The sequence below is a fragment of the Lagopus leucura genome, unplaced genomic scaffold, assembly GCF_019238085.1.
Source record: "Lagopus leucura isolate 7727_CA_CO unplaced genomic scaffold, USGS_WTPT01 Super-Scaffold_100018, whole genome shotgun sequence".
Classification (NCBI taxonomy): Eukaryota; Metazoa; Chordata; class Aves; order Galliformes; family Phasianidae; genus Lagopus; species Lagopus leucura.
In genome coordinates, this window is record NW_024962272.1 from 11,379,350 (window position 1) to 11,523,528 (window position 144,179).

The following is a 144,179-nucleotide window of genomic DNA, read 5'->3' on the forward strand; positions in this document are numbered from 1 at the left end:
GCTAGAGAGGTAATCTGGTAAAAACATTTTCCAAATAAGAAATTCAAATACACTTTTGCAATGTTATGTATCTATCCAGAACATGTATTATAGATGAACTGTTTGGAAAGCTGGGGAGTCATTATTTTGCTTTCTCTACACAACAACATACTTAAGTACGGCTTTGTGCTTACTACTATTTTCTTTGTCAGATTAAGTAATTGCATGTATGAATAGAGGATATATAGAACTATGCATTTTGAGGAGTAATTATTCTTGACAGCATCAGCAAAAGGTATGTAATTATCCTTTCTCATTCAAAATGATAATCTCATGTACAAAATACTTCATATTTTGGTCACAAAATAAAACAAAACAAAACAAAAACAAAAAAAAAAAAAAAAAACCAGACAAATTAAAAATCTGATTCTTGAAATTAGAATTTGCTCAGGCATGTCTGCTCAAGGCAGCTCTGCTGCCTCCAGCAAGATGACACTTGGCATCCCTTGGAGGACTTAGCGACAAATATCTGCAAACATGAATGAAGTCATTAGATGTCTGTGTTCTTCTGTGTTTTTTTTTTTCTTCTCTATCATTCTTCAGTCTGCATTTCCACTCTGAAAAATATTGATATCAGCATCCATCAGATTCTTGATTTTATTTGTTTGTTTTTAAAGCCCATAAGGTATACTGTGCGTCAGTTTACTTGATTGTTTCTTTAGATTAAACTGGTATGAGATGCAGTTAACTCTCAAATATTAGTGCACAGCTAAAGAAAACTGTTATCTCAGATAGTGAAAGCCTGTTACTAAAAATCTATCAGATTATAAATCTAAAGACTATTAACAATAAAACCATTTTATCATAGAATTACAGAATCATATAATGCAGAAACAACTATAATTTGTTTCTTTTTTATTTTGATTTGGTTTTTTTTTTTTTTAAATAAGAAACATCTCAGTTCATATATCCATATGCGCAACCTAAGTCCAAAAGCATTTCTCTAAATTATGTTATGTAAACTAACAACACTGCTGCTGACAGTTAAGCCTGTACAGAAAATTTGGAAATCCAAGTATCACAGAATCACAGAATCTTTTGAGTTGCAAGAGACTCTTAAAGATCATTTAGTCCAACTTCTCTGCAGTAAACAGGGACCAGCAGACCCAGCCTGACCTTGGATTTCATCAAGGATTGGGCTTCCATTCCCTATCTGGGCAACCTATGCTTCACCACTCTTACTGTAAAAACTTCTTCATTACATCCAATCTAAATCTCCCTCTTTTAGTTTGAAACCATTTCCCCTTGTTCTACCATGACAGATCCTGCTAACAACTCCTTCTCATTCCTCCTTATCATCACCTTTAGATACTGAAAGACCACTATCATGTCATCTCAGAGCCTTCACTTCTCCAGGCTGAAAAGAACCAGCTCTCTCAGCCTGTTATCAAAGGGAAAATGTTCCATCTCTTGGTTTATTTTTGAGGCCCTCCTATGGACAATCTCTAAAAGACTGACATCTCTCCTGTACTGAGGACTCCACATCTGGATGCAGTATTCCAGGTGAGGCCTTACCAGCGCAAAGTAGAGGGGCAGGATCAGCTCCTCCAACCTGCTGGTCATGCTTCCTTTGATGCAGCCCCCAGTATGATTGGCTTTCTGAGTTGTGAGGGCTCATTGTCCAGCTTGCCATCCAGCAGTATCCTGAAATCCTTTTCAGCAGGACAGTGCTATATCCTTATGTCCCCCAGTTTGTACTGATAGTGGGGGTTGCCACAACCCAGGTACAAGACCTTGCACATGGCTTCATTGAACCTCATGAGTTTCACCTGGGCCCAATGCTCAAGCCTGCTAGATGTCTCTAAATAGTATACAACCCTTGTGAATGTCAACCACACCATACAGCTTGGCATCAACTGCGAACTTGCTAAAGGTACTCTCAATTCCACTGTCGATGTCATTCATGAAGATGTTAAAGAGCACTGGTCCCATTACTGACCCAGGAGGGCCATCACTTGTCACCAATCTTAAAGTCATTGACCACCACTCTCTGGATATGATCTCATAACCAGTTCTTCATCCATTGAATAGTCCACTCATCAACTCCATGTCTTTACAGTTTGGAGAGAAGGATGTTATGGGAGATCACGTCAGAGGCCTCAGGTCTCACTCAGATCCAGATAAATGACATCATCGGTTCTTCCCTTGTCAACTGACACAGCTACATCATCCTAAAAAGCAACAAGGTTGAGCAGACAGAAAGTTCCCTCAGTGAAGCCATGCTGGTTATTCCGTATCATGTTTCTCTTTTCCATACACCTTAGCATAGCTTCCACAAGGATCTATACCATGATCATCCCTGGCACTGAGGAGAGGCTAACATGTCAGTAGTTCCCTAAGTAATACCCTTCTTAAAAATGCATGTGCTAAGGACTTCACCCAATTGCGATGACATTAAGAGAGGCTTGGCAACTACCTCCCTCAGAATGGGATGCATCTCTGAGATGCATCTCGTTGTAACCCATATACGTGTGGATATTCAGGCTCCTCGGGTGGTCACAAATCTGATCTTTGCTCACAGCAGGTGGGGTAAAGCTTCCCTATTTCCCGCCTTCTGAACCTTCCACTCAAGGCTTTTGTGTAGAGAAGCTGCCAGAGAAGACTGAGGGAAACAAGTTGATGAGTACATCAGCCTTCTCCATGTCCGTTGCTACCAGCCTGCCTGTTTCGCTCAGTAGGTGGGGTATGTCCATCTGCACTTTTCTTTTGCAATTGATATACCTATCTCATACTTTTTTTTTGAGTTGATCTGTCTTTCTTGTCCTTTCTTATGACCCTTGCCAAGTTCAGTTCCAGTTGGGTTTTGGTTTTCCTGACCCCAACCCTACACAGAGTAGTAGCTACCCTATACTCCTTACAGGTTACATGTCTCTGCTTCTACTGCCTGTGCATTTTCTTCTTGCTTTCTAGTTTGACAAGCAAGTCCTGGTTCAGCCATGTTGGTCTCTTACCTTCCTTTCCTGCTTTCCTACACCTGGAAATGGAGTAGTCTTGTGGCCTAAGGAAAGCTTTTTCTAGCTTTGCTCTGCTCCCTGGTCCTTCAGGACAGATTGCAGGGGATTTTGTCTAACTCACTGAAGACCTGAAAACTGGCTTTCCTAAAATTAAGTTTGCTGATTTTACTTTTGCCTGTCCAATATTTCTCTCAGTGGTGTGAACCTTACCACTACATGGTCACTACAGTCCAGGCAGACTCCAATCCTGATGTTATCAATCAGTTCATTAGAGTTGTTGAGCAACGGGTTCAGTACTGCATCCCCCCAGCTGGGGCCATCTATTACTTAGCTCAAGAAGTTATCCAAGATACATTCCAGGAGCCTCTTGGATTGCTTACAGCTCTCCATGCTACTTTTCCAGTATATGTCATGGTGTCTGATGTACCCCAGCAGGATGAGAACTTACAATTTTGATGCCTCCCATAGCTGGAAAAAGAAGGTTTCATCAATGGGCTCTTCATCAGGCAGCCTTTACTAGAACTCAACCACAAGGCTCTCTTTGTTACCTTGGTTTCTAACTCTCACCCACAGACTTTTGATTTGCTCATGGCCATTCTTAAGGAATAGCTTTTCACACTCTATTCCTTCCTTGATATAAAGGGCAACACCTCCTCTCCTTCTTCCTTATGTGTCCTTTCTGAACAGATTGTAGCCATCAATAACCACATTCCAGTAATGGGAATCATCCCACCAGATTTCAGTGAAAGCAAGTACATCATGGTTTTCCAGTAGCAGAGTGGCTTCCAGCTCCTCCTGTTTGTTTCCCAAGCTGTGTGCCCTGGTGTAGAAGCACTTCTACACCAGTAGCTGGTCTTGTCACCTCTTGGAAGATAATTCCTTTGAAGTGTTTATCTTTAGTCTCCCTGTTGCTTTCACCATCACAGTTCTGCTGTCCCACAGCTTGTCACTGGTGGCTTACTATCATCCTCTTCCCTTTTCAAACATAGTTTAAAGCCCTGTCAATGAGCCCAGACAGCTCCTGAGCCAGAATTCTTTTCTCTCTCTGACCCATCAGTGATGGACACCATCAGCAGTGATCAGACCAGGAGCTGAGTAAACTTCCACATGTTGAAAAAGACAGAATTATTGTAGCACCATCTGCCTCTTAGTTATGTATTTATCCAATGAGCTTTTCCTGGTCCTTTCAGTATCCCTCACTGCTGCTGAAGGGATAGAGGAAAACATCACTACCTGTACTCCCACTCTGTCTACTAACTTTCCCAGTCCCATGAAGTCCCCCTGTCAAACTGAACTAGCAGCAAGGGAAAACAATTAGAGAGGCAAATCAGACTAAGGAGTCTCCTCAGAATGACCTTGACCTAGTCCTAAGTGAGGCAGGTAGGGTGAGCTCCCTCAAAATGGAGCTGCCTATGACAGTTACCCTTCCTTCCTTCTTAGCAGAGGCAGTCTTGAGACATGGAGTTGACCTCTTTGTTCTAGACAATTTCCTGCATGGATCTTCCACCACATCCTCCCTTACCTGTCTCTCCAGTTCCAGAGCCTCAAACCTGTTGTGTAAGGTACCTGGGAAGGCAAGATAGGGAGGGAGGGGGTTTGCCTGCAATGCCAAGACCTGCTACCATTCCTCTCCATCTCTTAGGTTCCCCCCTCTGCCCAGTGGTGAGAGGGCAAGGGTTCCACCAATACATACTGCGCATCAACCCGGTGCCTTTCTCATAAGTATGGTGGAGAGTTGCTCCACCAGTTTATATCCTGCTCATATTCCGTGATGCTCCTAAATCTCCCTGAGCTCTGCCACATTGCTGAGCAGATTTTCCAACTACTCACTCCTTGTGCAGGTGATATCTCTGCCACCCTCCAATGGCAGCAACAGCCTCAGGCACTCACTGCAGCCAGAGATCTGAACAGCCGCATTTCTGGGCAGGCGCTCAGGTTGGGTAGCCACACTTTTTTTAGCATATACTTAATTCAGACTGTGGCTAGATTTGTTCTCTGGGAGGCAGCAGATAGGTGAGTCTGTCTCTCAAGATGGTAGGGATACCCTGCCCACCCTGCTTGTCCCGCTGTGCAAACTGCTGTGCTACACTCCAATGGATTTGCTCACTCTGTTTGCAGCACTCCTGGGAGCTTCTCAGAGTTCGCCTTTGCAATTGCAGGGTGTGACACCCTGATTCTGGCCCCAGCCCCATTGTATTAGAGCCCTTGCCATGCAGAAAGCAATGGTGCCTGGCAGCTCCTTGCTGACAGGAACTTGGTTGTCCTGCATAAGTAGCTCCTTTCTGCTCGCAGAGAAAACAAGTGGACAGAAAGCATAAAAATCAGAATTGGAAAAGATCTTGGTTCATTATGCTGTCTTCCAATTTACATTCTTATCCAATTCACCTTCAGACGCAAAGTACACCATTTAAACAAGAGCAGAAGAGCAGACTTCTTTTCATTATTCTTTCTGAGCATAGCTGCAATAGCCTACATATCACCATGCAAACATACAATTCTAGAAACACACAATACAATAATTATGGAGTGCAGGCAAATATAACTTTTATCTTTCTATTGTTTGTTTTGCTCCCCTCCCCCACTAGCTAGCTGAATACAGCACTTGGCTGCCTTCAAAAAAATAGTACAACCAGTCTGCCACACCTGCCAGAGAAAGAAAGCCATTCTGAGCCAACAGCAATGTGGACTACACAATTTTACTATTTTTCCTATCTCCAATTTTTATGGGGTTTGATCAACTACTTAGAAATACTTTCCTGTCCCAGAATGTCCTCAGCAATGCTTAAATACTATATTAATTGTACAATTTGTTCTTGGTACTTCAGATGATTCATCAAGACAAAAACTATATCGTAGAGCTAGTTCAGAACTTTTCTGAGTACCACAAATCAATTCCATAAACAAACAAAAGACTTAGAATTTCTTCTGACACTTTGATCACCTGTGAATTCTTCTCCATGCAGGCCCTGCTGATGAGCTTAGGCATTGGGAATTCATTTCTCTAGCATATCCCTGCCATGAAGGAGAGCTGGAGATTTGGGGTTCCAGTCTTCAAGATATCTCACTACTACAATCAAAAACACTTGTTAGTTGTTGTGCAGCTTGCATGGCAGGCCTTCACAACCTACACTGATAAAGGATATCCCTTATGACTCTCTACAGAACAAGAGGTCCATGTAAACTGAACAGCCAGGACTGAAAGCACTGTACAACTCTGTAGGCATGTAGGAGCTGTGGCCAGGAGGATAACTTAGAGGCTGCAATAACACTCATCATTTCATCCCGAATTTTTCCAACTAATGAGTTGTTTCCTAAGATGTTTTCCCCTCTGCGGGAAATGTTGAAATTTCTACTTCTGGTTCCAGCAAGTCAGAACTTCCAACTTTTTCACCAATTGCATCATCTTGTCATCTGTTAAAGTAGTCAAATCAGTATCATGAGCATCATCAAAAAAGGAAAATTCTTTCTGTGCAAACCACTGTTTCTTTCTATTTTCTCTCATGGGTCTGTTTGATGTTCTTAAAATTTAACAGAGGGGTCAGACTTTGTGAGCTTATTTACTTCCCTCCAAAAGCTATAAGACTGGTCATGGCACCTGAAGATCTGAGCTCTCTTTTAATGAACAGGGGAACCGGGACCCACTCACCTGCTATTCTGCCTGAAACCAAGGGAAGAAGCAGATTTTGCCCTGATGAGCTGGCTTGAGGCAGGCCAGCAGAAGCACTAGCTGCAGCTCAAGGCAGCATGCTACCAGCATCATCAGAACAAGGAGGACCACACAGGTTGCTTGCACAGCTCAACTCTGAGATATCCTTGGAAAAATTTAGCTATTCTAGCTGTGATACTGATTGGCCCAGCTCCCTTGGAGGAAAGGTGGCATCTATTCTCTAGGCTTTCCACATCTGCACACACTGTGTTGATGCAACCAGTATGCTCACCTTCCGAGAAGGCACTATGGGCAGCAGTCCCCTCACATATGGGATCATGGTGCACACGGGCATGGATATTTGGCTATATATTCTCCTGGTCTACAGTTTGCAAAAGATCTTCAGGCTGCTCTGCTCTTGCTGTCCATTGCACTTACCAGAGGAGATGAGAAAGCTGCCAGCTGGCACTAAGCTGACTCACAGCCAGAGGTGGCTATCAGGAGAAATGAGATCCATAGCTAGCTAGATTTAGTCATAAGATAATTTTGGTGTTTATGACCATATCTCTGTGATGATCATTACTCAAAGAAACAAGTAATGCCAAAAGCAAAGAGATCAAGATTATAGTAAAGCCCAAAACAATAAAAAATAAATCTAAGTTTGGGAAGGGAGATGCACACATCTTTGCCTAGACGTGACTCATAACTCTCTCCTTTGCGCAGCCAGGAAAACTGCCCCAGTGCTTCATTCCCTCACATCCAGCCTTTCCCTTGCTTGCTCACAGGCCATGGCAAGTCACAGATTTACATCTATATCACTTCCTGTGTGCACAGCTGGAAACACTGGCATGTTCTTCAAGGACTCACATTATGCTACTCCTACTTTTTGTCTGCTAATCAAGATTCAATCTGATCCATTTCCACTATCCCACCTCAGTGCCATGCTACCTGGCCAACTGGAAACACTCCTGCCTTTTGTCTCAATGATGTGTAAAAAGAAATTCTTATTAATTTACAGAGGCACAGAGTGATTAAGTGATTTGTTCAAAGTCAGCAGCAGAGCCCACAGCTGAAGTTGTAAAATCTGAACTGTCTTGAAAAACAGAGAGTTATTCATTGTCTGTCTCCTTGATAACTCTGATATTACATGGTATTTTCCAGTGATGGCTGTAAGAAAACTGCTTCTGTCTAATCTTAATGACTGTATTCCAGATTTGTGAGTAGCAGAATAAGGAGAGGAAAATATTATAGAACAAGTTTGCTTTTAAGCTTAAGAAAAAGCTGTGGACTAATTGCACAATAAAACTTCAGGGGATTATACAAACAAGTACTGCATTGTATACATTGAAGCTGAAAGGAAAATACCTTGTGTACAAAGCAAGAATACTTAGCAACTAGAGCTACAACCAGAGAACTAGTGATAGATTTATTTAAAGGTATTTATTCAAAATCTTACTAAGAGATTTTGATCAGCCTGGAGACATGCTCTTAGAGGAATTTCCATACTTCTCTAGCTTTAGAATTAGTTCTGAGAAGGAATTCAAGAAGAGACTGAGGCCTTTTATTCAATTGCAGTTGCCACAAATTCCCCCACCCCTCACTCCTGCCCTTGACAACGCACATCTTTCTGTAGGGCATCCCCAAATTCAGAAGAACAAGAGGCCAATTCATAGCATGCCTTTTATCTCTTAAGCACCCAAACAGAAACAGAATCATGAAAAGCTAGTTTCTACAGATGAATTAGTTTCTACAGAGAAATGCATTAGAAAGATGTGAAAAGAATCATTTTCCAGATACACAGGATTGAATTTGAAGATTCCTGCTGTTGTAACATAACCAAGGAGAGTAACTTCCCTTCTTCCTATTTACAATCAGAAATCATATGAGTTGAAAAGTTATATATGATTTAGAACCAATTTCAAACTAAGTTTGAGCAAGTGCAGCTCTCAAGCCTTTCCCTCTTTCTGCTGTATGTTTCTGAGATGTTTCTCAGGGTTTCTGTTGTTGTTGTTCCTTGCATTTTTCGCTGTATTTTTTAAGGGCCAAAAGCCTTTTGTTTCAATACAACTATTATTTCAGAAAAAGATTAAATATTCACACCATTTTTAATTATAAAATAGCTACATGAGAGAAAAACATTGGCTTTTGACTGTGTATTCATTCTTTTTGCTGTAAAAATATGTAAACTATATTGACTGAACTTTCTTTTTAAAGCATTTATTACTGCATTTTATTTGTATACAATATTCAGCTAAGCAGTTTCATAGTGAACAGCATTACCATTGAGTAGACTTTCATGCTGACAGTTTAGCCTGGCTAATCTCTAGTGGTTCACAGAGATAAGCTCATTATAATATCAAAAAGAAAGTGATTTTGAATGCAGTACACCAGGAGTCCTGGTAAGCAGCAAGTTGAATATAAGTTAGGAATGAGGGTAAGAATTAAGGGGCTAACATAGGTGACAGTGTTATGGTTGTGTACTACAGGCTACCTGATGAGGAGGAAGTGGATGAGGCCCTTACAAACAGCTGGAAGTAGCTTTCCAATCCCTGGCATTGGTTGTCATGGGGTACTAGTACTTCAACCATCCTGATATCTGTTGGATGAGCAACATGGTGAGGCAAATACAGTCCAGGCAGTTCCTGCAATGCGCTGATGATAATATTTGATGCAGGTGGTGGAGGAGCCAATGAGGAGTGTTCTTGTCCTGGACAGACTGGAAAGTTGAGCAGGGAGGAATCTAATGATGTTTAAGAAGAGCAAGTGTAGAGTCATGCACATGAAGAGACATAATAGCATGCATCAGTACAGGTTAGAGAATGACCTGCTAGAGAGGAGCTCTGTGGAGAAGGATCTGGAGGTCTTGGTGGACAACAGGTTGGCCATGAGCTATCAGTGTGCACTGGTGGCCAAGAAGGCCAGTGATATCCTGGGGTCATTAAAAAAAATGTGGCCAGCAGGTTGAGGGAGCTGATCTTCCCCCTCTACTCTGCCCTGGTGAGGGCACTTTTAGATTACAGTGTCTAGTTCTGGGTTCCCCAATTCAAAAAAGAGAGGGATCTCCTATGAGGAGTCCAGTGGATGGCCACAAAGATGATAAAGGGCCTGGAACATCTACTATATGAGAAAAGGCTGGCTCTCCAGGGTCTTGTCAGGCTGGGGAAAAGAAGACTAAAGGGGAATCTGATTAGTAAATCTGTTTATAAATATCTAAAGGGAGGTGAGAGCCAAATGGATGAGGCCAGGCTCTTCTTTTTGGTGCATAGCAATAGGACAAAGAGTAATGAACTAGAACTTGAATATAGGAAGTTCAGTACTAACATGCAGAAGAACTTCTTTATGGTAAGAGTGATGGAGAACCAGAACAGGTTGCCCAGAGAGGCTGTGGAGTCTCCTTCTATGGAGATATTCAAGACCCTAACCTGTTTTTTTTTTTCATTTCCTCCAAAGATTAAGAACTTCTAGTGTATTTCTCAAATGAGTCCGTACTCATTTTTCCCCTACTCTCTTTTTAAACAACCACTATCTTTCAATCTTCAATCTCGAAAGTAACATTTTCATTTTTTCAGGTAAAAGCAGCCTGAGATGCTGTAACTATATACCTCAGCTGTCCCTAGGAAACTCAAAGTGCTTTAGCTAAGCTATTCTCAGTTTCAATAACGTGGGTGTTTGAAATTAGCACTTGTCACATTTATCTTATGTTAGAATTGTTACAAATGCATCACTGAAACCATGACACTTTAACAAGCTGCCAGCATAGATTAATATACCTAGCTTTTACATGGCATTTTAGCTGTGAATCTCAAAACACGCAACAGAGGATCATAAGCAACATGACATTTAGCAGACAGGAAACACTGAAAGACAGTATGGTTAAAAAACAGCCTCAAGAGCCTGCTCAGGAAAGCAGTTCCCAGCCACAGAAAACATGGTCAGTAATATTCTGAACAAATTGTCCTAGATTTTCACAAGCTCCTTGCATTTGTGTCTAAGGGTTTTCATGTCATGTTATGGCCATTAAGCTCCTGGTGCTGCAAAGGAGAGAAGGTAATGCACAGTGCTCCCTACAGGAATACATTTCCCCAGGTTTGCCTTGTCCTAGAATGTTTTCAATTGATATCTCACCTGAAATGCTTTTCAGTTTTAGCACACCCTTGTGCCATATTTTGAAAACTTTTTAAACCTCATCCCACTTCTGAAATCAATGGAAACTTTCCAAACTTTCCGTGCAAACCAGGATTCTTAACCTACAATGTGCTCCATACGAAAATGCAAGAAACTATTTTTAACTGCTGTACACTTCTTTAGCATATGATCACAACCAAATTGGATTTTAGCCACTCATTTCAGTCCACTGTTCTGTACCACATTTTTCAACAGTGTTGGGAATCTAGAAAGGTGCTAGTTAACTGGAAGTTAACAAATATTCCAGTTTTCAAGAAGTATAAGAAAGAGGACCCTGGTAATCACAAGTCTTTCAATCTCATTTCAGTACCTTCTAAAATTATGAAGATTATTCTGAGTTACTGAAAAACACTGTATAGACAAAGCAGTCAGTGGTCATATCCAGCATGGTTTCATAAGAGAAAAGTCCTGTTTAACTTAATTTCCTTATAAGACCAGGTTACTCATCTACCTGACCAAGGGAATCCAGTAGATATGACTTTCTGGAGCAAGCTTTTTGCAAAGCTTTCAGCACTATCTCTCACAGTATGTTTCTGCATAAACTATCAATGTTTTTATAAAAACTCAAATGCATACTAAGTGAGTTTGCACAAGATATTGATTTACAAGGATGTGTTGACTGTTGAGGGTAAAGAGATCCTTAGAAATTAGAGGGCTGGGCACTCAACAGCCACATGAACTTTAGAAGTTAGTACCAGATTCTGCACCTGAGATGGGACAACCCTTAATATATAGAGAGTGGGGGATAAGAGGTTGGAGAGCAGTCCAACTGAAAGTGATCTGGGGACTCTGGTTGATGGCAAATTGAATCTGAACCAGTAATGCGCCCTGGCAGTCCAAAGGGCCAACCATACCCGGGGTGCAGCAGGCCCTGCACTGCCAGCCGGTGAGGGGAGGGGCTGTCTGCTCTGCTCTTTGCTGTGCAGCCTCACCTACAGCACTGGGTGCAGCACCGGACTTCACGATGTAAGAGGAACATAAAACCATTAGAGAGCATTAAAGGGGTGCTACAAAGATAATGCAGGGTCTGGAGAAGAAGGTGTGTGAGGAGAGGCTGAGGTCCCTGTGTGTGTTCATGCCTCTTTAGCCATAAGGAGGCAAAGAGCTGAAGCTCTGCTTTCCAAAGTCGCCACCTTTTTAAAGGGTTTGTTTCAAGCCATCCTAATGAAAAGGTTTAGAACAAACACAATTTCAACTACAGCTTTGAAGAAGTATTGGTAAAGCAGATTTGGATATCCAGAGGTAAAGTGATAGGAAGAAAATGTGTAGCACACAGAGAACTGTCACTAAGCTTTGAACCCTTAGAAATTTGGTACATTTGAAAAACAGTTGAAAGAAATCTCAGGGAGGACCGTAGCAATTTCCAACATCTTTACACCTGGTTATGAATGCCTCAGTACTTCTGCCACTGTCTCATTAACATCTGTAAATTTGCTAAGGCTGGATGAAGGGTACATGTGACATAACTTAAACTAAGTCTTTTAGCTCACGTTGTAGAGCTAATTCAAGCTTATTTGGCTGGTTTAAAAGTAGGTGGTGTGAGAATAAAAATTATAATTTGCACAGAGTGAGCAGAGAGAGTAAAATGAAAAACACTAAAATCTACTTTTGAGACTTTGAATTTTAGAATTTCATGGTAATGACAGAGTCAAAACAGAACTTATGTTTACAACCCAGAATTAATTTATCAGGAAAGAAGCACAGAGAAGACACATTTTTAAGGGAAAAAGTTAAAAACATATTTATTTTATCATTACAATATGTAGGGCTCATAGTTTGAAGATTTAATTCTCATATTCTCCTTCACAATTCAATCCTATTTAGCCCAAACTTTCCTGAGGTGCGTCACTTGTAAGATACAGCTGTTGTGTCTTCCTCTCCACAATGAAGCACGGTCATGACTTGCATGACTAGGAAATGGAAGAATCTGAGAACCAAGACAACTACAGTATTGGAGGAAAAAAAAATACTAATAGTTCAACAAAGAAAATGTTTCATATTGGATAATACTTTCCCCCAACCCCCCCCCCCCCCCCCAAAAAAAAAAAAAATCAGATATCAGATTTTCAGCTAGCTTCAGTTATAATGAGCAGACCTCTTTTTACTGGTAGAGGGCCAGCAGCTATTCTAAACAAATTTCTGCAATTAGTCAGTAAAACAGCAATTAACATTATCTAGTTTGATACCAGTGTGGAAGAAATATATACTTCTAAAGGAATTACTTTGCAAATGATCAAGTTACTATACTTCTTGTACTTTAAATTTTAATTTGCCAGCATGACATACAATGCAGCCAGAGAATTATGAACTTTGGCTTCTAAGTAATTTTTTTCCCCTTGAGATTTACTTACAGCATACAAGTGCATCAAAGTGGAAGCATTCGGTAAACTAGATTTAAACTTCACATAGAAAGCACTAGCTGTCAAAGAAGTAGTCAATATAACTATCCATGTTTGTATGTATACAATGTTGTGCTTATTAATTTGCTGCTATGCTAAGATGTCTTTTTATTTATCTGGTGTTTTGATGTACAACAAATGACTTCAGTTTTTCAAAACTTTGAGAAATTGACAGGCTTTTTTTTTTGGCTAAGAAAGGAAAAGCAGAAAATAAGATAAAAATAAGAGTGTGGCATTCAAAGGCTTTAAAGGTACATAAAATAGCACCTTCAGACCATCCCTTTCTTAACTATATCTAAAGAAAAGAGAATGGGAAAAAACAGGAATCAAAAACAAACAAACAAACAAACAAACAAAAAAATACAACTGTGCAATGTTACCTATTTCAGCAAATGTAGCATTTTTCCAGCGCTCTTATTCCCTGAACTATACAGTATTTGAAAATAGTAGAAGCAATTTCAAAGGCCATCTACACTGTCTTAAGAAAAGGGAGGAGTAAAGAAGGGAAACTTCTTTCAGCATCATAATCAATATAAAATAAATGCATTAAGTAAAATTACTAAGCAGATACTCAAATCAGTAGATTATTATACTGAACAGATATGCACATAAATAAACATGGTTTTTTTGTTGTTGTTGTTCTTGTTTCTGTTTTCGTCTTCTTTTATTCTTATAGGACTATGATTATGAAAAATAAATTTAAAAAAGGATGAAAAAAGAAGAAAAAGGTATGTAAAATGTAATTGCACATTATGCAAAAAATTGGTTTTTTTTCCGTGCTTTCTTTACAATAAAGAGCAAAAACAGTGAATTGAATATATAATTCCCATTGAACAATGCAGTCCTTCTGACTGCATAAAGAAATGTAGTCCTTTCCTGACTGTCATCTCTTCTTCTGCAAATCTGCTTCATTGGCTTTCTTTACCAGATACACTTAGCTCCAGTGCAAACTCATTTAAACAGATCTTAAAGTAGCCATCAGGGAATCAAACCTGAGGCTCACTGCGTCTAGATATGTAGCCAGGACAAGGTGAGACTCTGACATAAAATTTCTTGTTTAGGATTATTTTCCAAAGTTCAGGTAACCCAAGGAAATGAAGACAACTGGCTCTTTATCTTTTTTTTTTTTTTTTTTTTTTTTTTTTAAAGCCTTTTCTCAACTCCTGTGAGGGTACCCATATGGGGAAGGAACTTGTTTGTCACAAGCCTATGCCTCCTGGGCAGGCAGCAGCTGGAACCCAACAAAATCGAGAGTGGCAGAAAACAGATTTCATCTTGTGCCCCTTTGGATGCTGGGAAGGTACATTTGGCTGGAAGGTCAGTCTACAGCTGCCACGAAGTCCCCTGCTCTTTGCCATCTGCCAGGCAAGCTCTTCTCATATGCAGAAGAGAACTTCCTTCTGTTCCTCCATCTCCCACACGAGGCAGCAGCAGTCACATAACTATGTTAGAAATAGTTTTCAGATTGAAAGAGCCGACTGAAGCATCTACTCAGCCCACGCTTTTGTCCTGAGAGATATCCATAGGTCTTCATGATACTGAGAATGCTATCTTCCTAGCCTGCTTTCAGATCTTGTGAAATACAACCCTTCAAAGCCATGTTTTCTGTACACTATGTTGCTCATTCACACCAAGAGGCACTTGGCTATATCATATCTCAAGAAAGAACTTTTCCTTCAGGAAAAAAAAAAAAAAGACTGAAAATGACTAAAAGTATATTTTTGTGTTACAAATATAACAGTGAAATGCAGGAACCAGATGATTAATAAGAAAATGAAGGACATTTCCATTAATAGCTAACATACATGTGCTCCCATATGTTGCCAATTCTAGATATTCAAATTCCCTTCTAAAAAATCACTTTATGTTATTTGATATCTTTGAATACTGCCATTTATAATCACATGTTTCTGCTGCTGCTTGGCCTCTGTTTTGTAAAATGCAGCTAAAATGCCATCCATAATCTCTATCATATATTTGCTCCCAAATTATTACATGTTCACCTGGCAACAACTATTCTTGCTTCTTGCCTTACGTTATCTGCAACAAGAAGAAACACTGCAATCAGCAAAAGGCTTGCAAAAGAAGAGCCACATTCATCAAGATTTTGGAAAACAAAACTAAAACTACTACTGATGCAATTCTGCTTCCTTTCTGGAGTCTGACAGCTGTGTAAGATGCCTTTCACCACAGTGAAAACAAGTATTTCCCCTCCTCACTCATACTGAGTAACCTGGAGATGTAATTTATGATGGATTCACAAACAAAATGGTCAGTAGTTCAGCACAAACCAAACATAAGCAGACATATTTCTAAACCCGTCCGTCATGCTGCTTACACAATCTGTTGATCCACTGAACAAATATATGTTGAAAGATTAGGCAGGAGTTGACTGCCATTCAGTAAGATAAATGTAGACTAGACTCATTTTCTGCCTGACTTAACACTTAAGAATTCGTATTAAAGGAGAGGGGGAGGGAATCCCAGCCACCTAGATCTTTGGAATGAGATTACTCTGCCAAGGACCTCACACAGAGGTCTTTACCAGCCCTCTTTCACATACTGAACCATCTGTTTTCTTAAGAAAATTGCTAGGCAAGTGAACTGGTACTCAAGGAGCACTAATTCTAGCTATTCAGTTTTTTTCTTGGCAGAAAAGAAAAAAGGCAGAAGGATGAAGTTGTATGGGGTACAGTTGTAAATGAAAAGCACTAGCTGTGCCCAGAGTCTTTGTTATACTGCTGTTTCACAAAAGAGTTGCAGGCTATGGAGCCAGAGTGAAAACTGAAGATCATTAAGTGGGAAAAAGCATTCATGCTGCCTGGGGCCATCTCCTGGTATACAGTAAACTAGCCTTTACTTGGCTTATAGTTGCTGACACTCCTATTTAGAGAAAGCAACAGGCTTCCTGCAAAGAGTCTCCAGGTGAACATCTTTCACCAAAAGAGGTACTTCTTTTTGGAACTTGAGTCCAACAATATTTTGATTGAAACATGATTTGTTGGGCTTCAAAATAGCACCCATTTGGAAAAGAGCTTGTTTTAAGATTCCATCATGAGACCAGGCTCACAAAGTCATTTCCAGCTTAGAGGTCTGCTAAAAGTTTAAGTGGGTGAGTTGATAAGTGCTCCAACAAATTTAGACCATCTCGAGTGTATCCATTATCATGGAGCATTTCCTTTTATTACAAACCAAAACATTCCAACAGAAGGAAAAATTTTCTTGTATCTATTCGAAAACTTCTGAATATGTCAAACATGTCTACAGTCCTAACGACACACTGAAGATATATTTTGACTTTTAAAACAATGGAATAGAAAATGTACTAGATTTCCAGTTTCACTGATGTTAATGGGAACATTTCCACAAGTTTTAAAGTGTGCGAGTCCTACAGCCTTAATAAATAAATAAATAAATAAATAAAAATTCCTTCAGCTGCTCACTGTTTGAAACCCATATGCTTCTGGGAATGCACCTTATTGCAAGGTGCAGTCTACCTCATGCTTCTATCTTGTGCCCATAGGACTTTCTTTAATCCAAACAACAGGCATAACACAAAGAACTGAATACATTATCTGCTGGCAGAGACAAATTACTCAGCATCTCAGCTGCTTCCAGCCCACGACATCTGAAATGCACTTGTAAAAATTTGAGAACAAATGGCAGTTTTCTAAGCATCTTCATTCTATCCTTTAACTTACACTCAATTTCTCACACAATAATCTTTGTCAGAAGCTGGCTGCATATGGATATATCCAGCTTCTGCTCTCATTCCAGCTTCATACGAAGAACACTTCCTTGAACCATCACTGGTATGATATACTTGGGTGATTTGCTACATCACCTATAAGAGCAAACACCTTTCCCACAGAAGAGCCTACTTCCCTTGTCTTAGAGATGCCAACTCTCAACAACTCAAATTTATTTTTTTTTTTATTCTTATGGAAAGAAGCTCTTCCATCTTCTAGCCCATCTCACTACATCTAGTTTAAGCTTTCCAGTGTGGATGTGATGCTTAGCATAGGATCCATTTTATTTGCTTGTTTCAACAAGTAGAAGTTAGAGTGCTGATTCTTGCTGGACATTACATTAAAACTGAAAACAACATCTTAGAAACACGAACTGATTCTACCAGCTACAGCAAGCACTGTTTTAACACTACTGGATAATTGCATCTATTGTATGTGCGAACAGTACAAATTCATAGTAAAAAGTGAAGCATTTCAGGAAACATTTTTTTATCTATAAATGTAAAAAATATAATAACAAAACCAGTCATACTTGATCTGTTATATTTTGTATTATGGCAGTTCTGCTGCTTTGCTCATGACTTGTTCTCCCCTGGATCTTTGACTTGCTATTGTGGTACCACATACCTGACAGAGTTTATGTGGACATGGGTACTACCATGCTTTATTTTCCAGATGTGTTGCTACCACAACATAATGCGGATCTGATTTTTGGCCTGTCACAGGGCTGTGAGCAGTCTAGAGATGATGTTGTGCTGCATGATCCATATGGAGCATCACAATTTAATAGCAGATAGTAGCCAATTCTAAACAGGATTGACAATCACCTGCAAAGAGGATATTCTGTAAAGCTGCTGTCTCAAGAGGGGGAAAGCAACTCTATTCCTAGCATTCAATAGCTTTCTTTAGTACCTGATCTATTTAAATAAACAGACAGAAACTTTACCATATGACTTTCAATTTTTTTATATTTATTTCATGTTTTGCTAGTGAATCAAAATTAGGAGTGGTTAAATTGGAGGACACAGTGAATTTAAATCTACTTCTCCAGAAACACCTTCTCATAAACAAAAATCAAGAAAAAATGAGCAGTATATTTCCTTCAATTCCTTGCTGTTATGCTGCATTTGACAACAGTTAGCTTCACATCAACACTTCTCCTGTATATTCCCTTATCCAGGAAACTGTCATTGTTCACTGCAAGCAATTTACTATCTGAGTTCCTAAAAGTAATTAAGGAAGTGGTGTTTTGCTATTGACGTACTGAGAAAAGTCCCCAGGAGGATCTCTTCTCCTTGTAAGCGGCAGGATTTCAGCTCCTTCATCTTTCACCTAGTAGAGTGATGAAAGCTCATTTTATTGGATAACTGTTAAAAATCCTACAAATGTATTTTTTCTACCCTGTTCTTTCTTAAGTGTAAAAATTAATACTGTTCCTTCGCAGATTAGTCTGCAACTATCCTATTATTGTCCCAGTATATGCTTGTTCTGTTTCATTAGAAATTTGATTTCCTGTTTTCTTTAAGTAAGGTCACTATCAGAGAGATCAGAAAATAACATCTGGTGCTCTTGCATGAGATATCTGCGTATAAATGTCCGATGGTTTCATGTTTCCTCACTGAAAAGTCCATCCAAGTGAAAAACAATCACTGGTGGTAGGTATTAGAAGTTTCTTTAAGGAAATAATTCAAACAGAATTAATCTGTATTTAAAAGATATTATGTTTCTCAGAATTTCTTCAGTTTTGGCCTTTTCTGGTGGGAAAAAAAAAAAAAAAAAAAAGGTCAAAGAGTATCCATTTCAGGTATTGTGTAATTTGGCAAATATTTAATGCAAAGAAATGAAAAAAATCCACAACATATCAGAAGAGGTACAGGAAAAAGCTGCCTGGAAACACATGTAGAAAAAGGCATCTAGCATGTTTAGGACAAATGTTTCTTCTTCAATAAATGAGCCATTCATGACAAAATAGGCAGATACCTTTGCTGAATGCCTCACAACTACAGATCCTTTCTTTTCAAACATCTTGATTATTCCCAGACAAAAACAGCACGTTATCTATTTCTAGATACTCTAAGCCAGTATTTCACAGGATTACACACTGGCTTAATAATAATAAAAGAGGGAGAGTGGGGAAGGAGAGAATAACCGAACAGTTTAAACCCTTCAGAGGGAAAATAATCAGGCACTTGAGATTAGTTTGGCAGTCCTAGGCTTTTCTTTTTAACCTAGCTACTAAAATTATACTAGAAAAAGAAAGCTACAATATGGTTCTAATGAATTCACTGGAGACAGTTTGCATTTTGAAGAAAACATAAACTTGACCATCTGGATTAAGTTATAGCAGATTGCTAGTATTTCTCTTCCTTCAGTCCCACGTATATGTCTAGCAACATCATATTTGGCACAGCAGTAACCTGTGATAGGTTCCATGACTCTTTTGAAAGCCTGCTAGTACCTGCTCCAAACCTGAAAAGTCAAATGTTAATTGTAATGATAAATGACAGTCAAAGAAAGCATCATTTTCTATTTTATTCTGCTTAAGATAGCCACTACTACTGTTCCTTCTTTTTTTGATGCTGTAACATATGTTTAGCTAGTAGTCCCCACAGACAGCCAAGTCTGTATATTAGGCCAGTTAGTGTCTAAAATGAGTACTTTACACAAAGAAATAGTACCTGCCCATAACACTACAATTATTCATGAGCTTCTAGGAGTGCAAAATATGCATAATTCAGAGGAGCTTATTTGAATTCATTACACTTTCTCCACTCTCCTCAAGACAGATGCATGCTCCATTTTTTTTCCCTTTCTTCTTCGCTGAAAGGAGGAACAGACAAACTACGGCTTTTATATTAAAATTAATAAACAAGCAATTATAAAACCAACAAATAAAAATACCCAGAAAGCACATAAGACATGAAAAAGTTCAATGGCTAAGGAAGTAACCCAGATCTTAATTCACCATAAGCTACTTGCTCTTTACCAAACACACAGAGATTATGTACATTTTACAGCCACATAAGCTCATATCACTAAAAAATCTTTCATTTTTCTTCCTGGAACCAGAAGTTGGGTTTGCCAATTGCAAAAAGCACAAATTTAATAAGAAGACCCTTACTGAGCAACACAAAGACTCTGTGGCTCTAAACACACTTAAATGCAACCTCTAAAGGATAATAAAAATAATCTTGCTTGAAATATGGGAAGTTGAGTCTCAAAGCTTTGCCCAGAGAAGGAATCCCACAGTGTTTTAAAATACCTGACTCAGCAGAAGGTAAGCAGCAGCAGAAGGAATATATTTATATGTCTTGAGAACACAGCATAGGTCACCCCTGTTTTCTGTTTGCACTGCAGTGACCCCTGAAGCTTGTGGAGTAATTTGTTCAGCTGTGTCTACAAGCCACATTAAGCACCACATTTCAACTAGTAGGCCACACTTTATCTTACTGACAGTTTCCAGTGCATAGTTTTTGGCCTACCGTCATTGATCTGGAGAAAGAGGGTTTCTGCCTCAGAGAAACTTTGACTTACAATTGATAACAAATTTAAGCTCAATGTCATAGCAGAATGTATGTTGTCTGTTTGGACAAGAAACAGAGACTGTTATGACAGCTGTAGTTCCAAGTGGTTGAATAAGGCATAGGATCTCCTCTGGTCCAACATGCTCCATCTTGATACAAACACACCACCAACAGCAGGGCTAGAGTCCTCCCAGGTCTTCCGCACTGATTCTGTCCAGGGGCAAGCTGTCCTGCAAGGATGGCTTTTATGAGCAACCTAGTCTAGACAGAGGCGTCCCTGCCTATAGAAGGGGGTTTGGAACTAGATGATCTTAAAAGCCCCTTCCAACCCAAACCATTCTATCCTATGGATATAGCATTTTATTGCCTAGGGAAAAGAGATAATCCTTATTTTATCTACCTTCAGAAAACTGTCATTTTAAATTGACTACAGTGTTCCACTTCAATAAATTAAAAAGAAAAGTAAATAACTGTCAGCACTTTTCCTATGGAAGCTTCTAAAAATTTATTCTTAATTTTAGAAAAAAAAAAAAAAAAAAGTAAAAACGTTAAAATCACCATTCGCGTGTTTTGTTTCTGAGATCCACAAGTAACTTATCATTTGTAGCAAGCTTGTGCTTTCTATATGGCCACAAGTTGCGCCAGGGGAGGTTTAGGTTGGATATCAGGGAAAATATTCTTTACAGAAAGTGTCGTTAAGCACTGGAATAGGTTCCCCAGAGAGGTGATTGAGTCACCATCCCTGGACGTGTTCAAAAACTATATGGATGTGGTGCTCAGGGACATGATTTAGCAGAGTGTTTTTAGAGTTAGGCTAGCATGGTTAGGTTGTGGTTGGACTTGATGATGTTTAAGGTCTTTTCCAACCTGAGCAATTCCATGATTCTATGATTCTGTGTTTCCAAGCATTGCCACTAAGCAGGCTCATTCCAGTGCATACAACAGTTCTTTGATAGCTCAGTTTAGACAAAGAACATTTAGAACAATGCAGATACAATAAGAGTATAAAAATGGTTAACTAGCGCTTTATAAGAATAAAAATAAGTCTTCCATAAAGTCAGTCCTGTGTAGAAGCGCTGTGCTTGCAGTTAGGGAATATGCATCCTAGCTTCTGCATTTGAGGAAGTGATTTATAGAGCAGAGTTTTAAGAGTTCTTGAGGTTGGAAACCACAATGATATTTTTAAGGTATAAATTCCTTCCTCATACAAAGAGGGGGAAAAACATGACAGGAATTTACAGCCCACTCAAGATGAGTCATACTCATGGAAAAGTTAAAATTACCATTTCTTTTTTCCTCTACATAAAGTTGTCCTTTCCAGCTCCTCTCACCCCAGCTGGTTGGCACCTTAACTGCTGTTTCCCCTTTCCTGTCTAATCTCTTCTCCTTCTAATTCAATCTATTGCTATACTACTACTCTTGAAGCCAGGTGATATATCTAGCTATAGTAAATTAACAAAGTTACTGCTTGTCCCACTACAGCAGATGAGGAGCACATAATAGAATCTGAACAAGGACTACAAGACGAGCAACGAAGTAAAGAGGAGGGTAGTCTTTCTTGTCACAAGAAGATAATCCTCAGGAGAAAGAGCCACCCACAGATCACTCTGTCCTGTCAAACTACTGCTGCCTATCAGGACAGAACACAGCTCTCCCTTTGGAGAGAGAGCCAAAGGAGAAAAAGCAACAGTTCTTGTATGAACTGGTTATATGTTGTTATACAACCAACTGATGACATGTTTGTATACAGATAAACAGTGGTTTCCATTTCTGGAGTTAGTCAGAACTCATCTTGATAGGTATTAAGCAATTCAGCATATTTTAGAACTTGACCCTATCTGAGCAGATGATGCACAAAACATCATCAGAAAGATCCCCTTTGATCTATAATGTGAGGTAACCTGAGACCTCTCAATCTCAATCAGTAATTTTGTTAAGAAATTGTTTTGTGAGAAAAGGAGCTAATGGGATGCCAGAAGCCTTCATAACAAGGCTTAATAGGATAATGTTTCTTCCTTAGTTTTAATGAAGTGGTCATGAATAGAGCCTAGGAAGAAAAAAAAAAGAGGATCTGAAGCTACAGAACTAGTGGGGTGGTTTATGGGACTGATACGAGAGAAGAGGCTGAAGAGTGAATAGACATCAGCAACGCCTGGCAAAAATAAAGGAGAATACCATTGGTGGATGTGCATATGTCAGTCTCCCCTTGGCAAAGCAAATAGGACTGCTAACAAGAAAGACTTTTCCAGTTGGTTAATTTTTTTTCCTGAACAGATTTCCCCCTGGATGTGTGCTTATGAGACAGCAGCTCTCTATCCACAGCAGGAAATCAAGTACATATTGATTGCACAACATGACATTCATTGTAAAGCTAACAGAAATAACAAAACATCTCCTTCTTCCCACACAACAAGATACCAAAAGCTGTAGCTTCCTGTGCTGCCAAAGCTCAGTAGAGTGGGATTTCATACCATCTATAACTAGTTTTATCTAAAGAGGTCAGTCCTGATTTATGAATTCTTGCAGAGCAGTCCAGCAGCCCAACCCACTTATCACCCTGATCCCTCAGAACTGGATAAGAGGGGAGTGGATACTGTGCTTGTGTGAAATCCCCTAACAAACAGAAGCCAAGGGGAAAAAAAAATCCTCCTCACCTCTGATTAGAGACATCTGAAAAGGAAAATCTTCAGTTAAAAAGCTCAAGACTGCAGCAGAAAATAAATCAGTGAAAGATCAAATTAAAGTTCCTTATCAAGAGGGGGAAACTTGATTGCTGTGGGATATTCAGACAGCTGCTCAGAGCTGAAGCTGCTCTTATTGTTTAATTTCTGTTTTGTTTCATTTGATTTTTGTAACATGAGTTTCTTCACACTGGCACAGCAGCAAGCTACCTCCCAAGGAGCTGGAGAGACAGTCAGATAACAGGCAATGTTTTACTTTTGATTGAATGTCTTGCTTGAGGAATATTTTCAGGCTTTGGATGAAAGCATGGGAAATTGCCATGATAAGCCTCAGACTTTAAAGTAGTAGTGTAGTGGGAAAGACACGATAGCACATATTGTGGAACATTTCAAAGTAACATGGCAGAACACTATTCTGTTCCTGACAGAAGAAGATTCTGTCACTATATATGAGATTAACAGAATCCACACAATATGAAACCCACTTTTAAGAATGTCTATAGTACCGACCCTAGAAAAGCAACAGTGCTTTTGAGTGATACCTGCAATTTTCTGTATTATTTCCCAGTTTGCAAAGAATAAGGGGGAAAGCATTTTCAGCAGGACTACTAAAAGTATTTTTGAAAGTGAATGCCATACAATATTCAGTTTTGTGACACCAGTTTGTATTAGTTCCCAAAAAGGACCTACAGAAGTCACAGCCTGACATTCATAATCAACTTTACCCAGAGCAACAAGAGACCAAAAAATGTATGCTGTTCACTGTGTACTTTGAGGCAAAGCAGGCTTGAAAATTCAGACCTACTCATTTGGCATTACAGTTTCCATGCTGCAAAAATAGAGGTTTCACCTAGGCAAAAACTTCATGCATTACCTGTGTCCAGTTTTCAAAATCTCCAGCATGACTTACAAAGAATTAATCAACATATCTGCTCTGGAAGTTTTCTTTTTTTTTCTAGATATCGCATTCTTGAAAAGAAAGGCAAATTTCCTTACAAGTAAAGCTGCTTTCCTGGGAACAGGGAGGACTCTCATTGTACCTACTTTTAGCCTATTTTCAATTGAACAATCCAAGCTGGCTGAGAACCAGATCATCTAGGTCTCTGCCAGAAACCAATTACACTTTAACCACAGCGGTTAGCCATCTCTTGGCTGGATAAGACCATTTCTCAGGAACTTATCAAGCATGCAGATAAACATTTTCTTGGATATTTGCTCTTTCATTACCTTCTTTTCTGAGGGTACTAAGAAAAATTCAGAACAACCAACAGTGTGTCCTGGCTTCGCTGCATGTGGTTGTATAATACAAATGTAATTTTCCACCCAGTTCTCTTCAATCAAGTACAAACTCTTGGCTTACCTTTCTGGTTTTAGATCTTCATTGCTGTTTGAGTGTGCTATTTCTAACATATCTCCATTTCTTCTGTAAATGGAAAAGTCTTCCCTGCGGGCACAAACATAATGTTCCTCTCCAATCCAATCCAGTCACTTTCCTCTTCAACAAGTAAGTCTCATACAAAGCAGTTCTTTGGCCTGGCTGGAGGGAGGCAGTAGAACTGCGGTTCTCCATTTCTTCCCCTGATGTGCTTCAAATCAATGGCAAAGCAGCTTGCTGCGGGGAGTTGAGGGAGATGACAAGATTGTCATTAAATTAGCTGACACTTCACGAGCAGAAGTAGCAATATAAATCCAACACTTGATTCCACCTTACAAACCACTCTCTTCCAGGCCTTTATTTCTTCATTCACCTCTGGAGCATGTTGGACAATCCCAGTCTCCAAGCAACACTTCCAGATAGGGATGTAAATATTATCCTTTCATCCTCTCATCCACCTCTGTGAGAGATTATTTATACCACACCTCCAAACATGATTTCCCACTATCCACATTCTCCTCCCTGAAATCCCCTTGGTGACTCCTCTCTTGGCGGGACCCAAAGGCTATCCTCCTCCCTCAGCATCGTATCCAGCACCCCAGATCTCCCCAGGGCTGGCTGCATGCGGGAACCAAACCTGACCCCACCACCCAGTGGGCATGTTTTGTTCACTGTACCAACGTTGCCAGGAACCCACTGGGACAAAGCACATGGCCCTGTCCACAGGCCCAGATTCATCAAGGCCACTCCTGCAGGCAGAGGAACCCTGGCTAGCTCCCTCCAATCTGATGGCCAAGCAATTGGTGCAACAAATCTGTCCAAAGGAAGAGCTTTGCGTCTCCTTCCAAGGCCCCTTATTTCAGATTGCCCTCCTCCAACTTGTTCCAGCATCAAAAGCCATAAGAAGGGCCATGCTCTTGCTTTAGCCTTGCGTAGAGACTAAAAATAAGCAAAAAGCTTATAAATAAAGCTACTCTCAAGAGTAGCTGTGAGACATTTCAGAGAATAAAAGCTTTCTGGATAAACTGGACCAAGCACTATCAGATTTTGCCTCATAGAAGGTGATTTTTGAGAACAAATGGTGGAGACTAGGCTGGTTTGTTCTCACATTGAGTATTGGGAAGGTACAGCAGACCATATATTTTGGCAGAATCTATGGATGCCCAGATTAGCTGTCTCACGAAATTCGACATCCAATGGAAACAATTAATGGAAAATACGAAAAAAAAAATTCCTGGATTGTTTCAATGAATTACAGCAAACATGACTCAGGGTTAAATAAAATAATTGCTGGGGCTAGGAAAAATGACACCCACAAAATTCACCAACCACTGATATTCAACAGGATACTGCAGTAAATTAGAACCATTTTATGACATCTGGAATACTGGAAATTTGATCAAAAACTGGCAAAAAAAAAAAAAAAAAAAAAAAAAAAAAAATCTGTATTTTCCTAACATGGTGAGAAGCTCTGCAAAGGAAGGCAGGGAAAGAAAAAAATATAAAAGAACCAGACTGTTTAAAGAACTTGGATTTTGTTTTTCTGATGTTGTTATTGGCTGTATTTCTGTGATATGAAAAATGTGACCTGACTCAGACGGACCAGAGCTTAGGTATACAATGAAGTCTTTGAACTAATTACAGAAAAAAAAATAAAAAAAGCAAGCACTGCTAGGTGCCTTGTCTTTTGCTGGAGCTCATAAAATGTTCCAGGATGAAGGGTGCTACTTATGGTCTGCAAATCTTTTCCAGTCATGAAGTGCTGGCTGAGAGTTGGTTTGCCTGAGTTGTTTTTTTCCCCGCCAGTCCTCTCTCATACCATGCAGCTGTCCAGAGCAACATTTGGTATCCTCCAAATGCACCACAAACCGATCTGAATTTCTGTTCTTTCCATAACAAAACAGGAGAATTTATGACAAGAAGCTTCTGCTTTTCACATAGGATTAATTTCTTACCTCCTCATGCTGTGTGGTATAAGGGGCTTGGCCTCATTAAAGCTGGAGTAGGCAAGCAGGTAAGGGTGTTCATAATCGCATCAGCCAGTAGTAGTCATTTCTGGATACCGTATCACCCCATTTAGTTTGTTTGTTAGAAAAGGCAAACTCAGTTATTAGTCAGGGCACATTCTGTCTCTTCTTAATGTTTTTTGCTCACTACAGGCATTGATCTGTATGGAAAACCCAAGATTGTTCTGGAATGGCAAGGTTTATTTTGAGAATGCAAGAGTTTGTAACACCTTGGAAGATGAACAACATTGTAAATATAGAGTAAAGGCTCAAGCATCCTGGCTTTTTAGTTCCTGTATTTGTGTTTCGCAAGAAAAGACGTGGTACTGAACTGCATAATTTACACACAAGGTGCTATAGCTAATTATAAATGCCCCAAAAGGTTAGCATTTCAGACTGACATATATACATGTGCATGCATGACTATCAGCATTCAAAACAGGGGCTCAGGGAGCTCTGTAATGTGAAGTGTTCTTGATCCCTTTCAAGTGTGCTTTTAAATCACAGAGAAGCACCTGTTTGGTTTCTGCTCCTCTACCTCCAGTCCCCCAGTGAGGACACTCACTTTCCCTAATCAGTTGTGTGAGTGTTAGGAAGCCATGTCAGCTTATTTACATCAGCGGGCACTAATACAATAGGAAATAAGAATATTGATTTTGCTCAGATCCCTGGGCAGCCATGAGTTATCAACAGATTTCAGCTGAGTTTGAAAACAGTAATGCTCTTGATTGCAAAATGACTTTTTCCCGATCAATATGTCACTCCGACTCGCCCATACACGTTCCTCATGAGGCTTTGCACCAGCTAAGTAAAACCACAAGCTCAAACAGAATGTTGGCCTTTATTTATTTATTTTTTTTTTTAATTTTGCAAACTACTTCTACATATCCCCTCTCATAAAAGTCAGCTCTTATTTGAAGGCCCTATAAAACAGGTAAAGTACAAGATCAGAAGGTAGCTCCAGTAGAATGACAAAGGATGAGACTCACTGCGTATCACACTATAAAGGACATGTAGATTTGATTAAATAAGGTGAGGATGAGTTTCCTAGTGGCAAGGAATTGCATGCAAAAATCTGTAAGAACTAAAATACAACCCAATACTTTTACACTCCGCAGTTACAGTACAGATTAGCTCTTTTTCATTATAACTGTTCCCCAGATCAAATGCCCATTATAGTTGTGCACACAGAATGAAAATAGCCTCAAAGCTGTTCCTATTCTCACCAAGGCTGGGGCAAATGGAGGCAATTATCAATTTATTCAAGATTAGCTTTTTAATCCATCCTTTTGTTCTGCCAGTAAACCTTTACAACTAACTGCACTAGCATAATTTAAATATGCGGTAGCTTTTCTCATCTTTACAATGAAATTTCTGGATGGGCCTCTAACATCTCATCTCCAATCTTCCACGAAGAGCGAGGAAAGCAAAACCTGTCACTAATGCTTAAACTTACCGGAGCAGGCTGGCTACAGGCATAGCCGGGATAATAATTTGTACCCTCCTTCAGCCACACATAATATAGTCTTTATTCAGCAAATAGCAAAGTCGTTTCACACCATGCCAAAGGTCAGCTTTTGCTGTATTAATAGCTGCTCTGGGAGGGTCAGAGTTGTGCTATCCTACATTTTTTTCAGGGCCTGGAGATGCAATTTCCTACAATCTGCAGGCAATTTCCCACCAATTTTCTCGGGGAGCTAATAGGCTGTGACAGGAGATGGAGCTAGCAAGCAGCAGGAGGCTTCAGAAAAGACAAATTGCATCTCTGCCACCTAACTGGGCAATCTAGAAAGACAGAGTTTATAGCTTTGTAGTGTTATTGGGCCCCATGCTAACAGCAAATCACACAAGCTGCTATCTGAATTTCATATTTTTTTCCTTCTGAATTTGTTATCACCACATATCACTCTGCAGCATTTTTTCTACAAATGACAACTAAAAATGGATAGTATGTGATTACTTGTTTAACTGCTTTTTAACTAGACAAGTCTTGCTAAACATAATTCACACTCAGAAACAGAATTACACAATCTCATTTTTATGCTCTGTGATATTTTTGATTATTTTCATACTTGCCAAGGTACAAAGCAGATGCCTGGAGAAAGGGACTGACTTGTAAACTCAATTCAAATGAATTATGCAGTGCAAACTATGGGAACATTAAAAAACAAACAAACAAACAGACAAAAAACCACAAAGCACTACAGTGGGCACACCTATGGTGGTTAAAAAATAAAATAAATCTCCACTAATCACATAATCACATACAGTACAAAATGAAAGCATAAAATAGCCAAATATCACTAAGTTCTCCCTCTACTGTAACTGTGCTTGAAACATAAAAGTGAAATTCAACAGTTGACAGCCAACTAAAAACCAGCCATATAACCAACCATTTACCTTACAGATTTAAAATGCTCTAACTAGCAAGGCTTAAAGAAAGTATCACCACACCTACTTTAATAGAAAAGAAATTGATTTCAATCTACTAACTGTAACTCTCACTTAAGATTAAAAAAAAAAAAAAAAAGACAATGACTCAAAGGCACATAACACTAACAACTATTGCAAGTTATATCTGTCATATCTGTCACTACAGTTCCCCCTTTCTATTATAGCAAAAACAGGTGGACAAGTACTGTAAACAAGTTTCATTATAGTACCTTGTACATCTGTAGGTTTTACTTCAAAATATAGAAGAATAAGTTCATGAAGGCATGGAGATACACAAAGAAATTAGGTAGAAGAAAAAAAAATCCATCCCAATTATTGCTTTCTACTGGCAGATAAAATTAGCCTGTGTAGAGTGCAGAGTTGTATAAAAGTTTACTATAATTCAACAGTAAGGATTTTCTTTTAATTACTTAAGTGATGGAAAAATGTAAAACTACATTGAATGAAGAGTTAAAGTTCTCTAAAATTCATTTTGAAACTCTCAAATTTCAACCATTCATCATTAATATCCCCATTTAATATTTGTGATTTTTAATAAGTTACAGTTAGCTAAAAGTATTGCAGACCTGGGAAAAATTATAAATAGAGTACCAGTTTGCACTCAACAAAGAAGATTATCTGCATAAACCACAGACACACACACAAAAAAGCTATCAAACAATACAAAAACTGTGAGCATTTCCTTAAAAAGATTCACTGATGAAACAGTGATGAAGATTCCCAGGAGAGAATCTTGAGTTTAGCAAACTAAAATTAATGGTTTCTGTATATGGTTTTACAAACTTCATGAGATACACGTTAAAAAATCAGTTATATCTTAGATTAGTGAATGTTCCCTCAATTGATGTTGGAAATGCACACCTCCCATAATTAACAATCAAAGACAGAAAAATAGGAGCATTATTCATGCAAAAGACACTAAAACATCTGTAGAGGACTAATACATATTCAAGAGGCAACACAGGGTAGCACAGCAGTCAACTGGTCCCCATACAAAAAACAAGTATTTCAGGAAGTAAACCTCATGTGCCAATGGAAGTTGGACTGCTAAACCTCAAAGTCCTGTGGCATACACACACAGCATGCTTAAGCCAATACTGAAGTGACATAAGGTCATTTACATATTTAACAGCTGTTTGGCTGACCCATCAACCTTAAGAAATACTTTCAATTTGTAGAGCCATCGGATTACATTTTTACTCAAAATCTAATTAAGAAAATACTCAGGCCCAAATAAATAAACAAAAAACTCAAGCATCAGACCAACAACTCGATTATTTTTAAGAATAAAAGAAAGTTTGGTAGTACTCCAAAATATCTTGCTACAGCAAACCACGAAATAAGAGTTATTAGCTTATCATAATTGCAGCCAATTTTTAAAGTAATGGAGTAATCCACTGTGGATTGCTGTAAAGAAGTGGAACAAAGACTGTGAAATGAACAGATGGATTTTATTTTAAACAAATTAGGCTCACTACCACGGCAGTAATGAATGATTTCTAAGTTTCTCAGTGCTATGGGTTAACTTCCATTTATGACCGTTCATTCTGCTTGTTAAGTTTTTCTTAAACTGCCATTAAAATCAAGCCTTGAAGGAAAACTGGCACTAATTATTTTTCAGTTACAAGCTATCATCTCCACTTTTATATTAATGACAAAGTGTACAAAAGGGATAAGGATAACAGCATGTTTGATTACTTAATCTCCAAACTGTGCATTATCTTTACCTCTCACACGTTCTTGGCATAAAACAGAGATAGAGACGAGGTTCAAGATATACTATACCTTTGTACTGCAAACATAACAAAGAAAGTCCTTGCCAAACTCTATGTAATAGCAACTGTCTATTGCTCCCTGCAGTTCTGCTCTCTATGAATCAACGTAAAAATTGCATATGAAATTTTAGGAGAGAAACAATCACAAAATCAACATTTTACTTCAGGAAACACCACAGGATTTTTCCACAGTGAGTCAACAACACTGACCAGCATTTCCACAAACAATGGAAGTATGAGTACTGAGCAATGATGCTATCTTATCTCTAGGTGCTTGCTTTAGTAAAGGAAATTATTACATCTTGGCTGACACTATTTATCTACCTATCCACAAAAAGATTCAGCCAGACTCTCTTGTGGCCTATGCATCACCAACAGACTTGTTAGACAAAATTATTCCTGGTACATGAGCCAGAAAGGTCAAAGCCTAATGTTCAGCTTCTATGAGCCAACTGTGGGTCATGGCAATAAAGAATGGAGGAGGGGGGAGGATCCTCAAATTTGAAATGGATAACTAATGTGAGTCTCAATATCACCTGCTTTTTGATGTTCAGTTTTCTGAGAGTATCACTCCAAGGAAAAAAATACAGCTCTCTCAAGAATTAATGTACTATAGAAGCAATCGGTTCCTTTGTTTCGAGGCATGACATCTTTAAGAACATTTTGCAGTTTGAAAACAAAATACTCCTCATTCATTGCTCTTATTTCCCCTTATGTTTCCTCGTTACATTGTACATATGTATATTTTTTAAAACATGAAAAAAAAACCTAAATAACTCAAAAAAAGCAAAACAAAAAAAAAATCCCAACAACCATGTGCTTAAAGTGTGTTCAAAGAATGGTAGAGAATGCATTGTTTCTTTTTAATGAGTGGTTGAGTACTCCTATGTAGTTCATCAGAAACTGAGTAGACTTCTCAGAAACGTCATTAAGTTAGATCCACAGTGCAGATTTTTAAAGCATCCAGTTCCTGCATGTCTGGTTTCCCTAGCAAAATTTACCATGCTGCACAAAGCACTTAAGTTGCAATGGGACATCTGGGAGCATGTTGCTGAAAATAGGATTATCAATTGCTGGAAAGCTGAGTTTGTGCTACAAAAATACTAGGTAATGGGAAACGTTGAGAACTGGGTGTGATATAACATTCTTTCCTCTTTGAACTATGTGACTGCTTATGAATGTCATAGAAATGCCTACTCCATTCTTAGGTGTGTCCCTGAATTACTACACAGAAACATCTAAGCAACTTCATGGAAAAATGGCAGTTGGTGTAATTGTACACTGAAACCTTGTTCTAGGTGGTTTTTGTGTTAAACTACCACTGAAAAAGGTGGGAGAACAGTGTGTCTCTTTTTTCCTTTCACCTCTCTGTGTATTCTCAGAAAGTGTTCAGCTCTTTCTTTCATTCTGGTGATCACTAAGTCCTACTTGAGCTGCTGCAGATCTCCCAGTCTGTAATAAATTGACCTTTCTTTGGCAGGATATCATGACTCAAATCCTGTATACACCTATATTCTGACATTATTTCTAAGCACTTTTGATGGGGAAAAAAAAATGTTTTGAGAAGATTGCAAGCTCCTCCAGCTAAGTGGCCCAAGGAATAAACACCATAAGTTTGGAATCTGGATTCAAAACTCTTCTAGAGTGTGCAAACAGTAAAATCCACCTTTCTTAATTAATATAACTATAGAACTTCTCACATCAACTCAAAATTTCATCAATATAACAGAAAATATGAAGGTCTGCAACTGTATTGCATGATTCCACTAGTTAATTAGTGGGTAATTCTTTCTTGGGGAAAAAAAACAAAAAACAAAAAACAAAAAACAAAACCAAACCAAACCATCTATTTGTCAGTCTAGTTTTATGTTACAGTTACTTTGATGCTTCTGAAAATTCTACCTCCATCACCAATCCAAAGATGAGACATAAAAAGATATGGCCGGTTATTTATACACAAAAATATGCATGTGATGACAGATTCCAATTTGATGTTTCTATTACAAAAAGAAAAAAATATTTTAACAATATGATCTTCATGTTTCTTTCTTGCTCTCTCCTCCCTTTAAAAAGAAAAAAGCTTTTGAAACACCAAATGAGTTGAAAAGAATTAATGCAGATGAAAATTCTCTCTCAAATTCTCAAAAGCTTGCAGTTTGATGCAGGGAAATATCTTTACTTGGAATTATAAAGAAAACATGTACTCTGCCACATTGAGAAATATTATCATGATTTTATGCACAACTGACTTACAAAACTTGTTGTCTAGTACACATACACTACATTGTACATAGAATGAGCAAAGAATTTTGCTCAGTTGAACTGATATTACCACAAATCTCCAGTTCATCAGTTATTGTTTACACTGACATCCAATATGTCATTTATAAGGACTCCCCACTTCTGCTCTGTCTGGCATTACTTTTTGCCAGAGTGGCATTCAGCCGTCTGAATACTGAGGGCCACCCAGCAAACAAAGACTGTCCCAGAAAGGGGCTAATCAAAGGAATCTTTTAGGATTGCAATTAAACTGACAAAAAATAAAAATTACCTACCCCATCGTTATTGTTGCACCCTCTTTTTCCATTTCCTTTTCCCAGAGCCCTCTCTGTTACTGCTGGTCTGATTTGGTCTGTTTCTTCATTTAAGGAGTTGTTTCCACCCACTAATTTCTACAGGGCTACAAGAATTTACAGAAGCTCTCTCAAGTTTTAAGTCTTGGAGACAATAGCAAAAACAGACATACATGCCAAGATTCCACCCACTGCACTATTTCATTTAAAAATGTGGCTGTACATGGAAGAGATTTGACTGTGACAAATGAAAATAAAATGTTTGTGAAATATAAAGTGAAACACGTGAAATGAGAACTTGAGAGCATGGGTGTTGGATGAGTCCCCATGTTTTCAGATCCAAGGCATAAAAATAGATCTGACTGGTGAAAGAAAGTTGATTGCAATATAAAAAACCAAGGTACAAATGTGATTAAATTAATTCACATGCAAAATAATGCCTTGTTCCAAAGCTGCTGACTCATTGTACATTCTAAAAGTTAACAAGGGCAAGATACATCATGATTTTCTTGACACTGTCATTTTGAATCTCTTAGATTGCCAAAATTTGGTCTCACTGACAAGCACTATGGTGCAAGTAAAGAGCAGAACCATTACATATATGTGTTTAATTTCAAAACATACGTAAGTATGTTATCATAGTTGCATTCTTGGATCCTCTTCTATCAGCTTTTAAGAAAGACAAAAGAATATTTATGAAGTAAGCCAATTAGATGGCAATTTGGAAGACAATCAAATGTGCCAAATGGAGCAAATGTATGCTTTGACCTTGGCTAGCGCTGCCTAAGCAAAGTCAATTCTTATCAGAAGGGTCAGATGTTTGAAAGAACTTCACAATTAAAACATGGTCAGCCTAAAATCAAGTAACTTAGTGCAAACTTTTTTTTTTTTTTTTTTTTTTTAAGCCTTCCCATTTTAGAATAGCGTAACAATTCACAGTATTTCAATGTAGCAAATACAATTTTTTTTGGGAAAAGCCTTGTTATTCTATTTTTGCCTCACTTGTGTGAAAGGCACATCATCATCACCTAAAGCTGGTCTATAATTTTCTTACTCCTATATACAAAATAACAATAGACAACTACATAGATACCAGTTGATAGAGGATTGATTTTGTATGTCTAGGAAACTAGATTATCCTGAATGGTTAACATTTCATATTCCAAATGCTAAGTTACTATTCTAATGCTACTGTAATGCTAGATGCTACAAAATGGTTTCTGTAGAATGGTCATGTAAATTGAAAAGAAAACTGATGTCTCTTCAGACTGGAAATTATAGAAAAAAATTGACCCCAAATGAGAAAATCCATATCCATGCATCTGTCAGTCAAACTTGTTTCTTCCTGGTTATGAGTCTTTGAAATATAGAGAATATAAGTCATTGTCAAATCCTAGCAAAGTGAAAAAGCAGCTATTCAAAATGAGTCTTAACCTCTCTCAGTTTGTGCAATTTTAAGCATTACTTAAAGATATCCTTCTGTTTATCTAATTTGAAAAAACATTACTAGAATAAAATGTACACATTCTCTCCTCATCCATTTGTCTCGAGAACATTGAAAAAACTTGATTTGAAGATGTATGACTTTGGTAACTGGCTGCTCAGCATAGCTCTTCGGCGATGTCATACACATGTAGCAGTGGAAGGAACTCAAAGACTCCTCAATAGGAATACAGAGTATAGGCCTGTCTAATATGGGACACTAGAAAACTAATTCTAATGTATTTATACAGTAGATTAGTTGAAAATAATAAAAAAATCCTTTGTCAACGTGGTCACAAGAAATTAAGAAGCAAGTTTAACTTAGTTTAACTTAGTTAGGTTAATTCACTTTACTTGCAGCTCTGCAAGTATTTTAACATCAGTTAAGTGAGTTAAGTGGTCGCCTGTAAAACCCACACTTTGGTAATTTTTTAATATTTACCTGAGTATCTACGTATAAACAAACCATTAAAAAAAAAAAAAGGAAATGATTATTTTCTTCTGTAAAATATGAAGGACACAACTTATCTAGTTTTGTTTAATCACAGACACCTTCAGTTAAATGAATAAAGCCTCTGATGTACTTAGTTTAAATGCAGTCCTTCATGAATTCTGTTCAGCTGAAGGAGAAAGGAGAAGGAAATCTCTTCTTCTAGAGATGACCACAAGAGTTATGATCAGGCACATATTAATGCTTCTGCCAAAGAACATATACATGGGACATCACAACAAACTTAAAATAAACTGCACAACTTTATGAAATGTTCAATTTTTATATTTACACTATAATTAGTACAAAATTGCCTTTTAGTTTTCCTGCAGCACAAGACAGTATCTACTGGATTTGATATCCTAATATGTCAAAACAATTACTTTGAAGTATGATAAAGGAATCTAGGAAGAGTTATAAAGAATAAGACACAGTTTTCAAACTATACATAGTGTTTGCTTTTGCTTCTAAAAAGGTACTTATATCCCCAAAAGGTCTTTTAAATAAGCGGGGGTGAGGAGTGGGAGGGAAGAAGAGTGGGAGGAGGAAGGGGAGAAGAAGAGTGGTTGTTCATACTAAAGCCTTTACTGTAATAAACTAAATATATTTACAATTTATACAAATGTTTGACCTTCAACAAAAATACAAAAACATATCACAAGATGCAAAACCAGGAAACAAGTTCATCTGAGACACCACTGCTCTACACAGGACAGGATGCAAATTGAATTGCAAGGAACAGAAAGGTTATCCCCATATTCAGGCAATGAGAACAATTTGCATGAGGTCATAAAGAAAGAGAAAAAATAAAAAGGCTTCAACATTCTTTAGCAGACTCGGCTTTTAAAACTATGTCAAAAACCTAGGCTACATCTGTCCATCTTGCTTCTGTGTTCTGTTTGGTCCGCACAGCCAATACTTAAGTTGCTGGATGTTGCCTTCTATTTTGAAAAACCGAAGTAACTTCATCACAAGGTCTGGAACCTCAATACTTTAATTCCTTTTTAAAAGGCAAACCTTTCTAATTCTACAATTAAGAACAATTTTGGCCCAGTTCAACTTCTAAAAGTTATATCCCCATCATATTTTCAGTAGATAACTTCATAGACTGTAGCTTTTTTGTCTCCAGAGCCAGTGACTATGTATTTATCATCCACAGAGATGTCACAGCTAAGCACTGATGAAGATTCTTTGGACTAGAAGAAAAATAGAAATATATTACTTGATTAAAAAAAGTCTACTACCTTCATCTCAGCATCCCATTTTGAGTGGATCACATAGGTAAAGAGATCTGCGTCCACTTGTGGGACTTGCAGAGTACTAGTGATTTCTTTAAAAGCAGTATCATCCTCACCTGGAATATACTGGCTCCATAAGGAGTTCTCCATGCATTAAGAAGGTTATCCTTCCCTGTACTCACAAACCATTTACCTAGAATGTGAAAGAGAAGAACTGTGAAAACACATGAGGCAGACATCTGACAGATTTGGTGTCAGATTGAAATCTGATGGCTAATTGCAGCTACACAAAGCTCTCACCACTAATCAATACAGTATTATTGCTTAGAATCAACATGGATGCCTCATGCTTTTGTAGCATATGACATACAAGAAATCCCCACATGAAGTAGAAACAGTCTTTTACACACAGCTCAACCTTTACAGCAGACTTTGAATAAATTAATAAAAAAGTCAGTTCTTTGTAGGCAAGTATATTTATATTCATAAAGCAGAGCTATTTATTCATAAATTGAGAAACACAGACACTAAATACATTTTAATTATCAGAAGTTATGATTGTGCAATAACTTATGTAGGCAGTATGAATTAAGAGTCCAGACTTCCAGTTCTGTCTTTGTGGAAACTTACCACAGTAAGCAAATTTGAGTGACAATACACAACTCTCATGAAGGTGCAGCTGATATTTGTCTGGTTTATTTACATGTAGCACTTCCACGTTGCTGCTCTCCATTCCCACGGCTAGCCATTCACCAGTAGGGCAATAACCAAGGGAAAATATCTGAAAATCAAATAACATTTACAGTTTTTATTTTTTCCTATAGTGACCAAAAGAATGAGGAGAGGAAGAAGGAAGGGCATAGAAACAGAACTGACAAAGTTCAATAGTGAGATTGCTTGTCAAAATTCTAGTGACCAAATAACCCCTGTTCTTGCCTATTAACTTAGGAAAAACAGGGACAGAAAGTAGAGTCAGCCTATTGTTTTGTCCCAAAGCAATTAAACATACGAAAGTTCCAAAGTATCATGCTGTAAATAGTCAAAGCAAACAAAGCAAACAATCTAAAATTCGTCAGCTGCACTGGAGTAGTTTCTCAGCCTTCTTCCTAAATGCTTGCCTGTTCCGCTCCCCTGTGTGTTGCAGGAAAATCCAGTTACCTGTGATGTGAAGTCATGTTGCTGTAGCTGTCTCCCTTCTCTCAAGTCCCAGGATCTGACAGTGTTATCCAAACCTCCTGTCCAGAGTTTGGTACCATCATTAGAAATGTCAATACAGCTGGCCCCATCTGTGTGGCCCTGGAATTGCCTGATAAAACAAACCAGATTGAATAATGATTTCCTGCCAGAGCTCAAGGTAAACAGTGTTGTGGTGTTAGTTTTGGACTCTGCATGTGTGTCATCTGTGTCTGCTGATGGGCAAATATCAGCCCCTCCCTCTGACTTGGCATGAAATACAAGAAAAATATTTTCCAGGTGCTACAGAAATTGACTGCATCACAGATAGATGGACAAATATTTTCTGTCATGTTTTGAGAAGTTTCTTTTTTTTTTTTTTTTTTTTTTTGGAGTGTAGTAGTAACTACAGTTAAAAAGCAATTAAAGACAGCATAGATTAAAAAAAATGCTGACGGAATAAAGCTCCTCCAGTTTCAGAAAACAACTACTGTTGTTTTCCCTGTCTGTAAGTCAACATGATAAATAGTGAAGGGATCCAGAGAAGGACCCAAATTGTCATGCACAAGCATTGCTGAATCAGCGAAGTTGCATTCTCTGGCAGGAGATCAGGAGATCACAAAATAACTAGACAATGCATTTTGTTTCAAAATCTTCTCATTAGGAGATTCCAGCTTTCAGCAATCAAAAGGTCATAACAAGTTTTCCTTAATCCTTTGGCAGAAGCCATCCATGTTTTTCATCGGCAATTAAATATAAGAAAATTCAATGTCAAAGGTGGAGGGAGGGGAGAAAAAGGCAACTAGTCTGAGAGTGAACGAGGTGATTTACCACGAGTTGCCATAGGAAGGTCACATGGCACATTGTGTTTCACAGTTTCCACATGTTATCAATCAGAATGATCAGCAAGTGAGCGATGGGAGAAACAGTAACTAACACTATTTATTGAAGTCAGTGACAGATGGAGAAAGAGCCGTCCTCAGGGCCTAAGCACATACAAAGCAAATTGAAGACTTTACATAACTAAGGGTATTTTCTTTGTCATAGACATTTAGCAGAAAGTCAAATTTTCACTTAAATTGCACATCAATTTAGGCTTACTATTGATATACAGTAAATTCATTAAGTCACAGCAGACAAAGCAGCTTCTTTGGTGTATCATTCTAATCCTCTAAAACATCATGGTCTTTTCCATTGTAGGCTCTCCATTCTTGTAATATTGTAAGCCATCACAGCCTTAACAAGATTGAACCAAAGGTCACCTTCTATTAAAATCACACAACCAGTTGCTAAGTTATTTCACACATTTGCGTTTGTTGTTTTTTTTTTTCCGTCATAGCACTGATGCTAAATATTGACCTGCTAGACACTGTAATCAAGGTTTAAAGGAAGTATTTCACAAGTAGCATACACAGCAATATATTTATTAGAGCCTCCACAAATCATCCTCACAGCTTTAGAGATCAAATTCGTCTTCCAGAACTCAAATATTTTTCTTTTATGAAGACATCAAACATCAGTCCTTCATATTTTCCTGAAAAAAACGAAGTGATCCAGGTTTTCAACTACTTTTGGAAGGTTAATTTTATTACCTGTCATCACAAATTACAAACTGAAATTTTTCCTTATTACTTAGAAAGACCTAAGGTAAATGAAAACAAGAAACCTCACAGAGTTCTCTACATAGCAAGTTCAGTCTATGTTAATCACAATCTAGCTTGTTGAAATCTGCAGACACATTCAAGTACATGAAACCAACAAGAGCTTTCACACTGACTTCAAGAGGTTATAGAACAACCTGAAAGGCCCTCAAAGAACAGCTCCTAGGACAGGCTACTAGAATTAGTTTCTAGCCCAACCTGAGCACCAACCTAATTCTTTGGATAAGAAAGACTATTTTACTTTGCTATTCTGAGCCTTTATTCAGCGAGATAAATATTTAGCTGCTCAAAGACTAAGTTTAATTAATTAAAGTTTAGAGAAAACAAGTAATACTCACCTGACCAATGTCTGATTGTGCAGATCCCACACTGCAATGTTCCCATCACTGCAGCAGGAAAAGCATACCTTGGAGTCAGGGCTGATAGCCAAAGCATAGCAGGCAGGAGCTGAGGATGTAAGCTCTGCTTTTATACGAGGAGTTGGCGCTGCCAGGTCCCATATGGATAATGTGCTGGCTTCCCCGCCAACTATTAGGGTGCATCCATCAGGCAGTAATTTACAAGAGCGGATGTAGTTATCTCTGTTCTGTACAACACAAATCACCTCCGTTACGTTAATACATGCCTGCCAATAATGACCACTAATGAGATTCTGACTGCATCCAAGTTTTAAACAGTAAGCATTTTTTTCCAGTGCCAAAGTACAGAACAGAAATCAGTATACCCTAAAAGGTTTCAAATGCCTACTTCTCATTACTAACTTTCTCAAACCTGATGAATTGCAAGTCTTCCATCTCATTACACTAAGACAGCGCCAAAAGTAAGCTTGCATTTGAGAAAGTGCACTCCATCAATTATGATCACCAGCATCACTGGAATATTTTGCAAAAAACAAAGTGACTTCTCGTATGATATCTAAGCAACCACTTATGAAAATACAGTTGAAGTCTCATATCTTTCAAATCTTAGAGTTTTCTTTTAAATGATATCTTACATTCATCATTTTAAAGTGAAAATGTTGAATTATTCCCCTACTAGTCCTGGATTTATGCTGGTTCTCTTGCTCAGCATCACTCCTGTCATACTCACACTGGTTTCACATTTTTGATACTATTGCTGACAGAGATACTATAAAAGATTTAGAGATGGAAAAGATTTCAATCTTTACATGTTACAAAGCTGACTTCTTAAGCATATTGGCTGCGCAACATAGTAACAGTCCTCCAGGAAATGCAGGGATAGGATCAGTAACTCAAAAAAATCCACAACACTAAGTAGAAATCAAAGACACTTCTACTGCTAAGGTTTGTTTGTGGTTGTTTTCTGTTTGTTTGTTTTTGACTTTTGGGGATGGTGGTTTTGTTTGGGGTTTTGCGCATTTGTTTGTTTTACAGTCACAGAGAGGGAGCAGCAAGCAGTACACTGGGAATGTCAGCTTAGCTATTGGCAGCCATACAGATCTGTAACTAAAATGAAGGCAACTAGGACTGAGCATCCAGAGACAAACCTGTCACAAGACAGAATACATATTTAACCATACATATACTACTACTGGACAACTGACATGGGCATATCATCAAATGAGAGGTAAAAGCTGGAAAAAAAATAAGCACATTTATTATGATCAACACCTAAGAATTAATTTCATCCATAATATATATTATTGTGTTTTATGACATTTTACCTTCTCAGTTAACATTACACTGATTTGTCTCTTTCCAAATCTCTACACTGCTTTAGTGTAAGAAGCATTTTTATTTAACAGCTTTTTTGATTTAGCTTTTCAACTAACTGCAAATAAATCAGCTTGCACCTGATGGATATGAATAGAAACCAGCAGAAGTGCAGCAATACAAAGTGACCTTGCTACCTTGTCACACTACTCCTTTATACAGCCACTACCCTCTTACAAAAAAGGATGTGATTTCTGGCATGAACAAAACACCATGGAATGTCTCTGTCTCAGCCAGGATTCCTTTTAAATCCATGCAGTGCAAAAAACACCAGCACGACTTGGATGGAGAAAGAATCAGCTGTACTCTCAAACGTCTTATCTATTATTTGACCCTTAGTAATGACATTTATCACTAAACAAACCAGTCCACTTCTCTGAAACACCACCTGTTCAGTGTTTAAAAAAAAAGTCAGTTAAATACATACAGCAGGAAACAGAACTGCCTGCTATTTCCTTATAATATGAACACAATCCAGACAAGGACAGCTATTTCCTTATTGAGTCTCCAAGGAGAAGTTACCCTTCTACATTAGTTCCTGTTCACTTACCAGGCAGTCGAGCTGAGAGACAGGGCTCTTATTCCCGGGCTGGCTGATATCCCAGACTTTGACACACCCCTTGCCACCCGTGTACACATGTCTCGTGGGGTTGCTGATGGTAACTGCACACACAACTTCCCCATGGTTCAGAGTGTTGATTTGACGGGCATGGCGAGGGATTCCTGGACCGATGAGGGCATCGGGAGGGAAAGGAACAGGCTGCATCTGGCCATCTGCAGTAACATGAAAGGAGTAGGCTCTTTTCGGGGAAGGAAAGAAAGGAGAAGAAAAAATATATCAGCAAAGATATAGTGCAAAAATTACAGAAAAAGGTAGTACTTTCTGTTTTCTTTCTTTAATTTTCATGAGAAAAAGATTTGAAAAGCTACAGGACCTAATACCATGAGGTACATGAAACCTCAGAGAAAGATCAGGATCAGAGAAAGAAAGAAACAACAACCGTGTTCAGCTTTTGTGTTTCAACTAAACTATTTGTGCAGTGGGGAAGCAGATTAAAATCTCCTATTAACTCTACGAATCAAGGTCATGGCCATCACTCTGCCACTGGAGCTGTTGAAAGACCTTTCAGCTGCTGCTTTCTAATCAGTGGTTCTGAGTCTCCGCACAAGTCATACAGCAGCATTTCCTGACCATCTTTCAGATGCATTCCATGAGGCTTGCCTGTTACCGTGAACTCTTAAGTTAAACTTGTCCTCAACTTATTTCAGCACATCATCTTCAACATCAGCACTTGCTGTGCTAGTAAGTCTCTCTTTTCAGCTGGGAACTAGTTTTGTACACAACATGGAAATGCAGAGTGCTCTTACATGACACTCTTACATCAGAAAGCTGACACAGTCTTCTCATAATTATATTATCTTGAATAAGTATTTTGGAACAGTTGAAAGGCTCTGTTTCCCAGGTAGTTTTAGCACTTTTGCAATGTCTGTATTTACATACTGCATGATCTCAAGCATATGAAAACGTAAGGTTGAGAAATTGAGTCCCTGCAGTGACAAACCATTACTCCTTAGGGAAAGTACACAGAATTATTTGTGTTCACTGTGACATTTAAAATCAGTTCAACATGAAGACCAGGGCACAGAAAGCAACAAAACGTTTCAGATTCAGGGTGGTATTTTTTCTTTGTTTTTAAAAATAATAAAAATACTACTGCAAAAGCTGTTTGTATTATTCTGGTGAGATACTGCTGTTACACTAATTGCTTTCTTATTCAAGAGAGCAAAGTGGTGAAAAACAAGTAATGTTTTTACTAATAGGATACCTTCTCCCAATTATACTGTTATTTTTTTTCTAATTTATTTTTGTTCTCAGGTCTGTGCATTCTTTTCCAAATAAATCTTCCTCATAAATCTTTGGTTACTATAGTTCAAGTTAAAGCATTGCATTGATCTTCAACAGATGAAAGAGTAGGTAATTCAATTAATTTTTTGTTCTAAACGAGTAGTTTTCAAGTTTTTTATTGTATGTTTCCATGTATTGCACAGTTTGAAAGAAAGGAACAAGTAAGATTTCTGGATCTATAATAGATATCACAATGTACTTGGGCTTGTTTCCTAAAGCAACTAAGTATGCCTAGGAGCTGAGAAGATATTCAGAGCCAGAAGAAAATAGAGAAGGCTCTATTTTCATTTCATACAGAACATAAGATAGCGTCATACAAAGCAGTACCACAGTCTTCACCACAGGGGAAGGGCAAAAGGTAATTGACAGTAACTGCTATAAACCAAAGAAGAAGTCAAGTCCATACACACACAATTCCTGTACCTTATTCATGTTTTGTGGTTGGACTAGTCAACTGAAGATATGCTCAGAGAACATACAAATAGAGAATGAGGAAACAAAAAAGGTGACAAATAAAACTTAAGAGAAATGACATATAAGGAAGTTTACTCCCTTATTTGTATACAAGTTGCAAAGTGTATCAGATGCATCTCCTCCTATGGAATCCTTGCACTGGAATGGGCTGCCCAGGAAAGTGGTGGAGTCACTGACCCTGGAGGCGTTCAAGGAATGTTTGGATTTCTTGTTGAGGGATATGGTATAGTGAGATCTATTGGTGATAGGTGGATGGTTGGACTGAGTGATCTTGTAGGTCTTTTCCAACCTGGTGTTTATGTGATTCTTTCCCTTTTTTCCTCCCTTTTTTTTCTTTTTGTATAAAGAATTACATAACAATAAAGGCTGACAGAGGCATTTGTACCATTTCTGTGAAGAGAAGTTAAGACAGAACTGTCCCAGAGAAGCTATTCACCAAACAGGTGAGACATAGGATAAGTAAGGAAGAAGAGTAGCAACAAAAGTGCTCAAGGCTGAAGCTGCTCAAGTTCAGGTACAGAACTAAGGATTCACAGCATTTGTGAGGCTTAAAAGCTAGGCCCCATCCTGGGCTACAGAGCGATTTGTTTTTTTCTTAATAGTAAGAGTAGAAAAAACTGCAAAACTCTGAAGTTTCAGCCTGCCCTTGTTTTTATCATGGACATAAGAAAAACGATTAAACAAGTACTGAGCGATGCTTCCTATTACATTCAAGATGAATAATCCACTTGTACTTTTTTTTTTTAGCCATCCTACAGATGATTACAACCTAAATGTTCTGTTCAATTCAAAACACTTAAATAATTGGTGTTTTGAAATGACTCTGAGCATATACACAGCTTTCACATTTCTTGTTGAAATGGGGTGAGAAAAAGACAACAGGAACATTTTTGAAGTGTTCCATGCGCACTGAAGCATTAAGATGTCTCTTCTGCTCTGAAATGCCAGGAATTTATCTCATTGTATTTTTAATTAAGTATAATCTTACCAGTATATTAACATTTGAAGTCTGATTACATCATATTAAAAGCTTCATTTTTATCATGACGGTCATACATACATTTCCAAGACTCATCAGCCCTCAAAATGGCAGTCATCAAAAAGACTTAGTCAAAGCAGCTTTTGTTATGGCACAAGTTACTAGCAATCCACTGCTTAAGAAAAATGGCTACACACTGCCAAATCCCTATTCCTCTGCCAATACAAATACACAAAAAAGTAAATGTTCCTGTTTGTTCAAAGGTATGTGGTATGTCAGGCTAACATCAACACTGTCTAGCGATGTCTACTACACACTATGGTATAGCAATTTTCATTTCAAATGCCTTTCTCTTCTGTTCCCTTCACAACTGAGCCCAAAGGAAACTTGTATAGTTTGCAAGACCAGCACTCCCTAGATGAAGTAAGCTTCTTTCAGAAGAACAAAGTAACAGGGACAGCAATGCAGATGACTTATCGGCTGCTTAAGTGCTAGAGTCCTAGGTTACCTAGAGAGAAGAGAAGAAGGAAAAATGTAGGAAATGAAAGGCTGGAGAGATTCACCTTTGTGCCTGGGAAGATCATGGAACAAATGCTCCTAGCATCCATGTCAAGGCCCATGCAGGATATGGAGGCAATCTAAGATAGCCAGCATCCCTTCATGAAGGGCAGATTGTGCATGGTGCCCCTGTATAACAGAGGACTGCATCGGTTGATAAGACTGATCTATAACATCTACCTGGACTTCTGCAGGGCCTTTTGTCTGGGAGAATTCCTTGAAAGGAGCCTTGTGGAGAACAACTTAGAGGTGCTGATAGATGAAAAGATGGACATGACCCAACAGTGTGTACTTCTAGCCCAGAAGACCAGCAGTATCCTCAGGTGCATTAAAAGAGGGGTAGCCAGCAGGGAGAGGGAAGTGACTGTCTCCCTCTGCACTGCCTTTATAAGGCCCCACTCAAGAGTACTGCATCCAGGACTGGGGCTTCCAGCATAACAAAGATGTGGAACTATTAAAATTGGTCCAGAGGAGGGCCACAAAGACAATAAGAAGGCTGGAGCACCTCTCCTATAAAGGCAGGTTGAGGGAGCTGAGCTTTTTTAACTTCGAGAGGAGATGGCTTCAAAGAGACCTCATTGCAGCCTTTGAGTACTTAGAGGGGGCTTACAAAAGAGATGGATTTTGAAAAAGAGATGGAAAGAGACTTTTTATGTGGGCAGATACAAGAAGTAATGTTTCTATAAACTAAAAGATGATAGGTTTAGATTAGATATAAGGAAGAAATTTTTCACTATGGATGTGGCTTTGGACAAATTTATCTAGTGAATGTGTTCCTACCCACAGCATGAGCATTGGAACTAGATGATCTAAAAGGTCTTTTCTAGCCCAAAAAATTCCATGATTCCAAGATTCTAAGAACATATAAATTGATATCTATATTTACACTTATGCTTAAGTAAGTATTATGGAAACACTGAAATAATACAATAGAAGAACTGTACCGGTGTGAATAACAAATACTAGATCAAGATTTAGAACAGAAAGAACAGTTATAAGACTATTCTCTGACTTGCTGACAGGAGCTAGAACTATTTCCTCCTCCTCTTCAAATAAATTTTTATACAACAGGCCTACACATTAATTCATTGGCCAAAAACGTGGTAGAACAGCTAAAAATACCTACCTACTATCTTAAAATTAGATATAATGTATGCACTTCCTGTGAACTTAGAATACTATGCTACCAAAAAAAAAAACAACTTCCACTTCATCTCTCTATTCAAGTATTCAAACAGAATTCTTTAGCTGGCACAAAAATAGTCTAGCTGCAGAACACAAAAGCAGACAGTTTCTTCTGTTGATGAGTGTGCTTTCAAAATGATGAGTCATCCTCATATTTATTTCCATAGAAACTACAACAGATACAAAGAACACAAAACACTATTTGATAGAGCAAATTCTCAGCTACAAAACACTATTTTTCAACATAGGTACTACTGTTATCTATGCATTTTTGCCTGCGATAAAGAAGAGCCTGCATGGCACTCACAAAAATCTGCACCAATGCAGGTGACCCATTGTCACTGTCATCACTGCTGAAAGGCACCACCCATCCCTCACTTGCTCACATCCACCAACTGGTCTCTAGAAACATTTAGGAAGTATCAAAAAGCAAGTGGCAAATCTATTTTTTATTCTAGAATATAATAAAATTAACACTCCTTTAAAATATTTCTCATTGTATTTTCATTGAACAAATGGAATGATTGGGTGAACAGAAAAATTCCTTTTTTTTTCCTCTCTTGAGCAAAAGCTAATGTTTACCAAATGAAATTCCCCTTTTCTGCTAACAGGAAAGAATTTTTTCATCTCTGTCAGAATCTGTCTAAAACATTTGAACTGTAATTTTATTTGAAGCATGAATATTGAGAAACATGACTGTTTTCAGTACCACCATTATTTCAAAGTTATAGATAGCAGGTGATCAATGCTGTGAACTTAAACGTCATCAATGAGCTTGAAAATCTATGCTCAGTCGCTCATCCAACTAATATAAGGTGTGGTTCACATTCTGGGGAAATCCACAAGAATACTAAAAGCTAAATTATTACTTTTTTAGAAAGGCTACATAAAGCAAGAAACATGTTGATAGCAACATACCAAGAACCTATAGCACACGGCATAATTAAGAGTATCAAAAAACAGAATGTAAGACTCTGACATCACATGCGTATGTCCAAAATAGGAGTGATTTCCGTCACCAAAGAAAAAGATAATTACTGACTAGATGATGATTACTTAAGGTAATTTGGAAAGTTGGGGGGAACAAAAAAAAAAAAAAAAGCAAGAGCAACTGCTAAGAAAAGAATAACTTACTAGTGAGAAGACACACTGAAACCAAGAATATTAAAACATACGAGACCACATGAGCATACATGGAAATATCAAATTAATATGGACAAGCTAATAAGCCTCACAGCAAATAAATAACTATTTGTTATCAAATGCAAAGCCTAGCTCAGTTATTTAGATATAAAATTAAGACTTCAAGATTTCTAGTTTTCTACCTTGATTGCCCATATAATTTTGTCAGTAATTTTGAAGGGAACAAAACTGTCAGATTCACATTCAGGAAGATAAAAACAAGGTAGTAAAGACATCTAGCCTAGTTACAAAACAAGGCAAGCAACAGACAAGCTTTTCAGAGTATATTCACTTGGTAAGAGCAGATAAAAGACTAGGATTAGACTCTTCAGAGGCTATTGATTTCTAACCAGCTAGGCCATTAACAAATCCCAGAATGCACAGGGGTAAATAAAATTAGGTGCTATCAGACATGTCACTCCTTTGGGTAGAAAAATGATTTTCTCTTGAAAGCAAGGATGTGTGAACAAACAGTCCTTGCAACGCTGTTGTTAAAATCATGCAGCAGTGAGCGCATGTATACTTACAGCTGGAGATTCAGTAACTTAATCTGAAATATTCACTTACTAAAACTCCAGATCTCAAAAAATAAGTTCAGTGTGACACCTTACTTTTAATCTTAGGTAAAGCAGATTCTGAAAATAAACCATGAGTCCTTGATTGGTTTGCCTGAGTATATAACACCTGTACTCTGTATGGACAATACAGGAGACTTGCCTAATGAAGACAAGAGCTATCGAAAAAAAACTGCAGGCAGTGCAGCTTAGCTAGGACTGCATCTAGACAGATGTAGCCAAACAAGATGAAGATAGATGATTCTAAAGTTGTCACTGGAGTGACAAGAGTTCAGTGTCTGAAATTTTAGATTTGATACACATATAATGAAGATAAGCAAATAAGTTCCCTTACAGGAAATGACTTGCTCTATGACTGTGAAAAACACTATGGAACACATCAATCAAATCGAGAGAAGAGTAGAAACTATGTCTCAAAGTTAGTGATCTGTGAAGCAGTATGAATAAAGTGCTGAACAGCACTTTAAATTAAAAAATTAACAGAGACTATAATTTGGTTATAAAATAACATAATACAAAGTTTAATGTTACACAAGCACTGTTTTTGTGCCTTGAGAAGTGCAACGATTAGGACTTAATCACAGAACAATCCTGACTGAACAAAAATGGGTTTCATAGTTTATATGGCTAGGCATGGAATAATGGAATATGTCACTGAAAGCCTGTGAATACATTTGGTTAGAAGTAAAAGCTTACGGCCATCACATTATATGATTTCCAAAAATATTTTATGTAAGAATGCCAAATTCTACTGAAGTCAGCAAGAATGAGTTTGACCCTTAACAGGAGAATACTTTAAGAACAAAGCATGTTCCTTCCTGTGCTAAATTTAAACACACTACCATCTGATACATAACACTAACTCAGACACCTCACATCAGTAGTCTTGTCAACATACCACCAACTTCAAATGAACCCAAGATCTAACAGGTTTCTCACATTACCAAGAGTTAGCTATGTCAGTTCTCAGAAACGTGGTGGGTAACAGTAAAGACATATCTAGGATGGCTATTATAAGAAGTCTTCTGCTTTCATACTGCTCTACAAGAGTACAAGAAAGCACATGCCTTTTTGCCTGCAAAGTGGTGAACACTTTTAAGGGTGTCTGAACTGCTGACAACTTGTATTGCTTGACAACAATTATGAATAGGAGTTCAATATGAAGACAAAAAAATATGTGTGTGTACATGTAACTTTCTAAATCATGTGTCTTATAAATTAGACGGTAGTTTCTGCTTTGTTCCTGAAGCAGCAGAAGGAAAAATTAAACCAGTTAATTCCCAAAATTCTTGTAATAGATTGGTACAGAAGACAGCATGCAGCAGATCACTTTAGCACTGGTTGCAGTTGATTCCAAAACCTGAAACCTGTACCTGGATTGTGAGGTGCTACTCTAACTGCAGTTTTTTTCTGAAAGACAAGTCAGGACTGATTAACAAGAGTGAAGGCAACCCAAAAAATGAGTTGGTCCTAACAAAGACAAAAAGTTGTTTTAATTCTCTCTGCTCCTTTATCTCCAAGAAAGCAGATAAGCTCTGCTTCCCTATCCTACTAAAACTAAATTACTGGGAAAAATAAATAAATACACTGATGCATAGTTTTTCATGCATTTATTTCTGTTGCCTCTGTAAGTCAGGACATCACATTAGCATTTTATTTAAGCATCCCTTCACTAATAATTAAACTTCTTCAATAAAAAGTAGTTGTGTAAGTCAAACTACAGCTATATGTCTCCTACTGCACAAAAAATTCCTCATCTTTTGCTCTCCAGCTGCATACTTATACAAACATATTTTAAACTTTGGTTGATTATACAAGCTGCTAAAGTAACCATTTTGGATACTCATGCCTTTAAAACAAGTGCCAGACAAGGAGTCTGTGAGTTAGTACTATGCATTCATGTTTGGTACAGCCAAAATTTGACTTTCAAACTATTTTTCTTTACACATTTTACCACTATCTTCCCATCTATGTTTCCTTTAACTTCCTTTATGATCAAGAAGCTTAAACAAACAAGCAGGATTTACCTTCAGCAGCTCTTCCTTGGAAACAGTTACATGCACATCTGTCTGGGGGTATGACAGCTACCATTCTAGAATGCGTATGCTCTAACTACTGTCAGAAGAAGTCCAAAAAAAAATATATATCTCATGGGAACAAGCAGACACTGTGTCTCTTGGAATTTTTCTTCACAGACACAAGACATTTGTATTCTCTGTAAATATTGCAGTTATTACCGAAGTGTTAAAAAGTTACTTACGGTTTTCCCCCAGGAATTCCTGCAAGATTTGGAGGGATTCCAGGTACTCTCATGTGAGGAGGAGGATCAAACCCAACCTGACAATGAAAACCAAATTAAAAATCACACTTGCAATTTCTCATTCAGCAAACACTACTACCAAAGAGGAATTCTGAACCAAATATACATTTTAATTCTGACCACTGTAATCAAGATAGAATTCTTCTTGCTTTAAGAAGTACATGCAATTTAGGATTTCAACATTTTCATGTAACAATTTGTCCAGTTTGAGAAAGTAGCCTCATCTACAGAAGATGACAAGCTTAAGATCAATCTTGCAAACTCACAAGTGGATAGGTCTATGCATATGTTTGTGGGATCAGGCTCCCAGGTTACTCTGATTGATAGCAGCAATGACTGCTATGCTCCAGTTAGTGACTACACCCACAACAGCAACTACTTGTAACACACCTTATCACAGAGCTTTAAGACTCCTCATGTTGATTTACTCAAAAAGAACACAATACAAGGAAATTAATTTGGTGTGTCTGTACAGATCACAAATCTTGCTCAGCAAAAGAAAAGTAGATGTTCACAGCACGAGTGAAGAGATTTGTATCTACCAAAACCGTTTTTTCATTTAAAGCACAAGCAAACAGTTTGGCATTTATTAATTAGACAAAGCACCAATGAGAAAAAAAGCAACATACATCAATACATGAAGATTCTTTGTTCTCAAGATACAGGTTTCTCCATCCACAAAGCAAAGTGAAACAAACAGTGAAGCAGCCAAGCCTCTGGCGCTTTTATAACTTGGGAATTCATCAGTGCTAAATGAAGCATGTAGCTTTCCTCAGTGACCTGCAACTCACACAACTGAGATTGCATGCAGTGTGTGGCCTACCATAGGAGATCTTCCATATGCAACCACAGCAGCTGCTGCAGCAGCAGCACTCATCTGGGGTGACATGTTGTGCAGGCTGGCGTACGCTGCCCCTGGACTGGTTAGTTCTCCATTCATGCCAGCATGAGGCACCATTCCAAACGGAGCAGGGTATGGCCCTTGTACAGCCAAAGGTGTGCGCAAACCTGCAGCTACGGAACAATGAAAGCAAGTAGTTTTTTTGGATTTCATTGCACACAGGGAAGAAAGTAGAAGACGTTTCATTTCAGACTTTGGTACCTAACCTTCCCCTTACACACATGCACACACACAGCTAAGAAACATTCCTATAATTTATCACTACTACCACCTCTTTTCACTCAGTGTAAATAAGGTCTACTGAGATCTGAACTCAGGGATTACTTCTAACAACTTCTTCTAGCATTGCCCGTTTCCATTTCTATATTTTCCTGTTCATATTAGTCTCTCCATGGCCAAATTAAGCACTAAAGCTGACAGGCATGGTTTACACAGCTCATGTCTGAAGCAACTCTGCTGTACCAGCCTGAATAGCAAAAGTAAACTTCCCTCTGCATTTATCAAGATTTACACTGCAGCAAACATTAGTAGATTCAAACAAAGAGCTGGAGAAGCAATTGCATTCAGACTAAGTACTAGAAGCTTCTCAGAAATCTTTCATTGCATACAGTCTCCAGACTATTTCCAAAAAGGTAAAGAACAAAGTAAACAAAGAAGAACAAAAGATAGAAAGACATTCAGATACTTGATAATCCAAACATCTGCATCTCATCAAGTCCTCAACATCAAGAAAAAACACTCGGTTAACATTTGCATGGAAATGCATATTTAAATAATCTTAAAACCATAAAAACTTAAGAGGTCATGCATTACCAGCCTGGTTCACCAGAGGGTCCATTGTTGGAGGCTTGCCAAGGCCTGGACGAAGTCCTGGAGTTGCACTAGTGCCTGGAGTTGGCACGTCACTTCGAGGAGTTGGTGTGCTGGATTTCAGAACAGGCGTGCTGGCTTTTTCATGCTGGTATCATTAAACAAATTAAATTAGTATTATTTTTAATCCAAACCATATTACACAATTTATCACAACAGCAGCTGGGATACAGGGCACCTAGTACCTAGTCCCTCAGCCAATTTTCATAAATCCGCGCAATGCTGACAATGTTAACTTGTGAAAAAAAATGCTGACCTTTTGATTAACGCCAGAATTGGGGGAGGGGGGGGAGGAAAAAAAAAAAAGCTAAGACATTATTTTTCTTTCTTCCACTGGCATTTAAAAAGTACACAAGAATTTTTTTTTTCATGAAAATACAGTATGCATCACAACATTATTTTAGTGTGAAATCACGATTACTGGACATAGTGAATCGAAGTGAAAACAGAGTACCACCACAGTTGATAATAATAAAAGAAACTGTGACATAAAATTGTACCAAGTTAGTTATTCTTTGAAAAGTTTTTCAGCAGCAGTTCATTTAGAAGAATTTAATAAAAGCCTAGGGAACATGTTACTGACTACATTCAGATCCATAAAAGACTTAAAGCACAATCATGTTTTTTCTTAAACAATATTTTCAATTGAATCTTGTGTTTTCTAATAAATTTACAGCTTATTTGACAGAAATGCATGAGATACAGGCAATCAACGTGAAGAAGGAATTATTCCTGAGGAAAAAGCTGAGTAGTACTGGAGTGGTGTAGAACAGTACTTCAGATTCTTACAGCCATACACTTTCTGCAAAAAAGTAGCTGCTGAAGAATGGAGAGTCAGACCTTACAGGAAAAAGAACATTTCTCGAGAGAACAGACTGTTTACAATACTCACCAAACTCATTTCTTTGGATTTCAGAGAAGTGGAACTTCCTGAAGAGGCTGTAGATGCTGGACTGCTAGAGGCATCTTTCTTCAGCAAGCGGCTTTTATCTATACCATTTTCACGTGGTGAATGAGTAGGACTTGCCCGTGGAGATGAAGGATCCTAAAAGAATGGAAAAGGAAGAGCAGCACAGAACCATTAAGAGCTGGTACTCGACACAACTAAAGAATCAATTTGGGGAAAAAAATCCCAAGAACTCAAACAGTATATTTGAATGAAGCAGTAGTTTGCTTTCTATCTCTATGGAAACAAAAAAAAGCCCTTAAATCCTTTCATCAATTATAGATGTAACTAAGTGCGATCTGGACTTATTCCACACTACATAAACCATAAACACATATCATAAATTGATTCCAAGCGTAGATCTTGCCTTAGTTTGCACTTAGCTTTACACAGATTGCAAGCATGCATGACAACTGATATGAACAAGAAAGACTTAAAATAACTGCAATGAGCTTATACTACTTCCGTATATGTTCTTTATGTGCTGCTAGTGAAAACAACCATTTCAATAGGAATGACATTCATTTAATTTCATTTTTTAGGGAATACGCACCTTGCTCATCTTTTTCTTCAGAAAAAGAGAGAGATGCAGATTTTATACAACAATATATAAAGTATATCTAGATAGTATATCTATTACTTCTAAATTCCATTACTTCATTTCTTAAATCTGCATAAAAATTGCAATCATCTCTGAAGCGATTTTCTTTCTGTCTTCCAGAGGCACTTTCTTCACTTACTCTAATCCAAAACAGGCTGCCCAGCAAGCTACAACACCATCAGCTCTGTAGGCTTTCCAAGCTCCTCTGGCTCATCAGAATAGCAGCAGGAATTAAGCAGTCCTCATGAGGAGGCAATAAGTCTACTGGCTGATTATTGAGCACTTTCATTTTAACCAGGACTTCTGAAATGATTACTGAAATCCTTAACTGGATACACATTTTTCTACTTGGTCGAAATCATTTGGGCTTTTGGAGGTACTGAACACATTCCCTTCCAGCATTTCTTCCTGTGCTTTTCACAGTGTATGAGTTTCTCCAACATAGTTAGGACTCCTGCATCTTTTTGTTGTGTGAAATAAAAGATGAAGGAATGGAAAGCCAGTTCCTTCACCCTGACTGCACAGATAAATCTCAGTCTTGGAGGAAAAAAAAAACAATAAAGCAGCTACTACCTCTAGGAAATGTTGTAGACTGATTTCAATTCTGATTTTTACTGACTTCATGCTAAATATGCCTGTATGGAAAATGCTGCCTTTAGAGTAGGTAGTCAAAGTACTAGTAATTTTTAAGTCCCTAAAAATGGTTTCAATGGTATTCCTACTATTAAACATTAGATCAAGTATTGTTTCCCTTCTTCATTTGGAGACAGCAGTTTGCCACTTCAGCCCCTGCACATCACAACTCTCTCCCCTACAGAACAGCTATGAAATGTCAGAAAATAAGTGCAGAGAGAACAGACCTAGATAAAGCAGGGGAAGGAAGAGCTAGGACCACAGCCAGTTAAAACTAGGAGGAAGACATAATCAATACAGAACTAACAAAAAGGACAATCGTTGCATATTTTTACTATATTCCACTGTTGTTTTTTTTTTTTTAATCTAAAAAAAAATGCATTTTTCCTTCATGTTTCCTTTGGGACAATATTAAAACAATAAAAATTTTTAAAAAGTTACCTCATTGGATACATCTACAACCAAGTTATCATCACTCTTGTCCCCATCACTGTCCTATTAAAAACAAATAAATAGTTCAATTAGTACATTAAGAGTTAAGAAGGGGAAAAGAGAATGAGAAAGATGTGTTATCTATTCCAATTTTTTTTTTATTTTACTAGAGAAAAACAAACAGCATTTCATTACTTACTGGCAATAGGGCAAATACTGAAAATCAGAACATAGCACTTTACTTCTGCTTCAGTAATACAATCTAAATAAACTAGAACTATTTGAATGGTGGTGGTCTCATTGTAAATGCAAGAGGGTCCTTCTCTACTACTACTATAATTACTACCAAAACAAACAAACAAACAAACAAAAAAAACCCCTCATTCATGTGCTAATTGTATCTGTTAATATGTATGTTGCTCCAAAAGCAATGCCTCCTATTTACTTCAATGGAAACTACAACAGATACAAAGAGCACAACAACACTATTTGATAGAGTACGTGCTCAGCTACATAGCACTATTTTTCAATACAGTCACCGCTATTAGCCAATTTTTGCAGGTGAGCTGTTTGAAATACTTTTGGTGTGTGACAGTTGTGCATGGCTGTCCAGTATGTGGCTTGTTTTCAATGCTGCTGTTGCTGCCAATGCTTAAACACCACCCATCACCACACTGTGCTCATATCCACTGTTCGATCTCCATAAACATTCAACAAGAATTGATGAATGCCAGTGTGTACCATTTGTTTCACATGGAGGAATTCAGTTCTACACCTTTGCTTCATACACATTATCACATCAGACACCATTTGGTCAATCTGTCCCTCCACTGCCATCTGTTGCACAGGAATGAAACATAATGGAATATAGGTGGGAAGGTTCAACCTCTACTGCCATACCACCAACATCCGCCTCTGATGTAGTGGGCCAAATTCATAAAACAGGAGGCATTATGTACAGTGCAGCCAGCATAATGAAATTATTACTAAAAAAAAAAACCACCAAAACAATGCATCTCAGAACTCTGTTTTCGATGTTTATTTCACAAATCAAATCTGTCAAAGTGTCAGGACTTTTTCTCTATTTCCAGAAAGGAAAGTTTTGAAAATTGAAAGTTATGAGAAACAAAAAGCTCCAGAAATGCCAATGTATTTCAACATTTTAACCTCACAAAACCAAAATACTTAGATATTCTTAAATAGCAATGTTTTATTGTGGTTTTTCAAACTGCATTTTGACTCTCTTTTACATAATTCTTTGTTCACCTGCCCTACTACTCCACTCTAGCTGTAACTCAAATGCCCGTTGGTCTCAATCTCCAATACAATTTACAATCCTCCAAAACACACACACTGTGTATCATAATATATAGTGATCCCATGATTTTTCCATGTGCTGATTCAACCTCAAAGGACTCTGGATAGAAAACAAAGGAAATGAATGATAAAACTTAAATCTCCTCCATGGCAAGTTTGACATTTCCGATAAGTATGCTTTCCTTTAAAAGTTTCTAGGCAAACAGATTAGGCAGAAAGAAGTCTCACATGTCCTGTACTAAATTGAAGTGCTTTCAGAATGTTTAGGCTACCACACTTAATACTGGTAGACAATGGAAAACACCACTTCCTTCCTCCAAGTCCAGAACATAAATATAAAACAAATAAACAATAAAAAATAAATCCCACTTCCACAGCTGGTCTCAAGCCTTTCCTTGTTTTGGTAGGTAGTATTGCTTTAAGAGATACTATACAGATAGGTACACAGGAGTGCCATAAAGACAGAATTGTGACTCTGCTCATCACTCAGGAAGCTGTTCAACCAAAGGATGCAACAGGAGAAGGAACAGAAAAGATCCAATTACCTGCTATCACTTGAAAAGTACTAAGTATACAGCAAGCAAGAATAGGTTATGGCATGTAGAAGCACAGAAGATATATTCACAAGAATTCACCACCTGTGAGATGCTCAAAAGCAGTTTCAAGGCTATACTTGAATGTACTCATCTGACTTGGTCATCTTGAGAAACAGAAATTTACTGTGATTATCAAAGGCATCCCCCAGAGGAAGGGTTTGTATCAGAAGAATCTCCTCCCTAACAAATGCACAGATTGAAAGTATTCAAGTTTTAGCATGAATATTAGACAAGTTAGAAAAAGAAAAAAATATGTTTTGTATCTTGTTTCCATACTGAAAATTCCTAGAATTCATGTTCTTCCCTTCTGACAAATGTGGTACCTCTTGACCCTACAAGACCCTTCTCTAAAGTAATCTGGAACTCAGCAGTTCTGTGTTTGCTGAATTGAGAAATCTTAAAAGAAGCAATCCTTCTTTCACATCAAAATATATCTGAAGCTTTCAGATACCTTTGTTTTGCTCAATTCTTTATTTTGCTACTGTCTTTATCTGGCATATTTAAAATGCAAACTAAAATAAACTATACTTCTCTTGTGCAATATCCTTTCCATTTCTTTCCAAGAGAACAACGAGAAAAGCAAGCTCATCTTTTTTGATTACACTTTTTACAAATGTAAAAGAAAAAATGCATCCAGAATACTGAACCTTCAAAGATGAGGAAGTAACATGAGGAAGTGTGCCAGACCTTCCTGTAATCAAAACTATGTTATTAGAAATGGTGATAATAGGACTTGAAAAATCTCAACAGTACACCACCACAATGGGCAGAAAGGGGGAAAATAAGATCCTGTACTGATGGCTCTGGTTTAAGGGTTACTGACAGTATATCTTTCTACACAGGCGTATGTTGGGCTCAAGAGGAGAGAACGCTGCCAACACTGAGTAATAAAAAGGCACCTGGCTCCTGGATTTCAGTAACTAAGAATTAATTAGTGACTGAACTCATTTAAATGAGATACTCTACCGTACTTTTGATAGGTCAAATAACTTCTGTTAGATGGAAAATCTGCTTTCCCGTACTTTCTCAAATTATCCTTATTCATGGCTTGTTCAAGAATCATACTGTGATTTGGTTGAGCTTTTTAGCCTTCAAATAGAAAGCCCACAAACCTTTTCAGATTCACATGTGCCACACTGTTATGCTGAAGTGCTTTTTTCAAATGAAGTAGTACACAAGTCTGATAAAAAATGCAGAGCATAAACTGCATAGTTTTCTATTTTGTTGTTTTCTGCTGCAAGTGCTGTATCAATCAAAAACTAGCTTCAGGAAGTTGGTATGGTCTTACAGTGTATTCAGTTTTGAGGTGTGACTGTTTTTCAGCATGGTGATAGCTAGCATCAGAAAAATTTCCCAGATTCTCCGAAAGAATGAGTTTTACCACTTCAAATAAGCCTAAACATAGTAGGCTTTTGGACAGTCCAGAAATGCTACCTTGCTGGAAGAAATGTCCTGGAACACTCATGAATCCTGAATGGGTACTCATGGCTCTCTAATTCACTGTTAAGGAGTATTTCCAAACAACAGCTTGAACTATTGAGTCATTGTTTTTTCCACAGTATGACTAATGCTCCCTCCAGCATATATATTCACATACTATATCAGGCACAGGAAATACATTGCCTTGTTCTTCACAGCTCTTTTACTTCTCCGACAAACACAGCATCTGCAAATAAATTAATCATTTCTTTGACGCAGATTTGCTTACATAGTGGCTGGAATCCTTATCATCCACCTTTCTCTTTTTGATGTCATTGGAATATTCAGGGCCATTCCTGCGTTTATCTGTGCTTCGCAGACTGTCTGGCACCAATAGAGAATTGCTCTGTAAAGACAAAAAACAAGGTCAATCAAAAATTCCTTTCAAGATTCCTTCATATACGCCCAAAAATTCAAACAGGATGTGATAGATGTTTTAGAAATGTGATAAATACATAGTCTTTCATTCCATTTAATTCAACTCAAAGTCCTCCAGGCAAGCATACACAGCTTCATGCATTCTAAGAAGCATGGGTTTTCATCTATCAAAAGTTCAGTTCAGTAGTCAGTCACCATCTATTTAATTACTCAATTCAACTGAGTTTTTTCATGTATTAGGAGAATCAGTCTTGCTGTTTATTCATCAGCAAATACAAACAATTATTTTTTTTTTAAACTATCATATTTACAAATAAAAAACTCTCCCACTCTTCCACCATCGTACACAGATTAGACTTTGGTATGTTTACTCTTGCAGAGAGATATATGACAACTTGCCTTTTACTCTTTAATTAGTATCTACCAAATAAGGTTACACACTACTCGTTTGCTAGCTGTGTCAAAATACAGTTGGGCACTCTCAACACATGCACTACAAATAAATACAAAAATCTTTTCTTCCAACGTAACATTTTCTACTAGTGTGAAATTATGGCTGAAATGTTGTTTAATCAGACTTGACATGAAAAAACTGAGGCCAACACACACATACACAAAAGATGAAAGTACAGACTTTTTTGAGATCTTTTCCTCAAACTACACAGACTACTTTAATTCAGATATCATAAGTACAAACTGTTGACCCAAAGAGAAAGGCATTTTAGACATTTTTCAGTCACATGACTACGCCCAATTCTCATTTACACCTCCAATCCAACTAAAGCATTAAAATGTGTTACAATGAGTTCTTTTAAGTGTAGGATTAGCAAATGCAAGAGGGCAATTTGTTCAGTGATGTGTTAATGCTGTTAACAATACTGAATGAATTGAGAAAAAGTTTCTCTTCACAAAGATGTGGTAAGCCTAGTTCCTAAAAGCAAAATATATGCTTTCATAAATATATGTTCATGTAAATATACAAACAGGTATTTACAGACACACGTGTACCTTACAAAGACGAAGCCTAATACCAACACATATACCCTAAGTGTAAATACTCCAGGAAAATACCTCTGTCTCCCTGTGAGACACAGATATTTACTCTTAATATATCATTAACATTTGATAGTAGCCAGTGAACTGCAGAGTGAATGTATTCCCCTTTAAGGAATACATTCCTGAGGACAGCAGGGTAGTTTTGCTCTGACATCAGTATTCAATCTCAAGGAGAACAAAACAAAACTGAGTACATAAGGCAATTTGAATCCTCTTTTTCCTACTTCAGAAGCTGCACTTTAAAGCCAATTCTAAGCTCTTTTATTATTGACTATTCAAGCTAAACAAATGCCAAGGGGCTTACATAAAGTATATAGGAAGGTCTAATGAAATTGAATATAAAGAAGCTCAAAGTAATGTCTTTACCACAATGTTCTTCAGCTAAAAGGTGGGGTTGTTGGATCACTGAACTAATTGCCAAACAGTCTGAATTTAACCCCTCATCTCCTTCCCAGATGCATACTAACTCAGGGATTCACTAGTTTGAAAACATTAAAATTCATCTTCAATTTATTAACATAGAATCCATTGTGACTGTAGCAGAAGAAATATCTTAAGAAGCAGGCTGCACAGTCAAACTTGAACACAGGTTTGAATACTGAAAATGCCTTAAGAAATATTTTCTTGAAAAGACACTTTCATTTAAAAAATAATAAAATCTAAAGTATTAATTGGAATAAAACAGTGAAATTCAGTGTACTAAATGTATACATGTTTTCATTTTAAATTGCCAAAATTAAGTACAAGTAAGTAAGAAAGTGTCAAGTGGGCAGAAGCTGTAGAAACCCTGAAAAATGTAGAAACCCTGTCATTCGAAGTTAATACGCAGGACTCTAAGGATCAGCTTCCAAATTCTGGCATAAAGTATAATTTAAAAAATTTAATTTTGTTCTAGTTTAATGTAAAGTCTGCCTGCACAATGCTGACAATATTCTATAGTTTGTTTTTTAGAATTTCAATACTGAGAAAACTAGCTACGAGCTCAGATCTCCAAATGAATATGAAATTGAAATTTGATTTTTGTTGCAAGACTGAAGGCTTACTTATCACGTAAATACATATTTGTAATAATAATGTACAGTCCTGAGAAACACATTCTTCAAATTGTTCCTTCTATGGACATTTATATTGTTTCTCTAACACCTCATTCATTAAAGGCACTCTTCTCTGGAATCAGAGAATCCATGATAGGTACTATTGAAAAACAGATTACTGCACAATAGCTGCTCTGGCAGTTGAAAGAATATCATGATACTAGTCTGGCAAAATTTATCATTAAACTGAAGTAAAAAATGACCTATTTATTTCCTTTATGAGTAAAAGAAAGTGTTAACAACTGCGATCAAAATCAGATAAAGGATAATTTTAGATTAAAAATACATGCTTTCATAAATGCTACTGTAAGCCACAATTATTAAAACAAACAGCTGCAAAAGATTTTGTTCAGAAATACGCATCTTTTAAAGCTGTGCTTAGTACACCCAGATGACAAAAGTAACAATAGTAAAAAAAAGAAATACAAACATTAACTGGGAAAGTGACGCTCTTACAAGCCCTGAGCTTCTCATACCTCTTACAGATAAATCTAACATTAGATAAATCTAACATCCACACCGGCTTAGCTACAGTTTATATTTGTTGAATCTTCAGTATCAAGCACAGGGCCAGCTAGAAGACATCAACAGCTTCACAATGTGGGGTAGTTTTGTTTACCTTTTGTTTTTTAAAGAAAAGAAAAATTATCTACTTAATTCTTCTACTAGGTCTACTAACATCTGACTTACCAAAAGTAGGGTTTAATTTTATTTTTAGCTGTAATATTTAATTAAAAACTACATAAACTAACAGTTGGAACTGCTCTTCAATAATAATCAGATTGTCACATACATACGAAAAAAATGTACATACATACATACATACTTGGATTTCCTGAAGAGAAACTATATGACACTTTTTATTCTGTCTTAATTTCAATGTGCTAGACAAGTAATTGAAGATAAGATACACTTTTATACTAGGAGTCCAATTTATTAAGGATTACTATGAAACATCTGTAGATTGTGAATCTTAGTTTAGAACAAATGACCAAAATCAACTTAATGCCAATATTTTAGCTTTCCTCCAGTGAATCAAAGCTTATTTATATGGGTCCTGTTCTACAAAAAAGTCTCAAAAGAAAAGAAAGTTACATACAGCTGGTTCCTCTTCTGTCAGTGCTACTAGCCTGCATAAAGGCTGCTTTACAGGAAACTCAGGGTTTCAAAGCAACTTTTCATGTCTGCAAAATTTAAAACACTGGAAGCATCAGCAGCAAAAAACAAAGAAAAACATAGTTAAGATGTACAGTGATAAGGTTGCCTCAGTTTTCTTAATAAGAATATAATGCACACTATTCAAACACACTTCTTTAAGTGGCATGCAACTCCCCTTAGGAACTGCTTTCAAACGAGAAGTATGTATGTCAGAGGTACAGACTAAGTCCACAAGACCTCAATACAGCATTTTATTATGTTAATACCATAGACAACTTCTAGACCATATGGACATGATAACAAACTCTATGCTGATCTCTCTATGCAGCATATAAACAGCACCAAGGACATAACACCTATGTTCTTGGTTCAACATTTTCTCTGCTGCTGGTCTCTTTGCCAGAACACTCTCCTATCCTCCAGGCACAGGCACACTCACTTGACTTGCTGTATATTCAGACACCAGTACAGTCATGACAGGGCTGCTGCACAATGCAGAACTGCTATCTGCAGATATACATAGCTTTGAAAGTAATGTCTCTCATTTATTTCCACAGCAACTACAACAGATACAAAGAGTACATAAATACGATTTGATAGCAAATTTACAAACCACTACAAAATGCTGTTTTTCAGTAGTCACCAAGATAAGCTATACATTTTTGCCAGCAATGAATTAGCCTGCATGCTGCGCACATTAAGAATTTGCACCAGCAGAGGTGACCCACAGTCACTGTAGCCACTGCTGAAATGCACCACTTTCCTCCTTATTGTGCTTACATCTACTGTTGGGTCTCTATCAACATTCAGCAAATGTTGATGAATGTTGATGGGTGTCATTTTTTTCTGCACGGAGGAATTCAATGACATACCTTTACTTCATACACATTATTACATAAGACACTATTTTGTCAAACTGCCCCTCTGCTGCAATAAAATGTCATGGAATATTGGTGGGAAGGTTCAACCTCTATTACCATGCCACCAACGTCCACCTCTGATTTCAACACAAAAGACTAGGAGGCATTACTTTCAGGGTGGCCCTCATACATATACACAAAGATAAAAAAGCAACCCTCTGCTAAGTAGGCAGGACAGGAGGACTAGGTCAAACATGAACAACTAAAGCATCAGTCACCCAGCAGTGCCACTACACCATGCCAATACTCAATGACAGTAATACGGTGCAAACCAGAGAGAGATTAACACCTAACACAAAGCACAAAATGACTGCATATAGTTAAGAACCGTTGAATTCCTTTTGCTGAATATGCTTCTTGCAAGCACACAACCACCAAGAATTCACTTGTAAAGTGAGTGGGTTTTAGTTTAAACTACTGGCAATATGTAACTACCGACTTTTTTCTCCCACTAAATACTTCAACTTACATGTAAGCTATTATGTTCTTATTAGGAATATGGAAAGCTGGAAGACTGAATGGATTTACATCACTCTCCACATTGATTCAGTAATTAAGAGAGACTAATGACAGAATAAGGCATCTAATGATTTCAGTATTTTCTATCAAATATTTTTCAAAATTAAGGTATGCTTAAGAACTTTTACCAGACCACCCCAATTCTCTCAACCCATTTTCTGTCAGCAGGTCCAAGCTAGTTTACATCAACTGCAAACTGAACTGAAGCAGAGCATCACAAGCTATTCTATGTGACTGACTCCTGTTGAAACTAATTTGTGATGTTCATCCATAAAGACTGTAACACTTGACTTATCAAAGCAAATAAAACTGAATGATATGATTTATTAAAGAAATTCAAGTTCCTAAATTACAAGCCATTATCAAGAAATACAACTTCCTTGATAAAGGCAAAGACACATACTTGTTACACCAAAAACTACTACAGGCTTCCAGAAGTACTTCTGAGATGTTTTTTATTTTTGTTTTTGTTTTGGTTTCATTTAAAAGAGTAAAAACACAAAACAAGAACAGCTTGCATACAATATCAAAAAGTGGGTAGCATTCAATTGCGCGTAGCTCCTTCCTCCATGACTGAGAGATGAAGAATGGGACAGAAACCCAAGGACAGAATATTTTTCTACTTCAATAGAGCATTTGCTAGAACACAATAGTAGCATCTAGGTCTACCAACAGGTTGGAATAATTACTGCAAATTTTAAGAGTACTTCTGAAGTCAGTAAAAAAACAAACAAACAAGCTCAACTTTTTTTTTTTTTATGATGATAAAAGGTAAACACTAACCTTAATGTAAATCCAAAGTATACAATGAAGTCAGATTTCACCGTCTACAAATTACTGACACAACAGTACACTTGACAAGATTTGCATCTCCTACTCGGAAAGTATGAGAATAGTGGGAAGACAAGTGTAATGAACACCTGAAATGACTTTGAAAATGTTGCTACTATATTAGCCAGAGAGAACTGGACAAAGTTCTTCTACATTGATGTATCCAAAAAATTTATTCAACTTCAGCTGCAAAACTTGCTCGCTTTGCTTCGTTTCATTAACCTCATCCAGACAGTGTCAAAACTGTAGGAAAGCCTGCATTTCTGTAATAACATAACCCAAGCTTGGACAGTTAGAGATGCATCAGCCAAAATCCTCTAGCCATTACTAATGTAGTTTCATACTTTTATTCTGATCATTTTAGCATATTGTCTTTGAAGTGAAAGCATAACTTTTTTAAAAAAAACATAGCAAAAGTATAGGTCCAGGTGAATTTACACTACATATTAGGACGAAATTCTTTACCATGAGGGTGAGACACTGGAGAGACTACCCAGTGAGGCTGTGAATTCCCCTTCCCTGGAAGCACTCAAGGCCAGGCTGGATGGGACTTTGAGCAATCTGGTCTAGAGGGAGGTGTCCCTGCCTATAGCACAGGGGTTGGAACTAAGTGATCTTAAAGGTCCCTTCCAACAAAAACCATTCTATGATTCTGTGCAGAATGGACACAGATCAAGGTCAACAAAAATGTAGTTGCTACACCTTTGCATCTTAAGTTACATTCATTTATGAATATCAATATTATGAAGCATTGCTAGACATGCAATATGTACAAATTACTGACTGCAAATTTGCCTGAAGAGACTTTAGAAAAAAAGCAAAAAACAAACAATAAGATGGCATAATATGATGTAACTCAAAGTTTTGCTTTAAACTGTTGGGTTTTTTTTTTTTTTTTTTTGCTTTTTAAGACATCAACCAAGCTATAAGTAGCTATCTTTCAAAATTCCACATCTAAAGCTATCAGCCTCTACTGATGATAATGCAAGGCTGCACCAGCAATATTCAATGGCAATAATGCTGTATTATTACAATATAATACAATCATTGTGGTTGCTTTAGGTAACCAGCAGTACAGATTTTTGCTTCTTCTATGAAGGAAACAAGCCCTCCTCATTACTTTTGACGGCAGCATGAGCACTTAACATGCAATTCCCCAAAAAATCAAATTCATCTCATCTTGAGATGAACCAGATGTTATGTAGTAATCAGCAAAATAAGTGCCCACTGCTCAGATGGAATGAGACATAATAATTAAGCAGACTAGTAAGCTTTGTGATCAATTTTACATTACCCTCAGGATACATTTTAAATAACAAACAAATCCATTAAAGATAAGACAATTAGAAAAGCTCAAAGATCAAATCATTTCCAATTGACCAATTTATCCACAAGTTTGAATGCCACTGTTGCTTCATCTTTCATTTTCTGTTACATCAATATTCTAAGGCAACACTGCATTTAAACAATTTTAGACTCAGGTTTAAGTTGACCTGTAATCAGCTATTTCAATTAATTATAAAGGAGTCTACACTGGGACCAAGAAGAAGGGAAAGGCACAATAGCACAATAACTTGAACTCAACGTATCTGTATTTATAGATTTTATGAAAAAAAAACAAAAAACTTTAGGTTGTTTACTGGTCAGTTAGTACTAACAGAATAAAAAAATAGCCAGTTACCATACAGTCAATAACCAATAACCAATCATAAGTTACACAGATGCACTAGAAGTAACTGGAGTAAGAGTTTTATGTTCTGTAAATAAAAGTCACGCACAGACTAAACTAAGAAATTGATATGGCAAACCTCCAGAAAAGAAAATTTAATTTTGAAAGTTCGTTCAAAGGCAAGATCTATTCTAAGCTACATGTTATATTTTGAGTCTGAATTTCACAACACTGTGGAATATCAAATTTTTGAACACAAAAACACTTGGCACTTTTGCAACTGAAGAGAAACAGGAAGAGAAGGGGTATAAGAACACCCTGAACTATCCTTTTAAAGATGCTACTTAGTGAAATCTTATAGCATACTATATATGATCGTGTACATGGAGAAGGCTGGGGAGAGCAAGAAGAAGAAACAGCATAACCACCAAGCCAAATGTCAAAGCCACTGTATCTCCTAACTGTATATGCACATTCTCACATGCTCACAGACAAACACACACACACACTGCAAACCTCCTTCCTCATTTCCTATGAAAGACATTGAGAATCCCACTCTTGCCTAGTATCGCTCAAAGAAATACACCCTCATAGATCCAAGGTTTCAGGAAAACACAGCTTGAAATTAGTTCCACAGTTAAACTGGCAAAGACTTTTAACTTCTGTAACTCAATAGCTACAGAAGCTGAAAACAACTGTCTCAAAATACACGCAGGGAGCTTTTGGTAAAGCAATTGTCATATCCTTCTATTAAAATACAAGCAAGCAAGAAGAAAACCAACTAACCCACAAACCAAAATCAAACAGAAAACAAAACAAAGACCAAACAATAAAATCAGGAGTTTAGTACCATAAACTTATTTGTTAATTTATAACTGTTTCTTTTTTCTTCTAATTGAGAAGAAAAAACAAAGAGAACTCAAATTCACCTATGGCATCAACAAGCAGAGCTAGCTTTGTTACTCAGTGTGAAAGCTGCATGTGGCCATCTCCAGCAGATTAACAGATTAGTATAGCAATAATCATTCAAGACATAACCATTTAAAAAGCTGTTACAATTACGATATTTGGCTGATTTTTTTTTCTTTTTAAAGATTCTCTTAGGCAAACTGTACTGCAGTTTGTATCTAAAAGAAAAAAAAAAAAAGTACTGTCAGGAAAGCACAAATTAAGCAGTAAAGGAGTCTGTCCAGATTCAATTAAATAAAATGCTAAGGCCAAACACAGTCATAACAATGATTTACCACCTGTTCTGCAACTCTATTCCTGAAAATCCTAGAGTAAACATCTTAACTCTGAATCAATGTTATAAACTAAGTTGCAGTAAAAGGTCTGTTTGATTTGTAAGCATATCTTTTTTTTTAATAAACAAAATTAAGATCAAGTATCCCCAAAATCATTCTGCTCAGAAACCTGATTCCTATAATTGTCTTATCAAAACACTCAACACAACGTTCTGCATAAACCAAGAGATATTTTAATTGTAGACAAATAAGCCCAGTACCGTGAAAATGACAAAAAGGAAGACAAGACAGACAAACAATACAACTTCTGATCATTACTTAATGTAGAAGTGGAAACATTAGCAGGAGTGTCGGTACTTACTGTGCCTGGCTCTCTGTCTGCTCCCGTAGTAACCAAGAAATGCACAGACATGCCCGTTCAGACACAGAGGCAAGAACAGAAATAAAAAAGGGGGGAAAACAAATTAGAACACAAGCCACGAACAGTTTTAAAATGGCTTTTATTTATATGAGTCATTGCACATTCCTAATACAGTGATCTCCTGAAAATTACAGTATTTTGTAAACAAGATTTACAGTTTAACCATACACAAAGCCTAGTTTTATTTCATGACATAATAAATTATTTTCTTTTCAAAAATTAGTCAAGTGCAATTTTGCCCAATATTTAATCGCATACTAGAATTTAAGCCTATCAAACTAAAGTAACAGATGCAATTACCTAAATCTTTTGTTTGAACACATTCACTTCAAAATTGAAATTCTCATTCCTCCCTACTATCCCACCCTCCCACTTAACGACATTACTTGCTTTAAAAAATTACCCATTTATGCAGTTTAACAGTTTTCCACAATATGGTGCAGGCCACTGGTGTTACACTAAACATTTACCAGAATGTCAAAATGCCCCGCAAACTACAGAGCACATGACACCTAGTGATCCCCATTTAAAATATTGAAAATTTCCAAGCTGAATTTTGCTTCACTGGTATATATGCAGACATTTTTAAGTTTGCCAGAAGTTAGTTGTTATTCTATAAGACTCAATTTCTTTAGAGATGCACATAATTCGCAGCAATGCTCAAATCTGACAGTGTCCTAATCAGGTCTGCCATGCCTCTCACCTCTGTGGTGTTCTGCATCGTGATGCTTCTTGTCATCTTTTATTGCCAAGTGAGATTGACCACCCAAAGCACTAGAAAGGGCAAGGAGGCCAGCACTGCTTCCAAGTGGAGGGATTCCTGAAGGCTGAAGTCCTGATGGATGTGGTGTTAGAGGCACTGGAGGTCCATGGCCATGGGAGAGATGTTGAGCCTGCAACTGCTGCTGCTGTTCCCAGTGGCATCATCATCCCCAGAAGAATAATGTGATTTGGGAAGGAGAAGGGAGAATAGGTTTGGTTAGTTATTGAGAACCAACAGTGGATTTTTATTATTATTTAATCTAGGTTCTCCTGTTTGTCCCAGCACACTAGACACTGCACTACATCATGCTGTCTGTGGACACTTCTGATCACATTCCACAAAGCAAAGAAGGCAAGCTGAATATCTGCTATAGAGTCTGAGAAAAACATTAGACTACCAGAAGTCACTTTGTTTTGGACAGCCACTTTTTGTCATAATGTCACCAGTAACAAAGATCAGCAGCAGAATCTGCAGAATTCCAAAGAAGGCTTCATTACCTTTCCCTTTCTATAGGGAGGCATAGCAGTGGCTTAGGAAAAAAAAAAATTCACTGACAAAATCCAAGCCATGCCGTGCTCCTCAAGTGTGAAAAAAGGAACTTTATACTTCTTGTAGCTATATCTATATTTTTTTTTCTAGCTAAGCTTGTGAAGAAAACTGTTAACAAACATTATGCTTTGGAATAAATTTTGAGTTTAAAATCCAGGTATTCCAAATAACATTAATAAGATAATGGAAATTCCAAAGCAAACATGGTACTAATGAATTAAAATCTATTCCAAACTCAGATAGCAACATGAGTACAAAAGAGTGGATGTAAAACCCAGTAGCCAAACTGGCAACATGAACTTTAAGCAATTTTGGGAACAAATTCCCTAAAATGGAATATCTTAGTATTTACTCAATGTGGGAAAATTATTTTCTAGTTGAAGTTGTTATGGTTCTACTAACGTTTTCCAAGACCAGCAAACCATTTAACTTTGTCCAAATTGCTCAGCACAGATTCATTCAGAAACTTAGGTTTCAAAACCACCTTTAGCTTAGTCATAGTTCCCCTTTAGTTTGCTACAGGAAAAGAGAAATTCTTCCTATTTCTTGCTTTCTTGAGCCTGGACACATGAACAAAAGACAACAAATCTTTCTCCTTTAACCATATTCCACCATTCCTCTGCTGAAAGTAAACAGCATAAAAGTAGCCAAAGAATATTACTCCGCTCATTGGATGAAACAGATGTCATACAAGCAAGTATCTGAACAGGATGTCTTAGCTAGGCATGAGAGACTGATCTACTGAATGCCATCTATCCTAGTAAGCGCAGCTAACACTGTTACAGTTCTGCTGTAAGGTACTATAAACTCACTTGGAATAGAGGTAAAATAAAACTCACAGTACTTCACAAATTATTCCAAAATACCCAGTCCAAAAAAATCTAAAATATATTCTTCCATAGGTTCCAAGACTTTATGATAAACCATTGACATAACATCTGCATAATAACTACCTATAGAAGAATGTAATTACTATTCAGATGAGTGTACTCCATGCTTTCATTTCTCACATCACTCTCCTAACACATGCCATGAGCTTTTTAAGAATGTCTGTAGACATAAACAGATGAAATTGCAGAACTCTGGACTAAACTTGAAATGCTTTCACTTTTCTGTTGTCCCCAGCTGCAAATCAGCCATCATTTACTTGTTTTTGATACATGGTATAAACCCCAGAAAAATACCACAATACCCTCAGGCTATTCAACAAAGCCATGATTTTATGAATGTTTTGTCTTCTCACACAAGAATTTCACAAATTCCTCTTCAAACACAGTGTAAAAGGCTTAATTAGCCTTTGCAGGAATGCATACATTCTCATCACTATTCTTTCCAACCCTCACATAACTTTTAAAGGCAAGAGACAAGACCTATTTTTTTTAATATTTTTAAGAACCTAAAAAGTAACATTTTGAAGGATGTATTTAGAGTTATTTTTATTTGAAACATTTACTACCTCCTACAAAATAAAGTAGTGAAACATAATTGCTTCTTCTTCAGAAGTATTCATAAAGAGCACAGAAAGTCTGACAGAAATGCAATCTAGTTTATTTTTTTCATCCAGGCTCCAAGGAAAAAGATAACTTATCCTCCCATACTATATCAGTAAATTCCAGAACAATTCCTCAAATCAGGGGACAACTTGATCTTTTGCAAGGTTTTGAAGCAGATCATCTTGAAGGAAATCACACACCATGTGCAGAACAACAGGAGGATCAGGGCTAGCCATCATGGTTTCATGAAAGGCAGTTCCTGCTTGACCAACCTGATCTTCTATGATCGAATGATCTGCCAGGTGGATGATGCAAAGGCTGCAGACGTAATCTACCAAGAATTTAGCAAAGTTACCAACACTGTCTCCCACATCATTCCCCTGGAGAAGCTGGTAGGACAGATACACTTTTTGCTGAGTTAAGAACTGTCCAGGCTCCACAAGTGATGGTGAATGCAGTCACATCTAGAGGTCAGCAGTGGGGCCTGTCCTGTTCAATATCTTTATTGATGACCTTGATGAGGGCACTGTGTGTGCCCTCAGTAGGTTTGCAGACAACACTAAGGTGGGAGGAATCACTGACCTTCACAGGGGTAGGAGAGTCCTACTGAGAAATCAGGACAGGCAAGGTCACAGGGCTGAAATCAGTGTGATGAAGTTCAACAAGACCAAGTTCCAGGTCTTGCACTTGGGCCACAACAACCCCAGGCAACGCCACAGGCTTGAGGCAGAGTGGCTGGAAGACTGCGTAGAGGAAATGGACCTAGGGGCAGCAGTCAACATTCAGCTGAACATGAGCTAGCAGCGTGTCCAGATGGCCAACAAGGCCAATGGCATCCTGGCTTGTATCAGAAATAGTGTTGCCAGCAGTAGCAGGTTAGTGATCATCCCTTTGTATTCAGCACTGGTGAAGCTGCACCTTCAGCACTGGGATCACTTTTGGGCCCCTGGCTATAAGAAAGACACTGAGGCCCCGAATGTGTTCAGACAAGGGCAGTAAAGCTGGTGAGGGGGCTGGAGCAGAGGCCTTATGAGGAACAGCTGATGGAACTGGGATTATTTAGTTCTGGAGAAGGGGAAGCTCAGGGATGACTATACCCCTCTCTACAACTACCTGAAGGGAGGCTGTGGGGAGACTAAGGGTCAGCCTCTTCTCCCAGGTAACTAGAGGGAATGGCCCCAAGTGGCACCAGGAGAGATTTGGGTTGGACATTAGGAAATACTTCTCCAAGAGCGTGGTCTGGCACTGGAACGGACTGAGCAGGGTGGTGGTAGAGTTAGTGACACTAGAGGTGGTCAAGAAATGTTTAGATGTTGTATTGAGGGATATAATTTAGTGAGAAGTATTGGTGGTAGGAGGACAGTTGGATGGAATGGCCTTGGAGTTCTTTCCCAATCTTGATGACTCTGTGATTCTTTAAGATGATTCTTTAAGAGAGACGGTACTTAATTCATTCACCTCATCTATGACCACCTAAACCATGTGGACATTTTCCCTTTAAGCCATGCAACACACATGCATCCACAGTACTGTAATACATTCATAGCCTTGGTCTTGTCCTATTATACTAGTTTACCTAGCTGTGGTATGAAATTGGCTAAGAAGAGGAAGTGATTTCTCTCCCTCTAAACAGTTTCATGGAGAGAAATCACCTCCTTTCTTCAACAGTGAGCTCAAATTAGCATCTTTCACAGAGTGAGCATGAAAAAAATCAAAACAGGGAAATGAAGTTAAATTATTTCCATTCTTGTCCCTATGGCTTCAAGAAGATTCCCTTTTTCCTTACCTCTCTTGCCCAGTTTAATTAGCAAACAAGTAAATCCACACAATTACAGGAAGCATTGCTTGATGTCTTTAGAAACCAGACTGCTAGGGACATGTTATCTGCAATTACCCCAGCTCTGCTTTGTAGCCTACTCACATCCAATGTATTTTGAAAACCCTAGAAATGAGGAACAGATTAATTTATTCTAATAAAGTCCTTGAAGCTGAAAATATGTGACAAAAATGGCAACAACTGCTTTCTCTGATAGTACTGCATATGTTAGCCAGGAAGCAATGCTCTATTTAACGTGTAGAGCAGAATATGAAAGCTCCAAGGGGAAAATGCATCTCTGTGCCACACAACACCTTAATGCTTTCCAAAATGGTTACTGAGGGCAACAGCGGAAAGTGGTCTGCAAAGATGCTGAAATGCACAACACTGAACAGACTGAAGACTGGAAATTTGATCATGGTCTTTAATATCAGTGGTGTAGATTGGGTTTAATGTTTATTAACTGAGAGCCACTGAAGCTTAAGGTTGATGTATACGATTTATGTTTTATATCCTATTTACAATAGGCTCCAAAGTTCTTCCTAACACACAGATAAAGATGACCCTTTCCAGAAACTCTTGCCCTATTATTTTCTTATTTATATATCTTTAATTGTTAAGAGTATATTGCACTCTTTCTAGGAAGGGAAAATCTGCACTTAAAGAGAAAAACTAAAGACTGGGGAGATGGATAACAGTAGCGCTCACCAGATGTATTTAGTAGCTAGGCATTTGCCACTGTAGATCCCAGAAACAATTATGTTATGCATATAATGACTTTCCTGTCACTTCAAAGACACTAATGCCTGCTCTGTCACCTTTTAAGAGCTTAGTAGCCTTGAGATATAAAACTGAAGAACTTGGCAGCAGTACCATGGTCCACTAGGCATGTTCATTAGCACTTAATTAAAAACTAGACACCTGCCATAAGAAATGTGCTCAAAGAAGGATGAGTAACAGGTCTGTCTTACTACCAATTATTATCATTACTTGCAGAGTAAGGGCTGTGTCCAGCTTCAGAGGGATATGGGAAGCAGAGAAGAGGGCAGTGATGCATACCTAAGTAACTGCACTGAGATAATTAGCCAGAGCATTGATTTTAAGAGCATCAATAGTTCACTCAACATTTTGTTGCAAAAGCAGAAGTTCTTTATATTTTCAAAGGGAGGAAAGAAATATACATTCAGCTGAATTAGATTTTATTACCTCTTTTTTTTTTTTCCTACTAACCCCCAACCAGACTGTGAAGACCCCAAAATTAACATGTGAAAAACACAGCCCTTGCTTCTCCAAGCAAGGACTTCCTAGCAATCCTAAAAGTTTGTTATGTCCAACATTCTAGTTTCAGCTATAATGAGCTCTTTAACCACAATTAATTTTCAATCTCTATTGCAAGCGTCCAGCAGCAGTTAGAGCAAGTCTTTGTTCATGCATAGAAAATTGTCCTTGAGAGCAGCTCAGCAGAGAAGGACCTGGGGGTCCTGATGGACGAGACTGAACATGAGCCAGCAGTGCGCTCTGGAAGCTCGAAAGGCAAATGGGATCCTGGGCTCCATCAGGAGAGGGGTGGTCAGCAGGGACAGGGAGGTGATTGTCCCTCTCTACTCGGCTCTTGTGAGGCCCCATCTGGAGTACTGTGTCCAGGTGTGGAGCCCTCAGTACAAGAAAGACAGGAGATTTTGGAAAGGGTCCAGAGGAGGGCAACTAAGATGATCAGGGGGCTGGAGCACCTCCCCTATCAGGACAGGCTGAGGGAGTTGGGCTTGTTCAGCCTGGAGAAGAGAAGGCTGCGGGGTGACCTCATTGCAGCCTATCAATACCTGAAGGGAACCTACACCCAGGAGGGGAGTAAACTCTTCAAAAGGGCTGACAACAGCAGGACTAGGGGAAATGGATCCAAGTTGAAGGAGGGAAGATTTAGGTTGGATGTTAGGGGGAAGTTCTTTACTAGGAGAGTGGTTAGGCCCTGGAATGGCTGCCGAGGGAGGTTGTGGATGCCCCGTCCTTGGACGTGTTTAAGGCCAGGTTGGACGGGGTCCTGGGCAACCTGATCTGAATGTCTATGTTTGGTGGCCCTGCTAGGCAGGGGGGTTGGAACTACATGATCCTTGGGGTCCCTTCCAACCCGGGTGATTCTGTGATTCTGTGTGAAAATCTACATCACAGCAAGACACCTCTTTTTGGCTCCTTGTCTATTAACATTGACCATGAGGTCCTACAATCTTCCTTCTCCATGTAAATGCAAACCAGCAGTGGAAAAAGGCTATATGTGGTTCCAAAGTATAACAGATGATTCTTCCAGTGCCTTTCTGAAATATCATTTGAGAGTAGAGTTCTAGAAATCCTTATCAGCACCCGTTCTGCAAATACTATCAACAGATCCCCTCCCACCCCCCCAGACACCTGTTGAGCGCAAGAGTGATTCAGAGATCCAAAATGCAGGGGGAGCTAATTCATGTCAATTTCTGTAGAGCACAATTAACATAACTTTGTTGAAATCAAGCAAGGAGACAGATACATAAGAAAAACTTTTTTTAAAAAAAGTTACTGCATTCATTTGCATTTCCATATTCTCTCCCTTCCCAAAGGAATATCTTCTAGTTTTTCATTTGCGTGATCAGGCAGAAGGAGGTGAGAATCAGTATCAGATGTTTATGGCCAAAGAACACGAGTGCCAGTGCTAAAACACAAACAGCCAGCTACAGCCAGCTGACAACACAACAATCTTTTCTCTCACGTTAAAAAAAAAATTCCTAGGAACAGTGCTGTAATTGTAACCTTTCAAAAAATGGAAACAACATAAGATTATGCTCCTGTCAGATCCAGTATACTACCTCACTTTGAAAAAAAAAAAACAAACCAACCAGGAGCAAACAGAAAACAACGCATCATTCACATTCACAACAGCCTAACCTATAAGAGTACTCTCATTTGACAGCCTAACCCATCAATTCATTACTTGCATTTAAATTAGTTGCTTTAGAAGAGCTAATAGGTGTGAACATTTTGAATGATGACAAAACTTTCCTTTAAGAATACACCCACATTCTTCCCTACAAAAATGAGGAGACTAATACATAATCATATTCAGACAAGACCATTCAGCATGGATTGCTTACTTATTGCTCTATTTTCTAACTTTACTTCAGTAATGGTGTGTTTCCACTTCTCTGCTTTCGGATGCTTCATTTTCCTTAATATTATCAACTATTAGACAAACTGATTACAAGATGTGTTAACAGTTTCTTTAAGTTCTTGGTGTCATTAAAGTTGAAAAGACCACTAGGACTACCTAAGATCAGCTGCTTAGCCAACACCACCATGCCCTCTAAAATCCATGTTCCTCAGTGGAACACCTACACTTCTCTTGAAAATCTCCAGGGACAGTGGACCCCAACACATCTCCAGGTAGCCTCTTTCAAAGTCTTATCAATCTGAGAAGAATTTTTTACCTAATATCCAATCTGAAGATCAACAAGAGGAAATAAAAAGTCCTGCATCTGGCAGGACTGAGGAACTGCCACAAACACACGTACATACTGGAAACCACGCAGCTTAAAAGCAGCTCTGCAGAAAGAGTCTCAGGGGTTCTGTTAGACACTACACTGAACATATCCATCAGCGTGCTCTTGATATGGAGAAGGTTAATGATAACCCTGTCTGTACTAGACAAAGTATAATCAGCAGGTCCAGGGAAGTAACACTTGCCTTCTTCTCAGGACTGGTAATGACAAAGTTGTAGTGCTGTATCCAGTTCTGGGCTCCCTTCGCAATGCAAAAGGAGTCTGGATCTACTGCAAAAGTCCAATGAAAGGTCATGAAGATGACAAAGATGACTATCCTAGAGAAAAGGCTCAGGAGGATCTCACCAAGATGTCCAATTCCTCTTCTAAAAGTTCTGACTTAATTTTGACAGATAGGAAGCTATCAAACAAACTTGAAAATGCCTGCTACAGCATCTCTGGCCTCTGAGCCAAGAATGGAATCTTTGTAAGTTTGTACAACTAATCTGAAAACTATCCATTATGTAAACAAGTCACACTGACTAGGGTAAGGGAAGAAAAGGTTTCCTCACACAAAGAAAGCATCTTCAGCAAGCCTTTTCCATCTATATATAACATGAAATGTCACTTTGTTACAGAGACTTAAGTCCACAGGAGGACAGATTGGCAAAACATATGCAAAAACATTTCAGACAAAATTTGTGTGACAGTGACATAACTATTTTAAAACCAGACTGTTTCATGAGAAAAGAAATCTTTTTTCTTTTTCATGCTTACTACAGAAAATGCCTAGATAATGTCTGAGTATTACCACTCATCTTCAACTCCATTCTAAAAATCAAACATTTTACTGAGTAGAGGATAGATGTCAGAAAGCAAATATCAAAAAGTACAAAAGAAGATGAGTAATCAAGTTTCCTTCTTTGTTACTATTTTTATTACAGGAATTTGTTTTAAACTGTCAGACTTCTGAACAGAATAGTCTCAGAAAATTTTCACAGTTCTTAGTTCCACTTTTTCAAATACCTCAAAGTATACTAATAAATCTCAACTGCGCATCTTACCAAGTTTTTTGAAACAGTACGGGCTGTACAAATTGCCTCACACAGAACAAAAAATGCAAGATATACTGGCATAAAGGTTGCTCCCCCCCCACACTCTCCACAATTCCCCCTCCCCCCCCACAAATTAACTTCATCTAAGATAATTGAAGTAAGGCTGAGAAGTTATATTTCACTGCTCTGCTGATAGAGAAACTTCAAGCACACTAATAAAGTCAGACTTTCTGCCACCTTTATCTATATATAAAACCCAGAGAAAAGCAGATACAAAATAGCATGTAAAAAGCACTCAAGTACTGTAAAAAAAATATTAAGTATACGATTTTGTGTTATTTCTGTTTTCCTTTCTTAAATCCTTGTCCACCCTATGACCAGACTCCCTCTTTCTTTGGTGTTATATTCTTCCTTTTCAGGATTCATTTTCATCTCTCTGCTATGAGATCCTCCTTGAAAAATCATCTCTCTTCTTCTCTTTGTTCTTGGGAAATTTTAAATAGGAAAAGCAAGATTGATTTCAAATGATTCAGGAAGAAAAACAAACCAAACATGTTTCATGCACCGGTGCTCTAACTACAATTTTAGACCGATGCATACCTACACCACTGTAAAATATACTTCTTCTGTATATACTTCTGTACTGCACAGTTTTGCCATGAAATACTGAACATGGTCAACTCTAGAGCCTGTTTCTTCTTCCTTTTGTGTAGAGATCAAAATACATCCTTTAATCTCCCTAATGTAAAGAAAGTTAACAAGCATAACTCCCCATATGCTTCCTCTGTAAGGTTAACAGTTATTTTTAAATCAAAAGGAAGAAAAAAAGTACTTGCAGTCAAAAAGCTGTCATACCAACTTCTCTGAAACAATAATACATATCTGTTGATTAGCAGTGTATTTCAGAAGAAAAACTATTCCATGGAAAAATTAAAACACACATGAGAAGACAGATCCTCACTTGGGGCAAACAAACCATGTATGTATATAGCTTATCTCTAAAGAATTGGAAAAATAGAACTGGGAAAGCAATTCTCAATAGCAGCCAAAGTAGTTACCTTGAAACCTGAACTTAAGTAGCAAAACTCTAAATTCAGTTGTCCACTAAAATAACTGAAAGACTTCTTGAGAGTTCCTAAAAACCATTAACAGGTATGAAATGTGTATTCCAGTAAATGTCTTATAATACGTTCTGTATTTCATGAAGAATTCAGTTTTTTTTAAATAAGGAAAATGACATCTCATCACAAGAAAGGCTTGGCTTGCTATCAATTCAAGTATTGTAGTCATTACCAGCCTATCTACAAGTACACACAGAGTACTCCTGTGAAATCACAAGATCCCATTTCTAAAACAGTAGTTAGCTCCATAAGAACAGACAAACAGCTTTTCAGTGCTCTGCAATACAATGCAAATAGAAAACAAAAAAATAATTTAAAAGGCCAGCTTGTTAACTATTAATTTGTTCCCACATCACTGTTACAGATCAGACTCACAGACTGAAAAGGAGAAAGTGGTACTTTATCTTTTCCTTAGCTCTATGCTGATCAACAACTTTAATATTTGCTGTGCTTTTCAGTCTCACTTTTAACAGCTAGCCTTCTCTGCCCTTCCTTCTAGCATTTTAGAGAACAAGTCAAGCACCGGAATTAAAAAGATGCAGAGATATTACACTTCAGGGCTCTTCAAAAAGATTACTTTTAGAATGACAGATGTGGGTGGACCCACCCAAATGGATTTGTTACCACACCCAGAGAAAAGTCAGCTGTTTTTCTAAAATATCAATTAGCTATTTAAGAAAAATTCTGTGATAATTATAAATTGCATAATTTTTAACATCCCATTGAGAGGGAATAAGTATATAGCCCTGCCAGAATGACTAACACTTTCACAAGAGCAAACCTGCATTAGCAGCCTAGCTATTCTTGGGAGCTGCTGTAGCTTGTTCCACACTGGGAGGGCTCTCCAGTGAGGACACAGAATCCTGCCAGCAGATGGAATTCTTCCAGTTCAGCAGCATCTTCTCTCCAGGGTGCATTAGCACTCCATTGGTGCAGCTGCATCCATACAAGGGCTTTCGAGAACAGAAGAGGTTCTCAATACTGCTTTCATGGAGGAGGGAAGTAAACAAGCCCAGAACTCCTCTCATAACAAGTACAGACCCACAGAAGCACTGTTAATGCTTCTATCCAGCAAAATAGCAGGATCAGAAAAATGAAGCTCTTTTGCTACCTAGCATAACCTTATATGTACAGGCATACACACACATTATTTTAAATATTTGTGTATGCAATTATGTACTTATAAAATTATAGAAGTTCCTGTGTATATTTATTATATGTAAGCTTTTCCAGTGATAGCAATTCTTCTGAAAATGTTTATTAAGAGTCTGGAATAATAACAGATCCTATCTTAAGAGTTTTATAACCAAAGCTAGAGATGAGCCACAGAAGATCAAGTTCTAAAGACCCCTGCACTAACAATGACACGTTTTCCCCTTAGGTCAAAAGTGCAAAAGTGAAGTTAGTACTAGAGAAAAAAGAACACATCAATGGATGAATCAGAAGTTTTTACAAGGACTGTTCTGAAAATAATGCCTCTTATTTTATTATGTTGGTCCATTATGTGATAGGTGAATGTCGGTTGCATGGCAGTAGAGGCTGAGCATTCCCACCAATATTCCATTACATTTTGTTGTTATACAAGAGATGGCAGCAGAGGGGCAGTCTAACAAAGTGGCATCAGGTAAGAAAGCGTGTACAAAGCAAAGGTATGTCACTGAATCCCTCCCTGGAGAAAAAAAAATGGCACCCACTGACATTCAGCGATACTTGCTGAACATTTGTGGAGACTGAGCAGTGGATGTGAACATAGTAAGGTGATGAGTGGTACATTTCAGCAGTGGCAACAGTGACATGAAAGACAAGCTATGCTCCACATGGCCATGCACACTTCTACAAGCACAGCATGCAGGCTCTTAGCTCTGCATTTTTGCCAATAATGTGTAATGGTGATGGCTATGTTAGAAAACTGTTTTTTGTAGCTGAGAATTTGCTCTGTCAAATACTGTTACTGTGCTCTTTACATCTGTTGTAATTTCCATGGAAATAAACAGGAGGCACTACTTTCAGAGAGATCTACTAGAGGGCTGATGCCACAGGGTAGCATGGGCTAGAAGAACAGAGGAAGAGAATAAGAAAGAAAAGTCTCTGTGGAGGAAGACATGTCTTCAAATGTCTTTGACCTGTCAATTCTGAAGGAAAGCAACAAATTCAAAATAACATTAAAAAAAAAAACAACACAGAAAATAACCTTAAATCTCTACCTTTTGATCCAGATAAGACATCGGCTATTTTCCTGAAACAAGTTATTTTCTTCTCACTGCTGTCAGCATTAAGACAGGCTTTTCTTCTTTTTAAATCAGACAAGTACATATTTCTTGTTATGAAGACTCACATGCAAACCTTAAGACTCCTGAATGAAGCTGTCAACACACTACTTCTGGCTTAAAGAAACTGCCAACATTTTTTTTTTTTTCCTGGGGGCAACCCACTATAGTAATAGTTCCCACTATTACTCACTTTCTAACCCCAAATCTATGTATTTGCATTTTTAATTACCAGTAGCATGCCACTGCCATCCAAATACATTTGCATGCTCCTGCTATTACAATGGCAAAAAACAACCAATTCAAGCACACACCAATTTGAAAATGACTTTAGTACTACTCACTGTGAGTTTTTATTACTGAGACATGAGTATAACAAAGCATTTCTTTTTCTTCCTTGCTCTTTTATTCTTCAGAAATTTAAATCTTGCTGAGGACAAAAATAGTAAACTAAACAGAAATTTACTTTTGGAAGTTAAAATCCGAAGTTCAGTATAGTTCTTTAAGTGACATATCACCTGTTTGTCCCAGATACTAACAACTACAAACATGTTTCAGAGACACCAAAGAAAAGTTTCTTAGTCATAAGGCTACCACATTCATGTTCATTTCACTTTTCCAACCCATGCACAAGCTTCCTGGAAATTCCCTACATCCGCTATCAGTCACCTCAGAAAACATTTCAAAGCACTACTACTGCTAATCCTTGCTTTTGCTGTCTCAGTGTTACTAAATGTTTTTTGGTTCAAAAGCTACGGTTAACTAGCACCTTTAATAAAAGTACAGAACATTCTCAGTAAATTAAACATTACAGAAGACAGCAGCTCTGATAACTGAAGAATTAGTAATCAATGGAGTTACCAGATATAAGGAATCCTGAAAACTCTTTAGCATTCTGATGACATACAGCAAACTGCTATAATGAGCCATAACTTTGCCACATTTTCAGTAGCTCCTAAGGTTATCCTAACCATCCATGCTAATCCTTCATTCAAGAGCAAAATCAAGCGTTCCCTTCTTCTCCAGCCAGTCCTCCTCAAGATCCCTACCTCTACTGTCAGCATCTTTCTTCCAAGAAAAATATAGTGAGTTGGTGTTTAATACTTAAGTGCTGAGATTCTTGAAGATAGAATATATGTGTACAGTTTCCTGCTCATACTGGCTCTGCCTCCATCAATTACTCAGTTTTATTTTGCTTCAAAGTCTCCCCAGAACAGAACTTTTCCCCTCTGACTTCACCTATTACAATAGCATTTGCTTCTCCTTCTCCTAAGAACTACATCCTTAGTTCTTTTTAGATCTGTAGGCTTCATTCACTCATTTCTCTCTCCAACTCCAAAGTAGTCAAACTTACAGCCCTCTATCATTCAGTATACAACCTCAAGATCTCATTTTATTTAATTTAAAGCAACTAGACAAGTTTCCCCTCCCCTTGAGGCATAATGCAAATCATGGCTGAGGAGGATCTAAAGTAATGCTACAGCTGCTTAGTTCTTCCCTTGCACTAAGTTCTGCATTCATTTCTGCTCTAGTCTGTATTTCTATTTTATAATGAAACATACAGCCTAGTTATTTATAGGGTTTCTAAGGATTAACTACACACTCATAAGAATAAACCCTCAAGAGGTTAACCTCATCCTCTTAAGCTTCACACACTACAATCCCAGAGATAGCTGGCAACCACCGCCAAGAGGGGAAAAAATAATCCTGCATCTTGCTAATCCTTTAGCCAATCACCACATGCAACAGTGGAGGGACCTCTAAGAGACCTATAACTCAATCAGTCTCAAGAGTACTGTCAGTCCAGAAGGTATTCATTTCACAGAACCATTAGCAACCCACCTCAAAACTTAAAGACAGTGCATCTAAAATGCAATGATAAAAAATATTCCAGCTTCTTGCTTATATTTCTCATTTCAGATATTTGCGTAATATTCTACTTTGAAATTGTTCCAGTTAATTTTAAAGCAGAAAAATCTAAAACATTTGCATTGTTTACATCTAGGTAGACAGATCAATTATAACCATCTTTTACCCTTCCCAGTATGGACCTTTCCAGGATATCATATCTGTGAAAAAAATCCCTTTGAGTTAAACCACGATTACCTATAAACTCCTCCATATTATGATCTGTATTCTCCCTTAACCCTTCTTGCAACTACAGCAGTTACAGGTGTACCTTGAATCTAAAGTAGTTTTGTGTTGTGCTGTTGTGCTACTGTTTTTCTTCTCCCCTCCCCCCCGCCTTGTTATTCTACTACCTAGTAAACCTGCTACTTTTTTCAACTTTAAATACAACAAATATTAAATAGCATGATTTACAAAAAAACAAACAAACAAGGTGTTTTTTTTTTTTTATTTTTTTTTTTTATTTTTTTTTTTTTAAGTTACACTACTATACAGCTAGCTGGAAAGTTAAGCCTTCAAGCACATGCAGGAAAAGCATAAGGCCAAAGATATAACCATTTAGACCAAAATATAATTCCCACAAGTTGTAATCGACCCAGAGGTTTAGCACTCGTAAGCTAATCAAGATCAACTGTATTACTCTTCTTTTTCTAATGTGTCAATATTTTGTTTCTATTTTTTATTTAGATATATCCTTAACATATATCCATACACTGACTCAAAAATGTGACTTCTGACTTTGCAAATTCTCCAAAAGGTATCTGACCAGTCCATGAGGAAAACAGTCCCTAACCTAGTTTGTCCACTAATAGGATTCTATTTTTTTCAACTAGAAAGACATTTATAAAATAAAGATGGTTTGAAAAAAAAAAAAAAAAAAAAAAAAAAAAAGAAAACATTCCCACTAATTAAAGACTTTGCTATCTTCTAGAATTCAAACAGTGCCCAGCAGCAACAAGAACTGTTTTTTGCTCTAATTTAGGCAAGCTAACTGGAAAACTCTTGAATTGCTTCGTACCAGAAAACAGTGACCTTTAAGACAAAACTGAAGAAGGAAAAAAGTTAAACACCAACAAAAATGCAAATTTTATCTAGTCAGGAGAAATTATCCAAGTGGACAGCAGCTACAGAAGTTCAGCACTCTGTCTATTCTAAAAATTGACTATACACAACTATCCTCAGTAGTATAATCCTAGAGGGCACGCAATCTTCTTCTGTTACAGAATGCTACAGCTTATTTGCATTCTAAAAGAAGTTCCATGATCTTTCATGCTTGTAATAGACGTCTAAACCGTTAAATTACTATTTCTTTTCTCATCTTGAAAGACATTGCACTTTAACAGCATGGCCCTTCCATTGTTCTTTACACTAAGTCAGGTCCCTAAACAATACTGACAGCTGCTATCAGACCAGGCCATGCTTACTTCCAGCGCAGCTGCCTTGTGTAGAAACAGACAGGCCTCTGATGTCTCCTCCCCTCTGGGGAGAGGGCTTGACACACTGTGTGCTCAGTGAGGGAGACCAAAGGTCCACTGAATTGTCAACCCAATTTTATGCTATTTGGATTTTTCAGGATGCACACAGCCCCTTTCAAACAAAATCAAGCATATGTCAAAAGCATGAAACTTATTCTGCAGCACAAGATAATTACTGACCACATAAGCCTATAAACGATCACTGTGACACACAACTAATTTTAGTAAAATACATAGGCATACATAGACACAGCCAAAGACACCGTACCCAATGTGATCATTTCCTTACTCAGTTTTGGGCTGATATGGCATCAACCAGAAGTCTTTCAGAAGACACAGTGAAGTGTTTACTCTGATGAATCCCAGTCTATTTAAAAGTGAAAAAGCTGGGGCTTCTACTCCTATTAATTGCGTATGGTACTTGAAGATCCCTATTGCTTTAAAAACACTATTTCATGCAGACTTAAGAAGAGGTGAATTACATCATCAAGATATAAGATTTGGTTTGGCTAGGCAGCACTACCTTAAGCTCAGTAGAATTGTTTTTAAATATGCTTTTAATGCATACTTCCATTTACTGCATATAATATTCTTTAAAAGTAGCTCATTAAAAAGAGCTTTCAATTCAATTTTCATTGTAAAGAACTCATTTCAAAAAAAAAACACAAGAAAGTACAGTTCTCTAATCTTTGCTAATCAAATATCACAGATGTACATGTGCTCTATGAATACCTGATTTGATCTTTGAAATAAAGTAATTCATTACACAAGCAAAGAACAGAGGACATTGTGACAAATACAGATGTAATTGCGACGGTTTTTAGAATGTGATTAGCAAACCAACTAAGTAACAGTCAAATTTTATATGAAGGTGAAAAAACAGCTCAGATTTGAAAGGTAGGGGTATGTTTATGCAAAGCTAATCCGTCAAGTGTAATAAAGCAGCTTGAATAAAATTTAAGCTGAAAATCCACTGAAGCTCCCCATTTCAGGGAGGAAAAGCTATTAAGAGGAAATGAAGGTCACCCTCCCAGTTTATTTCACCTAATTGACTGCCAATAGCTTACCACAGACAAACCGACTGCAGATCTGCAATTGAGAAACTGATGAAAGGAGAGTTTTCAAGCTGAGGCTCATTCTTTTAATCCTCCCTTGCTCTTATTTTTTTTTTCCATCTCCAGTTGGGATGTAATTTTAAGCACAGATGGATTAACTGGTTCCATTGTCTGTAGACGTCACTGGACTATGGCACTGTTAATCCATACAGCAGCATGTCTAATTATCATTACAAAGAGTCTGAGGGAACCATAAAGACCAGCAGGGCATCTTCTCACAAGCAATTAACATAAATTGATAAATGAGTAATTTGAATCTGCTCAAGGCGCACACATATGAATAAAATCAGAAAGGACGGCTTCTTGTTTCCGCTACTTCTTTCACTTAGTCTGGAAGGACAGAAAACATGAGAAATATTCTAGACTTAGTGGGGGGGAAATGAACTCATGCAGTGGAAGGAATGTATGGTTCAGAAAGTTCATTAATGCAAAACAAATGACTTGTGATTGACAATCAGTCACAGGCAAGTAGCATTAACTTATTTCAGAATATTTAGAAGCACAAACTTGGTGAAAGGCTTTTAGAGCCCTGCGTCAGTCAATTAATACTACTTCAAAAGCAAGTGAAGTTTCTTTTCAGTAGCTTGCTAATTTAAAATTTATGAAAGACTCGCAAGAAGGCAAAAGAAAGATGAATGAATAGTTGTACAGGCTGTAAGGACTAAATGAATGAGGCAAAGGTAACTACCTCAACTGACATACATCTCTTACAAATAAACAAGCAACTGTCCTAATCACTGCATTTCTTGCAGTAGAAGTTGTTCCACACAGCAATCTAAGCAAAATATTAACTTTATCCCTACTAAAATCTGTGCAAGAAAATCAAACATACTTGTGCAACACTGAGCATCAAAACAGTGTTAGATGTCAAAACATTAGGCTTATTTTAAAAACAGTAAAGAAATAATATATGAAAGCAAGTTATACACACTGTAGGAGGTAGACCTGGAAGGCCACGTACCCCGATGATGGCATTCAGTTCAGCCATGGTCACTTGTTTGGCACGTTCTACAGCTTGAGCCACTTGCTGCTGATGCTATTAAAAGAAGAAAGGGTATAAGGAGGAATTTGTGCACCAAATAAAACCAGGAACAAAAATATCTGAACAAGCAGTTTCTTTGGAGAAGCTGAAGCTATTTGCAAGATACATCTTATGCAGATAAAAAGGGAACAGTACTCCATTTCTCATCCTTTCCATCAAAAGCAAATGACAGCCCTGAATGTAGCCAATTCATCTCTCCCCCAGTGCCACCTTCAAAATTGATTATTCATTTTTCAAAAAATTAATGTTTAATAGGGTTAGCAGGACAATAACGTCATCTTCATACTAGAAGTAATTTCAACATTTATTTACTGTGTCAACACAGCAAAACCTACAGAAATCTTAAACGTGAAGAATAAATGCTTCACTGAATCCTAATATGAACTGCAAATATTCTGTAAACTGTAGAGTTTAAAAAGGCATACCCAAAATAACACCCTTCAACACATAGCAGCAGCAGTTGACTACAATATGCTACAATCACAGTCATTCAGAACAGATGCAGGTCTGTAACCTTAAAAAGCATTCTGCATTTAACTACTCAGTTTTTACACTAGATTTTGATACAAATGATGTAGACAATGAGCGTACGTATTTTCACTGGATGAACATTTGACAACTGAATATCAAATAAGTAATCACCAGAATCGGAAATGAAAGCATTTTGTTGCATTGTTGTTGATTTTTTTTTATTATTATTTAAAAAAAACACACATACTTCCCCTCTCCTCTGGGAATGAAAAAGGCTGAGCCATTGTCAGTAGTTTGAACTCAGATCGGTTAAACCAAATTAGCAGGGGGTTTGCACACTTCAGCTATAACAGATGTTCCTTGCACTTGTGCATTGTGATAAAATTAACATCTTAAAACTAGCTAATTTGCAAACAGAAAAGCAACATAATTGCACTTTAACAGCTGAACAGTTTTACTTACTTCCTGAGACAAAAATGGGATGACTTGTGCACAAATTGTATTCAATCTCTTGGCGATTTCTGTCTATGGAGGAAAAATAAGCATTTTGATTAAAATCGTGTTTTCTGCTAGTTCCCACATATCAGGTACAGTACAGGATTGTATTAGGTTAACACTGTGGAGTAAAAAACATAGCAATCCATGTCTTCATGCCAGTACAAATACTAATAGTTAATATTTAAGCCTAAATGAAGACAGAGATATAGTTAACTACTCTGGGACATCTGCTCTGTCTAAAGCACCTAATCTGTATACACATTTAGGCACAAATCTGATCCTTGTACATAGCTAATTAACAAGTACAGCATTTTTGAAAAACATTAAGTCCACAATAAGGCCTTTTAAAACTAAGATTTATTGTTACTCAAATTACCAAGCAGCCTAACATGGAGGTGACAGGCATGCAAGAAGAATGTTTCTTTCATGATCAATTTTTTTCTGCCAATTACAAGGCAATCTTAGTTTTGCTGACAGAAAGAAAACTACAGGAATACAAAATACTAGAAGAGAACCAATGAAGAGTGGGTAAGAAAGACAAAGGCTTCTAAAACATACTTACTAAGACAGAATTAAAGTAAGGACATTGGGGGGAAAAGAAAAAGGTAGTCAGTAACAATAAATCAGTGAAACCACAAGTAGCAGGAGAACAATAAACCAATGTAGGAACAGCCCTGTGCTAAGAGCAGCACAGAACCACTCTAACTAGTTACTATCACTAAGATATATACAGTTTTCCTTATTTTTCTGTTGTGTTTTAGGATATAAACAGAGAAAATCACTGCTGAGAATTGTCGGCCAAATTACATGCCAAAACCTGAACAAAGAGAAACTCAAGCGAGTCAGATGAAAACATTGCTAACTTATCTGCTGAGCCTTTGCCCCAAGCCTTCCCATCACCCCAGATTTCTTACAAAAACACTGAGATGTGCTGATGCTTACACATCAGACAATCAGTAATTAGAAAACAAAAGCCCCACAGTGCTTCTGTGTCTCAAGAAACATGTAACTTGAGGTCTAAGTGCAACAGACAAGCTTTAACACCTCCTTTCCCATCAGACTTCTAAAACTCCTCTCTCTGATGTAAGTTGAAGTATTCCACTTGACCTACGTCAGTTATTGGCAGGTCCACATGCCCCGTGGATCTCCTGAACACTTCAGAGATCATTTCTTTCTAGGTAAAGTGGCTTCCTCATGCATGGGCAATGAACAAACAGCCACTTTCCAGCAACCCCTTCTGTCCCCCACAACAATGCAAATAGGTCTCTAACAGAAATATCCATCTTCTTACACAAGACTAAACAACAAGCAGCTTTGGTCCATTTCTGTTTTGTTTGGTCTATGAGCATAAACTGTGAATCATTCCATTCACTGGTAATAGATAACTACCACCAAAAATAATATAAAGGAGTTATCGGCGTGTCCAAGCTATCAACAGATCTGTTGGTACCTTAAGTTCTCTTAAAGAAAAAAAGACATGTATGATGACTGTGACAATTTGCTATTAAAAGGCTTAAAGAACACAGATAGTAAGCAATGAAAAGACTGCCACTTAGCAGCCTTACTGTTTGAGAGGTGGTTCATTTCCAATAAGCTAGCCCTAGACCAACAGGATTAGCTTTGTTTTCAGAAGCTAAAGTGAATTGCAGCAGGTTTTAAGTGTGAAAATAAAAATTACAGAAGCAATTTGGTTTATCCTAAAAATTTGTTTTAGACTGCATGACCCACACAAGAGTCTCTCTATTCCATAATTTTGAAAAGTAACCTTATTGTCGCTGTGAAAAGTCTATTTTGATAACAGTCTAGAAAGCATGCAAGTCATATACATTATTGGATTTTCTCACAAGTTCCCAAGCATCTGAGCTTCACTGTGACGGTGTAAATACAGAACTACACACTAACACAACAGCACATAACATCACGTGCTAGTTACCAGTCCCAAGAAACAACAGTTATACTTTTGAAATTATTTCTTTTCTCTAATAATCCTATCAAAAAGGATCAAACAAGCCTGGAAGAGAAAAAAGGCATATAATTCATCTGAATTATGCACAAGACACAGAAAGGATGAGACACACTTGCCTCTGTTCTGCATTGTAATATTCATCAGAGATTGTCTGCTTATTGAAAAATTAGTGTTGAACCCAGAAAGAGGTGCAGCCTTTCCTCAGTTAATCTTGTTTTAAATTGATTGTGTCAGTACTACAAATAACTAACTGAAAAGTGGCACTGAAATAAAGTATCTTTCTGAACCACTGAATGGCTTGTGTTGGAAGGAATATCAGAGATCATCTAGCTCCAAGCTCCTGCCTTGGGCAAGGTTGCCAACCACTAGATCAGATTAACCACAAACCCAACAAGACCAGCCTTGAATGCTTTCAGGGATGAGGCATCCACAGCTTCTCTGGGCAACCAATTCCAGTGCCTCACACACCATCTGAAGGGAAAAATTTCTTCCTAACACCTTCTGAAGCAAGGCAACATCACATATAAAAGCATCTCCTATTCATCCACAGTTGTGGGTAAATTTAGGCATACAAATCATAAACAAGTGCTTGTTTAAAGATGTGCTGCTACTGCTACAAGAGCCAGGTAATAGGCATTCACTCTGGAAGAAAACTAAAATTCTCTATTCTGCACCTCATAACTAAAATCTGCTTGTTTTTAGAAGGCAGTCTGCATACTGGCACTCTTTCCCACACACAATTAAAGTACTTAAAATTATTTATTTACTAGCAGATCTCTATAACTTCTTTCTTTAAAAAGAAAAAAAAAATCAAATAACTAGTAAAAAGTACTCTTACTGATGTTTTTAAAATATCTTTGTTCTATAATGAGTTACTTAACTAGGTATTACAGCACAATTCACTTAATCTTCATTATCAAGAACTGCAAGAGGTTTTTTCAGCACTGAGAAAAAGAAAATTCCATACATTTAAATACAAATCAGGTTGTTAAAAATGAACTTTCAGCATCCAAGACCAAATAAATTTGAATAGGTGCATCTTTATACATATGTAGATAGATACACACTCCCAAAAAACTTCTTTGAATGAGTCAGTCAGGACAGAACATAAGTAATTGGTGACACTAAGGCAAGCTATAGTTTTCTAAATTAGGGCGCATACACTTAACAGTTTAAAAATACTTATCAGTTACTTTCTTTCAGAGGTTTCACAGTATAACATGCCTATTATCTAATTGCTGATCTTGAGTCACATAGAACAGACCGAGGAATGAGTAAACAAAGAAAATTCTGCAGAAAGTCGCATGGAGCAGAGACAAATATGTCTAATTGCATATGTTCTTCAGCTCTTTGGTAAAGCAGACTGCAGAAACCTGAATCTCTCATGAAAGCCCTCCTAGCTCGACAGCAGCTCTTCGCAAAGCAACTGAAGAGCCCTTAATTGTTTGTGTCCTTAATGCAGTACCTCTTGAACACATCCACTTTTAATAGAGGGCTCGAGTGTGAGACCTATCAAAGAATGACCAAACTACATCATTGAGTGGTTCTTGCTGTAGCAATGATTGTCTTTTGATTTATTTGCAAATGACAAGCTTGTCAGACCTCTGACTGAAATGCCACCCTCCCTTCTAAAGTATCATTAAAAATTAACATGAAGGAAATCAGCTCCATTTTGTAAATTAGGTTGAGCCTTATTTTTGGCTTTACTCATCCGATTTTTTGCCTTCATTCCATATCATTAAGGACTCATTAAGGTCAAAACATTTGTTGACCCTACGCTGCCAAACTCAACTGTCCATACTTAGATGTGTCACTTGCCAAAATGAATTCCTAACATAATGACATAGAACCAAGCAGCCAGGCTAGTAACTAAATATAATATTCACTTAAGTATCAAAGTGTTTTCCTCTACAGCAGTCTACTTCAGATCATTTAATGTTTTGACACCCTGTACATCACAAAGCACCATGTAATATCTCATACTTAACACAATTTTCTTAAGCAAATACAGATTTTTGCACTGGTATGGGAAATAGCAAGAACCCCATTTCTACTCAGATTTCTCACTACACATAACACATTTCATCATTCATAAAAGAAGCCCTAGCCAGTAAGAGTCAGCACTCTCATTTCTAACTGAAAAAAATGCAACTTCCACCTCAGGAAAATTAGTTTATCATTGATGAGATTCAGAGTTTCCAACAACAGCTGTGGTTTTGCTCCAGTCAGCGCCTCCCATATTTGTCACAGCAAGGACTAGCTATAGCAACTACAGTAAACTAAAGCAGAAATTAAATCTTAGAAGACATTATTGTGACAATCAGCTGTATTATGACAATTGTTGCTTTATTAGTTTTGAGACTGCACAAAGCTGTCCAGGTCTACCATTACCAAACAATGCTAAGCCAGAATAGTCCACAGAAGCTCATTTTTTCTCTTGCAGATTGCATTTTCTGTAACCAAAAGTTAGATTGGTGTTTGAAGTACTTTATCACCATTTCTTAAGTTCAAGAAATTCTGTTCAAGTTCTGCACTTTCATCACATTTTTTCCTACTTCAATTATTTCAAACCAATTTTCAAAAAAAAAAAAAAAATCAAAAACATTTGTCATCAAATTTGGAGGAAGACAGCTTCGGAGAAATGTTGAGAAAGCTTCAGAAAAGGAAATTCAAGAAAAGCAACATGAAAACCCAAGGTTACCGTGATAATGAAAAAGCAAGTCCTAATCCATTCAATTAAGTCAACCTGCCTTCAATGCAGAGAAAAGAATATACAGTCAAATATTCATAAAGGCTTTACAAGTTAATTCTGAAGTACTATGCCTCCAATTACACTTTCAAAACATAGGAAGCCAAGCACAACACTGAACTACTTCTGGAAGAAGGAAATGGATTTCTTGATATTTACAGCATCTAACACAGCATTCCAACAGGTAGTAAAGGTTAATGTTGCATTTTTGGTCATTACTGAATTATTTGAGATGATCTGTAGTAGGGATGAGGAGAAAAATCAAAGGCTGTGATAATGCAACTGACTTGACCTCAGACCAATTTTCATCCCCATATGTCTAACAGGCATGTAGATAAAAGCCCTCTTTATGGGACATGCTTGACCATTTTTAATCCCTGCTGCAAACCAGAAACTAACTGAAAACTATCTCTACGAAGACCTTGGATAAGAAACTGCAAATGTACAATTTAGTCTTAAACTGTTAGTACCCATTTTTATTTTCATTCTTCTTGCAGAAACACTAGAATAACCTGCACTGAAGTGTTGCAGCCTTTATTCTTAACGTGATTCAGATCTTCAGAGACAACAAAAATCACACCTATTCATAGAGCACATAAAAAAACTCACAACTAACGTTTCACAGAGCATAACTTCTAATTTTGCCATGGTAAAGCTTATGCAATTTCAAGAATGCGTTGCTAACAATTTGGGGATGGGGAGGATGTTGGATGTATGATTAAATCTCAATATTTAAATATTCAAAAGTCTCAAATGATTAAGGCTAGCATTCTATGAACTTTGCTGTTTATGAGTTACTGAATCCACATTAAGCACTGAGAAATTAATGCCCTTTTATTTAAAACTAATGCACCACAATCTGTTTTGGCAATAGTTGCAAGAAGGAAGAAAAAGGGCAATATACCATGTAGAAGTTTAGGCAAGCTAAGTCAAGCTAAGATTCAATTCAGGTAAGTGTCACTGCCAAATTTTCTTGTTCCCAGGCGTGCTTTAAGATTATTTTATTGCTTAAAATTTAATTTGTTCCAACTCACATCTCCATGACAACGTTGGCTAACCCCGCAAATCATTTGGGTAATTGGATATCTTATCTTTCTATTCCTCTCAAATCAAATGATTTTGCTAGAACTGCAGCAGCCAATCAAATTTACTCGTCTCCTGAGTAACAGACTGGGAGAAGTAGCCACATTCATCTCCCCTTTACAGCCATATTAACCACCACGCGACAAACTGTGGAAGTTGGCCTTCAAACTGTATTTTAAATTATAAACATTGTCATTACTAATGTTCACACCAATGGGAGGAGGAGGGAAGGTTTATTCTCCACAGATAGTTGAAATCCATACTGACAAGCAGCAATGGGTAGCATTCACTTCAGAAACAAGAACAAACTCTGCATTTGAGGGATAAGCTGTCAGTTTAACATGACATATCATTAACAAATACAGTTTTCCTTCTGCCCCACCAAGAAGACTAGCATGAAAAATCTTTAGCTATGAAAAAAACAAAACATCACCATATTGCAAGTGGGAGTGCAGAAAGAAAGAAGAAACAGAAATATTAACAGAACAAAAACTCAAAATGACGAAGTTGCAGAATGACAGTTTCCAAATGTGCATTTATTACCTAAGCTACATTTATCTGAAGCCTCTTCAGGTGTTACTTTATGTTACAGAAAGGTCATGTTAATTTAAACATACGGTGGATCTGAGACACAAGCCAACAGCTACACTTAGCGAACATCTACTATAGATTTGAACTTTATTCAACTGTAAAGTGACTGGATATATTTCAGATGTCTAATTTAAATCCTTTCTATTATAATAGAGCAGTTGTGCAGCTCTCACTGAACCACTGTAAACAACTGCCCATGCCACTTGCAACTGTAAATTCTGTTGAACCTAAGTCAACTGGCAACAACAAAGCTGTTGTCAGGACATTCCAGTGATCCTTTCACACATCTTCACTATGTTAAGACTTTTCATAAACTTGGCTAAAATGGGCTATTATAACATTTCTCCTTTAATCCAACTTCAGTTCATTTTGCATTCATTCAAATCTTAATTCCACAGCTTTGTTTCCATGCCTAAGCCAACCTTAATACACAGAACTGTTTAAATCTCTGAAGCCAACACGGAGCTTTACTTTACTTTCCAGTTGTTTTGGGGTACACACCATTCCCATTTACTCAGGTTTCATGAGTCGGCAGAGCAAGTCAGAAGCTGACTGATCCAAAAGAGAAAGTCTCACCACCTTTATTTCCAGAGGCACGCACTGATCACCTTATTCCAAAAGCACTCCTGGAGATGTTCAGAATCGTCCAACATCTCAGCTCACTAGTTGAGCAGAAAACATTTCTACAGGAAAAAGGAAAAGGACCAGCTTAGCAGATCAGCAAGTTAAGTAAACTAACAAGAAGCATTGACCAAGTAGCAGCTGTTCACAGGGAAGCACAGGAAGAGCCTAACTGAAAGCAGAGGGAAACAACAAGCCAGATGAGCTCCTCCCATCCCACACGTTCTTCGTAATTATCAAACATGTTTTGATTAATTACTACTGGGGCATTAAGAACCTAGCTAACACAAGAACAGCTGAACAACACAGCTCTATCTAAGAAAAAGGAAGAGACAAAAAGAAGTGTAAAAGAAAGGGACCATAAAAACAGAATAGCTGTAACTGCTAGATCTGATAGAAAGGAATCCCATACCCTTCATTTTTCATTTGATTTAGGATACACTCCTTCCTGTTTTGCTCTCAATCCCATAACCTACAACCAAGTTTTTAAACACATTCGTAAAGCACCCACAGAGAGCCACTTTATTAGGATGGCCATAGAATGTCAGAGATATTACGTAACTGTGGAAGTACCTAGAGCTATGTAGCTTTGAAGATGTAAGAGCGTAATCTACCTCAAATCAAGGACAAAATACTTAAAGTACTCAAGACATTATCAAAACTCTCAGTTGAGATTCAGTCCTTATCAACCATCAAGTAAGACTATAACAGCATTAGAATCTGATCTGGAGTAGAACAAAGAGCATGAAAACTGACAAAATAAGCAGTACAACATATCAAGAGAAGGGATGGAAATATGGAGGAAAAAATTAAATACAATACAATGCATTCACTGGAACTTCAGGAATAACTACCAAATTAAGCGAGTTTAATCAAACACATCACACGCACTTGTACATTTCACATTAATTTAACCGTTTTACAATATTTACTATATTCACACCTGAGATTCAAACACCTCAAGTCACTGAAAGAATTTAAGGCCTTAGAGGTGTGCTCATATCAATGCTTCAGATGCTATCAAGTGATTCACTAATCAGTAACAAGTCAGGAGGACCGACAAATTTTGTTAGCTGTTAGCAGAATTAGCTGCCACAGAATTTGGAAGGAATAATAGCTACTTTTACTGTGTGCAGAAAGTGAAATTTGGAAGTCTTTCAGCAAAATCTTGGAGATATGTCAATAAATTTCTTCCTTATTTTATTATGTTTTGTTTATATTCTTCTGCCACAGGATACAGAGAGCTAGTGAACATGTCACCTAGATTACATCTTGTAGACAAGAGCTGATTTAAACTGACCAGACAGGAAGTAATTTGAGATTGACAATCACAATACAGTTTATGGTTATTGGTACAAAGCAGAGTAATAAGGCTCTCAAGACTTCTGAAATCAGATGTCAACTGGTTAAGTTCATCTTTACAGGATCTGTTATTGAAAGATAAAAAGCCTTTTGAAAGCTGATGAATTTTTTATGAAATAGTATTGAGGACATGCGTGAAAGTTAACACATCTGAGAATGGAACAGGAACGGACAGAGGAAGAAGGGTAAGGATGAACTCTGCCAAGAATCTATATCACCAGTTTCTAACTAACGTGGTGCAAACAAGAAAAAACCTCGATCGCCGAGGTCCGCGGCTTGGAGCTGTCTCTGGCAGAACCGCCGCGACTTTTAGCGAGGTACGGGGGGATTTAATCGCTTTCCTCATCAAGGATTCCCACGGCAACCGTGCGGACACCGCTCTCAGTCGGGCTAGTCTCGCGAGAGCAGCTGACGTAGCGCGGGCCTTGCCTAGGCTGCGGCGGGAGATTTAAACGGGTGCAAACCGGAAGCAGCCCTTGATCGCAGCTACAAAAAGCCCTCGAGAGGCACTGCGGCGGAGGTAGTACAGCTCTCTCCCAGGCTGTCTTAACATGGTGCTTTTGTAAGGTACCCCTGTCTGCACTCCCCTGCAAGGAGACCAGCTTCAAGACAGCTGACCGCTCTCCCACTCGCTGACCCAGTGACTGTAAGTTCAAACATGGTCTCTACCAGACGTCGGGCATGCTCCAACAAGTCTGTGGTGACCCAGACAGAGGGACTGCCCAGATCTGCAGCGGTCCAAGTCTCTGGCTGCAGGGAGTGCCTGAGTCTGCTGCTGCCGGGGGACGATGGGAGGGATGCCACCTGCATGAGGTGCGAACAGTTGGATGAGCTGCTCAGCCTTGTGGTAGAGCTTAGGGAGGAGGTGGAGCGGTTAAGATCCATTAGGGACTGCGAGAAGGAGATAGACTGGTGGTGTAACTCTCTGCAAGAAACAAGCAGAGGTTGCAACCCCCAGCCTGTAGTGGACTCTCTGCCTTCCCGTAGTAAAAACGAGAGAGCTGACTTGGGAGGAGAAGAGGAATGGCAGCATGACCCACCTCAGCGACGCAGGCGGCGCCCTCCCCGACCTACCTCGGTTCCTCAGGTGCCCCTAAGTAATAGGTTTGAAACCCTGGAACTGGAGGGTGAGGAGGCTGAGAACAAGGTGGTGGAACAGCCTCTGAGCTTTGCTAAGGAGAGGCGGTCGGCTCCATGCTTGAAGACCGCTTCTTCTGGTAAAGAAAGGAGGATGATAGTTGTAGGAGACTCCCTTCTAAAAGGAACTGAGGGCCCGATATGTCGTCCTGACCCCACCCGGAGGGAAGTGTGCTGCCTTCCTGGGGCACGGGTCAGGGACATCTCTAGAAAGCTGCCTGGGCTTATTTGCCCATCTGACTACTACCCCTTATTGGTAGTTCAGGTTGGCAGTGATGATACTGCCAAGAGAAGCCTAAGGGCAATCAAAAATGACTTCAAGGGTCTGGGGAGGGTACTGGATGGTGCGGGAATGCAAGTGATCTTCTCTTCTATCCCTTCAGTGGCGGGGAAGGACTCTGAAAGGATCAAAAAGGCCCTCCTCATTAATAAATGGCTTAGAGGATGGTGCAGGCAGAAGAACTTTGGTTTTTTTGATCATGGGGCAATTTACTCGGCTCCTGGCATGATGGCTGCAGATGGAGCTCAACTGTCTACAAGGGGTAAAAGGATCCTAGCCCAGGAGCTGGCAGGCCTCATTGAAAGATCTTTAAACTAGGTAAGAAGGGGGAAGGGGACAAAATGAGTACTGCTGAGGTTCAGGTAGTTCAAGGCTCAAAAGTGAATTTGATGGGTGACGAGGGTGGAGTTCGAAGGGATGGAGTGTGGCAGGGGAATGCTGCCTCCCTGAAGTGTCTATACACTAATGCGCGCAGTATGGGAAATAAACAGGAAGAGTTAGAGATCTGCGTGCGGTCACATGGCTATGATCTCATTGCAATCACAGAGACGTGGTGGGACAGCTCACATGACTGGAATGTTGTCATGGAGGGCTATGTGCTTTTTAGGAAAGATCGGCCGGCAAGGCGGGGTGGTGGAGTTGCTCTTTATGTAAGAGAGCAGCTTGAATGTATTGAACTCCACCTGGGGGAGAGTGGTGTAGCAGTGGAGAGCTTGTGGGTAAGAATCAAGGGGCGGGCTGGTATGGCTGACACCGTTGTGGGTGTGTGCTACAGGCCCCCTGATCAGGAGGAGGAGGTTGATGAGGCCTTCCACAAACAGTTGGAAGCAGCGTCACGATCCCAGGCGCTGGTGCTTATGGGGGACTTCAATCATCCAGATATTTGCTGGAAAAGCAATGTGGCCAGGCATGCGCGGTCCAGACGGTTCCTGCAATGTGTTGAAGACAACTTCCTGATGCAGGTGGTTGAGGAATCGACAAGGAGAGGGGTACTGCTGGACCTTATTCTCACTAATAGAGAAGGGCTTGTCAGGGAAGTAAAGGTCGGGGGCAGCTTGGGTTGTAGTGACCACGAGATGGTGGAGTTCAAGATCCTGAGTGGAAGAAGTAAAGCAAAAAGTAGGATTGCTATCCTGGACTTTAGGAGAGCCAACTTCGATCTCTTCCGGGGCCTACTTGGAGCTGTCTCATGGGCTAGGGTGTTGGAAGGCAAGGGGGCCTGTGAGAGCTGGTCGGCATTTAAGCAGCTCTTCTTCCAAGCTCAGGATCGGTGCGTCCCTGCGAGGAAGAAATCGGGAAAGGGTGGCAGGAGACCTGTGTGGATGAGCAAGGAGCTCGTGCACAAACTCAAAGGAAAGAAGAAGGCCCATGAAATGTGGAAAAAGGGTCTGACTACTTGGGAAGAATACAGGAATGTTGTCAGGGTCTGCAGGGATGCGACAAGGAAGGCTAAAGCCCGCCTGGAATTAAATCTGGCAAAGGGGATAAAGGATAATAAAAAAGGTTTTTTCAAGTACATTAACAGTAAAAGGAAGACTAGGGAGAATGTGGCTCCCCTGCTAAGTGACGGGGGTGTTCTGGTAACGGGGGATGCTGAGAAGGCGGAGATACTGAATGCCTTCTTTGCTTCTGTCTTCAGTGAAAAAGCTCCCCCTCGGGAATCTGAGACCCTGGAGATTAGTGAGAGGATCTGGGGAATGGAAGACCCCCCTTCTGTCAGGGAAGAGGTGGTCCGGGAGCGCCTAGGCAACACCAATGTTCAGAAATCCATGGGACCCGATGGGATTCATCCACGGGTGCTGAAGGAGCTGGCAGAGGTGATTGCTGAACCGCTTTCGGTCATCTTTGAGAAGTCTTGGAAGATGGGGAAGGTGCCTGAAGACTGGAAGATAGCCAACGTCACCCCAGTCTTCAAAAAAGGCAAGAAGGAAGACCCAGGCAATTATAGGCCAGTCAGCCTCACCTCTGTCCCTGGAAAGGTGATGGAACAGCTGGTGCTGGATGTCATCTCCAGACAACTGGAAGAAGAGGAGGTTATCAGGAGTAGTCAGCACGGGTTCACAAGGGGGAGGTCGTGCTTGACCAACCTGGTAGCCTTCTATGATGTTGTCTCTGGCTGGGTGGATAGGGGGAGAGCAGTGGATGTAGTCTACCTTGATTTCAGCAAGGCATTTGATACTGTCCCCCATGACATCCTTATAACAAAGCTGAGGAAGTGTGGGATAGATGAGTGGACAGTGAGGTGGGTTGAGAACTGGCTGACTGGCAGAGCACAGAGGGTCGTTGTTGGTGGTGCAGAGTCCGGTTGGAGGCCTGTAACTAGCGGTGTTCCTCATGGGTCTGTGCTGGGTCCGGTCTTGTTCAACATCTTCATCAATGACCTTGATGAGGGGATAATGGCCACCCTCAGCAAGTTTGCCGATGATACGAAGTTGGGAGGATTGGCTGACACGCCTGAAGGCTGTGTTGCCATTCAGCAAGACCTGGATAGGCTGGAGAGCTGGGCAGAAAAAAACCGGATGAGGTTTAACAAAAGCAAGTGTAGTCTTGCATCTGGGGAGGAATAATTCCATGCACCAGTACAGGTTGGGGGATGACCTGCTGGAGGGGAGCTCTGCGGAAAGGGACCTGGGTGTCCTGGTGGATGACAGGTTGGCCATGAGCCAGCAGTGTGTCCTTGTGGCCAAAAAGGCCAATGGCTTACTGGGGTGCATTAAAAAGAGCGTGGCCAGCAGGTCAAAGGAGTTGATCCTCCCCCTCTACTCTGCCCTGGTAAGACCTCATCTGGAGTACTGCGTCCAGTTCTGGGCTCCCCAGTACAAAAAAGACAGGGATCTCTTGGAAAGAGTCCAGCGGAGGGCCACGAAGATGGTGAAGGGCCTGGAGCATCTCCCCTGTGAGGAAAGGCTGAGTGAACTGGGTCTGTTCAGCCTTGAGAAAAGGAGACTGAGAGGGGACCTGATCCAGGTCTATAAATATCTAAGGTGTGGGGGGCAGAATGGCGAGGCCGGACTCTTTTCAGTGGTGAGTGGAGACAGGACAAGGGGAAATGGCCAGAAACTGGAGCATAGGAAGTTCCGCACAAACATGCGCAAGAACTTCTTTACAGTGAGGTGACGGAGCACTGGAACAGGCTGCCCAGGGAGGTGGTGGAGTCTCCTTCTCTGGAGATGTTCAAGACCTGCCTGGATGCCTACCTGTGCTACCTGGTGTAGGGAACCTGCTTTGGCAGGGGGGTTGGACTCGATGATCTCAGGAGGTCCCTTCCAACCCCTACAATTCTGTGATTCTGTGATTCTGTGAAGAAAGCGTGCAAGAAGTAAAAACTATGCCAGGTGAGGTAGTATAAATATATACAGCACTAGCACATAGTTACAAAATTATGTGCCACTACTAAGTTATGCAAAAAACAAAGCTGGTGCTCAGCCATGTGACATACTAAGAAGAGAACAAAAAAGGTTCAATTCATTCACTTACAGAAGGAAAGAGATAGTAAAGAGACACCAATGCTGATGAAACTTTTAAAAAACTTTTTTTTGCACCCACCTTTAACTATAAAACAAAAGTCTTCAACCACATAATTAATATAAATTACTAGCTACCTAAGGTCAACAATTCCTTTACTGTTTGAGTTGCAAAGAGCTCACTTTACTTGAATGCTCTGATCAAGTTAACCATGGCAACTGAAGTGTAACAAGAGCACCCTAGTGAAGCTTGGGCTAGTGAAAACCTTGCAAAACCTGCAAGTGTCAGGCAGAAAGAAAACTAGATATAAAAGGACAATACTTGACAAAGAAAACAGCAAAGATTGTGAAAGAGCAAAGATAGACCGGCTTTATTCAACTGTTCAAGTTCGAGACGTTAAAATCCTCTCAATTAGGTAAAGCAAAGACAAACTGTAACTTCTATTGATTTTACAACAGTAAGTAATATCTGAACCACGTAAATTCCAACAAGGTAAGTCCTCTATGGCTAAGTGACACAGGTGCTCTACCTTCTTCACTGAGAATTTTATACTAGTAGTGTAGCATTCTTAGGAACAATGAAAACAGCACAGTTCTACTACAACTTCACAAGAATGTGCAAAACTGCTTGATGATTAAACCAAGTATCAAGACTTAAGAAGTTCTTTCTGCATGGATGACAGGACTGGTATATTTTAACATTTGCACTAATGAGCATAAAAATATCCTTGCCTAATCCTTAATTTACAGAGAGTTGCAAAGAAATGCGTAACATGCTAGGAGAGCTTCAGAACTCACTTTGCAGTGAAAGAAAAAAAAAAAGCGACTAGGAAAAATAAAAAGGATTGGGTCAAACTGGCATAAAGAACCACAGCATACCTAGATAGGAGCAAAAAGTAAGGATTCAAGGGGCCAGAAAAGCAATCAACCTCTCTGTCACAGAGAATCAGAAGTTGTTTTGCAGTACGCCTCTAGTAAAAGGCTACCACTACAGTCAATAGTAAGCTAAGCAACTCTGTGCTACTCAGCACAGTGATTCTCCCCTGGAGTGCGTATTTTGGGCACTGCTCTTCGTCTGGGCAAAACCACTCAAAGAATGAACATTAGGATGCAGTAGTGCACAAAGAGGCTTCTGGAAAGAAAACAAACAATCGCCTTTTCCTATCCACGGGGACAAAAATGCACAGGGGAAAAAAAAAAAAAAGACTAAAACTGAAAAAAAAAAAAAAAAAAAAAAAGGAAAAACAAAGGGGGTGCAACTGAAAAAGCACTTCAGTCACAGAAAAGCACTGTTACCCAGACAGTCTGAGAGTGGCTGCTGTTGCTAATCTTCAGCAGCAGATCAGACAAGCACCCTGTCAGAAATGGCACTGCTACAACTAATTCTGCTAGGTCAGAGCTCCCTGAGGTGCCAAGGCCTCCCTGGAACTGGCACCTGACAGTGTAATGAAAAAGTTTAAAGGCTTCCCATAGGTCTTGCTAAAAAAAAAAAAAAAAAAAAAAAAAAAAGACCTTTTTTTCTTCGCTTACTTTGCAATTTATATCCCTTATTTGAGACAGCTAGGTATCTGCAAAGTAATGGCTGGCAACCTTACAGCCAGTTACAAAGCAGAAATTCAGGATGACCTTATACCCAGACTCAAGACTTGTATAAAGAAAAAACAGCGATAAACATTTCAGTAAGAAACAAAACAAAAGCACATTCTGTTGTAAATAGAGACTGTTAGAGCAAAACCACAAAAGAACAATCTTATTTGTTATTTTTCCCAAGAAAATGTGGGTTTTCTCTGTCCTCCCCAAGATTTAATTCAAACTTCTGCACTTGAAGAGGTTGAGATCACTATATAAGGAAGTAAAGAGCACAGCAACTCAGGGGGTTTGGCATATTTAAAAACAACTTCATAAATAAGCAAATTGCCACAGATAATTAAAACTATCTGCTTTTAGATGTCTTTTGCTTTTCTTGACCCGACTGAATAATGTTTTCTTACAATTAATACACAATCAGTCAAACTAGCATACATATTTTTGCTCCCTTCTCCAAAACTGAAAGCTATCTTCTTGTTTTTGCTTACTAATCCATACAGAAGCCTCTAAAATGGCTAAAACAGAGATGGCAGCATTTTGTTCTCTAAATCAATTTTATCCTCAGCCATCAAGTAGATGTTCCAGCACAGAGAAAGAACAGTCCTTCCCTTCTAATTCAAAAATCCATACTACCATTGCCCTTGCAAACTGCTAAACAAGCAGTATCGGCAATTCACTTGTGTTCTGTAATATATTTACTACAAATCCCAATGGCTTGCCTCCTAATGCAGTTTTCTATTGTGTCTGTTCTTGTCAATACCCTGACTGGTCACCTTACAAGTAAGTTACTTTGACTGACTGTTTACACAAACATCAAAAATCTCCAGGATTTAAAAAAAAAAAAAAAAAAAAAGAAGAAAAAATCCATGCTGGGTGAGGGAAGGCAGAGGGAACACCACCATTACCACACCAACAACAAAAGAAAAGCACCAAACACAAATGTATCTGTTTTCTGTTATGTGACCACAACCTAAAAGGCTAGCTAGGTCTTCCAATCACTTAAGCAGTGCAACGTACTTCCAGACAAGCAACCCTGACAGATAACCCACCAAACAGCTCTCAAAGAACTTTAATTTGTAATTTAATCATCTGTGCTAATTTGTTCGCGCTTCTGAAGAACATAAAGAAAAGGTGAAAGCAACTCAGTCAATCCCCAATTAGAGCTTGCAGGCTTCTCAAATGCTATTCAATTTATCACTAGCCACAAAACACTATTATCATTATAAAAACTTCAAAGCAATCTACCAAACTGATTAATTTTCTGAACAGTTTTCTCAACACACTGAAAATATATTCGGTAATACTGGGTTTGCTAACAACTAAGGTAATCCTCGACAGAATTTTATAAAATAAAGCTATAATCCTTTTTCCATTCCACTTATATTTAAGCATACTGGGAACATGTTTCTAAGAGAAACCAGTGCTACTTCCATTTATTCATTTAAAAAAAAAAAAAAAAAAAAAAAGGAACCCATCATATGCTGCACCAAATACAGAGGGGAAAAAAAAGTTAAAAGAAATTTCATCACTATGCCTTCTTTTACAATAAATGACTTCAGGAAAAAACTTATTTTTAAAACCTAGTCAGATTTGAAGTAGAACTCACACAGGCAATGTTTTAGTGAATTCTAACCTACCTTTCAATTGCCTCTGGCACCATGCCTTAAACAGATAAATAATTGTCAAAAAATAGGAAACAGGGCAAGGGAAAACCATCAGCTCTTGCAGAAAAAGGAATGTCAGCAGTAGTATCTCAGGGACTTTTACTACAATCTGGTTTATGAGTATGCTCAGCAACACAGTCTGGAGAAGACAGCACACAGTAAGTAATAACATTAGTTCCACAAGAGGATTCAAAGTAGAAACAATGACAGACAGAAGAATTGTAAAGCAGCCTTACAAGCTGAAGAGGGCAGTTAAACAATGTAATTACACAACTTAGACACACTCATAGGCACACCAGGGGCAGCCACCCCTAGCCTCAGTATAAATTGATGGAGCAAACATCGTTCATGAGCAAGAACTCAAGTGTGAGCAAATCTGAGAGGTGATACTAGCAGTTCAGAATTTGTTGGTAGCCAAGCAAAGAAATCAAGTATTGAGAACTTTTCTAAAGGAAAAAAAAAAAAAAATACGGAAAACAATTATGTCATTACATAAATCTCTGGCTTGCCTAAACCCTGACAATTGCATTTAGTTCTTGTGCCCTCACTTCAGTGGAGTAGACTGAAAATGGGGAAAAATAAATTAAAAAAGAAAAAAAAATAAATTAAACAAAGGCATATCAGATGATCAAGCTGTTGAACAACTTGTACTTTCACAGATTGAGTAGAATAGGACCACCCAATGTGAAAGCGAGTCACAAACAATACTCACAAAGGTCTAAAATTCTAAACTCACAGAAAAGGCAACTAGACACCAATTAGATGCACTTGCTGAGAACTGAGGGTCATCAAACAAAGATAACATCACAAATGAAGTTTCTTTATCCCCAGCCCCTAAACCCCTCCCCCCAAAATCAACACAACTACCTTACTTATCTTGCACCAACAACAGCTTCCTCCCCGCACAATGGCAAAAACCCACTACAAAGAAGTTTTACATAAGAAGACAAGTTGAACACCCATCAACCTCACACCCCTGATGATGAGAATGAAATGGTTAAGAATATAAAAGCTGCTGATCAAGAAAAATCAATTCTCCTTTTTGTTCCCGTTTGTTCATAAAGACAACTAACTGGAGCACGGAGCAAGTAACTGATGCCAGTGAGAAGAGGGAGCTGAGTATACAGTTACAATGTAAACACAGCTGTCATTATATATTCTCAACTCTTAAATTCAGTGGAATGACAACATCATTAGCTCTACTGAACGTTGTTATCATTTTTAAATTAATAAGTACTGTGGAGTCTTCTGATAAGTGCAAGTTAACATAATGTTGTTTTTAGATCCCAGTATATGCCAGTGGTGACCCACCCACAAATCCAGAAGACACTATCTTCCATTTTGCACAGAAGAGGAAATGTAATTTTAACCCTTTGCTACAAAACTAAAATTACTGAAAGGCAATTCAAATACTAGCCTGATTTGTATTACAAATAGCAGAAAGAGGTGTTTACCTTTCACCCCAGAACCCACTGTGAGAGAAGAACCCTTTCTTCCTTTTCCACTCCCTGTTCCAAAAATATCATTTTTTTTTTTTTTTTTTTTAATAAAAAAACCCACAAGCTTGCTTGAGCCAATCCATAAAGTACAATAACAGAAATTTAGCAAATTAAGTTCTAGCATTACAAAGGAAGTTTGACAACATCGCCAAAAAAAAAAAAATTAAAAAAAATGATTCTCCTTTCCCTGAATGATCCTGCGATGAACCTGAAATCTGGCAGACCCATTCCAAAATGCAAGATGATCTGACAGTATTTAACATATGTAGAGTGTTTATACTGTGACATACTTTTTGATTAAGTTGTATATTAGCTGGCATAATAGATAGTATCTGACAATATGGTTATCTAAAAGCCTCATGGAGACTTATTTCACACAGCGCCCTGAATCTGTCAGATAATTCCTTCATGTCAGTCTAGAGCTTGAACATAGTTTCAAAGTTGAGAAAGTTGATCTCATTTCTCTAGGCTTTCCTCCTTATTTAGGAACTGCAGATGTAGCTTAAATGGCTATACAGGCGATACAATTGTAAACACTTAGAAATTCAGTATTTATAGAATAAATACAACTGTAGAGGGAAAAATATATCCCAATCAATCCTATTTTCTCTTTTAAAATAAAAGCAGGTAGCAGATCCAACTGTAAAACTCTCTTGAAGTACTTACAGTGCATCAAAACCTTTAGGATTCATGACTTTTTCATTATAGTAATTAAAATGCAAGTAGGAAAAAAAAGAAAAAATTAATTTATCTTTAAATCCCTTTCAATAGCACAGCCATCCTCCTCAGGAGCTGTAGAGAGCTAACTAAGCTTCTTAATTTCCTTCTATTTAACCCACTCCTGAAGACTGATGTTCTAATGAGATATCAATAGAAGATTCAGTCCTTGAACAAAGAGCATTAGAAATTATTTCATAAAACATTCTGGACTGAAACAGACATTTAATTGCTGCACAACTGGTTAGCATAATGCAGTTCAGGAATTTGTATATTTTTCTATAGGAGGCCAGTGGTGACCTACCCACAAATCCAGAAGACACTATCTTCCATTTTGCACAGAAGATGAAATGTAATTTTAACCCTTTGCTACAAAACTAAAATTGCTGAAAGGCAATTCAAATACTAGCCTGATTTGTATTGCAAATAGCAGAAAAAGGTGTTTACCTTTCACCCCACAACCCACTGTGGAAGAACCCTTCCTTCCTTTTCCACTCCCCACTCCTCTTTTTCTACTGAATGACGTTCCTGCCTCAAGGCAGGTCACAAAGATCACAATAACCCACCCAAAGAGAAGGAAAACCAGCTGTCACCTTTGGGATTGCAGACACTCAAATACTGTAGTAGTTTATACAGTCTGTCAGTTAGTTCAGCAGTGATGATTTTTTCTTTCTTTGGCTGCCTGCCACTGAGCAAGAGCTAATCTTGCACCTGAAAAATCTAGGCATTAAACACACAGGAAGCCTTATCTCTCGACTTATGACAGAAGATGACAGGGCAGCACCTCTTTATTTTCAGCATCTCTCCCTAATAGCCAAGGGCAGTAACCCTTCAAGTACAGTGGGCCTTTTAATACCCAAAAGACTCTACATCTTGGCACTAGCAGTTGACACATCTGCTTTGCCAGCCACAGATGTCACAGTGGGAAAAACTCTCTTCAGTTTCTCTCATCTGTTAATTCAATCCACAACACACATGAAAACAACACCTGAATCAACCCCACCTATCCTCAGCAAATCCTCAAATTTGTTTCTGTCTCAGAGACAGTAATGTTAATCAGTAACTGTATACACCTTAGGATAATCAGCTCTGTAAACAGTACAAAAATCCAGGCACAACATCCTCTTAAGAATTAACCTTTGATATTCTTATAAAAACAGAAACAAATCAAGAAAACACAAACCAGCCACAAGTATGTCAATTATTATGTCCTGATTTGTGTTCAGTCAGCAAGCTCAAAAGCACTCAAATGCAGTACCTGGGTTTAAGCGTATTGTGCAAAGTTAAACACTACAAAGAGCCAAAGCTGAAGCTTAAGAAAGCCTTCATGCAGCCATTCATTGACACAAATGCAGTGTATTCAAGTTGAAAACTCTGCCATACAGCTGCTTTTGTTTGGCGAGTTTGCCTCAGTCAAACCTGCATACAGCAACATTCAAGTCCTAACCATTTTAGCCAAATTATAATCATAATAGATTACAGAATTAAATGGAGAGTTTAGTAACTGACGCAACTGCATCAGCACAAGAAATCAACCTTTTTATCAGCAGGCAGACTACAACCACTTTCTTTAACAAAGTGACCCCCACCTTCCACAGTGATATGGACAGCACACTGCACAAGCTAACATCACTGCAGTACAATTTTTTTATTTTCTAATCAGCAGCCCAAGCACTCTGAAGGCTTCACACAGGGTGCTTACAGCATCCACGTAGAAGGTAGGCCTTAAGAACATAAAAGCTTGTTCAGTGGAAAGTTTCCCCATCACTGCATCTTTCAGTAACAAAGATGTTGTCAGAAATGACAATTTTTCATGTCCCCTGATGATGCCTTGCTAGCATTTGGTTATAAGCCATAAAGCAGGAATAATTTCAGCCTGTCAGAAGTCTAGCTAATGCCCAGTTTCCCCCTAGAGAGAATTCCTGTCAAACGTAATGAGAGCTCCAAAGGCCCTCTCTACAACATAATGAGCACTTAGGCCATGCTGGTGATCAGCCAGCAAAAAGCATCAATTTGAGCCTGGCTACACCCTTGGGGCTAGACGTCACCAGTTTTAATAAGAATTATGATTACTATCTGACAAAAGCCTCCTCAGAACTTACCGTTAGAAGTAGAAATTCAGAAGAATGTCATTGGTGGCTTTTTTTTTTTGCTTTGCTTTTTTTGTCTCCTTACTGTTCGACCACCTACATACTGAATTCTAACAGCACTAGGAAACCTTACTGTAGTCATCTAAATCTTTAACGTGAAGGTGCTGTTCTTTTCAGAATTCCTCAACATGTAAAAGCATAGTATCTAAAACTCATAAACAAGAAAAACTATTTATCCCTTCATATGCTTTTTCTTTCCTTAACAGCACACAGGGAGTAAGCGTGCTCTGTTCTCCTCCACCAGAATCAATGCAGATATAATGGACTGCCATAAATCTTAAAAGCTTCCCAAGTATCACTGCATACCGGGTAGATAATTATAGTTGCCATATATACAGAGCATTAAACCTTTGCAATGCACAGATGTTAAGGTCAAAGTGGAAACCTCAGTTCTGAGGCTCTTTAATCTCATGGGCTTAATTGATTTTACTTAATTTCCTTGTACATTTACTGAAGTCACCTGACTTTGTCAAGATCTTCTGAAGATAACATCCATTTTGCACCAACTCAACCCCCTGTATGGACACTGTCTTCCTCACAAGTTATTTATTCTGAGCTTTACAATAGACTAAATAAACAAAAACCCAAAAATCAGGATCAAGTGGATAAAGAGGAAAAAAAAAAGTTACCTCACTGAGAAAATACCATTCTTTTAACACAGACTGGACAAAAACATAGCACAGCGCTGAACCAAGTTACCCACCACTCCTACTGTTCTATTTGCCTATTCAGTGCATCGTTTCAAAACAACTAGGCCGTCTAACATCCCTGCTTTTACCAGCATTTTGGATTCAAACAAGTGTAACTCTAAAAAACATTGTGGAGCACTAGCCTAGCTTTGCAAACAATGTTACCAAGGAACCACCATACCACCTCACAAAATACAATATTTTTAAGTGAACACAAAATAAAAATCAAAGAGTTCAGAGTTACAAAAGAAGAATTCTACTCCGTAGTTCACTTACTTAATGAAAGTCTTTGAATATACTGAAGATCCGAAGCCTGAACTAATCAATTTACTCGCTATGCCCTAACCGGTCATCCATGCTCTTTAATTTAATGAAACAAGAATTTTAGATGAAATAGCACATACGCTTCAAGAAAGAGTTGTATTGTTGCACTTTGAAATGTGTCCAACTGTGCAACTTCATCTAATGATAATTTTTTTAAGAGGCCATCGATTTCTGAAAGACTTATTGTACCAGCATCTTGATGAAAAAGTGAATGTCAGCATATCTACAGAATACTTACACCCTACCATTAAAGCTTTATTTGGCAGACAATGACTACTTAGTTGAGGGTCCTCTGGGCTGAGCAATCATTTAGTTTTCTTCTCTTATGAGGTCTTTAGTGTCTTGTTCTACTTCAGCACTCTTTTTATTCACCATTATAGTGGCTGTAAGTGTGAATTTTATGGGAACTTGAAAATTCATAGTCATAACTTGAGCTTTCCAAGTCACTAACCCTTTCATACTTTTAAATGGCAAGTACTGGAGCAACTGTCACTACATACGCTACAAGTCATCATCAAAGGCTCCCTCCTACCAGCGACAAATCAGAAACACATAAGCACTGAATTACACTTTCAAAAACAGAGACGAGACCTTTCCTACCTCTGACATCACCTTTCAGGACCAACAGCAAGACAGCTGTGTCACTCAGCCTAACCTACACCACACTTGACAGTAGGTAGGCATAGGTTTGCTAATCACAGCTACAGTCAGTCTATTCAGACATGCAACGCAGTTATCTGAAGACAAACACAGCTGCTACACTTAAACGCAGACTGATTGCAAATTTCTGTGGTTTAGAAAACAAAATGCCTTACCTGTTTGTGCATTTCAATGTTTAATCCATATGACATTTCATAATACTGCAAATAAAGGAGCACGTATTATTTTTTTTATACCGGCTTGCATTGTATTATAAGATATTTACTGAAATAAAGAAGAACAAACAAACTTACCATCACATAGTGCCTCTGCATTTCTGTCTTCTCACTGGCGAGTTTCTCACATTCCAGTTTAAGGCTACAAAATAGATCACACTTCAATGTTACTACTATGTCATTTGTTTTGACACCTACCCACTTTATTTGTGTTTTGACAAAAACAGCTAATTAAAAAACCTCATAACTCACATGCAAACAGACAGATAAATGCTTAATTCATACTTTAAACACAAGGGTAGAGCAGGAAATTCAGAAGGTATTTTGTGGTGCTGCCTGAGAGCTGCAGCTGCCTCCAGAGCTACGGAGACAGGCAAAGAACATGGACTGTTGGGCTGTGTCAGGATCAGACATTCTCTAAAGTTCCTCTGAGCAGCCAGAAGTATTTCCTCACTTGCGTCACAGACAAACGGCACCATTTGTGGTTAGAATTACATCTCAGGCATATCTCCATCTCCTAATCTCCAGGCACCACCAGCTTGGGTTATCTTGCCTGCAGCTGGACAGCAGTAACTGACTGCCATTTGCTAGCAAATTTGTTTTCAGAAAAGTTATCTGTCTCTTCACAAACAGCAGCATCGCTTTAAGGACTCTGACTGAACAAAGCAAAAGCAGCAACATTTTTATTTTTTATTTTAAGGGCCACCTTAAAGCATACTTCGAAACAAACGCTGTGGAAAGCAGCCTTTTTCACTTACAACTGCAATACCGAATGTTCACAGTTTATACCTCATTTCTAACTGACGGCTCAGACAAATCAACAATCTCGAGTGAGAATCAAACTAGTGTGGAAATCAAAGAGAACCCCAGTCTCAGTCGGCTGACTTCCTGCATGGAAAGTAACAGATCTTCTATCCCTATCCAGACAGCTCAGGTGCAAGGGAGTACAAAATCGAGAGACAAAAGCCTCTTATTGCCAAACACCCTCTGCAGGCAGGAACCCGCTCTCTGCGGGGTTCCAGCACCAAAGCACCGTACAGCGCCGCGCGAAGAAGCGCACCTCGTGGCTTCAGCAGACCGCCGCTTAACTCTGCGCTACAAAGTTACCGCCGCTTAACTCTGCGCTACAAAGTTGCCATCCACCAGGCTGTTTTAGCACAGCACTTCGGCGTCGGATTCATCTTAGCGTGAACACCGCACGCAACAGAGGAAGGATCTTTCTCCGCCGCCCTCCGCGCCACGCCACTCTCCCCCCGCAACACCTCCCCGCCCCTCACCCCGGGCCCGGCCGCCTCCAGCCGCGCTCCCGCCCGAGGGCTCCGCGCCGCCCCGGCCCCGCACGCCACCGCCTGGACGCGGCCGCTTGCTGCAACCCCGCGCCCAGGGGGGGAGGAGCGGATCGGAGCGGCCCTCCGGCGCGACCCCACCGCGGCTCACCTGTGGTACTGAGCCTGGAGGAACTGGAACTCCTCCTTGATGCGGTCCAGCGACTCCGGGATGGTGAATTTGAAGGGCTGCCCCGCAGCCTGGTGCGGCGCCTGGTGCGGACGGACCGGGAGAGAAAGGCACAGTCAGAGCGCGCGGACGGGGCGGGACGCAACGAGGGTCCGTCCCGCCGCCCGTCCCATTCCTGCCGCGACCCCGGCCCCAGCCCTTTCCTCCCGCCGACTCCCGCAGCTGAGCGGTCCGATTCCTCCCCGCCGCTCCCCGCGCCTCGGGGCGGAAAGTGACCGCCGCACGCAGAGCCGGTCCCGCCCGGCGCCGTACTCACGGGGTGCCGGCTCTGCGGGAACATGTCTCCGAACGCGCCTCACACCGTCCCGCAGCGCTCAGTTATCCCGCCACAGGGACATCCTCCGGCCGCGGCCACTCTGACGCGGTAGCTCCGTGGGACGGGACGGGCGATGCGAGTCACGAGGGCGAGCGGCTCTGCAGTGGGCTCCGGGCGGGGCCGTCACAGCGAGAGGGGCGGGCGGGAAGCCTCCGGAGGCGGCCGCGCTGCTCCTGACCGCCGGCGGCTCATGGGGCGGCCGGAGCGGGGCTCCGCGGGGGGCGGACGCGGGGCGGCCCCGCGGCGACGGAGACAGCACAACAAAGGGCGGGGAGCGCCCGCTCCGAACAGAATTAGGAGGGCGACGGCCTCCGGTACCGGGCGGCTCCGCGCCTTAGCAGCACGCGGCGCATCGCGATCTCCTCCCCATCCTCGCCGTCGCTCTCGTCGTCCCGGCGCTGTCCCGGCGAGGTGATGTTCCGTCCGGTCGAGGAGCGCGGCCTGGCCCTGCCCTGCTCCGCGCGGGGATGCGGGGGAGCGGAGCGCGGCAGCCCCGCGGGACGCCCTCGGCGGGACGGGAACGGCTGGACCGGGCGGGATGCGCCGTGCTCGCCGCGCCGTTTGCATTAACACGCGGTTTCACACTCCTCCGGCTAACCAGCCTCCCGGCCCCTCCCACAGCGCTCATTTAGGTGGGAGAGGTGGCGGTAGCAGCCAGTCGCCGGCCTCCGCACCAACGTGGGTGCGTGATGCGTCCGGCGCCGCGAGCCAATGGAACGGGCGCAGCTCCATCCGCCTCTCAGCCTTTCGCTGGGAAGCGTTTCTGGCGGAGCGGCGGGAGCCCTCCGTGCCGGCCAATGGGAGGGCGCCGAGTGCAGGGAGGAGGGGAAGATCTGTGGGAAGGGGAGCAGGGAGGCTGAGTTGTCAGTCAAAGTAACGTGGGGCTGCTTCTCGCACAGCACGCGGCGCCTGCGCGCAGGGGGTCGGTGGTGCTGTGGGGCAGGGAGGCAGGGCGCTGATGTCCGCCAGGGCGGGGGGCGGTGCGGAGGTCTGGAGTGGCGCGCCGTGATACTGAATGACGGCTCGGAGCGTTATACGGGGTAGCTGTACGCGCTGTGGCGTTGCCCCTTGATGCTTTTTAGTTAGTACTTGGAGCTATGTAAGGAGCCCGAAGTTTGGAGTTTGTTAGGAAACCTGACGCGAGGAGGTACCGGGATAGGAGGTTGTGCACAGTGCTGTGCTGTGCGCGGTTCTGTGTCAGAATGACCAAAACGAAAGGACGTGGAACCGCTCAGCGCTCGGGCTGAAAGCTGCACTCACCCTGAGGCTGCGGGGCTCTGGGAGCAGGCTCACGGGTGCATCACCTGCCCGTGTCTTGCCGGGCCTGTGGGCACTCACGTGTGTATGTGTATGGGTGTGTTTAGGTAATGTGCATGAGCATGCACATTTGTGAATGCGTAAATAAGTACAGAAACATGAGGACTGTTCTTCTTCACTGTTTCTAAGACGAGAGTGAAAATGCCTTTACTGTGAGGTGGTGCTTCCCAAGGTGGGGATGTAAACCTGCCTGGCGCTCCGCATGCATAATTGGAGCTCCTTCTCATGAGTTCTTTTCCCAGCTCTTCCCCTGTTGCCTTGGACAAGCCAGTTCACTGCTCTGCTCATGGCATTCTAAAGCTTAATTAATTAATGCTTATGAAGTACTCAGATCTTCAGATGAAAGCTACCATAAATATGCAGGCCATTATTACATACTCTGTGTGTGTACCTAGCAGCTATGGAGTCTGCAATAACGTAGCACTTGCCTAACTTTGGTTGTACTTTGCTTAACCTGCTGGCACAAGTTGTTAATGAGATATTAACAGATATGACGTTAAAACAACACTGTGCTTTGGAACATAAACAAAAGGTTGTGTTTTGTTTTGTTTTTTATAATTGCTCACCTACATGAAAGTTGAAATGCCTTGTAATCTTTATTTGTCATCATTAAAGTGTCCAGGGCATGTTGTAACAGAGAAGAAAAGCTCTGTTTTCCTGATTTAACAAGTGCTTTTTACCCCCCTTCAATCCTAGAATCAATCACTTAACGGCATTTTGAATCTTCTCCATCATAAACAAGACAGAGAAGCTGCAAGAGCAACAGTGATACCAAACAAAATTTTCTTTTTTTCCGAGTGTGGGTAACTGACATTACTTAGTATCAGCAGTAATCAACACTATCTGATAATTAAGTAATCTATACTTTGGCATCATTAGCTGATGGAAGCACAAAAAATAATCCTTTTTGTTAGATAGGTATAAGTCTGGATTATTCTCAGAAAACGTAACATCCTTACTCATGGCAGCACACAATAACTATGCCAGTGAAAGACAGGCCAAAATTTGGCCAAGTATGTTGTAAAGAGCTTTGTTTGACTCAAGGTAGTATTTGATGCCAGACTGTTATGCCATGGTACTGTAATTACCCTACACAGTTTTCAAACTGAATTACAAACAATTGCTCTTAAATCATTATGCTGTGTTTTTTAAAAATGCACAGTAAGAAGATTGCCCTCTCCCAACCCTCCTGATTAACCTTCAGTTCTGCTCTGCTGTTTGAACCAATTCTTTTTCCACTGTGGGGATTTTAACATCATGTTCTTACCTCCTGTATCAGAAGGCGTAATCCTGCATTGACCATGTACTCAAAATTCACACTGAAAGCAGTTGGAGATTTGAGTGAAAAAGAGCAGTATCAGATCCAAAATCTAGTTTGAGTATACTGAAAGGGGTTGAGATGTAGCATCTGCTCCTGAGGGATATGACTTACTGTCTGACTTTCAATTTATGATAGTGTGTTTTTTTTTCTTTCTTCTTTTCTTTTAACAGTACTGTTTACAAGCAATATTTTTCAAAATCCCCCAAACTGGCACACATAATAAGAATGTTGATGGTCTTAATCATCAAGAGTTTGTAGATAGGGCTGGGGAAAAATTTAGTAAATTTATGATCTATTTCATTGTTTTACCTGTGTAGTCAGAGAACATCAGTGTAAGAAGCAATTACAAAATTCAATAGATTTTATGTTTCTAAGTTTGGTATTGAGAGATCGTTGTTTTTTCAACCAAAAGAGAACCAGAAAATGCCTTTTAAAATGATGCATATATGCATAGTGGGGAGAGGGCTGTTCTTTTTTTTGCCCTTTTCAGTGTCAGGACAGCACAGGTGGAATAAAATAACATCTGAGTCACACAGTGTACAGTATAGAGTAATGAGCAACCTGTACAGCCGGAAGAATAATAATTATTATGAGGGCATGCAAAACAATATCACTTCTAAAATATTTCTTTATTTATGGAGTGTAAATGATATGAGCAGGGTAAAGCACTTTCATTTCTAATTATTCACTATCTTTTGGCTAATAGCCATTACATACTCTCTTTGTAATTTGATTTCTTTTTAATTAGTAGTTTTCCTTGTAGGCAAGAACATTCAAAAAGTTGCAGAAGGTCATTTTACCACTGTGTCTGTATTCGCTCCTTCCTCCCATTCTTTCACCCTTAAAAATTTCCCGAGTTGAACTTAAAAAAAATAAGTCAGTAGCAGATCGTGCAGCAGTAAAACCTCAAATAAAATCCAATCCAAAGAATCCCTTGTGGTTTCGCACAATATGGTAAAATTAGAGATTGCAGGAAACCAACAAAATTAAACTGGGAACATTTGAAGAGAAATGACCAGGCTTTATGAAAATGACACATTGACTGGCCAGCGTGTTTTTTTATTGACAATTTCTTTGTTGAGGCATAGATCAAAGAAACTTGCATATGTTTTCATTTTGTCCTAAGTCTAACTAGAAAATTACATCCAGATGTTTAATAGGCATTCTGTTGGTTTTTCTGCATTGATTAGATATGTTGGTACTGTTTGCTTACAAGTGTAGCCGGATCATTAGCTAATGCAAAGAAATGTTTGCAGCGAGTTGCTAATTAGGTCTTTTGGAAACACTCCATACTCAGGAACAATTTGTACGGTGGCCAGAAAAATTTGCGGTACTTGAGAAGTCGCCTTCCCTTCTGTGTCTGGGAAAAAAACAGTTGGTCGCTTTCCCTAATCTTCCTTTGCCTACAGGGATTGCAGCTTGATCCCAATGGGTTGAAGTGCAAATAAATTAGAAAGAGACCACACATGCGTGTGCATGCACACACACACCAATCTGTTCTTTCAGTCAAAATGCAGTTGCACAGTCTTAGAAAAAGCTAACCAAAATGGAGTGTTTAAAGCTAAAACGTGATAAATTCTCAACCTTCATGTTATCAAATACACAGCGTTTTTGAGCATACTTCAGAGACAGATGGGGAAGCCCTCTATGATAAATGAGTGTACTTGAATTCATTACTGTAGCACTTATAATTAAAGTAGCTCTTTCACAACTTTGCTGCTTCTGCAGGGTGCTTCCAGATGAAGCACAGGGGAGGTGTGTGCTGATGGGTGGTGGGGGATAGGGGTGTGGAGCCTCTTTCATCTTCCATGCACTGTTAAGTCTGAAAACAAGCCAGATCTACTACCTGTTTATAATAACCTCTAAGACATTGCTTTAGACTTTGTGGCTCTGGCCTGATAACCTTGGTGCCATGTCACCTTCTTAAATCTCTTGGGCTGTCTGAGCAGCCTCCCTGGTGTGTGTGTGGGGAGGGTGGAAGTGGTTCCCCATCCTATCATCACAGGGAAATAACCACCTTGAGTCAATGACAATACTGCATTAGAAGGGATGTCTCAGTGTTAGATTTGGGCCTTGTTCTGTGCATGTTGATTGTGGCTGACACATGTAAAATGTATGTTATTAATAACATGGCTTTCCAAGCATAGAAGACTGGATTTTACTGTCTTCTGGGGGAGTTACCCGAAAAGAAATGATGTAACAGAAAATGCAGTTAGCTGTTTCACTTCAGTAGATTCAGTAGAACTCGTACATAATACAACTGCAGTGAATAGTACACACTATGTTTATCTTTGAGTTGCAAAATCCGAAAACTTTTCCAAGACATTATGGTACCCCAAATAGGGTCTTCTGATATTGACAATAGGCTGATTTTTTTCCTAAGCTGTCAACATCTTAGGAATAATCTACAGAGCACCGAACACTCACAAACATAAATACCATTGAGACAACACATTGTGGAAATGTTGCTTGTACAGCATCCATTCCAACGAGCACAGGAAGTTTCATATCAGAAGGAAAAGGACTATTTGAAAAAGGGAGAAATGCTGCCACGTATGCTGTATTTCAGGGTGAGAACAGTTAACCACTTGATCCTGCAGGGGTACTGCAGGAGCCCTGCCATTTACCCTGATGTCTGTTCTCCATACATATACAAATGCAATCTCCTTGAGGAGTTGTTTAAGTATAGATATGATGCAGAAATATTCTGTACAAAGTTATGACTCTGTTAGTCATCAAGAATTTGATTCAACTGGAAGTCATCATGGCAGCTGTTGCTCTAATACTTCTGCCTCAATCCTTCAGAATTTGAGTTCTTGTCTGCACTGAGGTTATTAGCCTCATATGAGCTGCTCCTATACCAGCTTTCTGCTCCAGACCTTGTATTTCAGTCTGGTGGAGTCTAGATGAGAGCAGATTGTGCTATCCTGCTGTCTCTCCATAATGCTGATGCTGTAATGCACTGGCATGCCAGTGCCACAACATCTGTGGAGATACTCTTCCAGCACTTGCTGGTGGCACGGAGGCATGTGGTCCATTCCCAGCTTTCCCCATGTTGTCAAAGCTCTGGGCTCCCATGTTTGTAACTAGTTTACCAGTATATCTTTTGGGATCCAATGTGAAGCTGAAAGATTCAAGAAAAATGTTGCTGGACAAGGACAGTGACGGAAGGAGATCTGGGGAGAGGAGTGATATGCAGGGGGAGTATTTCAGCACCAACTTAGCAAAACTTCCCTTGGGGAAGGGAGAGAGAGCCGGGGGAAAGGGAGGATGACAGAATACAGCAAGAACAAAACAAAACAAAACAAAACAGACAAACAAACAAACAAACAAAAAAAAACAACACTTCAAGCCAAATTGCAGTTACTGCTACTCACAGCATAAACAAAAAATAACAAAGTGCTCTTTCCTCCAGCACTGTCTACTTCTCTTCTTCTCCTCCTGCTCTGAACTTGCTGCTCTTCCTTTTCACCTTCAGTGCAGGTGTCTCAGATTGTGTCTCAGGCAAATATGTTACCACAACCATGACCATTAACATATCCGGAGAACATATCCGTTACCCAAAAACTGAAATAATAAATTCTGCAGTTTGACATACACTTAAAACTGTCTCTAATATGGCTCCAGTAAATGCTCAGATGAAACGCCCACCAAAAATATATAAAAGTGGTATAAAGAAAAGGAAAGATGGATACAACCGTTGAAATCTGATTTATATATTGACGTCTTCAACCGGTCAATAAGCATTCTACCCAAGAAAAACATGATACAATTACACAGACAGCAGAGTAACCATACACAAGTAATCCAAATATCTCCACATTTACCAGATAGAAAATAGGATGAGGAGTCAAGATTAGTACTGGTGGTTGAGGAAAGAGCTGCCAAAGTCCTTTAAATAACTTCTTATGTGAAAGCTCAGGCCTAGTGAGTACAGTGTAGATAGGCTATTGCTGCTGAATTGCTTGGGTGAGCAACTCTGGGGCCTATGTTCTGCTTTAGCTTTGCTGCCTACTAATGTATGTGTGCATATTCAGGTTTTTGGCTGCTGTCTAGGTTTAGGAACACACTTACAGAAGAAAATCTTTATGTTACATGACTCACAAGCATAGACCAGGAGAATGCCTGTGCCCTGAAACTGGCACTGTGTTGTGCTTTGGGAATGAATTAGATCACATAGACAAAATCATTACATCTTCATTCAGTTTGAGATAAAACAGTTCGCAAAACTCATCAGTGCACACCATGAAAGGCATGGAATAAGCAGTAAAGGCATGCAGATGTGCAGATGCACCTTTTAGTGTAATTATCTATTAAGTGTTCTTGTATTGCCTACATGGGAAGATAGCTGTTAAGTGTCAGTATTTTGCTTTTGAATTAAGGTATTTCACTCAAATGAGAGAGAGATGATTAGTCCTCTGAAGCTGGTTCAAGCCGAGAGCACTTATTGTAGAGCTCTCTACATCTGTGAGTGAGATGTCCTTGAAAGGCAAAAACTGTATTTGGGGATTTATAGAAGCCCCTGGCTGCATATACCATTATTAATGAGATCCCACCAAGCTGGTCCCCTTTTCTGGGAGAAAAAAGAAAAAAAGAAAAAAGATGTTGCTTCATAACATATTGACAAAATGCCTTTTTTTTTCCTACCTTTCTTTTGTTTTTGGCTTAACAAAGCAAGTGAATGTTCATGTAAGGAAAGGAAGAAACAGGTAGAAAAATACAGATATTTTCTATGTGCACTTAGGGAGCAAATTCTGCTGTCTTGCAAAATAATTCAGAAAATGCCATTTAATTTTGAAGAGGAAAGTATGACAAACAGTGAGGGTAGTTACTTCCATTCATATCCCTTAAAAATACTGAGGTACTTGATGCATTTAATTAATCTCTAAAGCTTCAACCATTTTGTTTTTATTTACATCCTTTCCTTATGAGCTTAATTCTTCCTGTGTTTCTTATAAATTTTTATACATCCTTATGTAGACAGATGACTGAAAGTCTATTGCAATTTTCCATTTAAATGAGTAGATTTTTGTCTATTTTTTTTTTTAAATCACATACTCTGATTTGAACTAGAGAATTGCACAATTTCTTTTCATATATTGTCAATTCCATTTAAAAAGTAAATTAGTGTGGGGAGAAAAAAAAATAATCACAGATTGCTGTTCCACGTAAGGTCTGTCATAGGCTGAGATAAGATCTGTAGTGAGAGAAAAGGCCATCTTCTAAACAGCTCTCTTTAAGTGGTTCACACAGGGCTTCTACTGAACTGGCCAGATGGTGCAGACAAGGTCACACATGTTTTTAAATAATGTTTGAATATTGGTTGGTTGTCTCCCTGCTAGCCAGCCAAACCACAAGGCAAATTCTGAATCCTCAGTTGAACAAAGCTCCCACAAGCAAATCACTGAACAAAGCCTGGCACATTTTGTCCCTGTGTTTGAAAACAATAGGAACAAGAACTGAATTTCCCAACTTACTTCTGTCCCAAGCCATGAGACACCTCACAAAAGGCTACATGAGCAGAGCAGCTCATACAAGCAAGAGGGGTGGCAGCACAGAGATAGTTGCCTTCCAGAGATTTGCTTTGAATGCAGGCTGCCAGATGTAACTCAGCTGTAACACCTGTCTCCCTGTCCCTGCCCCACACATTACCATACGTTATTTAATATCACAAACCAGGCTGACCCCTGGCTCATATAGTATGAGAACTGCTATCAAAGCATGACATGCATATGTAATGTGGGTTTCCTAACTATGCAGGTGTCATGCCTCACATATTTGGTTGGTCCCATTGACTCATCTGGAGTAGAATTTCATCCCAGGTGCCTGACAACTCTAGTAAAATAATCTGAACATCCTAAGATATACTGTGAGTTTTCCTGCTTGGGATATGTAATGTGGACATTCTGGGCTCTTCAGTTCAAGAAAGACAGCGAAATACTGGGAAGAGTCCAACAGAGGGCTGAAAAAATGATAAGGGGCCTAGAGTGTCTCCCTTGTGAGGTAAGGCTGAGAGATCAGGGACTGTTCAGCACAGAAAAGTCTGTGTGGGGATCTTATCAGTGTTTATAAATATCTAGAGGACAAATGCCAAATGGATGGTGCCAGGCTCTTGTCAGCAGTACCCAGCAACTGAATGAACACGAAGTTTCACAGACTGGAATACAGGAAGTTCCACATGAACATAAGAAAAACCTTTACTTTGAGAGTGAGAGATCATGGGAAGGGGCTGCCCAGAGAGGTTCTGGAATCCTGTTTTCTGGAGATATTCAAGATGCGCCTGGATTCTTTCCTGTAGGAAATCTGCTGTAGCAGATGAGTTGAACAAGATGGTCTCCATAGGTCTATTCCAACCCCAATGACTGTGATTCTGTGAAAAGAAAAATAATCTACCCACAATCATCCATCTTATCCAAACTGTCAAGAATAAATTTTTTCTTAAAAAAACTGAATTTTGCAGTAGGGAATATTTGTCCCTCCTGTCCAATCTTACTTACTGTAAAGTCTTTCACTATTTTGCTGCCTCATAAGTACATCTGAGACTTGTTGCTTACTTGCATTAAGTGCTGTGATACAATACAATAGAATAGAATACAGTATATGAAAATATCAGCTTCTGTATGAATCCAAAAAATGCACCTTTCTATCACTTTTGCTTAGATTTAATTATTATTATTATTTTTAATGCCATGGAATTTTTAACTTCTAAAAGAAATACAATTTTGGAATTAGATATCTTCTCATCAGTCAATTGAGTACTTTGGCAGTGTTTCAATGTGTTGTTACATCACTGTAAGAAGTTGAAACTGAAGTAAATCACCTGTAAAAGCAAAGGAAGAGACAATTCAGATAGTAACTATTCGGAGAGCATGAGGCTTGTTTCTTGATTGTTTTGGTACTAAACATCAAGAAGTTATTTTATACGTAGATATATACGTACATATGTTACTCCAAAAATAATGTCTCCTATTTATTTCCATGGAAAGTACAACAGATATGAAGAAAATAACACTATTTAATAGAGCATTAAGCTAAAAAAAAAACACCTAAACATGACTCCTTTTCGACAGTCACCACCATTAGCCAATTTGCATAAATGTGCTGATTAAATGAGGTGCTCTTTATTGCATGATGTGACAGTTATGCATAGCCAACTAGAACATGGCTTATCTTACATATTACTGTTACCAGAGCTGAAGTGCACCACCCACCACTGCACTGCACTCACAACCAGTGCTTGGTGTTCATAAATGTTCAGCAGGCATCAATGAATGTCAGTGGGTTCTGTTTTTTCTGCATGGAGAAACTGAATTCCACATCTTCATTTTTATATGCAACACCATTCTCGCTGTCTGCCATCAGTCATGTGGCAGCAAAATGTAATGGAACATTGGTGGGAAGGTTCAATTTTTACTGCCATACCACCTCTGATGTCATGGACCAGTACAATAAAATAGGAAACATTACTTTTGGAGCAGTCCTCATATATAGTGGTAATGGACACACAGACACAGACACATACACACATGATCAAGCAGTTTCTGAAATATGTATCACATGAACATCACGAGGCTACAACTGATTAGTTCATAGGTATGGTTTTCAATGAATCTGAAGCTATGGGAAAAGAGGACCTGATTCACATGAGTTAAAATTTGAATTCATGTGGTCATTAGTGGAAAATCAAGACAAAGACCTCACATTTTTTCCCATCCCTCTTCAAAATGCTATTCAAAATGAATATAGATGTTTAAAATGTTGCCATTAGACGCCAAGGAATTCAGTTGTCTTCTGGTTTCACCATTTTATACTTTCCATTCTCCATCATAAACAACAAACTGCAAGTGGCAACTGAGAAAGTGTTAAAACACATGGGAGGCATGGGACTCATGTTGATAAATGCAAACAGCCTGCCTGAAGGAACACCACTTTCATTAGATCATCTATTTTTTAATGTCTCTTTCCATAAAAACAGACATACTACTGTAGCTTTTGCCACAAAATCAGTACTTTTAGAATATATTTAAATGAAACTGTATCTGTTGATAGGCTAAGAATAGAGGGAAAAAAAAGTCTCCTTCAGATATTTTTGTAATTAACAGTCTAAAACCTTAGGGAAAAAAAAAAAAACAACAACAAAAAAACAACACTTTAAAAAGTAGTTTCAACATAGATAAATGTTAAGATAGCACAAAGGACCTTAACCATTTCTTATATGACATAAATTTTTGAAATATTCTTACACAGGAATACTTGTTACTTTTTAAAAAAGTTTTATTAAAAATATGACAAATAGTATGGCTCTTTTCTCAGCAAAAGATCTAATCTTACTAAATGCAAATTCAGATGTAAAAACATCTTTCCTTTCCTTCCCCTCCTTCCCCGGGGGGGCCGCCCTTGTCCCCTCTTTCCCCCCTTTCCCACCCTTCTCCCTTCCCTTCCCTTCCCTTCCCTTCCCTTCCCCCCCTTTTCCCCTCCTTCCCCCCCTTTCCCACCCTTCTCCCTTCCTTCTCTCTTCCCTTCCACCTTCCCTTCCCTTCCTATAAAAAAGCCAACAAAAGAAGGAAGAAACCCAGTCATCAAGGTTAACAGTTTGGGCAAAAAGAGCTTTAAAATAGTCTTCTGCAGGAGTTCACAGTAAGTTTGAGAATATAAGCAGACTTTTCTATAGAGAATTCAAAATTCAGTTTGTTCATATTTAAAAGCTGTCTTTTAGGAATACTTATTTAATAAAAATTATGGAAAGTATGAAAAAAATAGATCTAACTTTTAAATAAGATATATATTGAATTTTTTCACAAACAAGTCACAGTCATTCCCATATGCTTATACACTTAAAATATTAAAACTCATTTAATGTATAATTCTCTTTATACTGATATTCAGGTCATCTATTATTTAACAAAGGGAACTTCCAGAATATTTTTTTTCATATTATCTTTTTTACATGTGTTATCTCAGGATTCTCAAGCCTGTGAATGAAACTCTGTGTGAATTGATAAGTTCTGCTTAAGTAAAAAAGAATTCTAGTGATTGTGAGTTACTGTTATGTGGTAGATGTCAAACTCAATTATTTTTCAGTTCTACAATTTTCTATCTACCATGAAACTGTTTAAAACCTCTATCAGGTGTTCTTCTTCATTTAGAGTCTCACTTCTGAAATCCAACATAGTGAGGGAAAGCAAAGTGCTTATCAGGAAACCTGACTCTTTCTAATGGGAAAAAATTCTTCTCTGTCAATCATGGATGATATTTCCTCAGGACTGAGACCTACATTTTGCACAGCACTCTCAGCTGGAATTAGTAGATCGATCAGTAAATGGTCACAGCTTGAAGTACTCAATGACCTTGACTGTTCTTTCTGACGTATTATTGCTACTATTTAAATTTTACTTTCTGGTCTTAGTAATCAACTATTTGAATACTTTTTTTAAGCAGTGTAACAGTTTGTTATAAAAATGCAGATATATTCAAATTTATTGAAATAAAAGATTTCCTGTTTTAGTATCTTGCAATGTAATATCTGTGTTTCTTGATAACAATTATACAATATTTATACAATTCTACAAAGAATCTTACTTATGCTGATCCAGATCTGCAGGAAGCTGGGTAACATGCTTCCATGTATTGGGTCCCTCTGAGAACCCTGTTAGAATTTCAAGACAGAGGCTATTAACAAAGATGGCTATGCAGAAGAAGATTCTTCCTAAAATAGGACAGTTGTTCGCTACTGATTGGGCAATGTGAAAAACATGATTCCCATTTCTGTAGGCCTTGCTTGTTAGACTGAAACACTCCTGTACAGGGCCCCAGGAGGTTTCACACAGAGAGGTAGGCTAGTCTCAGAGACGGACCTTATGGGCAGGCCTCAGAAAGTAGCATGAGACGTGAAAAGTCCTGGTCCAACATCAGAATGAAAAGCAACACTGAAACTGCTTACTCCTCTGTGGAAAATCTGGGAGCAGGATGAAGCCACCGAGCCAGTACTCAGGAGCATGACCTCCAGAAAAGTAGCCTTGGTTTCTTGTGGTAGATCTGTGAGATTAGAACTGCTTTCATTAAATCTCCCTAAAAAATTTCCAGTGAAACTGTATTTCATCTCAGTATGCTCATTCTTCAAAATCAAACAACTGTGTCAGAACACGTTGACTCTGCTGCAAGGCTGAATGAATACCTGGCAAACAGGTAGCCCAGGGTTGCTGCTGGGTGGGGCAAAATGTTAAACAGTAGTTGCAGCTAAGTGAAAAACAGAATTTCCATTTTGTGGCTAGGATTTCATGATCTATGCAACTTTTCCCTTGGGAAAAAAAAAAAAAAAAAAAAAAAAAAAACAAGTATGTTACATGAGTTTTTGGTTTGTTTGTTTGTTTTTTTGGTTGGTTGTTGGTTTTTGTTTGTTTGCTTGCTTGTTGTCAAAATACTCAACAAAATACTTCCTAAAACACTGGAAGAGAAAAAAGGGAGAAGAAAAGTATGTTCTTTTCAATCCTGATTGCTTTGAAACAATATTCATCCCATGCCAAGAAAATCCATTTATTTTCATCTATGGATTAGTCCCTTGCCTGTCATAGTTAATGACAAAATACTGTATTAACTAAATGATGAGAAATCAGGCCCTAAATAAGTTACAGAAGATGCAGTATGTGTTATGTAGTTTTCAAGCATAAGGGATAAAATATTTAGGTTAAAAAAAAAAAAAAGTTTAAACTTTAATAGCTTGTACTGCGGACTAATGTGCACACATTCCACATCCAAAGTGATTGATAGGAAAGAAAATAAAATTTTATGATAACCTGGTTCAGATGATTTTAACAATTGATAAATCATATTACAATAATTTCAAGTTGCGCAAGAATTCTTATTAGGTTTAATGCCTGAAAATTCTTGATTAGGATGAGGAAAGTGATTGATTTTCACTCAACAGAGAGATGCCCCTCAGTAGGCAACCAGACACATATGTGCCACTGAAAAAATGGCAGCACTTACTCCATTCTTGTTTAATCAGTACCTTAGATGTAAGAATCTGTTTCATTAGCTAGACTATCACATTTTATCATTGTTTGTGGAGCATTTAACTTGCTGTTTAAATAGAATATTTTATTCCAGACTTTCAGGTAGAGATAACTAAGGTATAATTTATCTTGTTAATCTTCTTATTTTCCCTTGTTTACATGACTAACGTTCCTGAGCTGTTCATGCCTGATGCCAACATATGGCTCTATTATACCTTTGTCTTCACCAGTAAGTCTTACATAAACAAACCAACTTTTTTTTTTTACCTTTCCACTCTTGTACTTCACCTTATGCATTGTTCAGCTTTTAGGGAGCATGTCAAGCTGCTTGGAAAACAAAGTGGTAATTCACATTTACATTCACTGAAAGAAACAATTACCTGTCTCTCATTTCCAGTAACCCATTTCTGTGAGTAAACACTGTTTTTAAAATATTCTACCATTATAGAAAGTGAATTAACTTTTTTACTGCTCCAAACCTTTTTTTAACATTAATACTTATTGATTTATATTGATTGTCCGTTATATTTTTCTTCTGAAAAAAAAAGTATATATATGTGTGTGTTTGTGTGTATGCGTGTATTTTCATATTCTTTATTGTATAAAAGCAAGTGGCTAATGACATTTCCCTAAAGTCCGACTCCCATTGTAAAAGAAAAAAAACACACACATTAATTTTCAGAGATTTAGGAGAGTGGAACAGAGAGGAGGAGTGGACGGGAGAGCAGTGGCTTGTGCTGGTGTTAAGAAGAAGGCAGATTGGAAGGTGAATCAGACTGAAAGGGACTGCTTGGATCACAGAAGTTTCCTGCTTCCACATGCACCACATCCTAAAAATATCCTTACGTAAATCAAAAGATTTAACTTGTCTGCCTTGAAAATTCTGTATCCCGTATTTAAAAAGAAAATGCCCACATGCATCTTTTAGCTCTTTTTTATGGCATGGAACTTCATTATGCTATATTACAATAGAGATTTGACCGATCCTAGAGGCAAATTCAATTTACTTAAAGAAAAATAAAGAATTATAGAATCTTTTGTGTTAGAAGGAACCTTTAAAGGCCATCTGGTCCAACTCCCCTGCATTGAACAGGGACACTTACAACAAGATCAGCTTGCTCAGAGCCTTACCTTGAATGTCTCTAGGAAGATCCACCACCTCTCTGGGTAAAAAGTTCCTGCGTTTCACTTCCTTTATCTTAAAATAAATAAATAAATAAATAAATAAATTCTTATATCCAGTGTAGAGGGCAGGATCATCTCACTAGATCTGCTGGCCAAGCTTCTTTTGATGCAGCCCAGGGTATGGTTGTCTTTTGTGGCTGCAAGGGCACATTGCTAACTCATATCCAGCTTGCCATCCACCAGAACCCCCAGTATATTTCTGGCAGGGCTGCACACTATCCTTAGATCCCCTAGCTTGTACTGATGGTGGGGATTGCCATGACCCAAGTGCCTGACCTTTACACTTAGATTTGTTCAACCTCATGAGGTTCACCTGGGCCCACAACTTAGCCTGTCTAGGAGTCAGTTTTTGAGAATGGTAGATTGTATAATTTAAAACACAAATTTAGTAATTTTAAAAGTTATTACAAGCCTTGTAGTTACCTTAAATCTTTTCTATTATTATTATTTTTTTTTCCTAATATCTATTATTTTAAATATTTTTCTTGTAAATGTTGCAATTAATTTCTGGTTTCTGTTTGGGGATAGTAAGAGCCTACGAGTGAGGCCTTCTTGTTTCAACTACAAGAAGCATTGTGCTTGCAGGCAGTTATTTGGTGGGAGATTTTAATCACGCAGATGTCTTCTGGAAAGAAAAAGTAGCTGTCTGTTAACAATTGAGGAAACTCCTGGAGTATACTCAGGATACCCAAGTTCAAGGTCCTGCACCTGGGTCAGGACAATCTCAAGTGCAGATACAGGTTGGGCTGAGGATGGCAGTCCTGAGAAGAAGGATTTGGGGGTGTTGGTTGATGAAAGGCTCAACATGAGCCAGCAGTGTGCACTTGCAGCCCAGAAGGCCAACTGTATATTGGGTTACATCAAGAGAAGAGTGGCCAGCAGATTGAGGGAAGTGATTTTGCCCCTCTACTCTGCTCTCTTGAGACTCCACCTGGAGTACTGCATCCAGCTTGGGACCTCCAATACGAAAAGGGCATCAAGCTGTTGGAGCAGGTCCAGAGGAGGGCCACGAAGATGATCAGAGGGTTGGAGTACCTGCCTTATGAGGACAGACTGAGGGATCTGGGGGCTCTCTAGTATGGAGAACAGAAAGCTATGGAGGGACCTTACTGTGCCCTTTCAGTACCTGAATGGAGCCTCAAGAAAAGCTGGGGTGGAACATTTTATAAGGGCATATAGTGACAGAACAAGGGGGAAATTACTTGAAACAGGAAGAATGTAGATTTACACTAGATATTAGGAAGAAATTCTTTACTGTGAGGATGCTAAGACTCTGGAACATGTTGCCCAGCGAGGTTGTGGATACTCCTTCCCTGGAAGAATTCAAGGCCAAGCTGGATGGGGCTTTGAGCAACCTGGTCTAGGAGGAGGTGTCCCTGTCTAAAGCAGGGGGATTGAAACCAGATAATCTTAAGCACTCCTTCCAATCCAAACCATTCTCTGATTCTCTGATTCTGTAAACTTTCTTTTCCTTATATTAGAAGACCAGAAGAGAAGCATTGTTGGACCTGGTGCTCATTAGTACAGATGAGCTTAAAGTGGTTAAGACTGGAAGTAGCCTGGGATGTAGTGATCATGCCCTGGTTGGGTTTGTGATATCGAGAACTACGGGCTTGGCAAAGACCAAAGTCAGAATCCTGAATTTCATTCATTTAAAACATTACTGAAAGAAATCTCCTGGGAAGCTATCTTAAGTAACATAGGAAGGGAGCCAGAAATTCTTGAAGGATACTTTTCAGGAACATCACCTCTGTTATCCAGTACAGGAAAATAAGCAAAAGACAGAGGAAAATGGCATGGCTGAGCAATGACATGCTGGTCAAACTGAGGTCTATGAAGGAAATTTGCAGGCAGTGGAAGCCAGGAATTGGTGGCCTGGGAAGAATGCTGAGATGATTTCTGGACTTGCAGAGATGAAATCAGGGAAGCCAAAGCACAGATGGAACTGAACTTGGAAAGAGATGTGAAAAATAACACGGGATTCTGTAGATACACTGATTAGAAGAAATTTGCTGAGGAGAGTGTAGCTCACTGTCAAATGAGGAGAGAGAACTGGAAACAATGTATATGGAGAAGGCTGAGGCACGTTCACTGACTCCTTCACTGGCAAACAAGATTCCTGAGCCAATCACATCCCTTAACTTCTGTGAGGTGATTAGAGAAGCAAAATCCTTCCCACTATAAGAGAAAAATAGGTATAAGACCATCTAATGATATTGCAAGTGTACAGGTCTTTTGTTCTGGATGATGTGCATCTGAGTGTCTAGAGGAAACTAGCTGGTTGCCAAGTCACACTCTACCATATGTGAAAAATCATGGCTGTCAGATGAAGATGCAGATGACAAGATAAACACTGGTCTCATTTTTCAGAAAGGGAGAACAGAAGAACAGTGAGCCTGGCATCTATGCCTGGAAAGGTCATGGAACAAATCCTCCTGAAAAGAGACAGTAAGGCACACGCAGGGTGAGGAGGTGATCTGAGACAGCTTTTATGAAGGACAAACCATGCCTCACCAATCCAGTGGTATTTTGTGGTAGAATGACAGCATAGTGGACAAAGAAAGGCCAACAGATGCCATCTACCTGGATGTAGATGTGGAAGGCCTTTGACATGATCCCACATCACATTTTTATCTCTAAATCAGAGAGAAATGGATTTGCAGAGTGAGATATTTCATGGGCAAATAATTGGTTGGATAGTTACAGCCAGAATATTGTTTTCAGCTATTCTGTGTCCAGGAGGAGGACAGTGACAAATGGAATCTTCCAGAGGTCCATTTAGGGACTGGTATTCTTTAATCTCTTTATCAATGACATAGATAGGTAGTGGGATCGAGTGCACCCTCAGCAAGTTTGAGGACAACACTAGGCTGAATGGAGCATTTGATATGACAAAAGGAAGGGATGCCATCCAGAGGGACCTAGATAGGCTTGAGAAGTGGGATCTCAAGAACCTAATGAGGTTCCATAAGGCCAACTACAAGATGTTGCATTTTGGTTGTGGCAGTTTTCCACGTATGAGCGCAGATTGGGAGAAAAACTCACTGAGAGCAGCCCTCTGGGGAAGGCCTCCTGGGTTCTGTGAACTAAATAAAATCTGGACATAAGTCAAAATTGTATGTTCCATGCTCAGAAGGCCAACAGTATCCTGAGCTGCATCAAAAGAAGAGTTGTCCAGCAGAGTGAGGAAGGTGATTGCCTCACTCTACTCCACCCTCATGAGGCCCCACTTGGAGTACTGCATCTACGCCTAGTGTCCCAGTAGAGAAATATGTGGAACAGTTGAAACAGGCCCAGAGGAAGCCACAAAGATGATCAGAGGGCTGGAGCATCTCTCCTATGAAGACGAGCTAAGGGAGTTAAGCGTGTTCAGCCTGAAGATGAGAAGACTCCAGGGAGACTTCTTCGCAGCCTTCCAGTACTTGAAAGAAGCTTACAAACACAAAGAATAACTTTTTATTTGGTATGATAATTACAAGACAAGGGGAAATGTCTTTAAACAAAAAGAAGAAAAATTTACATTAGACCTTAGGGGGAAATTCTTTACTCAGTATGTGGTAAGGCACTGGCGCAGGCTGCCCAGACAAGGTCTGGATTCCCCATCCCTGGAGGTGATCAAGGCCATGTTGGATGGGCCATAGGCAGCTTGATCTGGTGGATGGTAATTCTGCCCACAGCAGAGGGCTAGAACTGGATGATCTTTAAGTTCTCGTCTAATCTCAAACATTCTATGATTCTATGATCCTAAGATAATCACTATAATTTCACATTTAACATTTCCACTACATTAAACCTATCCTTTTTTTCATGGATTTGCAGTTGCCCATGTTAATTTGTATTGGTAAAATTCATATTTTAGTTCATTCATATTGTGAATGTATCTTAGGCAGTACATTAGGCATCTTGGACTATGGTATTCTTCTCTTGTTTTCTGAAAACTGTAGTAACTTAAAGCTGGAAAAAAAAAAAAAAAGAAAAAAAAAAGAAAAAAGAAAAAAAAGAAAAAAAGAAAAAAAAGGAAAAAAAGGAAAAAAAAGGAAAAGATTCTTACCTGTGTGATAGCCTTTTTTTCCTTCAAATTCTATGTTCATATGTTTGTGTATCTGCGCCTTACACAGAAATCATTGATATCTCCTTACTGTAGTGACTCCGTGCAAGGTTTGGGATTCCTCTCTGATAGGCACGACAGTGTATCACAGTAAAATACAATACACTTCCTGCCTTGGAATTTCAAAATTTGAAATTAGACTTTATATTTTACCTCTTCTGGTAGATGTTTTCATCTGTAGCAGGTAAACAAAATCTCATGTAACTACATGATGACTGGGTTGTCACTGGATGTGATGACTGATATCATCTGGGTATCTCCACCTGTCCAGGGACTGTATGGACCTTCCTGAGGTAAGCAAGTTCTTTTTCCCTTTTACTGATATCACATCTGAGTAGACCATCATTCATGTCAGTCCAAGACCTTGCTGCTCTGCCTTCTTGTAACAATTCTGTTTCTCCAAGGTTTAAAACAACCTCTGAGAGTCTCTTTGCATTAGAGAAAATGTGATGATGAAGTCAAGATACAAGACATACAGACCAAACACCCTTTTTCAGCAGTTAACACTTCTGAATAGTATCTCTGTAAGGGTATGTAGTAATGTGCGGGAGACTGAACATCACTTTTTTTTTTTTTTTTCTGTTTGTATGTCAGTATATCAGGGTCATGTCAGCACCAGTGCTTGCCTTGCGGCCTGACATGTTCAGAAGAGGAGTGGTAAACAGAAATACTGCTCTGAGGCAGAAATCTGACACCTGGAACTGAATTCCTGGCAGATATTAGATTTGGAAAAAAAAAAAAAAAAAAAAAAAAAATTCTGTAAGTAAAAGGAATTTTGAACAGAGGACAAAACATTTCACTGGATACACAGTCCTCTAATTTTGTCACCACCCACTTTCTTATGGAAAAAATGTCACCATTTCTTTCAGGAAAGAATAACAGCTCAAGTTCTGACAAGATATCTGGATATCTTCTGGATAAGAAAAGGCTCTGGGGAGACATCATTCTGGCCACTCAGCATTTAAAATCATACATAGTATGATAGGAATAGTAACATTTGTCTGAGAGGAAAAGATAGTGAGTGACAGTGTATGTACAGAAGGGAAGAGAATTTACTACTAAACTGGTAAAACATCAGTAATGATCCTTCTTCACCCTACAACCAAAAACTAACTCTTGAAATTCCTACTTTCTTAACATCCAACAAATGTTTACCATGCCTGTATTTCTTTGTGTGTAAAATGGCAGTGACTCAAAGAAGGGTAAAGATTTTTCCATTAAAGAGTTTCTTTAAGATTCTTCTCTTACTTGTAGGCAAGGTGAACCACAAAATTCTATAGTTATGAAGCAATTTCAGAGAGCAGCTCTGAAAGAATTACTAAAGGGGACAAACACACAAAAACTAAGTAAAGGAGAGTGAATCAATACTAAAATCTAAAGATACAGTCTCATTTAACATCACTGTGTTAAATTACATTCAAATTAGAACTAATAATAGTATTCAAGCACAAGCAGCATGAAATAAGCCATGAGTATTTCTTATTGTAAAATGTTTAACTACAGTATTTCAAACCACTGTGAGAACGTGCTTTCTTTTTATTTGAAAGAAGTGGTCAAATTTACTGTAAAACACTTACCAATCAGCTCAGAGCTATATATACACAAAATGTTTGAAGATGAAAGAGACTACTGGAGCTTGTCTAGTCTAACTACCTGTTCAAACAATGACCTTCAGAGCAGGATGTAGATGCACTGCATCCAAGCAGCCTCTCTGGCTAACCTGTGCAAATGAACTGTCACCCTTGCGGTAAGGAATTTTTTTCATCATATTCAGATGGAACTTCCTGTATTCCTCTTATTCTGCTCTTGGGCACCACTGAAAAAAGTCCAGTCCCAAATTTTTAACACCCTCCCTGGAGGTATTAGTACAAATTTATAAGACCTTCTCTCTCTGTCTTCTCTTCTTAGAGGCTAAACAGGCCTTTTCTCATAGGAGAATTCTCCAGGTGCCTAACCATCTTCAAGCCTTCTGGTGGCATTTCTCCAGGAGCTCCATGTCTCTCTTGTACTGGATATCCCAGCACTGGACTCAGTACTCTGGATATGAACTCCCCGGAGCAGAGCAAAGGGAGAAGATCCCGTCTCTAGCCCTGCTAGCAACACTCTTCCTAATGCACCCCAGGATACTATTGCTCGGCCTTTTTTCCTGAAAAGGCATACTGCTGGCTCATGGATACCTTCTTCTGAGGTGCAGAACTACCAGCATAGACTTGCAGACAGGTTGTGGTATTTAAGGTGAAGAGTCGTTGGCCCCTTGTCTAACCTATGGCCAAAATAAAACTCGTAGAATTTTGTGAAAAGAGGAGCAAGTCATATTAACTGCATAGTACAAGGGTGGACAAGGATTCTGTTTTTGTAGGCTGCATGCAAAAACCTTTCTCTTCCTGGGAGCCTCAGAGGCTAACTATGTGCTTTTGTGATCCAGGAAGAGAGGAGCTGCAGGAGCTGCCTGTGGACAGGAGATGTATCTCTCTGTGTAGAGAAGGTCATGTCATGAAACATTGTCAGAGACATGGCTGACAATGGGAAGACTAAAACAGAAGGAAGAATAGCTCTTGGAAATTTCTGTTCAAGCCTATGAATTCTGCTTGCATGCCACTTTATGCCACAGGGGTGTCAGAACTGGCGTGACGCTTTTTCCATGACTGTTTTGCAAACACTGGCCTCAGAGCAAGAATTCCAAGATGTAATAAAGAGAACTTTGATGAAGACTAACACTCATTGTTTCCAGCAAAATTCAAGATAAATCCATAAAATAAACAATATTTTTATTCTGAGACAGTTAAACTGCCATCAAGTTTTGCTGTAGTCCAAACAGAAATGTAGTTAGCATTTACACTGGATCAGAAGATAAATTTCAATGGCAAACTGTTCTGAATTTGGTTCTTTACCAGTCAATCCCATTAAAATCGTTATATTACAAAATCAGTATTTGCTCAGACCAGCACTTCTTATTATGTGTGGTTTTTTTCTTAAACACATCCTAGATTCAAATCTTTTTAACTAAAGTTAGTTAAAAATTAGTATGTGTGGCTTTGTAGATTCCACAAGCAGTATAGGTTTCTAATTATGACCTACTCTACAAGTTAATTAAAGTTAACACTAAAATTCAATGTCATTTAAATGAATTTCTTACTTGTTTGGTTCATCACTTAAAGTCTAAGACATCTGTTTTTTTTTTTTTATTTTTTAAGATATAGTGAAGAATTTTTAACCATTAAAAATATATATATATTAGCTACAATTTCTGGCACTTATCTTGTTTTGGAAGCTTTTTTTTTTTCTTATTTTATTTTAATACTAACAAAGTTTCTTCCTACATCCCATCTCTATAGGTCACAGACGATGAGAGAAATATCAGGCTCACTTCCAAAGAAATGCACCAAGAGGCACCTTCCAGGCTATGCCTATATCTGAATAACATTTTTATGTTTTTTAATATTCAAAAAGACTTTTTCAGAGCTGAATCTTCTAAATGTTTCATTACAGTTATTCTGGCAATTGTTCACCAGAATGCCATATGGTGCCTGTAAATAAGCCTTCACTAGATAGGCATTGTCCCTTACACCAGACATAAACATTTGTTAATTAAACCTAATTAAGCCAATAGCATACGTATTGGAAACACATGCTGACCAATTAGCTAACCAAAGTTACCCTGGCCAAGTCTTCAGCTTTTTGGCAGATTGCTGACATCTCATAATCGTGTGCATTAAGAAACAACTCAGGCTATGTGGGAAGATGGAGGCGAAATAAGTTTGTTCATAGGCACAAAGCTAACATTTGTACGGATGAGAGGCTAATTTTATCTGTGACCTGAAAGTCAGTAATACTTTTGATTCTGAATAAGGACTGGTGATGGAAGTGTCTCAGAGGGAAAACAGGGATAACATTGATAGCTGTAGACAGGAAACACCAGTGGGTGTACAACCTGAAGCTATCTTATGCCACTGTAAACTCATGGACAGCCACTTTATACCTCCCTGTACTTGTACTCCAAGGGTCCTAATCCACAAAATCCTGACAGTTATTCACTGGGGAGCTAGGATTTTCATAAAATCAAGAGTTCTTGGTTCACAGATATCCCCTTGCTTCCAAGATCAGTAGCCAACCATTTTCATTGTCTTTTCCTGATTATATTAACACTACTCATACTCCAGCATTCATTTATATATCAGCAGGTTACTCCAATACGTGAAATAGTCGCAAGATTATACAAGCTGCTAAGTCGTGTCCATCATCTTGCTTTAGTTAGCAACCTATTGACATAATTATGACTAAATTTATACTTCCCCTCCCACTCTTCCCTTCAAAATTCACCAGTGTTAGGTGTTTACCAGTCAGGTTAATGTCTTCTTACTCCAGATGTGTCATATCTTACCTTTGGGAAATGTGTGCATAAGCTCTACCACCCAGGGCTGGCAGTGCAAAGGACACAGTCAATGTGCAGGCAATGCAAAGACAACCTGATGCCTTAGTGTATATTCAGCATTTAGAGTGCATGTGTTTTTTGTTTTTTTTTTTTCAGTTTAGTATTAGAAGTTCCTGATGTTTTCAGTGCAACAAATCTTACAAAATATGCAGTATAAAAAAAGAGTACAGTGGGTTTGTATTTTCAATATTATATTGACTCTGAGCAATCTCTTACTGCCACTTTTGCCTGATCTCATATAGTGTATGATAATGCACACCAAGTCTAAAAGAACAATGAATTTTCAGAAGCACAAGAGTTAAAAAATATTTCTTAGGGAAAAAACTCATTTCCTATGAAAGCAATTGTTCTCATTTTAATTAGCAAATTTACTAATCTCAAATCCCACCTGCTGCCTTTTGGAAGCCGTAAGCAGCAGTATACCAAGAAGAAGCTGAGGACATTATTTTCAACTTAACAGATATACACCGAAATAGAAATATTTTTAGGAATATTAATGACAAAAACATGATTGCTTTTTGCCTCTAACTACCAACTATCACAGTATCCAGAGATGATTGTTATTTTTTGTATAGTGTAAGTTGTTAATGAAACCAAAGAAGAGCAATATGATTATGCATGTTCTTGTATTCATAGTTGCCCTAACTTGATGTTCAAGTAACTCTTGCTGTTCATTTACTCTTCTGGTGCCTAGTACCAGTATTGCATCTAAATCCTGATGCAATGAAGTGATGGGATCTTTATATTTCACTTAACTCAATGCAAAATTTCATCCGAATTTCTCCTATGCAACTAAATATGTGTATGAAGTATCCTGTTTTTATAAATATCATATTAGAAATATTTACTGATTGGTGATTTCAATTAGTCTATAATCTACTAGTCTTCAATTAATTTAAAATCTATTTAATAAATCTATAATCAATAATTAGTCTACAGTCCATTATGTCCATATTAAGACAAAATTTCATGTTTCCAGTTAGTATAAAAGAATTGAAATGATATACAAACATTAAAGTATCAGCAGATAAGTTATTGCACATGGAACAACTGAACAACTAGATTTTAAAACTCCATAATACCTTCTGATTACTTAGAGGTTTTGTTTATCCATAATCACCTCTACTCAGAAATCAAAAGGTACCACAGTCACCTGCAGTTTATAACGTGGGGTAAAGTGATGGTGGAGTTATGTGAAGATGATGAGTCAGATGAAAATTCCACCTAATTCAGCGCAACGGAAGTTTGCAGGAAAATGTGGAAGTCATTTGGATTGTTTCCCTCCACATGCAAAAAGGAGATAACAGAATATCTGTATGTTTGTTTGAATATTCTAGTTGCCTAGGACTCCGTGAGCCTCTAAAAAAAATATTGAAGTACTTCAAGAAATGTTAATATATTATCAATACTGCATTTCATGCTCTGATTTTTGAGAAGCAGCAAATAGAAGGAAATCACCTTTCCAAGCCTTTTTTTTTTTTTTTTTTTTTTTTTTTTAAATCTTTAGTGGAACATGAGTAGAGACAAGAAGATATCAGAGTGTGTATTAGGCAGTCATAGGGAAAACGTTAACTTGTGTTGTTTTTTGAATAAATATGTTCTCAAAATGCTAACTGTAAAAGAAGTCTTTAACCTCAGGTATACAATTTTCTATTCATTAAACCAAACCTACGTCTCACAAGAATAATCTAAAGCAGATTCTGACTTATAGATTTTGTAATTAATTTTCTTCAGATTTTTGTTTACATAGTTACTGTTTTTCATTCCTAGGTTTAGGCAAAAAATATCAGTACCCTAAACATTTTGTAGGACTTTTATTACCAACATTACACTATATTCTCTGTAAATATTTTCATCCCATTTCTCGAGAACAACATGCAAGTTATTCATATACTCAAATTGACTGCTATATTTATTCATCTGCTGATTTTCAAGGAAGTTATGGCAGCACTTCTTCTTCCCTGTACACCAGTTCAGTATAGGAAAGGATTCACAGCCATAATGATACATATAGCTCGTGTAAATAAGCTCTCTTTCCCTACTTGTTGGTCACTTCATCTATGAAATACAGTTATGTTATTTAATTGATGCCTATGAAAGTTAGTGTGTTTTGGCCACTATCTCAAGACTTTGAAGTATCACTAACAGGTCTTTTTACTGCTCATACAAACACTATGCACCTTGTAAATCCTGGCCTTCCAAATTCTGCTTCAGAGACCTTTCTTAGCTCTGTAAGAATAATTCTATGAGAAAAAGTTTTAAAGACCTCACTTAAATGATTTAATGATTTAAGAAGCAGTCAGTATTTAATTATTTATTTCACAAAGTGAAAAAGGAAATCATCCCTGAAGTAGGTGATTCCTAAATAGTTAAGTCAGTACATAAAATGACAACATGTATTTTAGGGTTTTCTTTGTGGAGGTAGAGGAACATGAAATGCTCAATGAAATTCAATGCCAAACCTATCGTTTCTTCTGACCTGTGATAGTGCAGAAAATCATGCTGTATAGGAACTGCTGAATCACAGCCTGAACCTCTGATTGATCACCTGAGGCAAGCAGTGAGTCAGCCACGGGAGCACAGGTGAAGGCAATTCACCTGTGCTGCCAGAAGGGGTGCAGCCTGGCTCCACCTCTCCTAGACCCATTTAAGAGCTGACTGCCAGTAGGGAAGGGTCTCTTCTGGAGATCCACTCCACTGGAGTTTCTCACATCAGCCCAGGATATGGGTGAGTGTACCTATCATTTCTGTTTCCTGCTTTGGTGTAACAACTACATAGCCAAGCTCTCTGCTGTACCATAGCATCTGTAGCATCTGTACATTCATTAATTGTGCACATGCAAACACAATCAAGAGCTTGATTAGACATGACAGCCTTGATTATGATATCTGGAAGACCAAATTGTTTTCTGAAAAAGATGATGTTAAGTGTAGGCTCTCTGTTACCAGCTATTTGTAACTAATCTGGTGGCCATTCTAACACCTTGCATAGGCAGGAAGATCAGCTGTCTGGCTGCCAGAAATAGGAATTTTACAGGCAGAGGAATAAGAATCCGTCAAAATGAGTATAATGTAACTGTCTTAATGTGTTTCTGAAACAGACTAAGGAAAGGTTGGTACAGCATATAACATAATCCAAGCTTTTCTTAATCATTGTCTAAGTAATTGGCAGAAATTTTTGGACCAGAATGATAATGTTCTACATATTGCAAAGAGAGAAGTCTTTTGAATGTATTATAAATGGTGCCATTTCTCTGTTTCAGTGTTTGTTCTCGGTCTGACTGTATGGAGAAACATTCTTCATAGCCTCTGGTACAAATTTGTGTTTCAGTTTTGTCACTAAAAGCATTCATAATGCACATACGTTTTAGCTGCCACTGACCATATCTTGCAGTGTCAAACATTTATCTTTTTCCCTCTAGACTACAGTGAGTAGACTGGTAAGAAACTGGGAAGGACTCAGCAAGGAAAGTCAATAATAACTGGCCAAAGGGATATTCCGTGCCATGTGACGTGATCAAAATGAAGCTGGAGTAGGAAAGGAGATTTTATTGTTTATTTCTCCAGGGTAGCTGTTGCTCATTGAGTGGCTGAATACCACACTGACTGTGAGGAATGCTGACTGGTTGCCTTTACATCACTTATTTTTTCTCTTTCCTAACTCTTCCCATCTTTCACCAGTGAAGGATTGTGTCTTTCAACTTGTAGGTTTCTTGCTTTTGTACTTTCCTCTGTCTCTCACTCCAATTGGGAAGAGGGGATCCAGCAAACAACTATGTCAGTTGTTGGATTCTGGTCAGAGTCAGTCCTCCACGCTGTAAAAGTGTTTACATACACTCTCATTAACATATGTTTCTATTGGAGCAATAGAAAATGTTTGTCTTTTAAAAACATATATTTCTGCTATAGATCATGACACATGAAGACTTCTTTTCTTTATTCTCAAATTTAAGGCTTTCTGTTTTCTCCTCAGATTTTGTATAATCATAAAAACTATTCAGTCATACAGCTCGTAATTGCTACTTTCCTGCCTCAAAGTTTAATCAGAATTGAAGGAAATTCTGACCCTTCAGCTCATGTATACACCTGACTGCTACAAATGTTGAATTTGAACATTTTTTCTTTTCTTTCTTGATGTACAGAGTGTCACAGACTGACTTCCTCACATCTAAACAAGCAAAGACACATTTACTCATGTTCTAAGCATGAGGTGTTGCTGATGTATTTAATACTAAGTTGTAAAATCTGCTAAATGAATAGCTATCTTCTTGGAAGTCTGCACATAAGGAAGCTGCGTGTCCAAGTTCTGTAAAAGTTAAAGAAACAGCTAACTAGATTACACTCACTACTAATTAATAATAGATTTTTATTAACATCTGTCATTAGTGTTTATTCCATAATCTTTCAGACTTTAAGTACGAAAAATACTAAGTGCTGTAAGCATACTGAACATTCATTTGATTTAGAGATTTTATTGAGCGAAACTGATTCTGACATATTTTGTTTGGCACAGCCATCTTGATGTTGTGTGCTCGTGGTTAAATTCCACAGACTTTGTGCAACAAAATCCCCATTTAATGGTCTTGTTGGCTATCTTTCAAAACAGACAAAACATGATGCACTTTTATAGGCTTATTTGCCAATTTGTGGCTTATATCCATGGAGAAAGTCTTTTATTTTTTATAGTTTAATAACACAGTATTTTCCTTAATATAGGAATATCAATGGTCTTCTATGAAAGAATGACTTTTGCAAAATTTAATGTCAAGGATGTGTTTACATGCTGCAATGACTTTAAAACCATGAATATCACTGTCACAGTGATCATCAATTGATAATATTTGTTGAACAGTAATTATTCTGACTATGGAGAGTGGATAGTAATGTCAATTTTTGGTAAGTACATTTTTTCAAGACTCAGAAAGGGTCTTTGAATATGAAAGGATTATTTTTAGAGTAGCTTTAGCTTCAAGAGGTTCTGTGGACATTGAAGGTGAGCAGCAGTTTATACGTCTGGCTTACAGTGTGTATGTCCGTGCCTTAGAAAGCTTTTATGGTCCATGGAATGAAATTAAAAGTTCTAGAAGATGATTAATTTAAGCTGTTACAAAAATTTGCTGTAGAATGAGGGAAATGACTATCTAGAGTTGCCTCTATATTCAAGGAAGACCTAGAAAGCTAGCTTATATGTAGACATCTTAACAGATTGATTTCATCCCTAGTTTACTTTTCAAACACAGTATTTTCTTCACTTTGATACCCTGTAATGCTTTTTTTTTCTGTCAAATTTTTAGATGTCTATGAGCATTTAAAGCATCTAGTCTACACCTTCCACGGAGTTTTCTTAGGCATTAAATAAGCATCCAAGCACCGTTTTTCCTGACCGTGTAAAGACAACCGAACTTGGGATTTACTAGTCAAGTGAATGCCCCAAAACAGAATGTTTGAGCTTGCATCTCGTTAAATAAATAAACAAATGAAAATAATTGAGCTACACTACATAAATAAAGTTAATAAAGAAGAAAACATAACCAAACAACATTGTAGTCTGAGTGTTCAACGTTGACCTGATGAGAAATATCTGATAAGCTGTGCCTCAGTTCATAGTTTTCTATTACTTTATCAGCTCTATGTATAATTTACTACCAATTCTGATATAGGTGGAGGGGCTTGCTTTGAATTTATGTTTTAATTACTTATTTTACAATTACCTTTTTTGTTTTATTTGGTGATCTTGGAAGGAGGAATTTCCTTACAATGTTGGTGCTGTAATTTTTAAATATGAAACAATTGCCAAACCTCATCTTCTATTCTGAGAAGAGTGCCTGTTTTCAAATATTTCAAGGTACTTTAAATTAAAAAGATGTATTTTTATTACGACGTAACATGAAATCCTTGCTGGGTTTTATACTATGGTAACTTCAAACAGAGGCTTGATTAAGTAAAAAAGAAGAATCAGAAGCACTGCACTGCAATTTGTGTGTTAATGAATATACAGTTCAGATGCAATGGTTAGTACACTTGATAGAAATTCTCTGTATTTCAATGATTTGAATTTGAACAAATTAAGTGCAGAAAAAAGCAGAAAATAGTACTGTTTTGTAAAAACCTTTAAGGCTAAAGTCATGCGTATATGGCATTTTGCAATCCTTGAATAGGTATGCCAGGGCAATCTGTATCATATTCAAAGACATGTCTTTTGAAACAGTTGTGTTGCTACAGGCTGGGCTGCAAGGATGTGACTGCATTGCTCCAGTTCAATTCCAGATATCATATGTGTCTATCTTGTCTCTGCAAGTCATTTCTTCATATTTGCAGTCCCACCTAACTGGTGCTTTACTGAAGAAGCATGTTCATTGCCACTCAGTTACTAGGCTTATATGATTTTCATTTGTCCTTCTCATTGCACTGCGTTGATGTGCATCCATAGGTTATGGGCAGAAACATAGCTTCTGGAAAAATGATCAGTATAGTTGGATAAGTGACCTACCATTTTTGCAACTAGTTTTTACGTTTTTCTCATTGTATTCAGATATCTGAATTGCTTTTAGATGCATATTAAGAAGCAAACACACAAAAACAAAACTTGACCATTAATCAGAATGCTTAGTTCTCTCTTTGTCTTCCTTCTTTAATTGCAATGCAATCTTCCAATTTTGCAGGGTTTATTTTTTACTATACTTCAATAAATATGTTGTGTGCATGCAAACAAATCACTTGCTATTGGAAATACTATTTGAAAACAGTAAAATTTATGCAAACCTTTAGTTTCCTTTCTTGTTACGCCAATTGAAAAAAAAAGAAGTATTTCAGTAGTGACTGTTAGGCTTTAAAGTAATTCCATTGTTCCAGGTGTACTGGGTAGTCATGATCTTTATCCTGGCACATATCTTTTGCCTACGATGAGACTGTGAGCACTGAGTATAATAAACATAGAGATCTAAATATTTAGCCTGTCTCCATATTTTCTGATAAACCAACTTCATGAGTATAGTATAGTAGGTATCTTCATGATGGCCTGTGCAGCCAAGAACATCAGTGAAGCTTTCTTAAAGGATAGGTTTCTTCTGAGATTGAGACTTGATCTTTCCTGCAGTTTTGATGCATGTGTTTTCTTTGGATTTTAGCAAAGCTTTTGGTACTGTCATAGAATCATACACAAGGTTGGAAACGACCTACAAGATCATCTAGTCCAACTGCCTTCTCATTACCCCTGCTACCACAAGCTACTAAACTGTATCTTGTGGTCCTCATCCAGATCTGGCTTTCATGAACCTGTGCTGGCTGGGCCTGATCCCTTGGAAACCACGCACATGCCGTGCAATCTCACCCAAGATGATTTGCTCCATTACTTTCCCTGGTACCAAGGTCAGGCTGACAGGCCAATGGTTCCCCGGATACTCCTTATGGCTCTTCTTGAAGATGGGAGTCACATCAGCAAGCCTCCAATTCTCTGGGACCTCACCAGTTAACCAGGAGCGTTGATAGGTGGCCAAGAGGGGCTCAACAATCACCCCCACCAGCTCCCTCAGCCTGAGGGTGCAGCCCATCCGGTCCCATGGACTTGGGACGGTCCGGACAGAGAAGAAGCTCTCTGTCTCCATCTGAATTGCTGGGGGTATACTCTGAGTAGCATCCCAGACTTCCAGATCAGGGTGCAAAATGCCCAGAGGATAACCAGTCTGGCTATTAAAGGCAGATGTGAAAAAAGCATTGAGGACCTCAGCCTTATCCTTGTCCTCAGTGGCCATGTTCCCTGCTGCATCAAGTATAGGATGAAAATTATCCTTTGTTCTTCTTTTGCCATTGATATATTTATAAAAGGATGTTTTATTGTCTTTTACTGCAGTGGCCAATCTGAGTTCAAGTTGGGCTTTTGCCTTCCTAGCTTCCTCACTGCATACCTTAGCTACTTTCTTATCTTCCCAAGTAGCCTGTCCCTTCTTCCAGAGGACATAGACTCTCTTTTTCCCGGAGTCTTAACGGCAGTTCCTGGCTCATCCACACCGGTCCTCTTTCCCTATGGCTAGCCTTACGATACTCAGGGACAGCCTGTTCTTGGGTCTTTAAGATTTCCATCTTGAGGAGCATCCAGGTGTCCTGGACCCCTTTACTCTTGAGAAGCAACTCCCAAGGGACCCATGCTACAAGTACCCTGAACAGATCAAAGTCTGCCCTCTGGAAGTTCAAGAGAATAGTTTTGCTGGTCACTCTTTTGACACTTCCAAGAATAACAATTCCATGGTCACTCTGCCTAAGATAGTCCCCAACCTTCACTTTTCCCACCAGCTCTTCTCTGTTAGTGAAGACCAGGTCTAGCAGGGAACCACTCCTGGTAGGCTCTCCTACCAGTTACATAAGGAAGCTATTTTCCACTCAGTCTAGAAACTCCTGGACTGCTTCCTCTGTGCAGTATTATATTTCCAACATATATCAGGGAAGTTGAAATCTCCCAAGAGACCAAGTGCTGGCAATCGCGTGACTTCCATGAGCTGCTCATAGAATGCTTCGTCCAACTCTTCATTCTGATTTGGTGGTTTATAACAGACCCCCACCCAGACATTGCTCCTACAGGCCTTCCCCTGATCCTTATCCATAGACACTCAACTCTGTGATTCCCAACCCCAAGCTCTTCAACATCAAAACAGTCTTTAATATAAAGGACCACAGCACCACCCTTCTTTCCTCATCTACCCCTTCTGAAAAGCTTGTAGCCATCTATCACAGCACTCCAGTCATAGGAGTGGTCCCACTATGTTTTGGTAATAGTAACTAGGTCATAACTAGTCTGCTTCACAATCGCTTCCAACTCTCCCTGCTTGTTGCCCATGTTGTTTGCATTGGTGTAGATGCACTTCAGTCGAGCCATCTCCCTCACCCCCAGCTTAAGCATCATCCCACTAGGCTCATCTCTTATAAGGCCTGTTTTGTCCCCTTCCCCCTTCGTAGCTAGTTTAAAGCAGACAGACAATAGGCCAGGGGCCGAATAAACTGCCCCATGCTCAAAGAAAGTTTCTGGCTTGACACCAGCCTCCGAGCCAACTATTTATTGCTTGCGCTTTCTGATCCCGCTCAGTGTCCCTTACTGCCCCTGAAGGTATAAAGCAGAAGATTGCTTGAGCTCCCACTCCTAGAACTAAATGCCCTAAACGCCTGAAATCTTTTTGCATAGTTTGTAGGCTTGTCTGAGCACTTTCATCACTGCTCACCTGAACTATGAGTTACGGAAAGTAGTTAGAAGAACTAACCAGCTTAGGGAGTTTCCTGGTTATGTCCCTGAGCCAGGCCCCAGGAAGGCAGCACATTTTCCAACGGCCTGGATCTGGGTCAGGTCTGTCCTTGGGCAAAATATCTACTACGTAGCTAGACATGTACACAATAGGATGAGTAAATAATTGGCTGAAGGGTCTGTCTCAAAGAGTTATAACAGATGGAGTACAATCAGGCAGGTGCTAGTCAGTAGCACTGTGCTTCAGGACTCAATTTTAGAGACAGTTCTCCTCAGTATTTTCATCCGTGAACTGGATGGAAGAGTTGAGTGCACACTAAGTTTGTGGACAATAGCAAACAAGGAGAAGTCATTGATTTCTTTGAGGGTAGAGAGGCCTTGCAGAATGATATTAATAGATGGGAGCACTGGACAATCTCCAGTTTTTAAAGTTTTAACAAGAGCAATTGCTGGATTCTGCACCTAGGATGGTGCAACCCTGAATGTATATACTAGTTGAGGGACAAATGGCTGGAATACAGCCCTGAAC

General features: G+C 38.7%; 1 protein-coding gene across 4 annotated transcripts; it reads right to left on the reverse strand.

Moving 5' to 3' along the window:
• Positions 1–35,576: 35,576 nt before the first annotated feature.
• TLE1 (TLE family member 1, transcriptional corepressor) lies at positions 35,577–111,186 on the reverse strand. 4 transcript variants are annotated; one of them, XM_042877407.1, is made up of 20 exons: positions 110,987–111,186; positions 110,653–110,753; positions 109,294–109,357; positions 109,156–109,200; positions 86,422–86,484; positions 85,408–85,482; positions 68,085–68,289; positions 67,322–67,338; positions 58,321–58,437; positions 54,709–54,762; positions 52,980–53,132; positions 52,031–52,175; positions 51,140–51,330; positions 50,257–50,333; positions 41,688–41,937; positions 39,743–39,990; positions 37,729–37,876; positions 37,201–37,351; positions 36,687–36,763; positions 35,577–36,528 (listed from the first exon to the last, which is right to left on the reverse strand). In XM_042877407.1, the coding sequence occupies exons 1-20, from the start codon at positions 111,008–111,010 to the stop codon at positions 36,421–36,423; spliced, it is 2,313 nt and encodes a 770-aa protein (XP_042733341.1). In that variant the 5' UTR covers positions 111,011–111,186; the 3' UTR covers positions 35,577–36,420. The 4 variants fall into 4 exon arrangements, with proteins under 4 accessions (XP_042733341.1, XP_042733340.1, XP_042733342.1 ...); XM_042877406.1 differs by having other exon boundaries at positions 85,378–85,482; XM_042877408.1 differs by lacking the exons at positions 109,156–109,200; positions 109,294–109,357; positions 110,653–110,753; positions 110,987–111,186 and adding an exon at positions 93,426–93,502 and having other exon boundaries at positions 85,378–85,482.
• Between the last annotated feature and the right edge of the window lie 32,993 nt (positions 111,187–144,179).

Bases quoted from the DNA above. Each gene is read 5' to 3' on its own strand.
- TLE1 (XM_042877406.1), bottom strand. From the start codon at position 111,010: ATGTTCCCGCAGAGCCGGCACCCC. The intron at 86,485-109,155 runs GTAAGGCATTTT...TTTCCTCCATAG, and splicing joins ACATTGAAATGCACAAACAG to ACAGAAATCGCCAAGAGATT. The intron at 36,764-37,200 runs GTAAGTTTCCAC...TTCACATTCTAG, and splicing joins ACTCAAATTTGCTTACTGTG to GTAAATGGTTTGTGAGTACA.